General features: G+C 41.8%; 2 protein-coding genes across 5 annotated transcripts; both read right to left on the bottom strand.

The window, feature by feature from the left end:
- Positions 1–1,158: 1,158 nt before the first annotated feature.
- HDAC10 (histone deacetylase 10) lies at positions 1,159–52,991 on the bottom strand. 3 transcript variants are annotated; one of them, XM_039512034.1, is made up of 24 exons: positions 52,979–52,991; positions 38,648–38,817; positions 37,614–37,706; positions 36,272–36,358; positions 29,792–29,858; positions 29,077–29,211; positions 27,738–27,834; positions 27,100–27,197; positions 26,729–26,833; positions 26,465–26,533; positions 25,497–25,623; positions 21,460–21,525; positions 21,042–21,101; positions 20,580–20,669; positions 17,194–17,300; positions 14,788–14,855; positions 11,766–12,054; positions 10,971–11,061; positions 9,158–9,243; positions 8,505–8,558; positions 5,532–5,616; positions 4,747–4,932; positions 2,938–3,097; positions 1,159–1,536 (listed from the first exon to the last, which is right to left on the bottom strand). In XM_039512034.1, exons 2-24 carry the CDS (start codon positions 38,793–38,795, stop codon positions 1,511–1,513), a joined length of 2,394 nt encoding a protein of 797 aa, XP_039367968.1. In that variant the 5' UTR covers positions 38,796–38,817; positions 52,979–52,991; the 3' UTR covers positions 1,159–1,510. The 3 variants fall into 3 exon arrangements, with proteins under 3 accessions (XP_039367968.1, XP_039367969.1, XP_039367970.1); XM_039512035.1 differs by lacking the exons at positions 36,272–36,358; positions 37,614–37,706; positions 38,648–38,817; positions 52,979–52,991 and adding an exon at positions 30,846–31,026; XM_039512036.1 differs by lacking the exons at positions 36,272–36,358; positions 37,614–37,706; positions 38,648–38,817; positions 52,979–52,991 and adding an exon at positions 30,846–31,026 and having other exon boundaries at positions 27,738–27,829.
- Positions 52,992–63,290: 10,299 nt separating this feature from the next.
- MAPK12 (mitogen-activated protein kinase 12) lies at positions 63,291–142,794 on the bottom strand. Of its 2 annotated transcripts, none has more exons than XM_039512046.1 (12): positions 142,357–142,794; positions 140,050–140,179; positions 111,576–111,634; positions 99,316–99,427; positions 90,537–90,566; positions 87,018–87,065; positions 79,352–79,466; positions 76,785–76,856; positions 70,975–71,054; positions 69,589–69,667; positions 68,527–68,700; positions 63,291–65,762 (listed from the first exon to the last, which is right to left on the bottom strand). In XM_039512046.1, the coding sequence occupies exons 1-12, from the start codon at positions 142,470–142,472 to the stop codon at positions 65,692–65,694; spliced, it is 1,086 nt and encodes a 361-aa protein (XP_039367980.1). In that variant the 5' UTR covers positions 142,473–142,794; the 3' UTR covers positions 63,291–65,691. The 2 variants fall into 2 exon arrangements, with proteins under 2 accessions (XP_039367980.1, XP_039367981.1); XM_039512047.1 differs by lacking the exon at positions 142,357–142,794 and adding an exon at positions 133,891–134,058 and having other exon boundaries at positions 140,050–140,180.
- Positions 142,795–144,179: the final 1,385 nt, after the last annotated feature.

The raw sequence follows: 144,179 nt of genomic DNA, 5'->3' as shown, positions 1-144,179 counted from the left end.
TTAGGCTCCTTTCTCCTTAGCAGGGACCAAACTTGCTGGGGCTCCCATGGGTGGCTAGGCTTCAAAAAGGCTGGGGCTTTCAGAGCTTCTGTGGCTCATCTTAGGTGGTTTTGATAACTTTACCTTTGACTTGAGCAAGTTAAGCATGTAAGTATGAGTGTCTAAGGATGAAGATCATGTATAAAATATTTACCATTTATTTCAATCAAAGTGACAGGAATGGACTTGGTAGAGATAAGTAAAAAGGCACTGTTTTATATTAGAACCTGGAATTAATACTCTGATTTCACTGTGCTAGAAGCATTAGTTTTGAACAGGGGTCAGCAACCTCTGGCATGCGGCTCGTCAGGGTAAGCACCTTGGTGGGCCAGGCCGGTTTGTTTACCTGTCGCGTTGGCAGCTTCGGCCGCTCCCACTGGCCACGGTTCGCCGTCCCAGGCCAATGAGGGTGACGGGAAGCCGTGGCCAGCACATCCCTCAGCCTGCGCCACTTTCTGCCACCCCCATTGGCGAGCTGCGTGCCAGAGGTTGCCGACCCCTGGTTTTGAAGCTGAGAACTGAACTATGTCACCAGATAAACAAGTAGGCTATTCACATTAATTTTCAAATGTTTACCTTGTTCATGTTGCTTTATCATGATAAAATATTAATATTCCTATATACAGTCTCTCCATTGCTTGAAACTGCTGCCTAGCTATTTGGTCCCTAGTCTGTAGCAGTGCATGGGATTCTTCTGTCCTAAGTGCAGAACTCTGCACTTGTCCTTGTTGAACCTCATCAGGTTTCTTTTGGCCCAATCCTCCAATTTGTCTAGGTCCCTTTCTATCCTACCCCTACCCTCCAGCGTATCTTCCACTCCTCCCAGTTCAGTGTCATCTGCAAACTTGTTGAGGGTGCAGTCCACGCCATCCTCTAGATCTTCAATGAAGATAGTGAACAAAACTGGCCCCAGGATGACCCTTGGGGCACTCCGCTTGATACCGGCTGCCAACTAGACATGGAGCCATTGATCACTACACGTTGAGTCCGATAATCTAGCCAGCTTTCTAGCCACCTTATAGTCCATTCATCCAGCCCATACTTCTTTAACTTGCTGGCAAGAATAGTATGGGAGACTATATTAAAAGCTTTGCTAAAGTCAAGGAATAACACCTCCACTGCTTTCCCCTCATCCACAGAGCCAGTTATCTCGTCATAGAAGGCAATTAGGTTAGTCAGGCATGACTTGCCCATGGTGAATCCATGATGACTGTTCCTGATCACTTTCCTCTCATGCGCACTTTTGCAGACACACAGCAAGAGCTCTCAGCTTGAAAATGTGGCCTTTTTAAACAAAAATATTTAATAAAAAAGTCATAAAACAATTGTGAATGGCTCTTGCTGTGGCCATATCTTGATAATCTCTTTGTTCATTGATTTAAAAGAAAACAACCAAAAGTGACAACACACTTTTTCCTTCTGTCATGATGAAATGTGTTAAATGATAGAGCCCAAAGGTAGTCAAGTGACCTCAGCTTCCAGAAATCCAGTCCCTTACTACAAAGAGAAAAAACAAAAGCGCAATTATTAATGAACCTACACAGCAGAATCCCAAAAATCCAGATTACATTTTACTGTCTATAGGAGCTGGTCAGATGATCTCAACCACTTCCACAAAGAGCTGCAGGGTTGTTGGTTTTGTTTGGTTTGGGTTTTTGGGGGGGTGGGGGGGGAAGAGGGTGTTTGCATCCCCATTTTTAATTTTGTTTGTCTAAACTTGTTCCCTTTCCCCTCCCTTCCAAAACAAAAAGTTATTTAGTAGAGAGTGTTTAAAGTATATAGCCAACTGATTGACTACAGTTCTGGTTCCATATTAAAAGTATTCAAGAGACCAAATAACCAAGCTCAGCCAGTTTACTGCCTAAAGCAAGATTGTATAATATGCAAAAGAGACATTTCGGGAAGCAATTTTTATCTCATAGCATATTCACCTTGCTCAGTAAGTGCACTTCAAAAGATATTTCCCCAAAATACTTTTATGTCATGGCTTTTATAAGTTAAAGCACTTTATATGTTACCTAAGATCCAACCCACCAGTTCATACCAGTTTCGTAACTTCTTGTTCTGTACCTTTCCTCATCTCTGGTTTACCACATTCCAGGTACCAACAGGTGGGAAGGCTCTTCCTAAGCTTGTACCCAAGACAAATATTTATGTATCTTGCTTTTGGCAGGTTTTATATTCACTACTGCCAAAAGCTACATTTTGCTTTGCAGATGATTGTGGGATCTCTCTGTCTTGACATAAATAAGCAAAAGCGTTAACATAACCGCCCACTTGCTGGATAAAACACGGTATTATGGTGTGCCCTTTCCCTAACATACATGTATTGGCTAAGAGGAAGCTTTCTGGATCCAGAAATTTGAAAACATATTTCCCTGCTAAAAGTCAGAGTCCTGTACCAACCCGGACCCTGATTCTGCAAATACTTATATATGTGCTTAACTCTGAGTACATGAGTAGACTCTATGAAGTTTAATGGGACTACTCATGTGAGAATAGGTAAACAGGTGAATAAGTGATAGAAGACTCTGAGCCATATTCTGAAAAAGATTAACAGATTCAGAGCCTGTGTGTCTCTTAATTGTTCACTGAATATACTATATTTTATATGAAAACTACTTTTCAATGTGAGTGCTTAACATTAAGTACTTGAAGTGGCTGCATTCCATGTTCCATGCAGCCACTGTGGTACTGAATTTAGTGCTTTCTTACTTCAATGATGCAAACACCAGAAAGACAGATCTCATCAGGCATTTAAGGTCTTGATCCTGCTCCCATTCAAGTGAAAACTCCCATTGACTTTAATGGTACACAACCGAACCCTTAGTAAGTTTATAGCCTATTCGGAAACATGCTAACTGTACCAAGAAGCGGAACTACAAACAGATTACTTACCTGAACATCGAAGCATTTTCCATTCCTGTTGAAGTTGGTCTCTTAATCGTTTTATTTCAAGTACATTTTCTTGGGAAGCAGGTGCGTAGGCTCCAAAGTCAGGTGTAGAAACACCCGATAAGGCTTTGGCCACACTTTGCACTAGTTTTATTTCTGTGTCCTATTTTAAAAAAAATAATATTGTGGTGAAGCAAACTTCTATTTGTTTCCAACAACAAAATGCAATATTGTAATGAAGTTGACAGTATCAGTAGTAACAATGAGTAACTTTCAGTTTTCAGGTCTGAAAGTACTACCAATGGAGGAGCTGAAGCAGATAATGAAGGAATTCATACTGTGAACTCCTAAAAAACTAATTTATCTCAAATACAAATGACCTCTCAGTTACTCTTTTATGAGACAAAAGAAATAGCACAGAATTAAAGATGGAAAAAATGGAGAAAAATAGGTCTTATTTACTTCACAGATCTCTGTATTTTCCATCACTGATAAACAGTGATTTATTTTGCTTTGACCAGTCATGACATTATAAAAAATTTCTGGAATCTTTTAACAGTTTAAATCAATGTTTTAAAGTCACTGAAAACATTTTCTGTGCTCGTGATTAATGGTGAAGAGCATGCCATTATTTTCATTCTTCAATAATGTTATTGAATTTAATTGAAAAGGGATAACATGGATTTTAGTTCTTCTAAGTCAAGCACACTATATCAAATCTCCACATTTTTATTATAGGGACTACCTGCTAAGTGTTAATATAAATCTGTTTGTTTCAGTCATTCATTAGAGGCTCACATGTCCATCTAAATTCCTCTTTCATCTCTCAGCCTATCCTTCAGACTCTCAATAATTCTTCCCAGCTGCATGCTCCTAATCAGTGTGCACAAATATACTGTGTTTCAGTATACTGTATATCAATGTACAGATTATTTTAGTTCACAAAATTTAAATATCATAGCACAGTACATTCAAAGAAAATTCTAGAGAAATGTACAATAAAGTATGGTAAGATCACTTAATAGACATCTTGAGAAAAAACATGTCCCTAACTGGGGCTGTTTCCAAGAAAGAGATTCCATTTTATGTATTTCACTACATTAAAACAATAAATAAATGGTACATTTACCCCACGTAAGTACTTGTCAGTAAGTCTGTAAATGGATTCATGGTAACTTACATTTTCCACTTTTTCTTTTTGTTCACTTGGCTTCTTTCCTGCTATATAATTCTGCTACTATTTTGTACTTATAATAGCACCTACTATGCAATTATCTTAAAAAGAGTTAAAGTGCATAACACCTTTGTGGTAAGTAAAGCTGTATTATTCCAGTTTTACACATGTGGAACAGAAAGAGTAAGAGCCACCATTGTAAAGGTATTTGGATGCTTACAGACCAGGTGCCTAGCGAGATTTTCAAAAATATAACCCTCAATGATTTCAGTGCACAGAGGATTTTGAAAATTCCAGCAGGCACCTATCTGCATCTTTAGGCATCTAACTACCTTTGCAAATCTGATCTTTAGTGACTTGGACTAGGCCACACACACTCGCTCCTACCATTATATAGCCTTCTTTTATATAGGTTTTTTTTTTTAAAATATTGCTATGTTTTGTTTTTGTTATTTTAAAGAGAATTGGCTAAATAAAATTGAATATCTCCCAGCACAATGTATTCTGGTGAGGCTCTGATAATGAGGCTGCTGACAGCCTACTGTTACTTCTACTCAAGACAATGGTGCTTAATAGAATAGTTTCTTTTTGTCAGCTAAAAGGATTTTAGGATAATCAAGATTAGCACCACTTCTTACCTGTATTACCACAAGAATTCGAGACTCGGCTAATCCTTGCAGTAAACAAGTAAGCAGAGAAATCCCATTTACACCAAGGCTCCTGTTTGGTCCAATGACTATTATCATTAAGTCAGGTTGATAGCTATATGCTACAGGAAGAATGAATCCAAGTACAGCACAAAAGAAATTGTTTCTTTCAGCATCCTTTAACAAGAAACAGAAAACAGTTTAACATTTATGTGAGACTCCAAAAATCCCTGTATGTACCAAAATAACAGAGATTTTATAAAAAAAACAAAAACAAAAAAACACAGAAATAAAGGAGAAGAACTATAAAAAAAACTTCTAGAATAGACCACTGTTGGAAACAAGATACATGTCTGATCCCATGTAGTGTTCCTAGTTTCATATGAATCATACATTGTATTAATTATGCAGCATGTATTATTTATCTCCCCTTTCATTACAATTCCCCCCCTCCAGGCCTAGTGTCAGAGGCTATTTTAACCTTCTTCAAGCTGTCACAACTTTGGTGCCTAAGATGCACTGTTCACAAATGGAGAAAAAAAGATAAAAGGGGAGATTTTTAAAAGCCCAATGGCAGTTAGATGTCTAACTCCCATTTGTATCTTTGAAATTTCCCCCCCAATTTCATTAGTAAAAACTTGAATCAAACTGATAATCTTAGACACTACTGTCAGTTTTACGAACTAGTAAATATACTTGATTCTATCCTAACTTAGTTAAAAAAGAAAAAAAAAATGTCCTTTATCTTATTTGGTTTCCAGAATTTTTTAATGTACCTCTTTCCAGTTCAGAGAAATATAGTATTTGGAGTTAATCTTTTCAGTTTGTTGTTTCTGGCAAATGTTCATCAAAAGTATTCTTCTGTAGATAAAAAATACATTTTGCTATTTCATCAACATCATCTAATGAGATAATAAAGACTACTACCAAAATTAGTGAAAGTGGATATTAAAAATTATTCTTTGGATGATATTCGTGGCCCCTTATAGAAATTTATCTCAGCAGCAAACACTTCTGAATCATTGTAATCCCTTGTTTAAATTATGAAAAGTAAGATTAAAAAAGGTCAATACCAGTTAAAACTGAAATCTCAAAAGTAAATTTTTTGTATTAAAGTTTCTAAGAAAATAACGATCAAGCCACTTTTAGTGGAAAGAGGATCTGGAGAAGAAGGATATTGATATGTAAAGTTGGCCTTCAATAAAGAATTGTCCATTTGACTCTTCTTCCCCCCACCCCACATATGATTAGCAAGCACATTTTCATAGTATGCAATAAAGAAATAACTACTTTCACAGTAGTAAAACTGGGAGACTATGTCAGGTTGGGAAAGATGCTTAAGGAAATGAAGGCTCAGATGATCTTCAGTGGGATTCTGCCTATCACTAGAGGAGGAGAACGAAGGCAAGATAAGATTATGATGATCAACAGATGGCTCAGGCAGTGGTGCTATAAGTGGGACTTTGGGATGTTTGACCACTGGGAGGCATTCATGGACAGAGGACTGTTCTCATGGGATGGACTCCACCTGAGTAGGGAGGAAAATAGACTCATAGACTCATAGACTTTAAGGTCAGAAGGGACCATTATGATCATCTATCAAATTGTGGTTTGAAGATCTAGCTTCTAGGATGGAGGTTGGCACAACTCATTAAAAGAGCTTTAAACCAGGAACTTAGGGGAGATGCGCATGTAATTTCCACACTTGATTTTAACATTGAGAGGGAGGAAAATCAAATAAGAAAGGATACAGGAATGGAAAAAGGAACAGCGGTGGGTACGACAATGTACATTAACAGGAAGAACAATGCTGATACCAGTCAGATAGGTGATACTGGCAGTAGAATGACAATACCCAATCGGGCGAGGAATGTGGGGGAAGCCAAGCAGCAACAATTAAGATGTTTGTATACCAATGCAGGGAGCCCGGGTAACAAAATGGAGGAACTAGAACTATTGGTGCAGGAAGTGAAATCAGATATTATAGGGATAACAGAAACATGGTGGAATTGTAGACATGACTGGAGTACAGGTATTGAAGAGTATGTGCTGTTCAGGAAAGACAAATAAAGGCAAAGGTGGTGGAGTAGCATTGTATATTAAATGATAAGACAGACTGTAAAGACATTAGAAGTGATGGAATAGATAAGATAGAGTCTGTTTGTGCCAAAATCACTTTGGGGAAGAAAGCTTCTAGAAGTTCCCCTGGGTTAGTGCTTGGGGTGTACTACAGACCACCAGGATACAATTTGGATATGGCTAGAGACCTCTTTAATGAAATAAATAGTACTGGAAATTGTGTGATAAGATACTTTAACTTCCCACATATAGATTGGAGGACCAGTAGGGCCAGATTTTCCTGGATGTGATAGTTCACTGATTTCTTCACCAACTAGTTGCTGAAGCAACAAGAGGTGATGCCATTTTAGATTTGATATTAGTGAGTACCTCATAGAAGAGCTGGTTGTAGAGAACCTTGGTTTGAATGATCATGAGCTAATTCTGTTTAAATGCAAGGAGAAACAAACATAGATCTGCAACAAGGGCCCTTGATTTCAAGAACTAACTTTAAACAATTAAGGTGAGAGTGTGCTAAGGAAGTGGACTGAAGAACTCAAGGATTTGAAGGTGAAGGAGGCTTGGAATTACTTTAAGTCATAGTTGCAGAAACTATCTGAAGTCTGCATCCCTAGCAAGGGGAAAACATTTGTAGGGAAGAGTGGGAGACCAAAGGATGAGCAAGCATCTCAAACAGGTGATTAAGAGAAAGCGGAAAAGCCTACAAGGAATGGAAGAGGGAGGGATCAGCAAGGAAAGCTAGCCTCTTGGAGGTAAGAAAGTGTAGGGATAAAGTGAGAACTCCCAAAAGCCAAGCAGAGTTGGACCTTGCAAAGGGAATTAAAACCAACAGTAAAAGGTTCTATACCCATATAAATAAGAAGAAAAGAAGGAAAGTAGAAGTGGGACCGCTAAGCACTGAGGATGGGGTGGAGATTAAAGATTATCTAGCCCTAGCCCAACACCTAAACAAATACTTCCTCTCCCCATGCAGATCTAGAGAACAGCATAGAGACCCATTGAGTCTGGGGCTCTAGACGAGCATGGGCAAGACAACCCCTGCTACCTCTTTTACAGCATGCATCATATAGTTCCTAATCATGGTGCCAGTTCTATTGGCTGTTCAAGAGGGCATGACTATGGTCTGACCCTTTGTTGGTGCTAGTTTCACTGTTGTTCCAGCCTGGAGCTGGCATTACCTTAGACAAGGACTGGAAACGTATCTGGCCCCTGTGCAGGGGCACATGATTGGGAACACAGACGATATTTTGTGCCCTCTCCCCACCATCACATTCACCTGTGCTGGACTCTTAGTGACTTAAATAAAACACCTGTGATTAACAGCTATACCTTTTATCACATATTGCTCTTTTTTAGACCCTTTTTTAAATAGCCTGTCATTTCAATCTCAATTTTCAATAATATCAAAAAGGATTATACTTTAAACCTACAGCAAAACCTACGTGAGACAAGCCTTATAAGGCAACCTTCTGTCTTTAGAGACCATCCCAAAATATCCCTAAACATACTGAGTACAATTCTGCCCCAACTTTATTAGGTGATCAACTCCATTAAACAACTAATGTTTGTTGGGGGCTTGGGAAGTCATTTAATGCAAGTTTCCTCAGACATATGTGCAGCTAGAATCATTTATAAATGATCACCTGGGATTTAATAATGGAAAACCTTACCCATCATCTAAGTCGAGTTCAAGATCCATGTCTCCAACAACTATGCAGAGCACTCTACAGAGCACAAAGAATAATCATGCATGTGTGTGTGCACGCATGCGCGCACACACATATATGTACACACACACATATATATACATAAAACTTACATTTATAAGTGTCTAACTTTTAAAAACATGCAGTGCAATTAAGTAATCAGTACAAGAGAAAATGTAGCCATTTGGCTAAGGGGTTTACATGTGTGGAAGAGAATTCAATCCAGAAAAAATAATAAACGACTGTGAGTCTGCTCTGAATTTGACCTATTAGCAATATAAAAACAGTGGGATATGGTGGTTCAGGACAAAAAACAAAGAAAACAACAGGCTGATAAAAATAATGGGGACTTAGGCAGTCAAAAAACAGAGTTAGAAAAGCTTATTTAACATTCACCCTTAAAATTTTGAGTTTTGCCTTTGATAATTAGATAGCTTTATGGTCACATTTACAGGGTTGCCTATATTTAGTATAGGCAATGCTACACATATCGAGGTGATATTGTTTCATTACAGAGGCAAATGAAACGTTTTTAAGGCAGCCCATTCTAGTTTATGAACTTGAATCACATTTTCTAATTTTATGAGAGAGCACCATATGCAATGAGCATAGTTCACCTTTGTAATCCAAAATCAAAGCAGTGCTTTAGTGCAAAGGTAGTAGAAACAGAAGCCACAGATGATTCTGCAATTCCATTGCACACCTAAAAATAAAAATTTGTATTAATAAATCATAATAAATCCTGTACCATACCATTTTTTCCAATTTGTACCAATTGAACCTGTTTTTGTCTATATATTATATATAAATGGAAACAAAGCTACAGCTGTGTTAAAGGAACATTAATGATGTAGCCTAACAAGATTGGTAAAAGTCCTCGTGGCCCACTACCTGCAAAGAGGATGTGTTTGGTTGTTATGCTACATAGTTGCTCTGTTTGGCAACTTATTTAGAAGGGTTGTTCTATGCTGAAAAGTGACTCTGTAAAAACGGCACCATGGGGTTCCACGTTTATTGTCTCTCAATGACTTTCAGATCAAATTTGCTCAGTTTACAAGTAGGCATTGCTCAGGAGGAACAAACACTGGTCTGGGACTCAGGCTGTCCTGAGTTCTAACTGTCACTGTTATTGTGATTTTGGCCAAGTCACTTCACCTTCCTGTCCCCCTAGCTGTACAATACCTACCCCCTGCAAGGATTAATTCACTAACGTCTGTGTCATGTATTCAGCTGCTACATAAATACGGAGTAAAACAAGATTTTCCCAATTTCCAGCATGGGAAGCTCAGCCTAGAATCTGAAAGTCAAAATGGGAACTCTTTGGATTTTGAACAATAAAGGTTCTCCACCTGCAATTTAGTTATTCGTTCTCTTGACTGTTGTAGAACCCAGCTCCCTCTCCCAGAGCTGTGTGGGGTTTGTAATGTTAGCAGACATCAAAAAACTTGCTTTTGCCACCAACGTCTGCAAATATGACTAAATATTAACAGCAGGAAGCAGACCTGTTGAGTACGAAGGGGTCATTTTGACATAGTTGCTTTTCTGACCAGTACTGTACTTTAGAATGAGCCATTCATCCAAAGAGAAAGTTTGCAATTGTACAATGACAAAATACAAACTCAGTTATGTTTTGCTTGTTATTTGTAATTCTTCAGGTCACACTTGCTAATTGTTGATGATATTTGTCTTTAAATATAATCTTTCCTCAGTTCCTGATCCTGCAGTGAAATCATCACACTGAATTTGGGCTATCACATACACTTTTGTGGCAATATATTGCGATGTTTTAAACAAAACAAAGGAGGATTATTGCTTCACTGGAGAGTTAAACAGAGAAAATCTCAGTTCTGAGTAAACTGTTACTCAGACATCAACAAAAAAAATAATAATAAAAGGGCTAAACTGCGCATTTAACATGCAACCCATAATAAGGGATGATGTGTAACTGCACTGCCCTAATGGTAGGACCAAAAGGCAAAATTACTCCCAATGTGCACTGGGAAAGGAATAATTTGTGACGCTCCTTTATGGGGTGCAACATACTCTATTTGCATAGCCATGGCTCTACCTTCTCCCCTCCCAGTTTTGCATGAAGCATCCAGCGCACAGCCCTCTGCACTCCCTTAAGAGTCAGAGCAATGATCTGGGTAGGCCTAATGCACAAGGGGGATTTTTGCTCCCTCATATACCCCTGCTCACATAAAGGCAGGGCACAATCAAACACAATCAAAAAAATTACTGAAGTAAGCTGCTGTTCATATATATTTTCTCATCTTTCACATTTACTTTAGTAAGTAGACACAATTTTAACATAGCTACAATCTGGCGGAGACTAGCAGGATAGGAAAAGACATAACTAATATTGAGCTAACACTGAAGAACAATCAAAGAGCAGAAGAAACAGAAAACAATCAAGGTAGTTAATATTACCTTCTTCTTTAGTATTTTATCTAGGACAGCCAACACATTCTGAAGACAGACTAAAGCTTTCTCTTCCTTCACAAGTTCTGCATCAAATGCACTGTAAAATAAGTTTTTTAAAACTAATTAAAAATTGGGTTATGAATAATAATCTGTTATATTCTGAATAGTACAGTTATAGGTTGCTTTTCAGTAATAATGTTAATTACTAAATGTTTCTAAAGCATTATGTAGGTGCTACACATTCATCCTCAAAGAACTAGAGGTGGTCAGAGGATGATAATTTTGTTTCATGACAATTTTTGAGATCTTGAACTTTGTTTTCACTCCACAAAACCCTTTGGGACACTTTCCAAAACAGAATTGTGTCAAAACAGTTGTTTATGGATTGAAAAGCTCAGGTTTTCAATTCAGATCTCCTTCTATCAATCTCTGGTCAGAAGTGAACAGAGAGCCCTGGCCCTCAGAAAACTTCCTACTGCAAACTTCATTGAAATCGATCTGTTTCTGCAAAATGTTTCAGTTTTGAAAAAAAAAAACAACCCAGCACATTTGATTAAATTACTTTTAGTCACAAAATGGTCTGAGAAGTTCTACAAAGAGCTTTGCCGACATATCATTTACCCCATTTTGCAGATAGAGAAACTGAGGCTGAGGTTAAGGAAGGCCAATGCCAAAGAGAAAGTTAGTATCAGAGAACTAGGATTAGAAGACAAGAGTCACTGGTTTCCAGTCCTTTGGTCAAATCACTATACCATGCCCTCTCCTCAACATTAAGTTGACAGCCACATAAATAAGGCCAACCTGACAAAAGTTTTCAGTTCTTGTGCATTCATTTCCATCTCCACTTGAACAGATACTGGTAGCAAATGTGCATCAGCTTTAGAGACAATTGCTGCTGCTGTTTTAACAGGAGGCACTGGAAAGAGAATTTTTTTCATGTGTGATTCCAAAAACCTGTCTGTTTTGATGGCTTCATCACTCTTAGTTGTCCCAACCGCTTGCTCTGCTGTGGGATGTGTACTAGTTTGAATTAGCTCAGCCTCCATCATCTGTTGTGATTTGGTGCTGAGATCATGTAAAGGAGTTGCTTCTAGAAAAAAAAAATATGTATTTTTTGGTTTCACAAGTACCATAAAACACACATGTAATTCCTGGGCACTAAAAATGTTACTTATTAACATGTACAGTAATTGTATTTATTTACCATAGAGGGGTGCATTTTCCTGGCTGGTGCAAATATGTATTTTCAGGTGCTGATTTAAAATATATTTATGCTACAAAGAAATATGTAATTTTCAGAAGTGATATTCGGCATTACTGTGTTCATTTTCATAAAAATATGGCTTCAAGCTTCCTTTGGTTAATATGAAAGATGAGCAAATAAAGCTGTTTCTAAAAGTTTTTATTTACAGAGTAAAATAAATTGTTCCGTATTCTTTGAGGGCCCAATCCTACATGTGCTTAACTGAGTTAATTGCACTGAATTCATCCGAACAACTCATGTACATAAAGTTACGCATCTGTGTAAGTGTTTGCAGAATTGGGGCCTAAAGGTATACTCACCCTTCAGGTACCACTATTTGAATAAAAGCCATAAACATTACTGGGAATATCTCTGTAAATCTCAAGAGATTAGAATCCTAAATATGAAGCTTTTATCCACCAACCTCAACTAAAAAAAGCCTACAATGTATACCATTAGCTCGGATGGACCACAGTAGAAGGCACAAAATAAACAAGATGGAAGGAATATTTTTCAGAACACGTACAGCTTTTATATTCTCAATTGGTGGAATGATTCGGCAGAAAGAAAACCAGTTGTAGTTAGCATGGTTTTTGTATCAAGGAGTATCACTAGTAGTTGTAAGAAGAAAGCAAAACAACAACAAACAGAAAAAGAACACACAATACTCCTCAGCATGATATTTATCCCAGACTTATGACACTAGTGCCAAACCCCCACAAAAGCATACAAAGGGAGGAGGAAGCTGAGCAAAGATTAAGCCTTTGCTCACTGGGACCAGATACTGATTGTGCATCCCGTCATATATATTAGCACTTCCAACCAAGACGAAATTCACTGTTGATAAATGTATCACTTGTATTAGTGATAAATGCAAAGGAATGCACATTGGAAAATATAATCCCAACTATACATACAACATAATGGAGTCTAAATTAGCTGTTACCACTCAAGAAAGAGCTCTTGGAGTCATTATGGATAGTTCTCTGAAAACATCCACTCAATGTGCATCAGCAGTCAAAAAGGCTAACAGAATGTTAGGAACCAATAGGAAAGGGATAGCTAATAAGTAAGGCTATGTTTTAGTCATGGGTATTTTTAGTAAAAGTCATGGACAGGTCACTGGCAGTAAACAAAAATTCACGGTCCATGACCTGTGCATGACTTTTACTATATACCCCTAACTAAAATTTGGGCAGGGGGCCACAGGTGCTAAGGGGTGGGAGGGCGGTCTAGGGGCACCACGGGTGCTGAGCGAGGTGGCCCAGGACACCGCTGGTGCTGGGGGAGGGTTGGCAGGGCTGGCAGGGGCTCACTATCCGGCTCTGCGTGTCCCTGCAACTCCTAAGCGGGCGACGAGCCAGGGGGCTTCGCGTGCTGCTCCTGCCACACGCGCCAGCTGTGCAGCTCCCATTGGCCGGGAACTGCAGCCAATGGGAGCTGCGGGGGCAGGGCCTATGGACGCGGGAAGCACACGGAGCCCCCTGGTCCTTCTGCTGCCTAGGAGCATGTCAGTGGGAGCCAGGGAGTCTCCCACCCCGAGGTAAGCACCCCCCGTACCACCCAACCCCCTGCTCCTAGCCCTGAATCTCCTCTCACACACCCAAACTGCTGCTGCTGGCCAGAGGGCTGCAGCCCCTAAGCCAGCACCAGCCGCTGCAGAAGTCACGGAGATCACGGAAAGTCATGGAATCCGTGATTTCCATGACAGACTCGCAGCCTTACTAATAAGACAGTAAATATCATAATGCCACTATATAAATCCAAGGTACGGCCCCACCTTGAATACTGCATACAGTTCTGATCACCCCATCTCAAAAAAGATCTATTGGAATGAGAAAAGGTACAGAGAAGGGCAACAAAAATGATTAGGGGTATGGAACAGCATCCATATGAGGAGAGATTAATAAGACTGGGACTGTTCAGCTTGGAAAAAAGACGACTAAGTGGGGGATATGATAGAGGTCTATAAAATCATAACTGGTGTGGACAAAGTGAGCAAGGGAGTGTTATTTACCCCTTCACATAACACAAGAATAAGAGGTCACCCAATGAAATTAATAGGCATCAGGTTTAAAACAAACAAATGAAAGTACTTTTTCACACAACGTACAGTCAACCTGTGAAACAGGATGTTATGAAGGCCGAAACTATAACAAGGTTCAAAAAAGAATTAGATACGTTCATGAAGGATAGGTCCATCAATGGCTATTAGCCAAGATGGTCAAGCAACTCCATGCTTAGGGCGTCTCTAAGCTTCTGATTGCCAGATGCTGGGGCTGGATGACAAGGGATGGAACCCTGTTCTGTCCATTCCCACTGAAGCATCTCGCATTGGCCACTGTTGTAAGACAGGATATTGAACTAGATAGACCCCAAGTGGCCATTCCTATGTTCTTATTAGCTATGCCAAATTACACCAGCAAAGAATCTGGCCCTGAATAACGATCCCTCACAATGCTTCTGTGAAGTAGGTAGGTTATTTGATCCTATGAATATTAATTATAAATCTTTTCTAGAGTTCAAGTATGTATCACATTTATCAACCACATAAGCAAAAAGAAACAGAAGAGCAATTACCTTCATACATCAAACATTTCCAGTATGGTTTATGTGCACCTCTCACATTTTGTATAGACTCTATAGCACTACAAAAGAGAAGTGATTAGCATCAGTTCAGATGAAAATATAGGGAAAGTTACTTGCCAAGCTAAACATAAGACTCCGTTTCTGAAGTCTTGGCTAGAAAAAACTAAGAGAAGCGCATGTTACTTGGAAGGATTACTTGCAAGTGTCAGTCACAGAAAATGAAAGGGAATGTGTAGTGTTATGGTCCTGTACCAGCTATCCACTGAGTACAGAGCTTGCTTGTGAGCAAGAGACACACCAGATGTGTTCACTATACCATCCTTTAATGATCTGCCCGCAGGTACAGCTGAGGTTAGCTTGAATAAATATTTCTCAGACAGTGCCACCTAGTGGCTGAACGGTATAATACAGTTTAGTGTTCAATTATATGAACACATTGTCAAGTATCAGAGGGGTAGCCCTATTAATCTGGATCTGTAAAAAGCAACAAAGAGTTCTGTGACACCTTATAGACTAACAGATGTATTGGAGCCTAAGCTTTCATGGGTGAATACCCACTTCATCAGATGCAAATTTGACACCATCAGCTCAGGATTAAACAAAGACTATGAATGGCTAGCCAACTACGAAAGCAGTTTCTCCTCCCTTGGTGTTCACACTTCAACTGCTAGAAGAGGGCCTCATTCTCCCTGACAGAACTAACCTTGTATCTCCAGACTGATTCTTTCCTGCATATTTATACCTGCCTCTGGAAATTTCCATTACATGCTTCTGGTGAAGTGGGTATTCACCCATGAAAGCTTATGCTCCAATACATCTGTTAGTCTATAAGGCACCACAGGACTCTTGTTGCTATAAACACATTGCTTTCCATCTCTTTCAGTACCTTGGAAGTGCATACACTTATACACTGTTGAGTGAAATCCTGGCCCTCAAGATGTAAGTAGCAAAACTGCCACTGCCTTCAATGAGGCCAGGATTTCACCTGTTGTCTTGCATCTTTCCATTGCTTCAGCAGATTAAGACATCGATCCTGCAATCACATCTATCCATGCACACACTTGTACAGCCCTCTTGAAGTCAGTGGGGCTCTGTGTAGGCACAAGGAGCAGATGCAACACAGGTTTGGGACCTAAGAAAATAGCGATATACCCTTTGCTATTTCATTGTGTTGGAAGCAGTAGGTCATTTTTCATATTATTATTGCTAAATATTACAGTAGCATTTACGAGCCTCGTCCAGAGCCCTGGTCCTCACAGTGCCGGGTGAAGGGGCGATGGAAGGTCCCTAAAAGTGTGTGTGTGGGGGGGCCCACCAGCACCTGAACCATGGCCCCGCCCCTTCACATCACCCCTTCCCCCGAAGCCTCTGCCCTTGCTCCGCCCCTTCCCCCCGACCCCCTGCCCTCTCACTGTCTCTTCCCCAATATCGCTTCTTCCCCCGAGGTCCCACCTCCCGCTCGCTTCTCTCTGCCCCCTTCCCCCCACCCCCGTCACTTGCCCTGACAGCCAGTAAAAAGTGGGAGGGCACAGCCCTCCCACCTTTAAGTGATGGGGCCATCAGCCTCTGGCCCCCCTGTTCCAGCACCCTTAGCTAGGTGTCGTACAAACAGTAAGTAAAGAGAAAGTTGATGCCCCAAAGATATTACAATCTAGATTCATGACAAGATATTGTGTGCATTCATAGCTCACCCCACTGGCTGCTGTTATCTGATATTGCCACTCATGGCATTATGAGTTCAGCTTTGACTGAGGTGGATGTCTATAGAGAAATGAGGTTTAAGGATAGAGCTAGTAAAAAAAATTCCCCTCCTGATTTCACTCAGATTTTAATCTTAATTGGAAATAATCCCAGAAAAGGAAAACAAAACCAGAAATAAATTGATCAATTTGAAGAGGGAGTGATCAGAGTCAGAAAAATTATGCATTCTAGCAGCATATTAAAGCCCTGATTCAGCAAGGTATTATAGGTATTATAAGCACATGCTTAACTGTCTCATTGATGGAACTATTCACGTGCTTAAGGCCAGGCATGTGCTTAACTACCTTTCTGAACTGGGGCCTAACTTCTTAATTTGCATTTATCAATATTATCATCATATTGTTTAATATTTTTGAGCATCAGGATTAAGAATGTAAGGAATGAGAATTTTTATTATTTTCTGGAAATTGTAGCATTTTTAATGAAATGTTCTGTTTCCCACATTTAGGGTTTAAGGTAGTTTTCTTCACACTTTTAGGCTGGATGATAAAAGTAGAAAAAATATTATGGAATGCCCATATGACTTGATTTCTAGCTCACACTCAAATAGCTCCAATTCAGTGTACAATCAGTGTCTTCCACAAACAATAAGAACAGACACATATGGCATGAAACAAAATATCTCTTGATCCATACCTTAAGCATGGTGCCATTTCTCCAGAGATTGGGGGGAGAGGGTCTCTAAGCAAAGTTTTCACAGTCATGCAGACTGATTCAGACAATGATTTCAAATGGTATCCACCCTAGGAAAATTAAAGTATGTTTTGTGTAATGCAATGAACAAATGCATAGTAAATAAACTACCTGTAAAGCATGCTTGTACAAAGTATATTTTTTCATTTAAAAATATTCTACATCCACCTTTTGAAATATGCCTGCATGTTAGCTAAATGGAAAGTAGGATCTAAGGGCTACTGCCATGGAAATAGTCAGCTACAGTTTCTGTTTCAGTCTGAAAACACTTAGTCAGATGTCATGGAGCAGGTCCTCAAGGAATCAATTCTGAAGCACTTAGAGGAGAGGAAAATGATCAGGAACAGTCAACATGGATTCACCAAGGGTAAGTCATGCCTGACTAACCTAATTGCCTTCTATGATGAAATAACTGGCTCTGTGGATGAGGGGAAACCAGTGGATATGTTATTCCTTGACTTTAGCAAAGCTTTTGATATGGTCTCCCACAGTATTCTCGACAGCAAGTTAAAGAAGTATGGGTTGGATGAATGGACTATAAGGTGGATAGAAAGCTGGCTAGATCATTGGGCTCAACAGGTAGTGATCAATGGCTCCATGTCTAGTTGGCAGCCGGTATCAAGTGGAGAGCCCCAAGGATCAGTCCTGGGGCCAGTTTTGTTCAATATCTTCATTAATGGTCTAGAGGATGGTGTGGACTGCACCCTCAGCAAGTTTGCAGATGACACTAACCTGGGAGGAGTGGTAGATACACTGGAGGGTAGGGATAGCATACAGAGGGACCTAGACAAATTAGAGGATTGGGCCAAAAGAAATCTGATGAGGTTCAACAAGGACAAGTGCAGAGTCCTGCACTTAGGATGGAAGAATCCCATGCACTACTACAGACTAGGGACCGAATGGCTAGGCAGAAGTTCTGCAGAAAAGGACCTAGGAGTTACAATGGATGAGAAGCTGGATATGTGTTGACAGTGTGCCCTTGTTGCCAAGAAGGCTAATGGCATTTTGGGCTGTATAAGTAGGGGCATTGCTAACAGATCGAGGGACGTGTTCAGTCCCCACTATTCAGCACTGGTGAGGCCTCATTTGGAGTACTGTGTCCAGTTTTGGGCCCCACACTACAAGAAGGATGTGGAAAAATTGGAGAGTCCAGCGGAGGGCAACAAAAATGATTGGGGGCTGGAGCACAAGACTTATGAGGAGAGGCTGAGGGAATTGGGATTGTTTCGTCTGCAGAAGAGAAGAATGAGGGGGGATTTGATAGCTGCTTTCAACTACCTGAAAGGGGGTTCCAAAGAGGATGGATCTAGACTGTTCTCAGTGGTACCACATGACAGAACAAGGAGCAACGGTCTCAAGTTGCAGTGGGGGAGGTTTAGGTTGGATATTAGGAAAAACATTTTCACTAGGAAGGTGGTGAAGCACTGGAATGGGTTACCTAGGGAGGTGGTGGAATCTCCTTCCTTAGAGATTTTTAAGGTCAGGCTTGACAAAGCTCTGACTGGGATGATTTAGTTGGGGATTGGTCCTGCTTTGAGCAGAGGGTTGGACTAGATGACCTCCTGAGGTCCCTTCCAGCCCTGATAGACTATGATTCTGTGAACTTGTTAAAATACATCATTGTGAAATGACACCAATGAGCAGAACCTGGTTTGAATGCATTACTGGAAATCAGTTATGAGCTTACAAAAAGAAAAAAAAAATTGGGATATTTGGGGTGAAATTCTGTACTGAGCCACTAAGGGTATGTCTACACTGCAATTAAAAACCCACAGCTGGCCCCTGCCTCGGGCTCACAGGGCTCAGGCTCAGGGGCTGTTTATCTGCAGTTTAGATGTTTGGGCTCGGGCTACAGCCTGAGCTCTGGGACCCTCCCACCTCACAGGATCCTAGAGTGCTTTCACAAGGGGACTCCTCACCCAGCTGAAACAAGGAATTTTAGGACCCCTTTATATTGCCCTCTTACCCAATATAGAATGGTCAGAGTGGGGGGTGAGGATCTTACCCTTGATGTTTTATCTCTATTAAACTCATTTTCATCTGCGAGTATCTATTCTGATATATACCTTAGTGCTCAAAAGTTGCAGCACTGACACCCCTGGAGACTGAAATCCACTATTCATCCATTGACAGGTATAGAACGGTAAAAGACCAATATACAATATGCTATTGTGTGTCCAGGGAGGTTGAAGTGTTCTCCTACAGGTTACCAGATTTAAAGGTAGCCCTCCTGCGGCAAAAAACTTCAGGACCAGACTCCAAAGAGAAACTGCTGACCTTCAGTTCATTTGCAAATTTGACACCATCAGCTCAGGATTAAAGAAAGACTGTGAATGGCTAGCCAACTACCGAAAGCAGTTTCTCCTCCCTTGGTGTTCACACTTCAACTGCTAGAAGAGGGCCTCATCCTCCCTGACTGAACTAACCTCATTATCTCTAGACTGATTCTTGCCTGCATATTTATACCTGCCTCTGGAAATTTCCATTACATGCGTCTGACAAAGTGGGTATTCAGCCACGAAAGCTCATGCTCCAATACATCTGTTAGTCTATAAGGTGCCACAGGACCCTTTTTCGCTATTTAAAAGGAGAATGAGGGTGAGAAATGGGTTCGCCTTAGGAAAGAAACCAGGCTTGGATGCCTTGAGTGAGTAGTAATATCTCTACAAACTCAGCATGCCCACAAGTGCCATTAGTTCTTTGAGGATGCTGTCGAGAGGGTGAGTTTGAAGGATGCACCATGAAATGTTCAGAAAGATAAAATATTTTCTTAGTTAAAAAGAAAGCTTTCAATAGCAGTAGGTCGTGTAGAGGGTTTTTAATAAATACAATGAGAAATCAAGGACGCCATTACTGGGTAAATATGTACTTAGGCAGATGTCTTTAAAAGCTCTAGTGGGACAAGGTTTACTTGCAAAAGTGTCCCTAATGCAGCCTTGTTCTTAATGGATCTGATATGGTTCGGAGTAGCACTCCAGTTGCTGCGCACAAGCACTATGAACCCACATGGAAAGCTTTATGTTTTTAAATCAGAATATAAAATCATCATATAAATTCTTTCTCCCTCAAAAGTGTAGACTACAAAATGTCAGTTTAAAAAGAGATGCAGTTTTCCTACACACTCACAAAAGAGCACTGTAAAGTCTTAACCATTCTTGCATTCCTGGTTCTCAAAAAAGACATTCTAGTAAAGCTTCACATGCATAGGGAAAGAATTTATTTCGCTGAGCTTTTTTATGTCTAGTTCCAGGCTAGGGATGTGAGGCTCTTATACAAAGACCCTCCCCTCCAAAATGTACAAAAAAAAAATGACACGTTTAAAGCTTTACCTCTAGAACTGCACACAGCCTTCCATTAGCTAACTGCATCAGGAAATGTGTAAGGTGAGCAAAGCACTCTGGAGTAGCATTCATCTGACCCTAAAAACCAGGAAAATGTTAGAAAGAAACAGAAGCCTTAGTCAACAAAGCTGGTAACATAAGAACTGCTATAGTAGATCACCCACGGTCCATGTAGCCCAGTATCCTGGTTCCAGCACCATGTAGTTCAGACAAATGTGCAACACGTGGAAAAATCTGTACCTCCCCCCCCAACAACCCATAAATGTCTCAGCCTAATCCCTAGAAGTTCAAGATTAGTTTAAGGCCTGAAACATGAGGTTTTATGCTTGGTCAAAGTGAAATCTACTTATCAATAGCTGGACAATTTCGACATTTAAAATATAAATAAATTTTATTTTTAAAGTAAAGTAATGGATGAGAGAAGGTGCAAAATCCTGTATAATTGCTTACCTCGGGGTCACCAATTCCTGAATCATATCCAGAAGAGACCAGAATAAGTTCTGGAACAAACTATAATAAAACAAAGATATATTATATAGCATTTTTGCAATCCCTGGGCCCAGTCCTGTCAACTGGACTACACACATGAATAAAGAATTTTCCTGAGTAAAAACTGCATGACTTAGCCTTTGTATTGTTTTCATTAGAGCCTTTTATATTGAATATGTAAAAATAAAACTCTTATTCATGTCAATATTTCACTATTCAGGCATCAGTCATTCAGACACTCCTTTCAGTAGAAACAATGGACTCACTGCATTTCAAATGCACACAGCATTTCTATACCTACAGATATTTATAAAACCACCACTTTAAAAGGTTTTTTATTATTATTTTTATTTAAAAAAAATCAGAACAAAACCATTACCTCAAAAGCCACTGGAAGCAACACATGGAAAAATGCAGCTAGATAATCAGAATTCCCCATTCCAACCTGCAAAACCAATACATGAGATATGAAGCAGCTCTTTTTTCTGAGAAAGTAATGTGTTTATTTTCTAGGGGCCAGATCCACAAAAGGGTTTAGGTGCTGTGATCCTAAGTATGCCTGTATTCACACCCTGCACACTACTGTAATAATCTTTGTACAAAATATGCCTTGTGAGGTATCATTTGAAAATTAATAACTCACTGACCATTTATATTCTTGTGTGATATATGTATGTGGTGTATATTAAGAGTTATGGATATATGGTGGAATGAGGACTAAGGTATGTCGGTGGAGCTGGTAAACAGGAATGACTTACACAAAGCGATGTGTATTTGATTCTCTGACCAGCCCAGTATTCAGTTAAAGACAATGACGGTCCACTTTTAAACATTAGGTAACAAAGCTATTAAACTAACAAGTGGAGGGAGGGGGGGACAGCATGGAGCTTCCTTCAATCGCCAGATTCCATGTGGCTTTCCTCACAGCTTGAATAAACTTTACTTTGAGGGGTACCCTCAGAAGAATCCATTTCAAAGGTTTACTGGTCTATAAGCACAGGGTGGCGAACCTCAAGTGATAAGCAACTGAATTAACTGATTTTTATAATACTGTAGTATTGTATACAGTGTACAGAGGTTTTTTCTGAAAGCTAATGACACACTGGTGATTAATATAATTGTGAAAGGTATTTACCAACACTATATGAGGAAATATGGGTACTTAAATGATAGCATGCTTTAAAGTCTGTGGCCAAACACAGTGAAACAGGTTCCCTTCCAGACATGATAAAATGCAACTATTTACCCATCTCCTGTAAATTAAGCGTGGTGGAATCAAAACAATGGAAGCTCATTTACAAGCAGGGGGGTGGGAAGCTCACAGGAAGGGAACAACAGCATGAGATCATCCCGCCTCTTGAAACAAAGTCATTGAACTTTGGAAGATAGAAGCCATCTTTGGCAACCATCACTAGATAGACACAAGGAAACAGAGTTCATGCAAGCTGAGAAAGATGGGTTCTTCAATAAAGGAGAGGTTTAAGTCTCTGCTAACTACGTGAGAAACCATCTTGAACAAAGCTTGTACAGTAACTCCTTGCTTAACATTGTAGTTATGTTCCTGAAAAATGCTACTTTAAGCAAAACGATGTTAAGAGAATCCTATTTCCCCGTAAGAATTAATCTAAATGGGGGGGAGGGGTGTTAGGTTCCAGGGAAATGTTTTTCGCCAGACAAAAGACATTTATTTATATTATATATATACACACACAATACATTTTAGACAATTTAATACTGTACACAGCAATGATGATTGTGAAGTTTGGTTGAGGTGGTGAAGTCAGAGGGTGGAAGAGGGTAGGATATTTCCCAGGAAATGCCTTAATGCTAAATGATGAACTAGCACTTGGCTGAGCCCTCAAGGGTTAACACATTGTTGTTAATGTAGCCTCACACTCTACAAGGCAGCACAAATGGAGGGAGGGGAGACAGCATGGCAGAGAAAGACAGAGATACACGCTGTGTGTGAGAGAGACATGTATAGTCTCTTTAAGTACAGTGACCCCACTCTAAGTACACCGCCTTTTTAAGTAAATCAGCAAGCTGAGACAACAGCTGCTGCCAGCAAGCTCCCTCCATCCTGAGCCCTGTCATGTCCCCCCCTGCTCTGTGGAGATGGCACGATGGGGTAAAGGAGTGGAGGGGCAGGAGTGGGGGGGGAAGGGAGGGTACCCTGACATTAGCCCCTCTCCTCCCCCCCACGCAGCAAGCAGGAGGCTCCCGGGAGAAGCTCCAAGGCAGAGGGCAGGAGCAGCACATGGCAGTGGGGGGAGGGACAGCTGAACTGCCCGGCAATTGCTAGCTTGCTGGGCAGCTGCCGCACAGGGAACTTAGGGGAGTGGGGAGCTGATAGGAGGGCTGCCGGTCCACCAGCTAGCTCCAGTGAGCTGCTCTTCCTGCAAGCAGTGGACAAAGCAGGCGGCTGCCAAACAACGTTATAAAGTTGCACAATGCTCCCTTAAATGAGCATGTTCTCCAATTGATCAGCAACATAACATCAAAACAACATTAACTGTGACGACTAAGTGAGGAGTTACTGTACCTTGCTAGATTGGGTTTTAGACTGTTAGATGTGTGTTTTTCACTTTTATTTGCTTGTAGCCCTTTCTAAGTGTATTCCTTTTACTTGGCATCACTTAACCGATGTCGTTAATTAATTTGTTTTATTTTTACTATAAACCAACTCAGTGCTGTGTTTAAAGGGAAAGCTGCATTTATTCAAGTTAAGTTAATAAGCTGTAATGTGCTTGTGTGTCTTTAGAGAAACAAATGAATCTTATGATTTCTCTGCATTGTCCAGGTGAGGACTGGACATTGCAGAGCACATGGCTTTCAGAAAATTTGGGATTGGGAGTGTGTTGGGGTCACCTTGCTGGTTGTAACCAAGGCTGGTGGAAGACAGAGTGGGGCTACAGACAGGCTGCTGGGGTCAGAGCTGCTGAACTAGGACTGTCTAACACACAGACACTTCAGGGTGTGACCTGCATGTTTGTAGGTTGTGAACATCCCAGGCTGGGAGCTGCAGCAGCAAAGCATTGTAAGGCATTCAGGGTAGCAGGGCAAATGGTGACAACCGCTCACTGGTCTGGATTGCATCCTGAACCCCATGACAGGTGCCTACGTCCCAGTTTTAGGCACCACTGCAATCTGCAAAACCCTCACCTGGCTGCCACCTAACCCCACAGCTACCTACATTCGCTCAGTACCTAAACTTTTGCTATAAAAGTCCCCTAGGCAGGTAAATTTCTGCCTCCGAGCATGCACATTGCTCCCTAAGACAGGCATCTGGATGCCTGTCTCATGGCTAAGCTCCAACCTGATCCTCAAACCAGGAGAAGATAGACGGAGGTTTGCCTATCTTACTTTAATCCAGCAGGCAAGCTCAGAGCACGCCTAACACTAACAAAATAGGCAGCGACGACAATAGCCTTTAGCCTAGTGGTTCGAGCACTCACCTGGGATGTGGAAAACCCTGGTTTAATTCCTCCTTCTACCTGATGAAGAAAAGGGATTTGAACAGGGATTCCCTCCACCTTTTGAGAGCCCTAATCACAGGGCTAAAGGTTATTAGGGAGCTCTCCTCCTCTTCCCTTCCCCTGCCATCTTGTGCGGAGTGAGACAGGCCATAAGAAATAGTTTAGGCACCTAAGTCACCTGACTCCAGACAAAGGGTTTCCACAAGCAGAGACAGGTGCCTCTCTGCAGGCTGGACTTAGGTGCCTAACTCTTTAAGAGCAGAGGGACTTAGGACATCCTGCTCTTGTCAGCATCTCTCATTGCCCTGCCTAAAGTGCTGGCTTTTATGGATCCCATTCTCAGGTGCCTGTCTCTCCCCAAGTACTGTACAGAGGGCCTAGCATCCTAACTCAGCCTTTGTGGTTTTCAAGGTGCCTAAAAGTTAGGCATTGCAATGTTGAGCACTGCAATGCCTACGTCCCTTTGTGGTTCCAGATCTCAGTTCCTTCAAAGCCAGGTGCAACAGTTAAACAGGAGGAACAGAATACAAAAGCTAAGGCTCCTGCTTTAAGGCCCCAGGTACAGCCATCCATCCCTATTCAGCAAAGTATGTACACATTCAACTTCAATGGGTCTTAAGTATGTGCTTAAGTTCTTTGCTGAAGAGGGATCTATTTCATCATGTGCTCAAATGCTTTGCTGTATCGGGGCCTAACTAAATAACATACAGGTAAAGGAAAGGGAATGTCTGAATTGGTGACAGATTGTTTAAATCATCACACTGAAAGTCATTTTCTCAGAAGAGATTCCATTCACTGGAATGTGTGACCTCTGCCAAGTAATCAAGTCAATGCATTTCTCATCAAAAGTATTACTTCTAAAATTGCTAACACATTGCTCTGAATGCATGACAGACAAAGCTATTGAATGTGCACTGTTATGCTGTCAAGCAACATTTACCTTATTCCAAGGTACATTTAAATTGAATCCTTTTCCTTTTCCCTGACCAACAGCATCATAATCAGATTCTCTGAGCAAAGGCCAGAACTGCTGATGTTCATAGCGATGCCAGGAGAAATAGAGAACACTGAAAGAAAGAACAAACAAACCCAAATGAAACAAAAGTTATGAAGGATCTTTTCACATCTGACTCTCTCTGGCTCATTTCACATACAGCATGAAAATAGGCCTTAAGTAGCAAACATTCCCCATCTTTCTCTCCACTAATATCGCTGAACAAACTGGCACCCACTTACTTGAAAAAGCTCTGTATAGTCTAGCACAACAGTCAAATTCAACTAGGGCACTTTTGCTGTAAGTTTCTGGCACAGACTGCTCTAGAGCCAGAGAAAGGGAATTTTTGAAAGAAGGGTCTTGCTGATGGGCTCAGAGTTTGTAGCTTTTAGAAAACAGCATAGAACACATTTGTTTAGACCAGCTGTTCACTGAATATTTGGATAGTGGTGCGGAGAGAGCTTTCTATCAGCAAACAAAGGTAGCCACAGGGCTCATGTTGTGTCAATTTTTCTAGAGTAGACTTACAAATTACTTTTAATTAGGTTTAAAGGTTTGTTTCGGTTTGTTTGACAAATGAGAATAAAGAAATACAGTTTCAGAGAGAATGAAGTACACTTCTACCCCAATATAACGCGACCCGATATAACACGAATTTGGATATAACACGGTAAAGCAGTGCTCCGGAGGGTGGGGGGTGGGAAATCAAAGCAAGTTTGATATAACGCGGTTTCATCTATAATGCAGTAAGATTTTTTTGGCTCCCGGGGACAGCGTTATATCGGGGTAGAGGTGTACCTAGAAGAATGAGAGGCATTTTGTAGGAATTTCTATTTTCAAAATAAGAAGGGTTTTATTCTACTGAGAGGCAACCAAAAATAAACCAACCTGACATGCAAAAGAAAATTACAAACCTGGGATCCTCTTCAAATACATATTGAATCCCTTGTCCATGGTGCACATCCCAGTCAACAATGAGAATTCTGCATGAATCAAAAGGAAATATTCACTAGAACCACCACAGCAACCCAAACCAAGAGGATAGTAAGTAACAGATAGAGGAGAAGATTGTTAAAGGCACTTTGGTGCCGAAAGCCTATGGACTTTCAGTGGAAGTTAGGCACCTAACTGCCGTTTGTGTCTTTGAAAACCTACCCCAGAGACAAATATATACTAACCTCTGAAGACCATATCTTCTTTTCGCATACTGAGCTGCAATAGCAACATTATTGAACACACAGAATCCATTGGCTGCATTTCGCTGGCTGTGATGACCTGGAGGCCTGAAACAAAGCTTGACATGGTTACTCACTAAGAATGAACTTTGGTTGAAAAGTAATGCAACCCCTGCTTGGTTGGAGTGGCACCCTGTCCCCCTCTAGTGGTGGCTAGGCCAGCAAGAGATTGATGAGCCTGCTACAGCCAGGGCTAAGAGACATATCTTTTAGCTCAGGCAGTAGAGGCTCATACATTTAGCTCAAGGGGTCCCATGGTTTATCCCTGCTGCCGGTACCTCTGTGAGGGTCAGAACTCTTAAGTGCTTCATTACCTTACTAATGCCATTCCATTGTGCACTTTTCCTGACATCACAGAGTCCACCAGTTGCAACGTTGCTCCTACTGCTAGTTTAGCACAGCGGTAAGTATTCTAAGAAAAGAAATCTAATTATTGTCATCAGCCACCCACCAGCTGGTTTAAACTAAACATAACTGACATGTTTTGCATCACTATAACAGATTATTTGAAGTGTTACATCCAACTTCACTGGGGAGGTAACTGAGAGCAGAATTTAACAATGGAAATTCAAGTATGACTTTTACTAGAAATATTTGTGTATATCATGCACTGTTCTGAAGCATGAGCAATACAGAGGCAAAAATGGGAAGAATTATGGGAGGAAAGTGTTGGCCTTAACTCTTAGTCTCCTTATTTTTATTAGTTTAAAATAAAATCCAGAGCTATACTTCAATCAGGTGGTGTGGTTAGAGAGCAGAAGCTGTGGAGCTGTTATGTTTGTCAGTTAAAATTACTACACTGATACTTGTAAGTACCTCGTGAAAAAAACTACTAGTATATTTAAACAAACAAAAACAAAAAAGTTGGCTATTTTAATTCTAGCTATAAAAAATGGGCTTCTAATGCAACAGTATATAAAATCACAACAGGGAAATGGCCATGCCCACATACCGGATGAAAGTAAACAGCATCATAATTTTCTGAGACTCTTTGGAGTTCTTCTTCATTCATTGTCTGGGTGCTCTTTACAACTTCCAAGTATTCTGAACTTTAATAATAATAATAATAATAATAAAAAAAAAGAGAAAGCAGGTTAACTGAGATATGCCTGAAAAATCTCTACTAAACATAGAATATCAGGGTCAGAAGGGACCTCAGGAGGTCATTTAGTCCAACCCCCTGCTCAAAGAAGGACTAATCCCCAGACAGATTTTCACACCAGTTCCCTAAATGGCTCCCTCAAGGACTGAACTCACAACCCTGGGTTTGGCAGGCCAATACTCAAACCACTGAGCTATCTCTCCCCCTTTACTAATGTGAAAAAAAAACAAGAGTATGTGATAATATGAGAGGTTGATGGTAGCATGTGAGACCTAGCTTCAGAATGTCAATCCCACAGCAGGATTCTACTTTGATCAAAGCAATAAAATCAAAATACTCTCTGGGTCCCAAGAAAATGCATTCAGATCACAAGTAAAATTGAGCTTGGTGGTTTCATCCTAATATACCATCAACATTTTCCCATACTGAAAAACCACTGCACAACATGGCACAATTAAGGCGGGGCCAGAGCTACAGCCAGGGCCTTCTGAGTTCAGGAATCCCATCTCTGGGGCACCATCTCTGAGTACGTATACCACAGTCCCTCTGGGCCTAGGGCCTTCTGCAGAATTAAATACAATGCCTTTCTATTTGATTCAATTTATCTTGGATAATTTCCCCTTCTTTTCCCCTCAACATCTCTTCCTATTTGATTTATATAAATTCCCATTTTTCCTGTGTTCATTTTTTCTGGCAAAGTTGGACTAGTTTTGTTTAAAGTTTACTTTTAAAGTTTTACATGTTCAGCGCCTCAGTTATATGCAGTTAGCACATGCATCCGACAAAGTGGGTATTCACCCACAAAAGCTCATGCTCCAATACGTCTGTTAGTCTATAAGGTGCCACAGGACTCTTTGCTGCTTTTGCAGTTTGCCAATTGTATACAGTGCTATCTCTGCTCAAAAGAAGCCCAGAATAGGAAAAACAAGAAAATTGTCGGACAGGATTTAGGTGCATTACAGACTTGTGCAGGGAAGTTTGTTCAGTACCTGCCCCCACCACACCTAGATCTGACTAGTCTTTCATTTTGGGCCTGATCCATTGCCCACTGATATCAGCAGGAATCCCTCAATTGACTTCAATGAGCTTTGGGTCAGGACCTTTCATAGCAGCAAAATATATGAACAGTTTTTTGTAAAGGTCAAATAAGATCCAGGTGATTAAATGAACATTATACTTGATATCACACCTGTGAACCAACATGATCTCTTCTTCGGTTCCTTCCCTGACAGGTACATGGATACATCTTTCCACAAGATGATAATGTTTAAGTTGCTCATAGGAGGATAACAATCTTTCCGGCACTTCAATATCACACTCAGGGCTACAAATAAACAATAATTATCTTGTTACAATACAATATCAACAAGGCTTATTATAAATCCTCTTCAGGGATGCTTAGACTTAAATATTTCATTGTGAGAAGATTCCTTTTTCTTGCAAGGGTGAAAGAAAAAAAGATATTTGAAAACTTTCCAGTTTGTGGACTGGGGAGGTGTGGGAACAACAAACATTTTTTGGTTATAAAAATGCATAAGTAAAAAGGAATTTTATGTGGCTCTTTAAAAACATCAGGAGTGCAACCGACAAAGAACGAAGCCCCCCCACAAAAAAAATCAATAAAAAATAGAGCTAGAGCTCCAAAATAAAGAAGGCAAGAGTACTCAAATGAAAAGAGCATCAGAGATAAATAATGCTCAAGGCCAGCAAAGAAAAAGGGGATTTACAGCAGGATTCTGCTTTGATCAAAAGCCATAAAATCAAAATACTCTCTGGGTCCCAAGAAAATGCAGCTCACGAAATGGAAATCAGGGCCACCCATCAGCTCTTGTATAGAGCATTTCTAAAAACGCTCTAATAACGGATTGTTGATAGAAAATTCAGCAAACCTGCAGCTGACTTACTCATCCCAAAGTAGTTTGTAACTTGTCATTTCATCATCGTAAATCAACGCTGTTCCGGAAGCCATTGCTAAAACAAAACAAAACAGACATCCCAAGATACATTTGTGCCCTGCAATTGTCTGAATAGGCAGCAAGCCAACATTGTTGCCATTAGCGCACTAGACTCTGTTATCCAAACTGTAACATTGCAATACATACCTATCTGTCAGGGCTGGTCTGAACGTACCGGTATGTTTGTAAAGTATTGGGTAATCCTCAGATTGGTGAAACCAAAAAGTGTTATTATTTATACCATAGCCATTACAGTTATAATAATTTATCACGTTAACCTTTATAGGGTTTACTTTTAGAAGGATGGGTTTTGTGGACATACAAAGAAATTAATTTAAAAAACGGATACAAAGTGACAAAAGGAAATTCAAATGCAAAACAATAAACTGGTGTAATCAAAGGCAAGGACCAGAGATCAGTCAGTGGGATGTTAATATGTAACCTAGAACTGCCCATACCAGCTCAGCTTTCCGGTTCAGTCTAGTATCAGTTTACTTTAGAGCGTCTAAATTACACGGGGGTTCCCTATTATTAAATAGAGCGCGTGTTTGCAGCAGGACCAACTGCAAGATCAAATCATCCAGTCACGCCCCCACCCTCCACCAGTAAAAATAAACCGACGAGCAAGTTGTCCAAACACTTGGGGTGCTAGTGAAGCTCCAGCGCTCTCACACCATACATACCCCGAGGTCAGTGGCACCCCCCAAAAGGCCGTGAGGCCCCCTGGCTCAGCAGTGCAAACACAGAAAAAGAAGTTGGGGGAGCGGGTCTGAGAATGCATCAGTCCTGCAGGCAGACAGGAAACCACCGCGTGGGGGCGGGCGCGCGGGCATAAAAGAACAGCGCAAGTGGCAGGAGGGGGAGGCCGCGCACTCCTCGTTCTCTTCCCGGGCTGTGCCTGGGGGTGGGGGTGGTAAAGGGCTTCAGGTTACCGCCCCGCGGAGGGAGGGAGGGAGGGGGGGGGCTGTATCTTTGCTCTGAGCTGGGGCCTTGCGTCCCCTACCTGGGCTGTCTTTGTACCGCTGCTGCGGCGCGGCCCCTTTGTCTTCTCTTCCTGTTTCCTTTGTCAGCCCATGAATCCGGAGTGAAACCCCCCAACAGCTCCACCTCCCTCATCCGTCCTTCCCATTTAAGTGGCTCACGTGAGCGATCTTTGAGGGAGGAGTTACATGGTAGGGCATTGTGTGTGTGTGTGTGTGAGAGAGAGAGAGAGGGGGCACTCTGTGTGTGTGTTGGGGCAGGGGTGGCAGTGCACTCTGTGTATGTATCAGAGGGGTAGCCGTGTTAGTCTGGATCTGTAAAAGCAGCAAAGAATCCTGTGGCACCTTATAGACTAACAGATGTTTTGGAGCATGAGCTTTCCTGGGTGAATACCCACTTCATCGGATGCATGGTGTATGTGTGTGAGGGGCAGGACACTGGGGGGGGGCAGAGGTGGCAGGGCACTGGAGAGGAGGAAGCATTGGCACAGCAGGGCACTCTGTGTATGTGTTGGGGCAGGAGTGACAGGACACTCTATGTCTGTGAGGGGCAGGGCACTGGCGGGGAGGTGGCACTGGCAGGGCACTGTATGTGTTGGGGCAGGGGTGGCCGTGCACTCTGTGTATGTGTGTGAGGGGCAGGACACTGTGTGTGTGTGTGTGTGAGGGGCAGGACACTGTGTGTGTGTGTGTGAGGGGCAGGGCTGGCAGGGCACTGGGGAGGAGGCAGGGCACTCTGTGTATATGTTGGGGCAGGAGTCACAGGACACTCTATGTCTGTGATGGGCAGGGTACTGTGTGTGTGAGAGAGAGAGGGGGTAGGGGTGGCAGGGCACAGGGGGGAGGCGGCACTGGCAGGGCACTCAGTGTATGTGTTGGGGTAGGGGAAGCAGGACACTCTGTGAGGGGCAGGGCGCTCTCATAGGCGGCAGGTTATATATTTGTGCGGTGCCCGGGCTCCAGGAATATTCAGGGCCGGGTGCCCTGCTCCAGCAATATTTGGAGCTGGGTCTCTCCCCCGGCCCTGCCTGGATCGGGCCCCGGCCCCCGCAGTCCTCCCCCCCCGCCCCGCCCCGCCCCGCCCCATCCCTGCCTGGAGCAGGTCCCAGCCTCCGCCTGCCACCCCCCCCACCCCCACCCCCCGCGTCGTGTCCCTGCCTGACAGAAATAAGCGCGCCCGTCTCCCCTGCCTGCTCTGTGCTGCGGGAGGGCTCCCAGCAGAACTGCTGTCTGCTGCCCCAGGGTCCTAGTGCCTGCCATTCACTAATGGCAAGGCAGGCTGCCCTTACCCTGAGCCTCTCCAACGCCCCAAACCCTCATCCCCAGCCAGAGCCCTCATCCCACCGCACCCTAATCCTCAGCCCCAGCCCTGAGTGCCCCCACATCATGAACCCCTCATCCCCCTGCACCCTAATCCTCAGCCCCAGCCCTGAGCCCCACCGCAGCATGAAACCCTCAATCTCAGCCCCAACCCTCATCCCCCCACACCCTAATCCTCTGCCCTAGCCCTGAGCCCCCCCGCATCATGAACCCCTCATCCACAGCCCTCACCCCACAGCCCAACCCTCTTCCCTAGCCCTGAGCCCCCTCCTGCATCATATACCCCTCATCCTCAGCCCCACAGCCCTCACCCTGCACTCCCTCCTATCCCCAAACTCCCTCCCCCTTCCCATACACCCCTTTCCAACCCCAAACTCCGTCCCAAAGCCTGCACCCTTCACCCCCTCCTGCACACCCACCCCCTGCCCCAGCCCAGAGCCTGCACCCAGCACCCAAACTCCATCCCAAAGCCTGCACCCTGCACCTCTCCTGCACCCTAATCCCCAGCCCAGGATCTGCACCCCAGACCTCCCCCGCCAAGCCCCCTCCCAGAGCCTTAGGCAGGTGGGGGCGGAGTTGGGGGGCGGGTTCTGGGCACCACCAAAATTTTTACAAACTTGCCACCCATGGGCGCTCTCTGTGTGTGTGTGTGTGTGCACCTCACTGAGGAAACTTGGAGGGCCTGGTTCTCCTTACACTAAGGCCGCTTTACACCTCTCTCATGTGTAAAGAGGTTTTCTGGTGGGTAAATATGTAAGTTATAGCCATTCTGAGGCCCCTCTACACTACCAGAGCTGTGTAAATAGACTTAGGCCTGGTCTACACCTGAAACCTAGCTACTTCGCTCAGGGGTGTGAAAAATTCACATCCTCAGAGACAGTCCGCTGACCTAAACCCCAGTATAGACACTGGTAAGTCAATAGAAGAATTCTTGCTTGGACCTAGCTACCGCCTCTCAAGGTAAAATCCCTTCCATCGCTGTAGCAAGTGTCTGCGCTACAGCACTACAGTGGTATAGTTGCCATGCTGCAGGTGTGCCGCTGTAGCGTAAACATATCATTAGTGCAAACTGGTATCAGCCCTTTTGTCAGGGATTGTTTTGAATGTGTTTGTTACACTCCCAGACGGACAGTTTAAAACAGGAGTATTTTATTAAACTTTTGGCATAATCCAACAAAACCCTTCAACCTAAATCCTGACTAAATCCCTCAATATAAAGGTAAATAAAACTAAACTAAGGAAATAACTCATTTTATTTTTTATAAAGAACCACGAATCTAATTCCCTGTGGATCATACTCAAAATGTACCTTTTAGTATGATCAAAACCAGGTTAGTGATGTTGTTGACCATTCTGAAAGCTATTGTGCTTCTAAAATGGGTCACCCACTGCTGGGTATGAATGTTACATTGAAGAGAGCCTTTTTATGCAACCTTTATGGGAGAGTTGGTACTTGTATAAGCACTGACAGAGTTCTTTAAATATTTACCATTGTATCACCAGAGATTGACACACAAGCCACAGGACAGAATGACCTGAGCTTTTGAACAACATGCTTTTTTAACCAGTTGCTTCATTATACAACAGAGCTTTAAAGTTTCAGCTTCTGGATATTTCTCAATCTGTATTAGTTTTCCAGTCCATAATAGCAAACTATGGGCTACCTCTGGTTCAGATGCATATATATATAAGAACATTAAAATGACCATACTGGGTCAGACCAAAGGTCCATATAGCCAAGTATCCTGTCTTCCGGCAAGTGGCCAATGCCAGATGTCCCAAAGGGAATGAACAGAACATGTAATCATCAAGAGATCCATTCCCTGTTGCCCATTCCCAGCTTCTGGCAAAAAGTGGCTAGGGATACCATCTCTGCCCATCCTGGCTAACAGCCACTGATGGACCTACCCTCCAAGAATTTATCTCGTTTTTTTAACCCTGTTATAGTCTTGGCCTTCACAACATCCTCTGGCAAATGATTTACATTTCATGAATGTCAATGGGAATTGTGGACACCTACCTAAGGACGGGATTTTTCCCAGTAACAACAGTACTCAATTCATAACAAGAGTTCCACAATATATACAGAAACCTCTATGCCATATGGATTTTAATTATTATGAAAGATTCATATTGGGGCCTATCTGCACTACTTGAATAAACATGCTTGTACACAACTCTGTTATGAATGGGGATACTGTTATAACAGTTTAAATACAACTTTTTATTGCCAGTATGGATAGGCAAACAGCTCTAAAAATATATTAAGATCTGATTCAGTCCTGTATTTTCTTGTCCTCACTGGTAAGAAGAAGCCATGTTGTTACTATGGCCTTAGGCAAAGAGTGGGACTCCATAGTGCTGGGAACTAAACAACATGGGACAGAAGACAGTCCCTGCCCCAGAGAACTTACAGTCCGCAATGAGCTCTGCCATGGTAGACTCAATCAAAGTGTTTATTAAAGGATTGGGGTCTAACTAAGGACAATATGTGACAAATGAGTATAGGACACAATGGTGGGAGGAGAGAAGCCAGGGGAACAATGATAGGAACACAAGGTTGTATATATTAGCTAAGTGTAAGCTAGATTTTTAAATTTTTGTATGTAAGTGAACAAGAGGGAGATTAATAAATCACTAAAAAACTATTTGCTTAGTTTTAATAAGGATGCCCTGGAGCATGGTAGAGAATCATGTGCTAGCAGGTGTAATTGGGATCTTAGACAGGACCTTGCTTTAAAATTCCAGATTTTTTTTTAAACTTTTTAAATATACAAACACAACAGGAAGCATATTACTGGTGTAGTTGATAATTTATGCAGTAGCTATTACATGTTTTTGTGCTGATTATACATCTTTATGAAATTAGTTCTTATGTGTTTGAAATTAAGCTGAGACCCATCCATCACCACTGTTTTTTAAGATCAGCACAGGCATACTACAACTGACGATGCTAATTACAATCATTTGGCCAGTATAATGTTTTACATTTCTTGAATATTATCAGTGCCTTTTGCAGTTGTCTTAGTCCCGTGTAATTCCCAAAGACAGCTGGTAAAGCACCTGTGTTGATTTTTTAAAGTAATGAATGCTTTATTTTAATTAATAAAATGAAAACAGACTAGATACATTCAGTAGAGTTCTGATTCAGGTTCCAGTAGGAGTGTACACTTTCAAAATGATCACACACGATAAATTACTTTTTCAAAAACTGCACTCGTCTTATGCTTTAAAATATTAATACTATGGTATTGTAAGTGCTACCCATTATTAAATAAAACTAGCCATCCAACCATATCCTTCTGAGGCTGAGGTCCTTTGGCCCTGAGGCACTCAAACTGATGTCTATTTGACAGAAAAGGAAACCATTTTATCCATATAGAAATGTCCAGTAGAGGGCCACCTTCTTTTAAAACACTCCATCAGTGTAAGAAATTAAGTAGATTATTAGTGTAGATCTAGGCCAAATTTTATCAAAGCAGGTTAGCCATGTAAAAGTCAATACTGAGATATTACAGTGATGAGCAATACAGAAGACTTAAGAAACTGTAGACAGACAGATTTTTCAGAGGTGCTGAGCACCTCAAACAGCATTAGAAGCATTCATTGTTATGATTTGCATAAGAAAGTGTTTTATGACAGTGTTATACATATTATGCAAGATTTTTCACAACAATCTGAGGATACACATTTATACATGCTGGGCCAAAGTGGCTGGAACACCATTTACCACACAGAACTTATGTCCACTTATACCCAGGTTGAATTCAACCTGTTATAACATATTTAAAAAAAATTACATTAAGACTTTACATTACATTTATAATACATTTCTATTTACAAAATTGCATTGGTATGAGGAGTTAATCACCTTTTACATGTATCAGGGATCACAAGATAAATATTTATAAACATTTATGGTGTTTCCACTTCCGTGTGGCCAAAGTCAGCTGGGAGTCCCTCCTCTGCCAGCGGTAAATTTGGTTTACTAAAACGGTACCCTCCTCAATATTCCCCACAATGAGATACACCATGGGGCGGTAGGTTTGGGTCATCCTCTGAGTACAATTTTCATTCATAAGCAACCACTGTTGTATCATGTTCCGAGTATCATAAGGCAAGAGCAAACCCTGGTTGATGAATTCCACCTGGCATTCAATATTATACGCCTGATCACCAGAAACTGTTCTCTTTTTGGACAGCTTTACCTTCACCGCTGGGGGAAAAAAACACGTAAGTTGCTTTAACTATTTAAATGGAGCAAGGAATCCTGCCTAATGAGCAGTGGAGGGATCCATAGTGTATTCTAAAGTATAAGTATTAGGCCATACCTTTGTTTTGGGTCATTGCCATAGATTATGGCAGTATTTTTTTAAAGAGGGACATAGATAAGAGAAGTTTTTCACAGAATCACACAACCAGGAAAATGTAACCTCACAAAGATCACTGTCATATATCTTTAGTGACACTGCATGTGTCCAACTACTAGGGTGACCAGATGTTCCAGCACACTGGTATTCCAGCTTTGTAGGGCAGCCCAGTATCCCATCTAATCTTATTGAAATTGTGACTTTGTCCATTTTTCAGCAGAATCAACCAGCAAAATATCTGGCTACTGCTGCCTGCTCTTTGCTCCCCCTTCTTTAGTTCTTCCCTTTCTCAATAAAGCTTCCCATCCAGCTCTTTCCCCACACATTTAACTGCATTATTGCATTTCCACACATGCTTCTCCTAAGGCCTGATCCAAAGTCAACTGAAGTCAATAAAAGTCTTAGCATTGACTTCTGTGGGTTCTGGAAAAGGCTTCTAGCTGTAATCTCAAAGTATTGTCAGTGGAACCCCAATGAGGCAGCAGCCAGAACTTTCAAACCCTCATCAGGTAAGACTTTTTTTAATGTTGCTGTTTACTGAATCTTGCTTTGTGTGGTTAACAGGAATAATGCACATGTACACAATCAGTAAGGAACTTTCCTCTTTTAATGTCAAACAGCCAAGTGCCTCCACTTTCTTTTGGTTTTAACTGCCAAAAAAGCCACTTCACTCCTTTGCCACAGATGTTATCCATAAAGTACACTGCAATAAAGTACAGCAAACTAGACTAGAATAAAAAAGCCACTTGGTTATAAAACAGACAATAAGGCAACCTCATCATTCAAAAGAAATCAGCATGGGACCTATTTGTATATTGTTTATAGGAGAAAAAGTTCCAGAAAATATTCATTTGGGGCTAAATCCTCTCTCTCTCTCTCTCTCTCTCTCTCGCTCTTTCTCACACACACACACACACACCTGAAATCGGTGACCAAACTCTCATTGACTTTAGTGGAATCAGCATTTAGCCCTTGATGTCCGTTTACAAACTACTAGTTATTAGAGATAGTTTTTGAATACATCTGAAGTGACAAAGTGTGTCCACTATTCAGGAATCAAAATAATAGTGTCTAATCATACATATACTAACAAGAACTTACCAAAGTTGTTGGCACAGAAAACATCTAGTACTCTTTTCTGTGTAAAGAATTCCTCCACTGCTGGGCAGGTCTGGCATATAGGCTTTGGCAATTCTGGTAAGAAATATTAAAGTCTCGTTATTGTTTTGTCCTTTGTCTGAATTTAGTGCCAATGAAAGGTGCCAGAGTGACAGGCCTGAAGAGTGATGTTCTCCATTTAACCACAGAACAGGTGTGACATAGGCAAGCTTCCAGACAGTGCTCTGAAAATGGGCCCCTTCTATGGGTGAAAAGGGGTTTCATTTTCCATGCCCTTTCAGTCCTTGCTAAGAGTGACAACGGTATCAATCTGTACCATTTATGGCATGTGTATTGGAGCAATTCTATTGGTGATGCTATGCTAAATTCATTAGAAGGAAGATCTTGTGGTTAAGGCATTGGACAAGGGCTCAGGAAATGGTATTGGTTCTGCCACAGGCTTCGTGTCTGAGCTTGGGCAAGTCACTTATGGCCAGATTTCCAAAGGTGACTAATAGGAGCTGCTGGGTGCTAAAATCTGGGTATTAATCTCTCCATGCCTCAGTTTCCCAGAACTAAAATGGGAATCCTTCCCTACATCACAGAGCTGTTGTGAGGACAAATTTATTGTGTATATGAAGTACTCAAATACATGGTGATGAGGGCCATAGACACGCCTATCAGTAAATAAATAAAATACATTGACCTCTATTGATACAGTGGTGATTATGCTGCATATATGCATGTTTGTATTAGCCTTCCTCCTGCCTTCTGACCAGCCTTCCTTGACTTCAGTGGCGTTATACTGACTATACCAATTAAAATCTGGCCCAGTTTACACTGGTGTTCAGCACTTCACAGGATCAGGTGCAAAATGGATCTGCATGCATGCACAAACTGAATAAATGTGCACCCATGGAAATGACTATTTATAAGAGACTGTTCTCAAAATTTGTCCCTCAAGTTGTATTTGATTGATTCTGTACACTTGATTTTAAAAGAGCTCACAGCCACTCCCACCCATCTACTCCATCTACCTTTATGAATATGTTTGTATTCTTTGCTAAGAGATGCTAGACACATGTCCTCATCAGCAGGGAAACGATCACAGTCCAAACTGTCAGGCCAAGACAGTCCATGGCAGAGGAGCAGAGGAGCACAGCTGTCACGAACAGCGACACACATACTCCTACAAGGATGGATGAAGCTGTGAAAAAATAAAAATCAGGTCCAATCAGCTAAATTTATTGGAAGTCAGTGACAATAGTGATTATTCCTACAGTAAATTCAGTAGAGTTGTGCACGTCTTTCTTATATGTCAGTGTTTAACATCCTCAGTCTTCATCAATGATGCAATTCTACCCAGACAGAGGGTGCTGCTGAAGGTTCTGTATCTGGGCCTTGGGCTGGCTTTTAGAATTCATGCATTGTTTAAAGAAAAATGCCTGTATGTCATTCAATAAGGGCCTACTTCTATGTCCAATAACTGATTTCAGCAGTAGTTGGATTGGACCCTACATTATTAAAATGAATAACACAACAATCGAACAAAATAAACCCCAACATTGTTTGATCACAGCTCTCTCTCTCTCTCTTTTTTTCTTTTACATCATGATCAACGTTTAAGTAGAACACTTGTGTGGAATTTTTTCCTAGAACAGGCAGGCAAAAGAAAAGTTAATAAATATGCTTCAGCAAAAGAAAAACAATTTGGCTGAGAATTATCTTCATTTTAAGATTAACCACATGCATTCAGATTGATATCTATTCAGGTACACAAGGCAGGATTTTAGAACATGACATGGTACTTACGTATCTAAGCAGACTGGTGCAAACAGAGAGCACAAGAATGTCCTTGCATGAGGGTGGCAGCCAGTTTCCACAAAGTGCTGCCATTCAGCAGATTTTGGAATAACCTCTGCCATGCTTGTATGTCCCATCAGGTTGGGAAGCCTCATTTCAGAATAACCAATGCTGTGGCACATGCCCATCTCCATAGGTATTGCTACACACTTAGTGGATAATCCGATGTCAAAACCCATTGTCAATCTTAGGAAGCTACTCAGAGCAAAGAGCATCTGTGCTGCAGGAAACATCTTTGTGTGACTCCTGAGTTGCTAAAAATGGAGTTGTAAAGTCCCTCGCCAGTGTTCAGACACACAAGCCTTGTGGTTTATATACACCACAAGCTCACTGCCCCATTCGTTTATCAACAGCTTATCAAAACACTCAAGACAAGACGAGGGCTTATTGCCCATTCAAGTGATTGTTGTGATAACCAGGGAGGTGGAGACAATGACTTTCCTTAAATACAAAAATTTACATATGGGATGTCATGAGTCTGAAAATGTCAGTGTTGCTGCTGCAGCATGCTATGTGGCATATTAAATTGTGACACATGGTAGTTTTGTTATGTGCATGCTAAATCAAATTAAGCGAGCCCCTAGAAAAGTACTTGACAGACAGGCTGTCTCCTGGGGTTGGTGTGTCTCTCTTGTTGTCAGACATTGCTGATTTGGCAGAAAAAAACAGCCCAGGTTGACTTATCAAGTGAAAATGTTTTGCTTTTGGTAATTGCCCCATGTCTCTTGCACTGTTTTACAACTTCAAGAGGCACTTTCGTTATGTGGCCAAGTACTACAAAGGAGACAGCTTTCTGTTAGTAAAAGAATATTCTGTCTGGAACCTTCTCTTAAATCCCAATCCCATGAAGTGTTAAATGCACCACAACTACTGTTGATTTCAATAGGAGTCAGAGAACTGAACACTTATGGAATTTACTGTATTGACTCATTGAGTAGGATATCCAGAGGCAGGGTTATATATTTAGCTATGGAATGTTCATCTTTCATTGACTAGATTAGCAGAAGGTATATTCGAGTTCAGAGATGGGGGACGTTTTTCCTAAATAGAATCATATAGACTTTAAGATCAGAAGGGACCATTATGATCATCTAGTGGATAGTATAGGACCATATTCTGGCTTCAGCTACAGTCATCTATGGCAACACACACTTACACAAAGCCAGAATATTACTTATAGTTTGTACAGGACTTTGGGAGTGTTTGAGATGAAAGATGATACACATTTAAGACATTCAGATGATTATGTATTTTAATTATTTTACTAATAAATGAATATCATTTCATTAACATTTTATAAATACATGAAAATATATAACTGCAAATACTACTCCCATCACCCTTTTGTTAGCACAAGTTCTATTGTCAGTTTTGTAAATTAAAAATAAATAGAATTGCTGACAGTGCAAGTTATTTTCTTATATAGTATTAAAACAAAGGGTGCCAGATATCCCAGAAAAGGGAGCAGATTAGTTGAAGCCGTATAGGATCTGAGTTACAACTAGCATACATATTGTTATTAGAAAAGTTATATCAAAAGAGGGTTGAAAATTTTCGAGTTTCAAACTTTAGATAAAAAAATTTCATGGAAATTTTAAATTTTGATGAAAACAGATTTTCCCATCAGCTCTATTTATATCCAGTTTTTTAAAATCCATTTCTTATCACTTGATCCATTTCTCCTCAAATAATTCATTTTTTACTCTGAAACACACAATAATTGGGCTGCTTTACAATATGTAAACTTATTTCAAGAACTTTTCAGATATCAATAAAATGCCAGGTCCTAATCAGACTAAATCTACTACAAAGTATTTTCGCTGATAAATAGATGAGTATATAATTAAAATAAATAGGCTCATAATAGCTTTTTGAAGGGTTCAGACATGGCAGTTATAGTGCTTGATTTAAAATAGACTCTTCCAGAATGTTTTCAGACCTCTAGCAGCAACAGATTTTAGAAAGACAATACACTAGATATCAGGTATCTAGTTATGTGTAAATGTCTAGGGGTGAAATCCTAGACCCATTGAAATCAATGACAGAACTCCCGCTAACTTCCATGGGCGTCAGGATTTCACCACACATTTTTGTTTTATTGTTTGTAAGATAGCAGGAAAATTACATGATCTGTTTAAATACCCTGAAAAATGACAACATAAAAGTTCCTAGGGATTAATACTGTTTGGAAAAAACAAATATTCAATGGATTTTTTTTTATTGTTTCATTTCTTGCTCCTTGTTTCTGAGGACAAATATGGTTTATTTGTACCTGTCTCCATTTCCTCAAACTAGAGAAGAGCAATACAAAATAAGACTAATCAGGGCTATGAGGAAACACTTCAAGCCTTTATTCATGAATGTCAAGTTCATCAAGTGCTCCATCTTCAACTCAAATTTAGGAGTCACGTTTAAACTGAATAAAGACGTAGTTCCAAAGAAACTGGTTTAGTATCATTGACTTCAGTTGGGCCAGGCTTTTACCTGTTGGCTTTAGAGCTACTTTGCAATGACATTGTGGCACAAAGCAGCCTTAACACAGGAGAATCTGGGCCTGAGTTTCAAACCAATTCAAAGAAACTCTTAAAACTGTCCTCTGACATGGTTTGGCTGGCCAGTGTGCACAGAGCTAAGTCATAGACCTGATCCTGCAAAACCTCTATGTACATAACTTCCAGTTAAATCAATGGGGGAGGCCTTAATGGGGTCACCCAACATATATAACCCATGGGAAGATAACACCATGTAGGTAAAATCCTCCTCCAAAAAGGCCCTTAGGGCACCACTGCTCCTTCTGGTTGCCAAAGTAGGAGGGACAAATGAATAAGAAGCAGAGTTGTGATCAAGGCTTCTCGGTGTCCTGGCAATCCCTGGCAGCTGTAACAACTGCTTGGGGTTCTTGACAGGTGATGTAATATATGCTGATGGGCTGGCTCAGTGCCCAACTGAAGCAGGACTAGGAGAGCACAAAGGTGGTTTACAGCCCCTTTTGCATCCCCCAGCCTTAGTGGCACTGCGTATTTTGAATGGCACTCCAACGAACCCCAATGTGTCCAAAATACTCAAACAAACCCCAAGGCGTTCTGTATTCATCCATGCTGTGCACAACCCTTTGCTGAGTAACCTCATAATCCTATTGTTGTAATCCCTTTCCTTCAGCCCCATAGAATTATTTTGTTGTGTTTTTCATTGCTTTATGGCTGAAATTAGGTTGGAAGCTCTCCGGCATCAGGCCTTCTTATTTGTAATGTGAGCTTCCTAGCACACTTTTGAGTGCTGTAAAACATATATTATTAAAAGGCCTGGGGGCTATTAACTATTTTGAACATAATTCCCACACTCTTTATATAAAAATCCTATTTGATTTCTTCCAAACTATCATATAATGGCAAAACATAGACCTAAGACAAATTATCAGCTTGTTGCAGGCAACATTAATTCTTTCACTCAAATGGTGAGATTGTGCCCATGCATTTCTCAGCCAAGCAAGAGAATAATGGGGTTTAAACACTCAAATTCTTGATCAGCCTACATGGGTTCCAGTCTGTAGAATGGAGAACAACTGCTGGTCTCTGGGTTGTGAGCAAGTGGGTGGGGAGAGGGAGGAAGTAGGAGGGGCCCTGGCTCTGAGATGCTGGCCAGGTGTGAGTGGGGAAGCAAGTGGAACCCTTTCCAGGGCTGTATTATATAGCAACTATTCCCTTCTCTCCCCTTCAGAGTAAGGAATTGTGAATCTCTGAGTCACAATTTCTTCCTGGTGCTGTTCCTGGATTGGAGCAGTTATGAGCTGCCACTTACTCAGCATTAGGGTGACCAGACAGCAAATGTGAAAAATCAGGACAGGGGGTGGGGGGTAATAGGAGCCAATATAAGAAAAAGACCCAAAAATCAGGACTGTCCCTATACAATCGAGACAGCTGGTCACCCTACTCAGCATTGTATCTAAAGACTCACTCTAGTCCTAAATTAGCACTGCAGGAAGTTAAATCAATTTTCATGTTTGCTTACTGTGCTCTGTCTTTAAAAGGATCTTCACTTTCTAACTGTAAAGAAGACTATTGTTTGTGAGTGAATGTGGTGCTTATTGAGGCAGATAGACTGAGCATCCTGGAGACACAAGATCTCAATTTATAGAATAGGTATAGCACAATAGAATGAGCACATCAAGTGTCTCCATGCTGGCCTCTCAATATGCCTCCACCAGGAATTGGAGGGACAACTCCTCTTGTCTCAGAGAGATCAGTGCAGCCTGTCAGAAGAGACACATACTGTGTGAAAAGAACCTTTTTGCCGATACAGACTAACACGGCTGCTAATCTGAAACCTGACATACTGTGTGCTCTCTCATGGAGGCTTCACTTCTGCCCTTTCTTGTTTTGCTGTGTATTCTTATCATTCTGACTCAAAGTATCTGCTCCTTGAGTATGGAAATAAAATGTGATGGTTTCGAATACACTTTACTTTTAGCTTTTTAGTTCATGTGAATCAAAAGCCAGTGACCATACAGCCCTACTGTGATCACTAGCTTTCATAAACACATACTCCTTCTGCTTGATATTTGTCACTGCTTCTGGTTTGAGGCAGCAACTGAAACCATTACCTAGTAGGCCATAGTTCCAGTTATTTTTACTGGCTGCCTTTTGCCTGAAAACAAAGTCCTTAGGATTGGGCTCTTGATTCTGTTGCACCTTGGTAATCATCCAGTTCAAGGGTATATTAGCTGAGTCAAATTGCTCATCCTGTGCTATTCTCAGCAGCATCATTTCCCAGGTAAGCCTTCTCCATTCTGACACTTCAGTTCCACACATTCTCAGTTCAGTCTTAAGTACAAGGAAGTTCTTAAGCTATATTTAATTGTAGGCCTCAGTAGTTTGACATCCTCCATGGAGGGAACTCCAATTGACATGCAGTCTGCCAGCAGTTGGCTATACTTCATCATTTTTAACAATCTAGCAAGCCAGTCACTAAACAGAGACATGGCTTGCAGAGCACTTCACATCAGTTAGTATGTTGACTCCTCCACAGAAGTAGGAGTTACAGCCCTTGGTGTTGCCTTTTCTTTTTGTGGCTACTTAGCTGCTCATCAGTATGGTGTGGAAAAGTTGCCATGGTGGCTTCAGAAAGGAATCCTTTTACCATGTGTTTCACCACCCCCATCCCACTTTGACGCGTTGTTTTGTTTCATTCATCTGGTTGTGCTGCATCTCTTGCTGCTCTTCCAAATCCTTGTGGGACTTCAATGGAAGGGCTGCCTGAGTAAGGACTACATAAAAACAAAGAAAGTAAGAATTGCTGAGGAAACTGAGTGAGGAAATTGCAGGGCCTACATGCCTTTTTTGTCATTATTATTAAACTAAGTTTTGCTAGCTTTGAAATATGTGATGCTGTCCTGTCAAAAAATAACTGCCGTGTTCTACAGGTATGTTCCTGAACATGTGATTCAAGCTTGATTTGCTCCAAGACTTTTGAAATAAATTGTGAGGTCACTCCCTTAGCCACAGGTCATATTTACTGTTCTTGACTATGAGAGACAGTCACCTGTTGATGGACCCTGATAACTTGAATAGTCACTGGAGACTACCCTCCTCCTCTACTCCATTCCCTTCATTTCCTTTGACTGTTCCCAGGGAGACAGAGATTAATGAGGAGCCACTGATCAGACTCTATAAGAAATGGGACTGGAATTCTCTTCAAAGAAGGCAGGAGTTTGTTTGGGCAATCTGAACAGATTAGAAAACTAAGCATTAAAAAAAAAAAGATTTTGTGCACTATTTAGCCAGAATCATTTTAGATATCAAACAAATAAAATAATTGTAGAAATGCAAGATGGTTTGAAAAGGATCCAACCCTTAAAGCTTTGCGCCTTCACTCTCCACTCACAGTCCTAATGAAAGATTTCCAAGAAGCCCTGCTCTGTCAGAATAAATATTTTGTATTTTAACATCCCAGTTGCCATTATACTTTGCCACACAAACATGCTTTCTTCTATGACAGCAATTATTTCATAATCTCTTCTTTTGGTTTTGATTTTGGTGGATTACAAAAAATGATGGTAAATAGATACTGGCGCCAATATAACTGTGAGGCATAGTTGTGTTTGGTACGGAAAGGGTTTTCTTTAATTTGTTAATAAGAATGGTTTTAGATATGCTTTAATTTTTTTAAAACCAGAAATATTATTTTTACTTAAAAAGAGCTGTAGGTGCACATAGTACAATACAAGAGAACAGGGCTACTGCCCTGGGATGTTACAAATGAGGAGCTTTATCTTTATTACTATTAATTATTTATTGAAGAATAAGGATTGTCCAATGGTTAGGGTGCTTGGCTTGGACTTTAGAGACTCAGGTTCAATTCCCTGCTCTGTCACAAATTTCCTGTGTGACACTAGGCAATTCACTTAATCTCCCTGTACCTCAGTTCTCCATCTGGAAAATGGGGATAATAGCACTTCTCTACCTCACATGGGTGTGGTGAGGCTAAACACATTAATAACGGTGAACATGGGCGGCCGGTGAACTGGCCTTTGGGGAAGGCTAGCCCCTGGTCCCTCCCTTTCTGCTTGAGTCCCAGCCCCTCCTCCTCCCCTCTGTCCCTCCTATCCCGCAGGAGCCCAGAGCACCTCTACCATGGGCCCCAGCCCCAGAGCGCCTGGTGACGCAGTCCCAGCGCCAGGCAGGTGGCATGGCCCCAGCGCCAGCTGCCCCGCGTCCTGGGAGCAGGCCAGCCCGCCCCAGCCCCAGTGAGCCTGGGCCAGGGAAGAGTGGAACTGCAGGAGGGGACCTGGAGGCAGAGCATGGGCAGGGTTATGCCAGGCTGTTTGGCAAGGTACAGCTTCCCCTGGCCTATAATACCCTCTGCCCATGACTGTGAGACACTCAGATACAATAAGGGCCATAGAAATACTGGTAGGAGCTAGTATAGTAGTGCCAGGGGCCCAGGGCACTTAGCACCATACAAAGAGTGAGTAAGTAACAGCTTCTAAATAGACCTGCTAGACAAAGCCTGGGCTAGGAAACAGGGGCACAGTGAGGTGATTTGTTAGTGGCAAAGGCAGGACTAGAAGAACTCACATCTCCTTTTATCCCCAGCCAATGCACTACCCCTGGGGCCACTCTGCTTTCAGTCCAGCTTCACCTAAGTAATCATTTCTCATGGAAGTCAGTTGGACTACTTGCATGAGAAGCTTTTAGGCTCAGAACCTCAATTCAGTGCAGCCCTACAAAGAGGTAAAACATCCTTAGGAGTATATGTAGGCTGCATTCAGTGGATGGCAATCCAAAGCTGACAGTAAAGTTAGAGGCAGCTGTTGGGTAAATGCTGTGTGCAATGCTCGTTGTTTCTGAGAGGACAGTGGAAGGAGAAAAGGAGGACAAGAGTTGAAGATTATTATAATGCAAGTGAAATTCCTGCTCTTCAAACATACATAAGCTTTGTGTAGCAGGGACCATTGTTTCATTAGATGTCTGTGCAGTGCTTAGAACTTGGGGCTCCAGCTCCTGACTGCGACCTGTAGGTGCTAGAAATATAGTATCTACATTGGGATTCTGTACCGCGGCCCATCCCTGTACTATGTGAGCACCTTGCACATAAAATCAGTAGCAATAGCCACATCTCTGGTGGATTCATGGAGTCCCTTGTTAGGGATTAAAAACTAACCTATGCATGAGGGGACAGTGGTTGTTGTTGATGGTTTGATCTGCTTGTTTGTATTTATTGTTAGTTTTTAATTTTTACTTGAGTTTTTTTTAATTTACTTGGTTTTAATTTAATTTAATTTAATTTTTTTGCACAAAAGAGGGGGCCTATTTAGGTAGATGGAATGTCAATGTTGGGGGTGTCATTCTTGTTACAGAGGAAAGATTCTTACGAAGAGGCAGATTTTGCAGCAATTTGTAAAGATGATCAGACTCTGGGTTTGCCTAATCGCCTGCAGAAGTTCATTTTATAGTCGGATCCCCTCCACTGAGAATGCTTTGTTCCCGGGAAGTAAATAATAATAGGAATGAATATGCAGGTTTTAAGAATAATGAACAGGATGGTTTAAAGAAGACTACACTGTACAGAAGAGTGTATTGAATGATTTGCCAGCCCCTTTTGAAGCAAAAGTTAAGTACAAGTAGCTCCAAAGATGCTGTATATGTATGCTTTAACATAAGCCAAAGATAAATTCATTTGGATGAAAGTAAACAGCGAATATATACCAATTGTTTGTAGGCCATTGAGAAAGTAAACAGGGTCATCTTGTCTGTTCCCAGCACTTTCTTTGTCTGTGGCCTGTAGTCAGCTACTGATCAGCATGATAAGACAAAAACACATCAAGACCTGAAAATTATGTCTGGCCTCTGGCTGTTACTGGAGATAGCTCAAATCAGTTAAGAAAGTAAAACTTTCAGGTGAGTACTGACTTGACTCCATTAAGCCAGCAGCTGCCCCTTTCAACTGGACTTGCCAGCTTCCTGAATCCTACTTCATATTATGCTAGGTTCCTGGAGGAAAAAAACCCATGGCTTGGCATTTAAAATAATAAATATTGGCCAAATTCTCTGGTGATGTAACCCAACTGAAGTCAATGAAACTTAATCATGTGATTAAAAGTGAACCATATAGTTAAATGGTCTACAGAATAGGGATAGTCTTAAATGTGTGTTTAAGATTCTGCATAGGTTTAAGTACATAGGCTGAATTGGGCCTTATGGTCAAATCATGAGATCTTTTCATCAGTGAGAGCGTTGCGTGAATAATGATGGAAAGATTTGGCCCACTTATCTAGTTTGGAAAATATATTGTAACATAAATGAGTGAAATAAAAGTTCTATTTTCAAATGGCTTTGGTGAACAGGGATTTAGAAATAATAATTTGTCAGCAAATAATCAAAGCCACAGCCCGAAGATGCATTGTGTTGCTGTCTGATGGCTTCTTGGTAGGTTCTTTTTGATGGAGCCTGCTATAAATCTACCAAGATAATATTCTTTTTAAGTAAGTGGATTTACTTTTTAAAATTCTACAAAGAAAAAACTGTTACACAGATGAAATATTAGTCTTTACTTTTGAACTTTCTACTTGAACAGTATTCTTGGATTCAGATTTTTTTCTAGACTTTCCAAACTTTTGCATTCAGATGAACGCAAACAGGTAAATGTGCATGACCCTTTTGGCTAGCTCTCTTATAAGAAATGCCTGTGTCTTAAATCCATCAACTGCTACAACATTATAACCAAGCTTGTTTTTAGGAAACTTCATTCTGAGCGCATGAAAAAGAAAATATGTTTGCATTACGTGTAAAACTGGTAGGACAGGGACTGTCTTTTTTAGAGCATCATGTACATCCTAGTGATATATAAATGTGATAATTATTTGTTCCTGATCACTATAAAAACAATTCCCATTGGAATAGTTCTAGTCTATCCCCACTTCCCCCTCCCAGAGGGGCAATGGGACACTTCCAAATATCTGCAAAAGGCCTGACTATTCCCTACTTTTCATTTTCCTCCTCCCCATTTGAGACCCCCCTATTACTGATACTCCCTTTCTGGAAAAGGATGACTGCATGGGACTCCCAGTAGTACAGTATCTGTTACTCTGCCAAAAGCTACTACTACTTCCCTTTGATCACAAAGAGGTTCAGTAAGAGGCTACAAGTCACATCATTAAGTGGCAGGCTGGGAATAGAACCCAGGAGTCCTGGTACCAAGTCTGTTGCTTAATTGCTACATCACATCCCCCTATATACCTATTTATAGATATAGATCTATACCTTCAATCAGGGATTCTCAGTGTTTATAACATAACTTCACAATCAGACACCCTCATCTAATCCTCCAAAGCTGCACAATGTCCACAAATACATTGCTCTAGCATTCCTACTAATTTACAGCGATTATGTTAGATATATTACCTGCTCTTATGAACAGCAATACAGCTCCCAATTTAAATGTCAGGAGTGGCAATAGGGTTGCAGAACAAGATGCCATTTTTTAAAAGTATGAACAACTTTGATTTTTATCTCCGCAGTGTGTAGGAACTGGGCAATATCCCTTAAAAAAGTCGGAGAGTCCTCTAGTGGCACTCTCTGCGTTCTATGTTTAGTAACGTACCCCAGCAGCAGTGTGTACATGTAGGTAGGCCTCGTATGTTGTGTATACTTAGCCCTGGTCTACGCTACCAACTTATGTCAGTATAACTACTTTGCACCCTGAGTGACGTAGTTATATTGTAGTTATACCGACCTAACCCTTGGCATTGCTACCACCTCTCGGGAAGGTGGAGTAGCTGTGCTGATGGGAGACGGTCTCCTGTTGGTGTAGGTAGCATCTTCACTAAACACTGCACTGGTGCAGCTGCAGTGCTGTATGTGTAGAAAAGCTCTTAGTAAACATGGTCACTAGGACCCCAATGTGCTGCTGTGGTGCCTTCATATTACATTTGTTGTGTAAAGAACAAAAGATGCAACAATTGCTCCCTGACATTGTTAGTCGGTGTCGTGATTAATATAACAATTTCTGGGGCACATTCTAGGGTACAATCAGCCTCAGTTAACAGCGGTTGTTGTATTGTTTCACTTTGCATACCACCCGCAAACCACTCCCTTAATGCAGCATTTAAACGCTGGCCAAACCGACAACACTCTGTGAACTTCCTTAATTCAGCCCCACATTCAGAAATTGTTTCATTTGCTTTGTGTTGTGTAAAGAGCAAAAGACACAACAATCGCCAGAGAAAGATGTGCAGGGAAATAACATTTTTTTCTTCAGCCTCCATACCAGCGACACTATCTCAATTCAATAGGAGGTTTATACAACTGCAAAGGCAGGTTCCTTTTACATGGTGGGTTGTGAAACACACATTGCCTATATTGAGATCAAAGACGATTGCTTTCTATTATCATGTCTTGCTGAGAGGTGCACTGATAAAGATGTCTCCACCCTAATGCTTAAACCCTATTCAGACTAAAATAAAGGTATTTTAGTCCCAGCTCAGCCTCCAGGCTAGGATTAGAAGGCCATGACTCCAGCACCCATTTGCTAGTCTGGATACAGAACCTATTTTGCCTTTGTGTGAAATGTAACATAGCTTGGCTTGCACAGTCATTGCTGTCTCTGGGCCACTTTTCTTCCAACTGTGCTAGCAGGGAACTAACTTACGATGAATCCAGCCTAAATAGCTGAATGACAACAGGAGTTGAACAAATAAATGGGGAAAAAATTACTAGGCAATAATTTATAAACTGTTTAAACTTAAATGGTGCCTAAAATTATTTTTAAGAATGCGGTTTGCTTTGACTGGTCTTCTAAGGAGCAGGGAAGGAAAGCTGAGCATGGAATGCATGTAATTGACTGAATATTTATCTGGAGAGGGTGATTTTAGCGAACAGCAGGGGTTTCATTCTCTAAATAACATTACCGGTTTCACACTGGGTTTTGTGGCCTAAGATTGATTACTGTAATGTTTGAGTCACTTGATGCTCTCAAGAGGTAATTTTCATTATTAAAATAATAGAGGAGTAAATAGATTAGAGGTGGGATTGTTTTAGCTGACAACATTGGAAGGCTAGACTCAGGAACATTAGGGGACAAAAGTAAGGACACCATTTGAAACACTGAGGCACAGAAAGGAAAAGTGATACTTTACTAAAATAAAGAAAACTAAGGGAGTGTGCTTCCTAAATGGGGATGGTTGGCAGGTCTGGGTCATTGCACTGAAAGCGTTTCACTTCTGAACACAGGAGATAGTTACATTTTTATTGCCATTTGGGGCCAGACTCTACCACCTTTACTCATGTTAAGTAGTACTTGTCTCAGTAAGGCGTCCTACTGAAAGTGGAATGAAGCTACTCTCTGGCAGCCTGATCCTGCCCATTGAAGTTAATGGCAAAGCTTCCAGTGACTTAAATGGTGCAGAATCAAGCCCTGAAAGCCAGGTTCTGCCACCCTTATTCACGCTGACTATCATCATATACCATGAACAGTCCTACTGATTTCAGTAGACCACTCATGGCATACAGCACTATTCAACATAGGTACAGGTGACAGCAGCTGGCTGTATATAAATAGACCACCCATACTACTCCTGTTTTTCAACTGACTTTTAGGTAGTTATGTAAGAATGCATATTTACAAAACAGGACGTTTAAAAAGATTTAAGCTGGGCGGGATGCCTCAGTCCAGTACTCTGCACTGGCACATGGGAGAATGGCTAAAATAATCCCCTAAATCCTGGTCTCTCAGAATCCCTGTGCCAGCAAAGGCTAGGAATGCTGCAGATGCACATGCCTAGCTTGAAGGGGAGAAAATGCCTTCTGCCACTTAAAATCCATACACATATCCTTGGGCTGAGCAGATTATTTACACAAAGATTCTGCCCCACCCAGGGATAAAGATACCGGAAGTGAAGAATTGAACTTGGTCCTCCACCTGCGTTTGCATTATGCCACTAGCCTGACCATGATTTCTTCTGCTGACTGCATATGTAGTAATGTTGGTTTTTATTTGGTAAATGGATTTGGTAGATAACACTAAAGGATGAAGCATGGGAAGAGGGAGATACTTTCTCTGCCTTTTTGACTCTCTTCCACCCCCTAATTTTCCTACTGTTACTTTTTCTCACTTTAACAGTTTATTGATTCCTCACTTTCTCTCACTTCTTTTGTGACCTTGTCCCCAGCTTTCGCCAGTAAAATCAGATCGATGTAGGTGTGGAGTGGGCCCTTTGTTAGAAGCATCCTCTGTCTCTTTCACTCCATTTTTTGTCTGGAATGCATGCTTAGATTGTAACCTCCTCTTGGGAAGAGTGTGCATTTTTGTGCCTTATTTAGTACTGAGCATCCTATCCTGCTGGCACCTAAATTATAAATAGATATTATTTCATCTTAATCTTGTATGAGAAATTGTACTTGCTGGGAAAAAAGATACCTCCTCTGTTCACTTGTTAGGTCCCACAGGCAATTGCTTCTAAAAGCTTTTCAGATACGGTGTCTAAACTGTGGCTGGCAAGTGTAAATTCAATGTAATACTGCTGGCATCACCAATCTTTTCCTTTCTAATGTGAACGGTTGAAGCTCATAATACACGTACACAACCCCGCTGAAATATGTTTGCACCTTGAAATTTCTGTGAACTTTAAAGCAACAACTTTAAAGTAACAAAACAGAGGAGGGATAACATGATGTGAAACACTTAAGCATGTGTTTAACTGCCTTGCTGAACTGGGGCCTAAATGCCATATTATCAGTCTTATGTGGCAGAGAATATATTTCCAGGAAGGATGAAACTTCTAGGGTAAGAGTGTTTATAGCCAATCTTGTGAGTATCCCCAAACTTTTAAAGCCTAACTTTTTGGGCTAAATGAGCCATAGGAAATTTAACCTGTTTTAAAGTTAGGTAGCTGATCATAAGGGATACTCATCTGTGCCAAGTTCTGATCTGACACCAGTGTACCCCATTAGCCTCAATAGGGACGTATAGGCATATTCTCATATGAATTCAGCACGTTGGGTATAGCTGACCTTGGGTGATATATTCCTCTCCTTGTTCAGCTTTATCCTTTGGACTTCCATCAAAAAGTGCTGAGGAATGATCAGTCGTGCCATTTCTCAGAGCTGGTGATACAGTTTTGGGAAAATCTGACATTTTCATAAACAATATACATCTCAAAGCACTTCCAGTAATGAAGACACATACTGTTTATGGCCCGCCGTTCAAATGCAGTAAGACATGCAGCAAGCTCATTATATTGATCAAATCAGATCAGTGCCATCATAGCATTAATCCAATCAGAATCCACAGAAGGCTGTAGAAGCCACAGTAATTCCACATACCCTAATATTACAGCACAGGAAGGTAGAGTTAAAGTTCCATTTTTAAGACTTATGATGGTATTGCTAATCTATCCATTAATTATAATTTTAGAGAACTAATATTAACTGAGAAAGTCACACTGAGACGCTGAGAATTTCTAAACTCTTGCCTCTTTAAATTTCATTCTTTCACAGCTGTTCTGTAATTTAGCAACCTTAACTTAAAGTTTAACAGGGAGTTTTATTTTGGAATCCATAAGAGGAGTCATATTGAAAGCCTGTTGTGTGTAACCTGGGATTTGAAGTTTGTTTATATAGTTGGTGCCTCTGTCCTCTCACCCTGCTGCTTGAAGAACTCTGTCTCTGTTTGCAATTTTTTCACTTCAGTGGTTTGACTTATCTGATGAGTGTGAAGGTTTAATTTCAGATGTAGAGAACTTCTTCACTTGTTTGCATTAGGTTTCCTTTCTATCTAAACACTAATCTTTGTGGTGTGTGTGTGTGTGTGTGGGTGGGGCTGCACACATAAGCAAGCTAGTCACTACTAGGGCAAATTACATATTCTAGTCTTTTAAATTTTGTACTTACTATGGGTCTGATCTAAAGCCTGTTGAAATCAGTTGAAAGATTCACATTCACTTCAGTAGGGTTTGGATCATGCCCTATGACAGGAAAACTTCTAATAATGTTTCCTTCTATTTTTAAGAATTATGAATAAATGTTTTCAGCCATAATTTGATCATGGTGTTATACAGAATGCCTGGTCTAAGAACCAGCTTTGAAATTACTAGATGTTCTCAAACCAACAGGCTCAAATTTCAGCAGGGTTATCTCAACACTTCATCCTCCCAAGACAGATCACAAAGTACTGTTATGAAGTTTGTGGGTGTTTCCCTTAAAAACAGAGGTTCTCTGATTAAAGATCTGATGGCACTTTTCATAAAAAAATAAAGACAAGGGCTAGCGTCTTTGGCCAAGAGTTTCCTTTGACAACCTGGTACGTGCTGGATGGCTTTTACATTTTATCCCAGGTAGCAGCTTTTCAAGGATGCTGTATTTATGTAGTGTGTAAAGTTCTTTGAAATCCAATATGCAGGTTTAATATTAACTGACTATTGAACATAAGCAATAAGACATGGTAGTTATACACACACACACAGAATTACAGTCAAAGAATATTAGTAAGGTTGTATGAAGTGTTGTTGTAGCTGTGTCAATCTCAGGATAGCACAGCTGTGCCATTGTAAGGTGCGCTGTGTGGCTGCTCTTTATCACCTCTCCCAGCAACAAAATAAAACCACCTTCCAATGAGGGGTGGTAGCTTCATCACCAGGAGCGTGGCTCCCCTCCCCCCCCCCGACAAAGCGCTGTCCACACAGGCGCTTTTCGTCACAAAAAATTTGTCATTCAGGGAGGTGTTTTTTTCACACTCTGAGCGACAAAATTTTTGGTGATGAAAGTGCCAGTGTAGACATAGTCGAAGAGAGACAAGGTGGGTGAGGTAACATGTTTTATTGGACCAACTTCTGGGCATACACAGAGCTCTTCTTCAGGTCTGGGAAACTTACTAAGGCTATGGCTACACTACAGCTTAAGCTGACATAAGAGAAGGTTGCTCACCTTGCAGTAACTGAGGTTCTTTGAGATGTGTGTCCCTGTGGGTGCTCCACTCCAGGTGATGGTGTGTCCCGGCGCCGTTGATCGGAGATCTTCAGTAGCAGCACCTGGTCGGGATGCATGCGCTCAGCTGTTGTATCATGGCATCTTTAGGTTCTGCCTGAGCACCCCCCTCAGTTTCTTCTCTACCATAGAGATGTCAAAGTAGTATTCCAAAGTAGAGGGGAGAAGGGTGGGTAGTGGAGCACCCATAGGGACGCACATCTCGAAGAACCTCAGTTACTGCAAGGTGAGTAACCTTCTCGTCTTCAAGTGCTGTCCCTGTGGGTGCTCCACTCCAGGTGAATGTGAAGCAGTACCCACTATGGTCAGTGGGATTTTGGAGTTACGGCAGTGACAACTGTAGACAGTACTGTGTGGCCTACTATGGTGTCTGCTGTGGTACCCTGTGTGATAGCATAATGTTTGGCGAAAGTGTGGTCAGATATCCACGTGGCCGCTTTGCAGATGTCAGTAATAGGTACGTTATGGAAGAAGGCAACGGATGTTGACATTGCCCGAGTAGAATGAGTTCTGATGCCCTCTGGTGGTTGAGCATTCTGAGTCTGGTAACAGGATCTGATGCAGTCAGAGATCCACTTGGAGAGTCGTTGTTTAGAGATACACCTCTACCCCGATATAACACGACCCAATATAACACGAATTTGGATATAACGTGGTAAAGCAATGCTCCGGGGGGGCGGGGCTGCGCACTCCAGTGGATCAAAGCAAGTTTGATATAACACGGTTTCACCTAAAACGCGGTAAGATTTTTGGCTCCCGAGGACAGTGTTATAACGGGGTAGAGGTGTAGCTGCACCCTTCAATCTCTTGACAAATAGCCAAGGGGTAATAATCAGAGATATACCAATCTCCTAGAACTGAAAGGGACCTTGAAAGGTCATCAAGTCCAGCCCCCTGCCTTCACTAACAGGACCAATTTTTGCCCCAGATCCCTAAGTGGCCCCCTCAAGGATTGAACTCACAACCCTGGGTTTAGCAGGCCAATGCTCAAACCACTGAGCTATCCCTCCCTTCTCCCTAAACAAAATGGTTTAGACTTGTCTAGGTAAAATGTGATTGCCTGTCTAATGCTGAGGGTATGTAATGCTGCTTCTTGTGAAGTCTTACGAGATTTGGGATAGAATGCAGGTAAGTGTATTGGTTAAGGTGGAAGGTAAACACCACCTTGGGGAGAAATTTAGGGTGGGGTGACAGGTCGCAAGGTAACCTTGTCTTTAGAGAAGGTTGTGTAGGGAGGGTAGGCCATCAGGGCGCTTATTTCTCCTACTCTTCTTGCTGACGTTATGGCAACCAAGAAAGTTACTTTCATAGACATGTGGAGCAGGGATGAGGTAGCCAAGGGCTCAAAGGGAGGTTTCATAAGACCTTGAAGAACTAGGTTGAGATTCCAGGCAGCTGCTGGTGGATGAATCTCAGGGTAGAGATTTTGCAGGCCCATGAGGAAGCGTTTTATGGTGGGGTGGGCAAAAAGTGAATATCTGTCTAGCAAATCATGGAAGGTGATGAGGGCCGCGAGGTGTACTCTGATGGAGCTGAGTGAGAACCCATCCTGTTTTAGTTTCAAAAGATAGTCTAGGATGTCAGGGAGGGTCATGGCATGGGGTGTCAAGTGTCTATGGGAGCAGCATACAGAGAAGCGTTTCCACTTTTGCAGGTAAGTCTTATGAGTGGAGTCTATTCTATTGTGCAGGAGGACATATTGGACCTGCTCAGAACAGGTTAGTTCATGGGTTTGGAACCATGAAGGAACCACGCCGTCAGATGGAGTTTCTGGAGCTGCGGATGAAGAAGCTGGCCGTTGTTCTGAGAGAGCAGATCTGGTGTGTTGGGTAGAGTCCTTGGAGGACGGATGGACATGCGCAGCAGGTAAGGATACCATGTCTGGTTGGGCCAAGCCTGGGCAATAAGTATGACCCTGGCCTTGTCCTCTCTGATCTTGCATAGAACCCTGTGTATCAGTGGAATCGGTGGAAAAGCATACACGAGGGAGTTGTTCCATGGGATGAGGAACGCATCTCCTAGGGATGTGGTCCCGAGTCCTATTCTGGAGCAAAATAGATGGTATTTGCAGTTCTGGGTTGTGGCAAAGAGGTCTATCGACGGGGTGCCCCAGTGGGAGAAGAGCTGTCGTAGTATCATGGGATGCAATTCCCATTCATGTTCCTCAGAGAAGTGTCTGCTGAGTGTATCGGTGATAGTGTCGTGACAACTGGGCAGGTAGGAAGTGGTGATTTCTATGTGATATTGTATGCACCAGTTCCATAACCGGATGGCCTCCATGTATAGGGATTGCGATCGTGCTTCCCTCTGCCTGTTGATGTAGAACATACATGCTATATTGTCCGTCAGAACCCGAATGGATTTGTTCTTTATGATGGGGGAAAGTGAAGGCAGGCATATCTGACTGCTCTGAGCTCTAGGAGATTTATATGCAGATGTGTCTCTGACAGGGACCAGTGGCCCTGTGCTGTGTCCTCCCCACCCCATGCGCTCTCAAATTGATCAGGGAAGCGTCCGTGGTGAGCATGAGCACTGGGGAGCGTTGATGGAAGGGAACGCCCATGCATAGGTTCTCTGGGTTTGTCCACCATTGTACGGAGGCTAATATGTTCATTGGAGGAGTTAGTGTCATGCAGAAGCTGTGTCTGCTGGGTTTGTAGTTGGAGTTGAGCCAACCCTGAAGCATGTGCAGCCTGGCTTACTTGACCATGAAGGTGGTGGCTATCATGTGTAAGAATGATATCTATATCTAACCTATCAGTTCTCAGCCTGAAAGGAAACCTGCACAACACTTTCAAAACATGAGCCTGGGAGATTAAATTCATACCTTTGCTAGACACTAAAAATCATGACCTGAATAGAGACACTAGATTTATGCCTTATTACTATAATCCTTATGACTGGAGGGGTGTTAATGGGCCACTTCACCTTGAATGGTCCCTTAAAATATGTGTTAACTACTTATGCTGAACAATCTGTTCCACCTTGTATTTAGCTGTAACACTCTGAGTACTTTCCCAGACCTGAGCAACTCTGTGTGAGCTTGAAAGCTCTCACCAGCAGAAGTTGGTCCAATAAAAGATATTATCTCACCCACCTTTGCTCTCTATTAAGATTGCAAAGTCAAGCACTCGAAAAGTAGGAAATACCAGAATTAAGGTCACCTACGTAACCTTAACTTGGTCCCCTTGTGCGTATGCATTATGATACAGTCTTTAGCTATATGATTACATACTATTTTTTCCACAGGACCCCTGCCTCATTCAGTCCACAGGATAGATGAAGCTATTTAATATTTTGTTTTCTCATTGTTCAATATGTGGCCCCATACTATTCAAACTGTGCTCTGAATACAGAATTATCAATTTCCTCATTAGAGTGACCAGACAGCAAGTGTGAAAAATCGGGATGGGGGTGGGGGGTTATAGGAGTCTATATAAGAAAAAGACCCTATAAAATCAGGACATCTGGTCACCCTATTCCTCATGGACTTTTCTGTGCCATTTATCACAACAGTATTTGAGTGCTTCACAAACACCAATGAATTTATCTTCACAGTACTCCTGTGAAGTGAAGGGATGGTATTATCGCCATTTTATAGTTGGGGAACTGAGGCCTAGAGACTAAGGCTATGTCTACACTACAGAAGCTGCAGCTGCACCGCTATAAGGTCTCCTGTGTAGACATTCTATGCCAGTGGGAGAGAGCTCTCCCACCAGCATAATTAAACTACCTCTAATGTGCAGTGGTAGTTATGTCACGGGAGACATATAATGATGTCGGCCTTGCCCCCGTAGGCCTAGGGTAGAGGGAGAATGCGCAGTCTGGTCAGCATTAGGAGCTGTGAAAAGCTTGAGCATACTCAATGAGGATAAAATCTTTATAGAGATTTTAGCTACTAAAATCTGTTTCTACTAAGCATGTGCACACTCAGAGTTTTCAAAGGCTTATAACTTGGATAAATTTGAAGGGCTTTTCACAGGGATGGCAAAAGACACTTCCGTGATTTACGGGCCATCCTGCCCCCCACGCCCTTGTTAAATTTCCTATCCCTTCTCCAAAGTATGGGGTGCTAGATTTTTTGAAAGAAAAAGTTACCAGAATTCTTTAACATCAGCAAAACAATGTATTTTCTCCTAGCTTCATTATCAGAAACAGCGGAACTGTTTTGTCTCGGGGAGAGGGGAAGTGGTAGGAAGAATTTCAGTCTCAATTATTAAAGTTTGGCAAAGATATAAGCAACTGAAAAGAGGGTATTATAATAATGGGAAGAATCAGACTACCTTAATAATAGGCTGTCCTGCCAGCACCAACGCTAAAGGCTGAATGTCACTAGTATCCTAGAAACTATGCATAAAATAATCTAGAAAGATATAAAACAGATGAAAGGTGGGGGAAACTGGATGCAACATACAAAGTGGTCAGAGTGAAGAAGGCACCTTTCTTTAAAAGAAAATAAAAGAAAATGTATTACTCAGGGCAAATTCCCCTTTTAGTTATGGAACTCCATACCTAGCCATTGCTTTATATAACAGCATTGTATAAAGAATTTATTGTCCATAAGGAAGCCAAAATTAAATATAAAAACAAAAGCTGTGTTCCTCTGAACAAAATCCAACACCAAAAGGCCCAGATTTTTGTCTATAGCTGGGGAACATAGTGCAGTTGTGGGGAGAAGTATATACAAAGGCAGACCTTGCACTGCCCTGATCCTGGGCTGGTCTCCCGGCATGATTTGGAGGAACCTGAAGGCTGTCCTGAATTATTGTAGCTGCCTGTAGCCTTGAGGGCCATACAGCAGCCAGCAAGATATAATGAGGTGGGGGTATGGCACAGGAGTCATTACACCAGTTTGTGCCACAGGAGGAGGCTCCTCTATATTGGGGTTATCCTCCCATGGCAAGGTACAACAGCTTTAGGGCTGGAACCCACTAACAGTGCAGTGCAAAGCAGCCACATCACACCTTAGGATCGGATCAAAAGCTGTCAAATCCAGCAGTTACCTTATAAGAGAGCAAACAGAGACACAACATTCATTTGTATTAGCTACAGTAAGAGAGGTGCCCCAAACAATTTTTGTCTGAATTGATGAATAATTCTTGGCATCTGCCCATCCACTTGACAGACAGTCAAAACTCCAGTTGACTTCACTGGGGCCTTTTCACCCTTACTCTGCCTGCTTTAACTGGAGGTTTTGCAGTGGCATGTTAGTTGCTGCATTAGAAAGAATGCTCCCAGGATTCATTCACTTGGAGTTCAATGTTGTGTGGTTATTCTAGAGACAAGATAGCTGAGCTGAAATCTTTTATTGGACCAACTTCTGTAGTTTTCAAGCTACACAGAACTCTTCTTCAGGTTATAATCTAACTCAGGGTCCCCAACGCAGTGCCCGCAGGCACCATGGTGCCCGCGGGGGCATCTAAATGCACCCGTGTCCTGGCCAGAGGTCAAGCATCTGCCGAAATGCCGCCGAATTTTGGCGGCATTTCGGCGGCAATGCCTCTTGATGATGCCACTTGCCACTGACAAGCGACATCATTGAGAGGCGTCGCCGCTGAAATTCGGCAGCATTTCGGCGGATGCTCGACCGCTGCCACAGTCCTTCGTCTGGCACCTGCCAGACGAAAAGGTTGGGGACCACTGATATTCTAACTGAATATGCCTAAGTGATTCCACTGTTGTTCTGGAGTCTTTTTACTTGAATGGTAGTTTCAGTGCCTTTAACATTGTTTCATGTTGCAATATATTCCAGATCTTAAGAATGCTTTTCAGAAAGCAAACTGCTTGGTTTTGTTTCAAAGTTTTTCTGTGCATACTTCTCCAAATCTTCCCCCACCCGCCCCCCCAGTAATGACTCACTGCATTTAAAAATATCAGCTAAATAATTTAAATGAAAAACAAAAAAGTGGGGAGTTTCCTGAAAACTGTAAGTGGTTGGACACACACCAAATGACAGGGCACAAATACAACAAAACTAACTGCACTGTCTTGTGCACAGAAAGTGAGCCTTTGGGAAAGGGAGCAGAAACTTAGTTGCTGCAGCCCCCTGGTGGCCACAGTTGTGATCTCAAAAGTATTACAGTTTGTATTATATTTTCATTGTCCATTGAGATCAATGGGAGTTTTTCCATTGACTTCACTGGGCACTGCATTAGGCCCCAGTCACTGCCTTTGATTGTTATTTATATTACAGTAGTGCTCAGAGGTGCCAGTTAGGATCAGAGCCCTACCAAGCTAGGCATTGTCCAAACGCAGTAAGACATTCCCTACCCTGAAAAGGCACGCTATTGTTTACAGTACTTTCCACAGCAAAATTGAGAGGATTCTAAAACAGGATCTGAACAGTAATTTGTTTCATTTGATTTCATGCATAGCAGTCAATTTACATTTGCATTATTTCACTTACCTTTCACTTGTGATAAGAGCGTTTCAGATACATCAATACAAGCAATGTAGAGCTTATATTGCGAGGGGATTAGTGCACTAGTCAAATCCAATTGGGAGAGTCCCCACATCCTTAAGTAAAACACAAGTGCTTGATGTAGCAGTGCTGAAGGAAACTGTACTACAGAAAGAAGTTCAGCAGGACTAAAGCAGGTGTGTGTGTGTATCTTGTACTGCAGTATTATGTAACACTGCATTCTGAAACCAATTTCTTTGTCCTCAGTTGCCTTCTTCCTGAGGGAGGCTGCTACCAGCAGCATAACAAGCTACATACTTCCCATGTCTGAGAGATGCAAGCGGTTGCTAGGTGGCAATGTAAGTTTTTAAAAAGTGGCACAACAATCACACGGAGTGCAAATAGTCTTCTGAGAACTGAGAATCACCTAGCAACAGCATGGGGCAGTTGTAAATGTGTGTGTATGGGTGGGGGTGGGGGGACATAAAAGAGATCCTCCTTTCCTAAACTACCAGCAACCCAAGGCTTGGTTTTCAAACTGTTTAGAAAAGTCTGCCTGGGGCGCTGGTGGCCCATGCACCGAACTGGACAGAACCACTGGCCATAGTAAGTCAAGTGGTACTTCCTATGTAGGGACTGGATGGGGGAATCAGGAGATGGATGGTGGATTGGCAGGGAGAACATATTCAGGAAGGTTTCCAGACATGTCACTAACCCCTCTGTAGCTACAGATAAAAACACCCCCCAGTTCCCCACTGGACCTTCCCCTAAAAACAAGTCTAAAGTTACCATCTTCATTCTTGTCCTCTCTAAACCTATAGTATATCTATGTTCTAGACTTGCTGCTCAGTGTTCAAATGGTTAGCATGGAAACTTAATTTTTAATAGCCTGCTTTCAGGGCTGACCATAGTGCATGTGCCAAGTATGAGCCCTAAGGGAGTATTTTAGTCCAAGTTACAATAAAAAAATAATCTCTGATATAAGATCTGACACAACCTTACCTGGAGCAGGTGGAAAAGGCACTTGATACAGTATTTGAATTTTGCAGAAGGTAAGAGAGCAGGAAGCTCAAAAGAGCAGCTCATAAGTTTTTTTATTCTAAGCAATAGTTTTTTAGGGCAGTGGATAATGAACATTGATTGAACAATTCGTATTGTAAAATGGCCAGGATGCATTTAGGTTGTTAGATTTAGGGCCCATCTCCACTTCCAGAACGCTGCTAGCTCAAAGTTCTCTTCTATACTTACGAGGTGTTGACGTCATAACAGGTTTACCAATTTTCAGTGTGGACAAGACAGTGGTTCTTTAATCAGGTTAGGGAATGGTTTTATGTCTAGGCCTTGAAATCCTGCCCTCCAGAACAAAGTCATGATGTTTCTGTAAAAACTGAGAATGTCTATGAAATAACCAGGTAGCAACACTACACTCAGTCACGTTGTGTGGCTGATGTACAGTGCTGGACATTGGAGTAGGGGAGGCTAGAATCTGTGGGCTTATTTCATTCCAAAATAAACAAAGCCACCATCTCATATTAAAGTGGGATATATCGATAATATCGGGTTTCATACAATTTCTTGACAGCAAAAATATTTTACCCAGACATCTTTCATCAACAATATAGCTGGTTTGTGTGTGTGGGGGGGGGGGGGGGGGGGGGGGGTCGAGGAGTGGGAAAATGAGACCATTATTATTAAAAAAACAGTTTATTTTTCACAATACATGTTGAGTACATGCAGATCATATTTACATTTCTCCTTAAGGCAAACAGAAATTGGGTTCTTATTGACCTGAGTTACCTAGCACCAGTAGAAATAGCAAATAAAAACCTATGAAACTTAGCCTCCCCCTTTGAATCAGCAGTTGTATCACACAAAGTACACTTTCCTCCACATTCACATTTCTTTTATAAGCTATTCATACTAATGATCCCTATTGCTCTCCTCAGAAATTGTTCTTAGCTTAAGCTCTTTGAGGGTTCAGAATTCTGTATATTTCATTAAGGTCTTCTTTTCAACATTGTCTTATTTTTTTAACCCTTTCTTGGAAAAAAACAGTCTTATATTCACTGATGTTTTAGAAAAAATAAAATTATTTTGCTTATGTCTCATTGTGCCTGTCCACCTCTATGTTTAGAAATCATGGTAAGTTGAGAGGCAAAAGTCCATCTCCAAGCCAATGCAGGAGATGTCGCATGATCCTAATAAGTGCTGAGCAGTAGAACGGGTCAACATTTTCCAAATCTCAATGAAATTAAAAAACAGACAGGAAAAATAGAATTGCCATTTTTCACAAAACAGTCATCCTGAGATTTGACCAACTGTAGTGCAGGAAGGAATTTTTAAAATTTCCAAAAGTTTGGTGAAATTTAGAGTTTTGAAATGTATTTAAAAAATATACAGCAACACAAACTTTGAAAAAAATGCATTGAAGTGTTTGTCCCGTTTTTCCTGACTAGCTCTATCGAACACCATTAACTGCCATTACCTTCCATGAGAGTTGAAGGTAATTTGCTCTCAGCACCTTGCTGGATCAGACCCAGAGTTTCCATATACAGACGGTCTCAGATATTAAAGGACCTGATCCTGTGCCCACTGAAGTAAATGACAAAGCACTTATTTACTTTTAATAACATAAGACCAAGCTCAAGGTGAGAGCAAATGGTAGTGGCAAAATGGAACATGACTCCCAACATGTGCATTTCTTAGTGTCTTATGTGCTAAAAGGCTTTCCTTTGGGTTGCATTTATTGCCTCTTTTTATGCATGCTGTTTGTTTTTTTTAAAGGCTTATTTATGCATGCATAAAATTGCAGGGTTTTAGCTACCATTTCCTCTCTCCATGTATCTCTTCTGGCTGCTCAGTGTTCATCACAAATACCTCTCTGCTAGATACTGGTATTTATAGTGCTTTATATTAAACAATCATTAAAAAACGAGTTGATGAAGCCTTCCAGTTTAAAATGTTTGAGTAAAAAAATAAGTCAACTGAGCCATCTCTGGGTTTCTTTCCAGTTATTAGCTGCTAAGATCAAATGTCTCTTTCCACAGATGTTCCACTTGGCACTGACGCAAAGCAGCACATTGTAGTGGGAGTAACCCTTATGCAAGTATTCAATTTTTAAAGAGATGAGCTTTAATCATAAAAAACATGTACAAAGGTCTGTCAATTTCCATTTCCTGCTCCCCTGAGATTATTATGAACTAAGCAGCTAGGAAAGTGCAAGAGATGAACACAGCTGAAGAACCCATAGAAGCTTCTAACCAATATCCCAGAGTAACTCATCAGGTAGATGTCTCCTGTGAATATTGTACCTTCTGTCAAGGGATTATTTTTCACAAGAGAATGAGATAATGAGATTTTAAAATGATTAGTTCTGTACACCTAATACTGCCTATGTACAATAAGAACAAAACATCTAGCTGCAGGTCAGAAGAAGAATAAAAGTATTATCATCTCCATCCCTATTGTCATGAAGTGACACTTGGCATGTAGCTTTATTTCTAACTCATATCCACACACTGATCTCCCCCCTGCCCCCGATCACTATGTACATTTTCAATCACCACATCAAAACTATGAAGAAATTACAGAGCTTATATAGAATGTTATAAATCCTCACAATTTCCCCCTGGAAACCAGGACCCTCTACTCCACTATATAAAGTGAGAGCAAGTTATTCAGAAGAGGAAGAAAATACTGTATTATTTAAAATCAGGACCACTTGTGGCTCTGCTCAGTCCCCTGCTAAAACTCTTACAGCCATGGGTGTCCCTGACTGCCACTGCTGCCTCTTGTGCACAGCCCTCAGAGTAGGTTTGTTGAGCCTATCCAGCAACATTTTCATTCCCTCACAATCTGCAGATCATCCACAAACTGGCTTCTGCAGGAAGGAAAGAACCAAGAGGGAAGCTAGCACACTCCCTTTGATGCCTTCTGGGCTTGGCTCCAGGGGCTCATACTCCCCTCCATTCATGTAGGAGGAGGGAAACACTTGTCCATTTAGCCTCAGATTGCTTAAGGTGTTAACTATTACTCTATTACCCTCTATTAAAGCACATTTATGAAAACCCTGGTGTTTTGAGGAGTACTTTGATTAAATGAAACCACAAATTTGCACAAAAAGATGAGAAAATTTGGATAGAGGTAAGTTTCCAGACAGTCTTGAAATGCTACTTCCAAAGGCACTAGCTTCCTGGTTAGAGTAAAAACACCATTATTCCTTACAATACACATATAACAGATTACATCCAGTTTATTTATAAAAAGGTTTGTACAACTGAGTTATCACAAGCATTTACACCCTTCCTGCTGCTTTTGATTTTTGAAGAGATGGTTCATATGGTTACACTGCTGTTTCCTTTGACTCAGGCAGGGGAGATGGCTTGAAGTTTATTACCTCTTTATAGGTAATGCCTGAAAAACAACAGTAAGAGAAAGCATTGCTAGTATGTTCATAAAAGGAGCCTCACAGACAGTAGCCGGGAGCCAATCCCAAAATGGTGGGAACGTTGTCTATTTGGGGATGAGACACGGATGAGGGAAAGAAAACATACAAAGAGCTAGGGTTCAAGTTTTCAAAAGTGGATGCCTAAAATTAGGCACCTAAATAAGTGACCCGATTTTCAGTTTTGCACCTACAACTGGCATTATCTTCATTAGCTGCTGCCATGCACAGCAAATCTGAAAGTCAGGCCCTCTTGCTTAGGGGCTACCTTAAGACTACAGCTGGTTGTCAGTCACACACCAGGAGAACATGCTGTGAAAGGCTCCTAATAAAAGGGTAAACCAAAGAAGAATTCAGTCATGGACAGGCAGGCAGGAAGCTATTAGGGAAAAAGGAGCTGAATCCCCACTTTTCTGACTGCCAGCCATCTGGGTGAAGGCAGCCTTAGATTTCCAGAATTGAGCCTGGTATGTATAGGAGCCACTGATGTCTCTGTCTTGTTTTGTTATGAGACATTCACATACTAAATATCCAATTCCCCTGTGGAGGGACATCAGTGGCTTCCTTTGCTTGAAGTTTATTTTTAATTCATCATAGTCTGTAAATCAACTTCCTAGTTCTGGTGAGCACAGAAATGCTGCAAGATCATTTCCTCTGATGACACTGTAGTATTTCTCATACTGGCCAACGCTAGAAAGTAAGGATGTGAGGAAATGAAAGAAAGGCACGAATCTCAGAAACAGCCTGTTTGCATGATGGGATGAGGACTAGTAACTTCCTTTTTAGTTTGTTTTTTTAACGGAAAGTTAAATTAACTCATCATTTATTTACTCACTGCTGAGCTTCAGTTCATCTGCAAATTTGACACCATCAGCTCAGGATTAAACAAAGACTGTGAATGGCTTGCCAACTACAGAACCAGTTTCTCCTCCCTTGGTTTTCACACCTCAACTGCTAGAAGAGGGCCTCACCCTCCCTGATTGAACTAACCTCGTTATCTCTAGCCTGCTTCTTGCTTGCATATATATACCTGCCCCTGAAAATTTCCACTACTTGCATCCGACGAAGTGGGTATTCACCCACGAAAGCTCATGCTGCAAAACGTCTGTTAGTCTATAAGGTGCCACAGGATTCTTTGCTGCTTTTACAAATCCAGACTAGCATGGCTACCCCTCTGATACTTGTCACCATTTATATTTATTTAAAAGTCAGCAGTCTCAGGTTTTGTAAATTGTAAAGGGTAGCCCTGGTCATTTTAGGAAAGTTAAGGGAATTTGGTTTTAATTTGAGTGACACCAAACAAAGCAGTTAGAAATGGAAGATTAGAAAGAGGACAGTCAGCAGACCCAGCAGCAGAGGGGAAAGAGTAGGTGGAAAAATCGGCAACATTAAAAAAATTATTCACGTTAAAAAAATAAAAAAAAGTATATAAGTAACCAATAATCAGCACAATCTCTCCTGTGTATGGAGGCATATCACTCAAATGCATTAATTATGCAACCACATAACCTGCTTTATATGAAGATATATCCACTCATGGGACACCTAAGAACAATCAGTAGCTCACTAGGTTTAGGAGACGTATTCTCCTGCTCCATTGACAGTAAGCAATAATACACAGTGTAAGAATTCAGAAATGCCTCCTTTCTGTACAATTCAAGGTATCTTTCAGCAGAAAACCAGGAGCTCAAAGTACAAATTGCTACTTCCTCTTCCCCTCTATTTTCAACATTTGTTATGCTAAGGTAAAAACTATGACCTGCACTCAGTCACTGGAGCCAACAGCATGCTGAATACTAGTCTTCTGTTCCCTTGCACAGGCTAATAATTGTGGTTTGTTGCCAACCTTTGGGAGGCACATGCAGATGCGAGGGTGTTGATAGCTTTGCCGAAGTTTTAGGAAAGGCAGATTTGTAACAATCCATCATCACTGCTCCCATCCCTGTGATGTATGAATCAGGGAAATGAAAAAAAGTAAACCCAGAACAAAAAGTGAACCCAAATCCTCAATAACTGACTCCCACTCTTCTTTCTTTCCCTCAGAAAAGAGGAAATAATCATTTAAGTTTATTCTATACATAGCAATAAAACCTTGTAATAGTGTTCTACAAACAGTATAAATCTAATTATTTTCCACTTTCAAGACACCTCTGGACAGTGAGAATGTTTGATAAAAACCCAGAACAATCCATAAAGATCAGCGGCCATTCCACACCTACCAGCCAGCTTTGCTTAACCTCACTGCTAAGCAAGACTGTCCCAAAAAGTAATTTTTATTTCCATTCATAGTATAAATAGCTGCACTGTAAAGAAAATCTCTGGTCATCTAAAGGCATTTCCCATATGGGTCAGGGAAGGCTTGTTAGAACCTTAGCTAATCCTGGGGGGACCGAGAAGGGTGAATTGAAAGAGCTCAGGAAGAGGAGATTTGGTGGAGAATGGGGAAGGGGAGGGAGGAAGGAACACAGATAAAGCATGGGGTGTTTGGGAGGAGCGGAGGAGGTGGAGCCGAGGGGGTGCTCTGGAGAGAGATGGAACTAGCAGAGGGGCAACCTTAGGAGGAGGTACAAGGTGAGATGGGGGCACTGACTCATTTTATGTTTCTAGACCCCACTGGTGCCTATTTTCTGCCAAGACCAAAGCAAGTCATTTTTAAGGAGATAAGTGTTTTTACTTCTCAGTTAGCCCTTCTTAGTCCCTTTTAACACCCCCCCGCACCCATAATGGACTTACGCTTCCACTCATCCAGTGGCAAATCCATATTGTCAAATGTGTCATCATATTTCTCTGCCTCAGTTTCTTCTTCAGGATCGTGAATTGATTCAAAATAAGGATGTGCTAAAGCTTCTACTGCCGTTATTCTCTTCTCTGCATCTAACACCAGCATCTTCTCCAAAAGGTTTACAGCTGTTCAACACAAGCCAAACAGGACATTCAATATTGCCACTGAATCCAACTTGGATTTTAAAGATGTTGTACCATTGTTGTTTTTTAGAATTACAGATGATTACAAAGATGAGTTATTTCATTTAATAGACATCTGCTGTTTTAAGAAGAAAATAAAAATACAAAGTGTTTTGCTGCTGTCAAGTCATATTATTGTGATATTCAATACAAAAACCACTTCATTATGAGCCTATCCACATGTTCAGTACACTTTCAATCCACTAGTGCAGTCAGACAGCCACGTGTATATCTATAGCACCGATTTTCTCAGCTATGCAACCACAGTGAAATACATGGTAATCTTTACATGCATTTCAGTGGGATTTGGATCAGGCCCTGTGTGAGCATACTGAAAAATTCAAAATGTACTGTGCTTACGAAGTACGTTATCTTGAGAACTACCAAATCAAAACCAATTTTCTCTGGAACCTGAAATACTTCTCTCTGAGTACTATTTTCATGACAAATTTCAGTTTTCAACCCCTATCTGTTTGTCTTGTACAGTCATTCAGAATAGGGCTTTAAGAATCATTTTTTTAAAATAGGAAAATTATATTATCTATATTTGATTTCTTGCTACTCACGGACCCTGATCCAACAAAACATTTAAGCATTGGCTGGATCAGGGCCAACAGCATAAACTACTTTTGCTTAAGTTTTTAAGTCCTGCTTATCCAAGGACTAGTCTTGGAAAGTTTCAGTCCTTAAGATGAAAGTTATGAGCAATGGAAAACAAGGGGCTAGAATCCAACCTTAATTACCATAATGCAACCTTAATTATAGCAGCAGCTGCTGCACCTGCTGTAGCACACCACCACAAATGGTAGAAATCCAGACATATTTTCTTACCCAAAGGATTTGCATACTTCAAGATGGCTGCAAAGTCTTTTTTCTGCACTTTTGGGAGGCTTTTGATATAATTTTTTGCCTTAAAAGAAACATGAACATTGGTTAGAACAGTTCTTCCTCTTTAGGTGATAAGATTTAGCAATATGCTTGCTAGGTAAATTTTCATGATTTTTGTGAGAGCATGCTATGCATATGGACACCTTGTTTGCAAGTTTTAAGAAAAAGGAGAGAAACAATACCTAAGGTTGATCCTTAGTACTGTTTATTACAGCCTGTATATTACTGTCTTTAGTTTGGGAAATGTACATGCATCATTCAACAGAATTATAATTATTTTTCCCCACTGTGGGTTGATACAAGCAGGGGCGGCTCTAGCAATTCCGCCGCCCCAAGCACGGCGGCACGCCGCGGGGGGCGCGCTGGCGGTCGCTGGTCCCGCTGGCGGTCACCGGTCCCGTGGCGCTGGTGGACCTCCTGCAGATGTGCCTGCGGAGGGTCCGCTGGTCCTGCGGCTCTGGTGGAGCATCCGCAGGTGTGCCTGCGGGAGGTCCACTGGAGCCGCAGGACCAGCGGACCCTCTGCAGGTATGCCTGCGGGAGGTCCACCGGAGCCGCCTGCTGCCCTCCCGGCGACAGGCAGAGCACCCCCCACGGCATGCTGCCCCAAGCAAGCGCTTGGCGCGCTGGGGTCTGGAGCTGGCCCTGGATACAAGTTTCTAGAAAAGTAGGTCTTTCTCTTCAAGATATATTCAATGAGTATTTAAAATTTACAGGTATTTTAAGGAACATTAATGTGCATGTAACAGGGTTTAAACTCTCTAGAGAAGTGTGCACATGGGACCAGGGAAGGCAATGTTAAAAACACAAGAACAAATGTCAATCTTCTAAATACATTGTATGTGTCATCAGTGTGCTCTCAATAAAAGTAGTAGTCATTCAGCTACAGCTGTTGATGTGCCACATATGTAAGAAACTTTAAGCACGTAGGGGTACATATTTCCAAGTGACCACTTCAGTTTTGGGTGACCACCTTCAGATAGGACTCAATTTTCATACATGTTGAGCACCTGCAGCTCTCATTAACCTCAGTTGAAATTGTAGGTGCTCAAGACTTCTTAAAAAAAAATAAATCAGGCTCCGGAATCTCAGGTTGGGTATCCATAATTAATGAACACTTTTGAAATGTAGGCCATTACCGTATTGCAATGTACTTAATTTAAAACAATTTGATAATTGTGTTTAACTAAATAAACTGAACTAATAAGGTTTCCAAAAAATTCTTGAATATTTTTATGATGAGATTCAGAGAACAGCTTTCCATTAAGTTTTCTTGCATTTGAAACTAGAACAAGCAGAATATTAGCAGAATGCCAAACAGTATACTCACATCTTGACTCTGTAGTTTCTGAACAAAATCTTGAGTTGGTGTGCCTGTTATCTTCATTATTTCTGTGAGCTGGTCCAGATCTGAATACCAGATGTCAGGAATCAAGTCTTTGTACAGTGACAAAATTAAAAGCCCTACAAAAATTATGCAATTTCCTTGCCAATGGAGATCAAAGCGGAACACACAACATAAAGGTGAAATGAGAAACTTTACATTTGTGCAGCTCAAGGGTCTGTGTTTCTTTTGCAAAAGTTGAGGACACTGAAACACCTAAAGTCAAGTATATTCCAACTTTATGGGCCAGATAATGTCCTCTCCCTTGGGTAGTTGATACTTGTGAAGTTTTCAATGGATTGTGTGATTGGAGCTGAGGTTTAGCCCTGTTAGCCAGAGTAAAAAGTATGGGGGGGATAGCTCAGTGGTTTGAGCATTGGCCTGCTAAACCCAGGGTTGTGAGTTCAATCCTTGAGGGGGCCTCTTAGGGATCTGGGGCAAAAATCAGTACTTGGTCCTGCTAGTGAAGGCAGGGGGCTAGACTCAATGACCTTTCAAGGTCCCTTCCAGTTCTAGGAGATAGGTATATCTCCTATTATTATCCTTTAGGCCTTCATGGCTACAATAGCGGCCTGGAAAGCAAAGCTCACCACCATATTTTGTCCTACAGGGCAATCCCGTACTTTTCCTGTTTCTACCATCACACCATGCCATGGGGAGGAGAGGTTGGAGTTCCAGGAGACATATACTCCAAAAATAAACCTGCAGTCAGCAAGTCCTTCAGTTGTCTCGGTTTACCTTGCCACTGGAAATGATCTTGTTGGCTAAAAGTGTGTGCAAGTTGGTGCACAATTACTCGTTCACTTTAACCAAATGCTCATGCATCCTTCAACAGTCTAACAAGTCCTGTGGTTATGGGAGAATGGGGAAAGTGACAGGTGATGGACATTGCTGGGACTCAGTCATGAACCTGAATGCAGGCAGGTCAAGACTTTGGTCACTCTGCATTGACCTGAGGTGATACTGTAGTCCAGCAGCATCTTGATCGACTTGTCTGCTCTATTCAGGGACAGTACAGCCGACCTCAATACAAGGAGGGGGACTCAAAAAGGTGCCCTAATAATTGCTCATCTTGAACAGCCCTGACTAGTTTACCATGGCTGGAGGGTGGCCCATCATGTGGTCGAAATTCAAATACGCTTTGAAAAGTCCCTTTTTGTCTCAATGTTGTGACATGGAATGTCTGTACACTCCTTGACTGTCCAAACCAAACTGATCATCCTGTCAGGCAGACTGCTCAGGTTGCTCAACAGTCTAGAAGATACGTATTGACACTGCAGCACTGAGGAAGATGCAACTTGCTGATGAGGGTCAGTTGATTGAGGAGACTGCTGGGTATACTTTCTTCTGCAAGGGATGCCCACAAAACAAGCCATACAATGCAGGAATAAGCTTTGTAACCATAAAGGATCTTGTTTCTCGTTTGGAGAACATATCCACTGGTATAAATGATAGATTGATGAAGCTTCGACTGCCCAAAGAGGCAGATGTTATGCTTCACTGATTAATGCTTATGCACCAACAGTGACTAACTCTGAAGGAGGAATTTTATTTTGAACTAAATTACCTGATCCGATTGGCTCCCTGTGAAGAAAAGTTGATTGTTTTAGGCAACTTTAATGCTCGTGTTGGCCTTGATGACTCTATGTGGCATGGTGTACTTGGCAAACATGGCATCAACAAGATGAACAGCAATGACCTACTTCTGCTAAGGACAGATGCTGAGCACCATCGAAATATTGAAAACACTATCTTCTGACTCCCCCAACAAATATAAAACAATCTGGTTGCACCTTTGCTCAAGTCACTGGCATTTGATTGACTAGGTGTTGGTCAGACAATGGGACCTACAAGATGTGTGCATAACTTGGGTATTACATGGAGCTAATTGTTGTACTGACCACTGTCTTGTTCCATCAAAGCTTTCCCTCACTATTTGGCCAAAAATGTGTAAAAAACCATCAGTCAAGCTTATAAATATAGCTTGGCTGAATGATCTATCAATTGCCGAACAATTTTCAACACAGCTAACTACTCTTTTAGAAACTCTTCCAATGATCAGTGATGACATAACTGCTGAATGGGTATCCTTGCGTGACAATTGCTAACACTGTCGTGAATTGTGTTGGACATACGAAATGCCATCATGCAGACTGGTTTGATGAAAATGGTCATAAAATATTGAATCTCCTTGATGTCAGGTGACAAGTCCATGCTGTGTTCTATGGGTTGAAATAGGCCAGATATAGGGCAGCCTGCAGTACACTCCAGTCCAAACTCTGCCACATGCAGAATATGTGGTTTGACCATAAAGCAGAGGAATCACACACTCTTGCTGATAAACATGACTCCAAAGGTTTCTATGAGGCAGTCAAAGCTGTGTATGGCCTACCCTATCTGTCTTGACACCACTACCAAGTGCTGATGGTGAGTCTCCCACCACAGATCGCACTGCCATCCACCAATGGTGGCATGAAGATTTTAGTGAACTACTTACTTGTTCATCTACTGTTTCTGATGAGTCACTAAATAATGACTAGAAACACCCCACATCTAGTGCACTTGCCGATCCACCCACATGAGCCAAGGTGTTGAAGGCTGTTCAAGTAATGAAAAATAATAAATTCTCTGGCCCCAATGTCATTCCAGTTGAGCTTTTCAAACACAGAGGAAATCTTCTCTTTGACAAGCTCTTCGAATTTTTCTTACATGTCCGGCTTCAAGAAATTACACCATAACAACTGAAAGATGCCAACATTGTCACTATTTATAAGTGTAAAGACTCAAACAGCGACTGTGGTAACTACTGAGGTATCTCTTTGCTCTCTGTGGCCAGCAAGATTCTTGCATGGATCCTCTTGAACCACTCCTGACCCAAATCATCGACAACATCCTAGCTGAATCACAGTGCAGCTTTCGTGCTCAGTGGAGCACTGCTGACATGATCTTCATCATGTGACTATTACAGGAAAAATGTCACAAACAGCACCAATCTTTATACAGCTTACAAACTGCTTTGTTATGACAGCTTGTAACTTTGGCCTCACCATCAGCTGAATGAAAACCGAGATTATATACTAGCCAGCTCCTCAACAACTTTACCAAGATCCATCCATAAGGTTGGAAAGTTTTATGCTGCAAGCTGTCAAACAGTTTACATATCTTGGCAGTATATTGAACAACAAAGCTATAGTCAACCATGAAGTGGATGTGCAAATTAAGAAAGTCAGCACTACATATGATCGCCTCTATCACCAAATCTGAAAGCAACATGGAATCTGTCTACAGACAAAAATCAAAGTCTATAATGCTGTTGTCCTCATGACATTGCTCTATGGGTGCGAAACATGGACCTGTTATCAACGAAACATTAAAAAGCTTGACAATTTCCATTTGCAACAACTATGGTGATTGCTGCACAGGACATGGCAGGACTGAGTTTCCAACACGGAAGTCCTGGTGAAAGCTGGTTCAGTTGGCATCAAGGCTCATGTGATCCGCACCCAATTGAGATAGGCTGGCCATGTAATTCAAATGCCTGAGACCCATCTATCAAAACAAATCTTATATTCTGAATTAAGCTTCGGCAATTGTAAGCATGAAGGGCAGATGAAACTCTTCAAAGACACTGAAACAAAAACTGTGCAAAATGAACATTTTTTACTCGTCCTTTGAGCAACCGGCGATTGATCATATTGCATGGTGCCACATCATAAGGCTGGGTGGTCACGACTTTGAGAAGAATCATGGGAGCAGCTGGAAGCACGGTACCAGACACAGAAACAATGTGCTGCTCAATCAACACAATTAGGCAAATGGTTCTGTGGCCAGTGTGGTAAATGTTGTTCTTCCTGAATTGGTGTATGGAGTCACACGAAGACCCATTAGTACAAACTATGATCATTGACATCATCCTCGAAGCTGAGGTGACCAGCTGATTATCATCATAGGTAGCTTCCTGACTACAGCTGGTTGATCTATTTTGAAAATTTGAAATTTTGACAAATATTCCACGAAATGTTATTGTAGCTTTTTTAAAGTCATTCCCCCGCCTTGCTCCATTCCAAACCCTGAGATTTCCTGAGACAACCTGGGTGGGATAAGGCGAGTATTCCCTGACCTTATGTCTCCTATGGAAGTATAGCTTACTCAGCACAAGCATTATCTTTTCCAGGGATTCCAGCAGGTTCCCAGGGGCTGATGCCATAGAAAGCAGCTCTTGTCTGGTGTTGCACCTCTTTGCCTATTGATTTTGCAGAGCTCCAAATACATGATCACACATTCAAATGCCTGTAGAGTCAGAGGGAGATGATGGATGAAACTGAACAGCTTTTACAAATGACGTTAAAAAAATGATTTGATATCAAATTTGCAACAGAATTTATTTATGGAACTAAAACAAAAGAACTAAAAATTATATTTCTTGCTTTGCTTACCTGAAAAGGACTAGAATGAGATTGTGTTCTCCTGGCAACAGCTAACATAGGCTCACAGATTTTAAGGTCAGAAGGGACCATTATGACTAACTAGTCTGACTTCCTGCATAACATAAGCTGTAGAAGTTCACCCAATACCTTCTGCAATATTCTCCTCCTAAGATTATTAAAATACTCGTTTTCCCACTCCTGAATTTCTGGTGCAGCTTGAAATTGTGACTCACTTGTTTCCTTGTGTATGCATAAACGTTACATAAGTATCCTCAAGGCCAGCACAGTTCCAGTAATAATACTGGTTAAACTGCTGCCCTTAGGCCAGCAGGAAAAGATATTTTTGTATTTTGTTGTTAACAAGGGAAACATACTTGAACGTAATTAATTTAAAAAATTGTGTTAAAAATAGTTTCAGGTACTGCAGCTGCACTAGTCCCCTCGTCTCATTTTTGTGGTTTTGCAATCTCCATTCTTCTATTTTAAAGTGTTTTTCTCACATAATAAGGAGACAATAAGACATAAACAAGCAAACTAGAAACATATTAAAGCCCCAAAATCTTATGCTTAACTTTAAGCATGTATGGTAACTGCTGGCAGAACCCGGGGCCTTAATGAATACATATCCAAGGGAAAGAGTGAAACTGGTTATACACAAGCCCTCTCAAATAAACAAAACAGAAAAAAATTAGACAATTTTCCCCTCTAATTCCTGTTCAGCGATATTAATTTTAAGAGTTACTTGTAACAATAGTAGGTCAAAAATGTCTATACTGAAGTGGGATTTTTAATTTTTTTAAGTTGATTTAAGTTTTAAGTTCTCAGCAATGAATGATACGACTCTATTTTAAATATGGAGAACCTTCCTAACCAGATCCTAACAATTCTGGATAAAATCTTGAGAAATGTGCGCCCCAAACCCGAGGCCCATATGTAAACTGGGCTCTGTATGTACCCATAAGGTTGGGTGTTGACACAACACCAGGTCTGTGTGTGCACACTCCTGAACCGGGGTGCCTGTTATTGAAGATTTTGCATAGAACCTTCCACCTGAGAATCTGAGAGTGCTTTGTAACATTAATGATTCAATGATTATATCTCTCTAGTGAAGCAGCTCAGTAATATTAGTCTAATTTACAGATGGGTAAACTAAGGCACAAACATCCAGTAATTTGCCCAGGATTTAAAAGAAGGTGAAATTTGGCAGGGGAGAGAATTAATTGACCATTGTTTTAAATCTATATCCATTATGAAACCACCTTATTGTGACACACAAATACCGACACGCTTTTCATATCTTTCTGCCAGGAATTCATCATGAAAGGATACGATCATTTCCTTTGAACAGTGGCCTCCCTGTTATCATTTCTGCCATAATACAGCCCACTGACCAAATGTCAACTGAAATAAAAAAAATAAAAAAATAAAAATAAAAAAAAATCAGTAACATTAAATTGCTGAATTATATTTTTAAATCCCCTCACAAATGTATGGTTAAAATACAGTTTCAGTTATACTTTTTAAAAGAAGCATATTAATATAGTTGATCCTTTATACAGTAAATAAATGTCTACCAAAAGCAAGTTGCAATAATGTAACTGGTGTTCATGACCAGGACACCGGGAGAGGGTAGCTCCTCAATACCAAGCTGGTGCATACAGGAAGTAATTCTTCCAGTCATTTAGGAAGGGACTACAACTACCTTCATACTTCTTTAGTACCCCTTCTTTGCTGAATGGTTTGCCCTTCCAGTTGGAGTTAGGGTACAATCTGCAACATCCTGCAGAAGGATTACAGCATGTAGCAAGGGTAGAGCTCGCTACCACCTATGTCCAAACCCAGACTGCCTTTTTCTCTGTCTACACTGGAGTTTAATTTCTGAAAATTGACAACAACAAAGGATTACCCAAATTTTTTAACCGCAGGGAACTTGCTCTTAATTACATTACTGTTTTACATTTTCACTAGGGCTGTCAAGCGATTAAAAAAATTAATCGTGATTAATCGCACTATTAAACAATAATAGAATACAATTTGTTTAAATATTTTTTATGTCTTCGACATTTTCAAATATATTCATTTCAATTACAACACAAAGTACAAAGTGTACAGTGCTTACTTTATATTTATTTTTTATTACAAATATTTACACTGTAAAAAACAGAGTATTTTTCAATTCACCTAATACAATTACTGTAGTGCAATCTTTTTATCATGAAAGTTGAACTTACAAATGTAGAATTATGTACAAAACCCCCTGTATTCAAAAATAAAACAATGTAAAACTTTAGAGCCTACAAGTCCAATCAGTTCTACTTCTTGTGCAGCCAATCACTCAGACAAACAAATTTGTTTACATTTGCAGAAGATAATGCTGCCTGCTTCTTCTTTACCATGTCACCTGAAAGTGAGAACAGACATTTGCATAGTACTGTTGTAGTCGACCTCGCAAGATATTTACCTTGCAGATGCGCTAAAGATTCATAGACTCATAGACTTTAAGGTCAGAAGGAACCATTATGATCATCTGGTCTGACTTCCTGCACAATGCAGGCCACAGAATCTCACCCACCCACTCATGTAACAAACCTCTAACCTATGTCTGAGTTACTGAAGTCCTCAAATCATATGTCCCTTGATGCTTCAACCACCATTCTAGAGGACATGCATCCATGCTAATGACTGGTTCTGCTCAATAACGAGCCATAGCAGTGCGGGGTGACACATATTCATTTTCATCCTCTGAGTCAGATGCCACCAGCAGAAGGTTGATTTTCTTTTTTGGTGGTTTCGGTGCTGTAGTTTCCGCATCAGAATGTTGCTCTTTTAAGACTTCTGAAAGCATGCTCCACACCTAGCCTCTTGCAGATTTGGAAGGCACTTCAGATTCTTAAATCTTGGGTTGAGTGCTGTAGTTATCTTTAGAAATTTCACATTGGTATCTTGTTTACATTTTGACAAATTTGCAGTGAAAGTGTTCTTAAAACTAACAACATGTACTGGGTCATCACCCGAGACTGCTATAACATGAAATATATAGCAGAATGCAGAGCAGGAGACATACAATTCTCCCTCAAGGAATACAGTCACAGATTTAATTAATGCATTATTTTTTGAACAAGCATCATCAGCATGGAAGCATGTCCTCTGGAACGATGACCAAAGCATGAAGAGGCATATGAATCTTTAGCACATATGGCACATATATATCTTGTGATGCCTGCTACAACAGTGTTATGCGAATGCCTGTTCTCACTTTTAGGTGACATTGTAATTAAGAAGTGGGCAGCATTATCTCCCGTAAATGTAACAAACTTGTTTCTCTTCGCGATTGGCTGAACAGGAAGTAGGACTGAGTGTGGACTTCTAGGTTCTAAAGTTTTACATTGTTTTGTTTTTGAGTGCAGTTATGTAACAAAAAACCCTACATTTGTAAGTTGCACTTTCATGATAAAGAGATTGCACTACAGTACTTGTATGAGGTGAATTGAAAAATATTGTTTCTTTTATCATTTTTACAGTGCAAATATTTGTAATCAAAATAATATAAAGTTAGCACTATCCACTTTGTATTCTGTGTTGTAATTGAAATCGATATATTTGAAAACAGAAAAACATCCAAAAATATTTAATAAATTTCAATTGGTATTCTATTGTTTAACAGTGCGATTAATCACAATTAATTTTTTAAATCACGATTAATTTTTGAGTTAATCGTGTGAGTTAACTGCAATTAATCGAAACCCCTAATTTTCACATATTCTCACCACCATTTTTCATTTTTCTCTGAGGAACAAAGATATGGTCATATATTACCTAATTCAGTGCATATGTGGGAACTGCTAAGACTATTCAGAGCAAGGATGTTGATCTTAGCACCCATACATACACATTACCTGTTTGAGTATAATGCATCCAATTAAGTATAACCTCCGGGGCTCTGTACCATCGAGTAACCACGTAGCCTGTCATTTCACTGTCTGTATGCCTTGCCAGCCCAAAATCCAGAATCTAGATTGGAAGAACAAAATGAATGCAGAGACATTCCAACTGGAGACAATAGAAAAAGTGAACATTTCACATAGATGTTTTCTTGCTGCAATGTAAAATTTTGAAAGAAATAGCATACAAGTTACGTTTCAGAATGTTTCTCTCTCATTTATGATACTTTAACAAAAATGGAGCTGCTGAGCTTTGTAACTATACTGAAGAAAACAGTAAATTCTTTAATTAATTTTATTAAAATATTGGTCAAATATTTCATTCTACTAACAAAACTCCCTGTCCAAGGAATCACCATCAAACCTTTCCAGGGTTACCTAAGGTGGATTGCTTCCTTATACTTATATGGCCCCCATTCTTGTCGCAGCCGAGTGCCGCACAATCTTTAATGTATTCATTCTAATAGCACCCCTATGAGGTAGGAAGTACTATTATCTCCATTCTACAGATGGGGAACAGAGGCGGAGAGACACTTGTCCAAGGTCACAGATGAAGTCTGAGGCAAGCCAGGGCAGGGAATTGAACCTAAGTCTCCCGAGTCTCAGGCTACTGCTTTAACCAACCTTCCTCTCTCTTCCTCTTCTGAAGGGACTTTTAAGGAGTTCAAGGCCCACAGGTGATACATTCAGAATTATAAAGTTATATATGATTAAACTTACTTATTCATTAAACTATTATTGCAGTCTCTTGGATATTTATCTATATAGCTAGCCATTTCCGGTGGCAACCACTTGAAAATACAAGTACAAGCCTGGGTCAACTTCTACAAAATGGTCCAAATCAGAGGACTAGCAGCAGAGACCAGCTAAAGCAGGAGGCCAACAGTGAACAGGCTCATAGCCAGCAGTGAGAAATTACTAACCAGAAAAGTGAGCCTCTTGGATGAAGTGAATTAACAGATTTATGGCAAAAATGTACCCATCCACTGGCTTGTTGAAAAATAGAACTGAATGGACCGTCTATGGCAGGGAAGATTTAAAAACATAATACATGCTTGAATATGTAGATCTACTACTGAAATAACTGCTAAAATTTCCATGCTTACCAGACTGCATGGATGCCTTATGGACAGAGATTTATATTACAAACACTCATTGATGCTGCAAAAGGACACGGTATTTGTAACATGTGGACTATAATTCAACCATTTAAAATACTTCACTATTCAATAAAATAGTATCATCACTCTCCTGGCACTAATGAAAAAGGAAAGTTATATTAGGTTGTTATTCATAGATGCAGGATGTAAAATGTAAATATTATGGCTTTATTCTCACTGCATCACATTAACATAATTTCCATATTTCATATCAGCTGAGGTGTCAACTGCATTGCACATGAAAAAGTTCTGCTAACAATTACAAAAATAGTATGTATGTTATGCATAGGGTTGGGCAAAATGTTTCACACTTTATATTTTATTTTATTTGAGTGGTAGGCAAAAAATGCAGATACAGCAACCCAGAAATATTTCACAAATTTGTGTCAGTTTTGCCAAATTGTTCTGGTAAGAAAAAAAAGCTTCCCTCCCCCCACAAAAAACATTTTGTTGTGACATTTTTAAGTGGAATGTTTCAATTTTTCACTTTGAAATAACCTTTTGTTTCCGAATTTTTGTTAATTTTATTAAAACATTTTAAAAAGAATTAAAATGGTCAAAATATAAAAAAAACCCACCCCATTTTGCTTAACCTGAAATATCCCCCTCCTACTTTTCAATTCACTGAAAATGTTAAAAAAATTGGTTTTGGTTCAACCCAAAATGGAATTTAAAAAAAAGTTTTGGAATTGTCAGCAAACAAAAAAATCCATTATTTGCCCAGCTGTAGTCATGCAGCCTTTTTAGGATTTTTTAGGATTTTCATTTTGTTTTGTACAGAGTAAATGTTTATTCATTCTGAAGAACAGATTTCTAATGATAATGGTTAAGCTTATCACAATTAAGGTTGCACTACAATTTCCATATCAAGCCGCTATTGTCATACATTCTTGACCTAAACATTTAATCTTTTGGCCTGGAATTTACCATAGTAGAAAGTGATTTTTTGAACAACTTTGGGCAAAATTGCTTTAGCTACTTTAAAGTTAAGACTAGGATGGTGGAAAACCTATCTCCCCACTGCAAAAATAAATACATAAATAAATATATAAAACTCCAGTTCCCACCTTAACAACAAAACACAACTGAACTCTGACACTTCAAAGACAGTCTATAAACAGGCCTTAATGTCCAGTATGCATTTTGTTAAAAGCGTAGGGGGGAAAAAATTAGTTTGATGACTTTGAAAATGCATGACCGAGCATGTGCTTTAGAAAGTTATGCTAAGCTCTTAGCTGGGGATTTAAAGATGGATTTGGTGCTCAGTTAAGAGAACAGCTATACTCCATAGGCCCATTAGCGGTGGAGAAAGAGGGTTTCAAATTGTGCTCATAAAAACAGTGGAGTTTATTAGTTCTGTATGTTAGTGAACAGTGAACTTGTGCACCTTGCAAGCTCTGCAAAATGTTTCACTCCCAGGGAAGGTGGCAGAGGTTGTTAAGTTTTTAAAGCTGTAGGTATTGTAGTGATAAGATTACAGCCTGTTTGGAACCACATTTCCCCAATTCTGGACAGAGGCATTATAACTCCACTGAAGTCAATGGAGTTACACTGGTATAAATGAGACAAGAATCAGGCCCTTTGCCTGCATTTCTTACACAGACTAGTCTACCTTTTATAGATTGCTCCCTGCTGTTTACAGGTACGAGGTGTCTTTTCACAACTGATGCCTGTTAATTACCAGCCTTGCATATTTCTTTTCCCATTTTTATAAAATAAACTTTAGAAATTACTGCAACATTAGGGTTTGCAAAGTTAAGTACTTGAAAGTCAGGAAATGTCTTTATATGATCTTAATTTATCTCAGGGGTATGGCACGCGTGCTAAAGGTGGCACGCAAGCTGATTTTCAGTGGCACTCACACTGCCTGGGTCCTGGCCACCGGTCCGGGGGGCTCTGCATTTTAATTTAATTTTAAATGAAGCTTCTTAAACATTTTAAAAAACTTATTTACTTTACATACAACAATAGTTTAGTTATATATTATAGACTTATAGAAAGAGACCTTCTAAAAACATTAAAATGTATTACTGGCACCGAAACCTTAAATTAGAGTGAATAAATGAAGACTCGGCACGCCACTTCTGAAAGATTGCCGACCGCTGATTTATCTTAATACTCGTGTATCTAAGATTATAGTATCCCTTTAACAAGGTGAATCTGTAAGTGGCTGCATCCACCAGGTTAAATCTGCTTTATTAGAAGACTTAAGGCTCCAGAGAATTGGAGGGAATCTATATTATATTGAGAGCTGGGGGCAGGAAATGGTTTTCCCATCCAGCACACATTTTCAGTATTTCAAAATCTTCTCCATTTCACATTGGGAGAAAACTGAGACCTTTTGAAATTTTTGTTTTGTAACAAAATGACACCCACCCACAAATAGCCAGTATCCCTATGGTTAGGGCATTCACCTGGTATGTGGGAGACCTAAGTTCAAAAGCTCCTACTCTAAATCTCTCCTACAGTTTCTTTGCCCTAGCCACTGGGAATTTGCTACTTTAGGATGGGTCTCTCTGTCTCTGTCTCTCTCTCTCTCTCACTTTGAGCAGAAATTCTGTCCTGGACCTAAAAAGCCTGCTCAATACAAGTTTTGACCCTTTCACATGAAAAAGTTTTGATTTTGCTGAATCAGCATTTTCCAACAAAAATGTTTTTTCGACAGATCCCCAACCAACTCTAATTACAGTGCCTTGGTGCAGGTTTGGCATGTTAAAGTTGTGCACTAAAACTAAATTTTTCAGTGTGCCAACTCTTCCAATTTTATCATGAATCTTGTGCTGCTGAATGTTTTTCTTAAAGTCCCAGTCCTGGAGTCATGCAACCAGAGAGAATTTGAACTACTACTTTTTTTTTTTTTTTTTTATTTAAAGAACAGGGAGAAAAGATGGAACACATGTCCCATGTGTAAACAAAAGGCTCAAAAACTGAGAGAGAGAGAGAGAGAGAGAGAGAGAAACAACAACTCCCAAACCCCAAATTTATTATTGTTTAAAATTTTCATTATTTATAATCCAATCTCATAATTTGTTGAAGCCCGACTTATGATTTTTGAATTCTTGGTGTTGACAATACTGCTTTTGTACTTCCTGATTTTTGAATGATTGACTATGCACAGTTTTTGAGTTTAATTGTTGAATCATTTACTAGCCTTTCATGAGGGTGATGTTTATAACTTTGGCAATCCCTCCAATAAGATAGCTCACATAGAAACAAGTTCCACAAAATAAATAAGACTGGAAATCTTGGGGAGAGAATACCTTTTAATTCATTAGAAAGACAAGGTAGGTGAGGTAATATCTTTTATTTGACCAACTTCCACTGGTGAGAGAGACAAGCTTTTGAGCTATACAGCGCTCTTCTTCAGGTCTGGGAAAGGTACTAAGAGTGTCACAGCCAAATACTAAATAAAAACAGATAGTTTAGCATAAATAGTTAGCACATATTCTAAGGGACCATTCCAGGTGAAGTGGCAGCTGGGAGTAGTCTGAATCTACTGACCTCCTATAAAAGGGATATAACCAAAAGTCTTATTATAAGCTGACGGAGACATGTATAAATCACATTTAATAAAGATTTCTTATTTGCTTTTTCATAACAAACTCTCCACTACAATTAAACAAATACATATTGTGTATTTTGCATAATTATTTCTGGAGAATAAATATTATGCTCTAACACACTGATGGATTGGAAGATTCCCAAGACAGAGAAGAAGCAGAGTGATAAAATCAGATTCAGTATTTCAGCTTAATGATTTAAAGCGAAGCTTGCAGATGCCAACGCCTACTTGCACAACAGTTCAACAGGAATCTGCTTAGGGCAGACTCATATGCAGGGACAATTGAACAGAAGAAACAGCTCATATACCTCTTTCCATTTAAAAATGTCTTAGAAGCAGAAGTGCTGACTTCCTAATTTCCCTGGGGGTGCCTGACTCTGCTCTGCCCCAGCTCCTACCTCACTCCACTCCTTCCCACTGGCTCCATCCCTGCCCCTTCTTCTCCCTCTCTCCACCCCTGCTCTTCTCTTTCTGCCCCCTTCCGCTCCCACCCCCGGAGCATGCCCTGCCCTCACTCCTCCCCTCCCCCCCCAGCACCTCCTGCATGCCGCTGAACAGCTGATCCGTGGTGGGTAGGAGGCGCTGGGTGGGAGGGGGAGGAGCTGATTGGCAGGGCCTGCCAGTGGGCGGGAGGTGCTGGGGGGGAGGGGAAGGAGATGATCAGTGGGGCCACTGGTGGGTGCTGAGCACCCACTATTTTTTTCCCGTGGGAGCTCCAGCCCTGGAGCACCCACAGAGTCGATGCCTATGCTTAGACGATCTTAAATACCTGCCCCTAATTAACAAAAAAATTACCAGATGTCCAATTAAAGGACACAAGCTATTTTGGAAACCAACTAGAGCCAGTACTGCTGTTAGGAAACTTTACAGCATGCATTTAACATTGTCACTGGCTCTCCTAGTTTCAGTGTCTTTTTAAAAGAAACAAGAGCCTCATTTCTGATGTGTAAATTTAGGCCCAGATTCTGATATCCTCGCTCATGTTGAATAGCACTGTACTGCACAAATACTCCCACTGAAGTGGATGGGACTAGGTGTGGTGTAAAATGGTATTCGACACGAGAAAGGGTATCACTGCAATGCCCTTACACACTAGCTGCCTTTTGGCAACATGGACATTAACTCTTTTGGGAAAAGTCAGTTTTTTAGCTGAGTGACTACATGACAAAATAAGTAGATATTCATCACAGTCTATGTATTACACATAGCTCTACATCAGGTCTAGGTCTTTGTAAGCAGGGCCGCCCAGAGGATTCTGGGGGCCTGGGGTCTTCGGCAGCGGGGGGGCCCTTCCGTTCCGGGACCCGCCGCCGAATTACCGCCGAAGTGGGACTCGCCGCCGAAGTGCAGCCTGGTCTTCGGAGGTAATTCGGCGGCGGGGGGCCCCCACCGCGGGTCTTCGGGGCACTTCGGCGGCATGTCCCGGAACGGAAGGGCCCCCCGCTGCCGAATTACCGAAGACTGAGCTGAACTTCGGCGGCGGGTCCCGTTTCGGCAGTAATTCGCCAGTCGGGGGTCCTTCCGCCCCGGAGCGGAAGGACCCCCCACCGGCGAAGACCGGGAGCGGAAGAAGCTCCGGGGGTCCGGCCCCGCAAGAGTTTTCCGGGCCCCCCGGAGCAAGTGAAGGACCCCGCTCCAGGGGCCCCGAAAAACTCTCGTGGGGGCCCCTGTGGGGCCCGGGGCAAATTGCCCCTCTTGCCCCCCCCCCCCCGGCGGCCCTGTTTGTAAGCTCAAAATGCTTGTCTTTCTCACCAACAGAAGTTGGTCCAATAAAAGATATTACCACACTCACCTTGTCTAATATGGCTACAACAACACTGCATACATACCTACACTGATTATTATAGTTTATACAATTATGAGGGAACATACACCCTTACAGCAATCTACTCTGCAAACCACAGGCCTGTGTATAAAGAGCCTTCTTATACCCACTCTAAAGCAGCCAATTTCAATTTTTACAGTAGGCTTTGCCACCCCTCCTCCTACCCTGTAGGGAATTCCTGGCAGTGTTCATCTCAGCAATAACTTGTGGTTGTGCTGTCATTATTATAACCCATGCCATAGGCTTGCTCACCTAACAGTTATCCTCTGCACATCCAACTGTTATGTGAACTCATTACCAATACTGAGTATCATAGTTGAATTTCCTTATGCGCCGAAGCTTCTTGAAGGAAGATGTTAAATAAGACTGCAACTAATATTGATTTTGATACTTTGCTATTTTGTCATGATTTTAAAAAAAAACAACAATCCTTCGGCCAATTTCAAACCACCTGACATTGCTCATATTCAAGTGAATATGATGTAATTTAAAAAGCAGGATTTTATATGACACTACTGAATGATTAACAAAAATCCATATAGATAACATCCACTGAATTCTATTTTTTTTTTAAAGCAGCAATTGAGTGTATTTGGCAAAGTTTTTCCTCTAGAAATAGTGCTATTTGTTTGGTTCCATAATCTTCTCGGAGGTCAATCATCCAATCAGCTGCTTGCAATCACACAGAGTAGTGCAGATACACCCAATGAGATTATTAGGCTTTTGATGTTCAGGTCCCCCCCCCTCCCCCCGAAATAATATAAGTTCCATTATTTTAGTATGGATTGAAGTCAGACATATGGGACAACAGTATTCAGAACCACTCTTCTTTTGGAAGACTGGTACCACATTTGGGTTCTTCCTCCTGCTAATGTTCTGGGACCACATTTGGTCCTCCCTCACCTCATTTTCCTGGTAATTCCCATATCTCCATGGCTTTTCAAAAGCCACAGGGTAAAATCCTAGCCCAACTGAAGCCAAAGGAGTTCTGTCATTGACTTGGTTTCACCCATGTTCTCCTATGCAGTGTGTTTGTAACAAATTCAACTGCATACTTCAAGAACTGTTTCCTACCTTCAATTCACAGTCTTCATTTACTGCTAAATTTCCAGGCTTTAGATCCTGTAAATATATCAAGTTTGAGATGGACTTTTACAACAAACAGAAAAATACACTTTATAAATAAAAACACTTGCATTGTGTGAAGGGAATTGTGAAAGATAGGGCAATTTCTTGCAGTAGCCTTGAAAAACCTTATTGAATGTTATGAACTTCAAAAGTACGATTTTAAACAATGTGCCAGACAAGAAAGAACTTTTGGGACAAACAAAGGTAAGTGGGTTTCCTAGAAAATACCAGTGAGGAGATGAATGCAAATTCCCAACTCTGGCCCCAACCTTTTGAAGTTATATCCTGAGGAGAGAACCATTATCTGCTGATTACCTATTCCCAGAATCTGAAGATCAAAAGGCTCAAGCTATATAAAGGGGAAACAGACTTATTCCCAGAGTTGCTTGTTCTGAGTAAAAGCTGTTATGAACTTGTAACCATAAAAAAACCCTGGTGGGATTTGAAAGACCAAAGTCTTTGCTGCAGTTGGGGTGATCTCTGGTAAGCTTATTAATAGGGCCCTACCAAATTCCCAGCTGTGAAAAACGCCTCACGGACCGTGAAATCTGGTCTTTTGTGTACTTTTACCCTACTCTGCAGATTTCATGGGGAGACCAGCATTTCTCAAACCGGGGGTCCCGACTCAAAAGAGGGTCTCAGTGGGGGGTCACAAGGTTATTGTAGGGGGGGGGCTGCAGTATTGCCTTACTTCTGCACTGTGTTCAGAGCTGGGTGGCCAGATAGCAGTGGCTGCTGGCCAGGCGCCCAGCTCTGAAAGCAGCGCCCTGCCAGCAGCAGCACAGAAGTAAGGGTGGCAATACCAGACCAGGCCACCCGTACTTCTGCGCTGCTGCCTTCAGAGCCGGGCAGCCGGAGAGTGGCGGCTGCTGGCTGTGGTCCCAGCTCTGAAGGCAGTAGCACAGAAGTAAGGGTAGCCATACAATACCATGGCATCCTTACTTCTGTGCCACTGCTGGCGGCAGCACAGAAGTAAGGTTGGCAATACCACAATCCCCCTACAATAACCTTGAGACACCCCGCAAGTCCTCTTTTGGGCCAGGACCCCCTACAGTTACAACACCATGAAATTTCAGATTTAAAAATCATGACATTTAATATTTTTTAAATCCTATGACAGTGAAATTGACCAAAATGGACCGTGAATTTGGTAGGGCCCTACTTATTAGCATGCGTGTGGATTCTTTTGTTGTTTTTAATATGTTTTCTCTGTAATGCTTTCAGATAAGACTAAAAAAGCTTGCTAGGAAAAATTGTATGGTGACTTATAATGGTGGAAATTACAACTGTTCACAGCTTCTGAGGAGAAAGCAAAGTGCAGAGGCAGGCTTTTTTAGGCAGTCTGGCTTGCTGGGGAACTCACAGTAGACAGAGAACTGTGCAGCCTGAAAAATCCTGGTCAGGAGAGAGTGAGATGTGGTCTCTGCCCAAGAGCGGTGATGAATGGGGAGCTGGAAGCCTAAGAATATGTGCCCTTGGTGCACTATGGAGGGGGAATATAGGTGCAGTTGTCCTGAACTGTGACAGAAGAAGTCTTTTGGTATAATCACTTGAAACAGCAACAGATGTATTCTACATTATAATCAAGACCAGTGCACAAAATAGGGAGCACAATCATGACATTGTAAAAATCTGGAGATATGTGGGGTCTTTCTGCAATTTTTTCTTATGGAATGAACTTCTGTTCTATTAACACAGTCTTGATGAAAAGTTTATTGCTACTGTTTGGCTAGAAAAAAAGAGAACTACCCTACATGCCTCATTAAAGTAATTAGTTTGGACATCAAAGCCTAATTGGGACTATTTAAAAACCAACATCGTTAAGTAAAGGACTCACATAAACTCAACTGAAATTAAATAGCTTTCCTTCACTGCTGTTAAGCCACAAATGTGTTCTTGGAAGAAGTCTTCAATGAAATGGCCATTAACATTAATCGTGTTTATTTCGGCAGTGCCCAAGGGCCAACCTAGAACGGAGCCCCATTGTGCTAGGCACTGTACAACCAGAGAAGAGTGGATGGTCCCTGCTCTGAAGAAATTACAATCTAAATAGACAAGGTAGACCCAGGGAAGAGCTATAACATAAGCAAATTGTTAATATACATCAGTATGTACCTAAGCAGATTGCTTACCCACCTGGGATGCTCTTGAGTATTAAAGGAGATAAACAAGATTTTATGATCACACCCTTCTTTAGCCAGAACATGCTCTCCTGTCTTAGGCAAAGTTTGGATAAAAAGGGATTTCCTGCTAATCTGACTTGCTTGAATGGAGGCTGTTACTTGTTACATTAAAAAAATGCCAATAATAAAGGGGCAGGTCTTGATCTCCCCACTGCCTCATAGCAACATCGATATCCCTCTCCATTTAACTGCTGCTAGACTTTGAGACTATAGATAGGGGAGGATATTCAAACAGTCTGAAAAACTCAGACCCTTAAATTTTATTATACAAGATTAATGATCTGTAGAGATTCCAGATTTAGGGAGAAAATCTGAGCAGAATATCCCCACAACTCTTTCAGATTTATGTCAACTACACCATAAAACAGATGCTTGTAGAAAATTTCCAATAGTCCATCCCAAGAATGGATGAAGAAAAAAAAAAGAGCAAGGGATGTGGACTGTTTACATCATAGGTGCCTTGGAGAGAGAAGGGAGACTTCGAGTTGCAGAGGCTCTACAATGGAATTGAAAGATGATCAGTCAGCAGAGGAAACTTAGAAAAAGCTGAGGGTCTGTCAAGTTTAGACTATGACTACAACAGCTTTGGGAGCTAACATTCACACTTACTGAAGTGTTACATCATGTTGGGTTTGTGATGACTGATATAATTTCCAGCAGTCAAATTGAAGCCACATGGGTGAAGTAAATTTTTTATGATGCTCCTGGTATTGTACTACGAAGGACTGTTTTCTTCTCTTGGTTAAGGTAGGACAGCCAAGTCTTTGTGGAGGAATGGTGAAGTTTGCAAGTAAAGGACAGGCAACCCAAAATGTTTTCATTTCAAAATTCTCACACTGATTTTGTGAGTGCTTTGGTGGGATTTTCAAAAGGAATCAGAAAGGCCAGTTTTATTTCAGTCCACAAAATTTTGATGACAAATATTCTTGTCAAAATACTCAGTGGAAATTTCTGACTTTTTGCATTGTGGCTGAAAATTTTTCAGTTTTTATGTGCTGTTTTCCAATTAATTTTTTGAGAAAAACACCCTTTTCATGCACATTTTTATTTAGTCTAAAACCCAATTTTTTTGAGGGAAAATTTTCAACCAGTTCCAGTTTAGTCACTGGCTGTCATGAAATCCCCTCTGTGGGGGCCATATCAATTAAAAAACATCCAGCCAAAATTAATCAAGTCAAGAATGGTGTGATAACTATATCTATGGACATACATGCACACAAACATCATCTACAGAATACGAATAAAAAAAAACACAAGTATTTTTAATACTGTTTTCACTTACCCTGTGAATTATGCCTGCTGAATGGATATACTGTGAAAACAAAAAGATCTGTTAATTGACACTTGCTGAACTCTCAGTAAATTATTATTTCAGTTCTGCTGAAAAAGTGGCCTTATGTGGTGCTAAAGTGATCTGAAATTAATAATACACTTTTTAGAAAACAATGAGTCAATCAAATGTGTTGTCATATAAAAAAATTTAAATATCATTAGATGCCAAGTAGAAAAGTAAAGAGAGATCACAATGTTAGAGGCAGGTGATAATCAGGTTTACACACCTTTATATCAAATATTCAAAGAAAAAAATACAAGTGTATTCATTTTATGACACAATTGCAATTCATTCACCCTATGGATTTCCTGCCAGAGAGATTAGAGAATGATTTCAGAGAAGGTCACACTGGACTCCTAAAACTAAATTTAAGGTATAAGATTATTTTTACTTTCTAAAGAAAGTCTCAAGTATAAAGCTGCTGCCTTTTTCAACCTATAATCATTTCTGTAGCTCTATTTGAATATTGATATTGAATCAGGTCACCATGTTTCCTCACTTTTAATTTCCTCATAATTCATTTTTGTGTCCAGAAACTCTCTGGTATTGTTAGAAAAATAAAATCATCCTGAAATTGGGTTGTGAAATATATAGATTAAAATAAATCCTATTCTTTACTTAAATTCCTGAGCTAGCTACAATAGAAATCTAACCTGCACAATCACAGATTAGGTTCAGATGCCTCTGGTAAACCTCAGATTGAGGAAAGCATGTGCTGTACGACTGCAGTCATCGGATTTAAGCACAGGTTTAACTTTAGGAAAACAGATGCTCAGCTTTAAGCCTGTGCTTAAGCACCCTTCCTGAATAGGTATCCTTTCCAGAATAAAGGCCTGAATGCAAACAAACCTGAAAGTAATCTTAAAAAAACATTTTACCTTGTTGGAATATTTTCATCCTCTTTCCAGGGCTCTGTGTGAGGATGCTCAAGTTTTCAAAACACACATAACTCAACATAATGGATGTCCAAGGACTAAGTTTTAGAAAAACTGATGTTTATACCATACTGAGCAGCACTGGCTATGTTCTGATAGGGACATGCCAATGTGTACATTCCAGTTACTAGGACCTTCTGAAGTTCCGTAGACAGTTTGGTAAATAAGGGAGATAATATTGTTGTTATATCTAATAACTTTGGTTCCTCAAAGGGGCAACCAAAAAGATGCAAAAGCCAGACTGAGATGTGTGTAATGTTTGCTTTTTTGTTATTAGTAGCAATTTGAATTAGACTAGTTTTGACAGTCCACTTGGAATAGTGTGCTATCTGCTACTGTGTCGCATCTTTGAAATATGTCATAGCATGATGATAGACTCTCTAAGATCACTATATAACCATTTGGGAGTTAAATGAAAATCTGTGTTGTTTGGATTTGTAGTCTTAGTTTAAATGCTCAGGAGCATAGCGGTTTTATTCAGATAAGGGACTTTTCTTGATTTGTAAACCACTTCAACTTCTAAACAAAACAACCAGAAGGCAAATACCCGCCTTCATCTTAACACTTTAGAAGAAGAACGGTTCTGCCTGGCTCCACCTCTGACTCTCCCAGCTGGGTTAATGGTTGCAACAGTCCACAAAATCTTCATAGAGAGCAGAGCAGTTACTGATGAATATTCTGCTGGTATAAATTCCATTTTGTGCAGAGATTCTGTAACAGACTGATAATGGGTGCATTAGTAGCAGGTATGTCCATATGCAGTGCTTTGCGAACACTAAACAACCAATCAGGGATGGATCATAATTGGAACCTAAGTGGCAGAAAGGGACAGTAAGGCCCACCTATCAGCTTGGTGTACTAGGAATGCAGAGGAGCTCCGAACTTGGTACAGAGCTCAGGCAAATGAGCTCCTTCTTGCCTTCTGGGCAGCCCTCCACAAATCCTGCCTCTATCCACCCCAAAAAGAACCATGAAGTTAAGCCATAAGCCCTACAGTTGCAAAAAGAAAGGAGAGTCACATGTGTGTTAGGGGTGCCAACCCTCCAGGGTTGTCCAGGAGTCTCCAGGAATTAAATATTAATCTTTGATTAATGATTATATCATGTGATGAAACCTCCAGGAATAGGTCCAATCAAAATTGGCAACCCTAATTGGTGTCCTAGCCATCTGCCTCAGCAGACATATTGTGTATTTTAGTTTTAGATCTCTTTTTTACAGGAAACAAACCAGCACAGGAACTAGTATTTCAAGGTGTACACTGCTTAAAAACTGGAATAATATGACAAGGATGAAATGCCTCCCATGCATGTATTGGTTTTGTGATCTTCTTTCCCTTTGTTGTATTTCAATGGATACATCAGATCATTTAAGGATCTAGAAATTAAGATCATATAGTTAGCTACTATTATTGCATTTAGTGCAAAGGGAAACAAACCTTCATAGACAAAATTTTATTTATTTTTTCTTTTCCATGTATGGAATCTAAGCGTCAGTACTGGAATCCAGTGACCTGTACCCCTACTTTAAGATCAGGCCCAGTGTAGTAAAGCAAGAACACAAGCTTCCCATGCAGCTAGACATACAATTTTAGAGCAATGCTGTTCAGAGTCCATTTTATCTCTGCCCATTGCAAAGACTAAATAACTCCTTATCCTTCCACATTACACAGAGGTTCCCTCTCTCACACCTGACATAACTTGTTTTGAAAGCCAACCTGCTCTTGAACTGCTTACAGTAGTGAGTTTACAAGCCCCATTTTTGCATTCCTAGTGCTGCTTTCATGTTGGGACATATCTGTCTGCCCTTAGCTTTATGTTCTCCTAGACCATCCTTAGCTGATGCGATTATAAAATAGTTTCTTGTTTTGACATAATATGAGCAGAGGGTGCAAGACGAGTCATAACAAGAAGTGTCACAATAAGTGAGTAGGCCTGGGAGAGGGACCCATATACTGGACATTTTCAGCTGGAGGATCAGTTCCATTTGTGAATTGCCTGCAGACCAGACAGTTCCAGCATCATCACTAGGGAGTGAAAAACAACCTCCCATACTCTCTTCCAAAGAACTGACTACTGTACTGTTGGTGCCATGGAACATAGCCTGTAGCACTACTTCTACCACTGACTGGAGGAGACTGGAAACTATGACGTGCTATTTATTTCGTGGATGGAAGGGTGAAGTATATCAGGATGAGAGAAGACTGCTTAAACAAGAGGAAGTCCTGTCACTTGGATACAGAGTCCTGAGAGAATTCCTATGGAAAGTATTTGTTAGAAGTCAGACTCCCAGCGAAGACCGGTAACAAGGAAAGGGTAGACATTTTCCGCCAATGGCCAGTTTTATTTTTGAGCAACAAGTATGTCACAATGACCATATACATTCCAAATTGTTTCTTAATGTCTTCTCACTGAATCCCCTAATACTTCAGATGCTAAGACAGAGTGCAAAACTGTACATAGTTGGGAAGTAAACAGTAGGTCTAGGGACTTTTGCACAAGAATGCAGGATCTAGAAACAGGAATTGTAAAAGAATTTCAGCCTCGGGAGCTTTAGTAAAAATGGGCCTCAGCCACCTTCAGGGAAGAGAACAGTTTTCCTTAAACATCCGACTTTTGCTAATGGTCTCTCCCCCACCATACCTAGGAATGAGTGTTAGAAATGCAAAGGAGGAAAAAACAACTCATTTAAACACGTTGGATATAATTTACATGTTTACTGAACACTCTTCTTAATAGAGAGATGGTGAGACCAAATTATTTAGCACTTCATTTCTGATGCCAGGTTTCTTTCATAAATGTTTGGTTTTTTGTAAATCAAGATATTTGAATCTACATTGCAGTGTACTCCAATACTGAGGACACTACTCCAGCTTAGTTCAGAATATTTTCATTTTGACGGAGTCTCTCTCTAAAATGGGATTTTGCACTCTCCTATTACGGATTTTTACCCATTCTCTCATAAAAGTATCTATTAGCAGAAAGATTTAGACCATATCAGTCATTTCCCTCACAACATTGTCACCATTTCATCTTAACAACTGGTCTTATTTCTCTGATTAGGATGAACAAATTGATTTGTAGTACAGGAAACTTGGGAATAGCTAAAAGGCAAATTTTGGTACCCTATGCAAATTCAGGTCAGTAAATTACTGCACCCTGTTGGTAAACTCTTCATCATCAGTCACCTGATAATAAGTGTTCTTGGCTGCACATAAAATATGAATCTTCCCACTGACTTCAACGTTTTTTGGACCAACTGCTTTGAGCATTTTAGAGTATAACCAATACAGGAAGATATGGCAAGGGAGTCTGAAAAGTGAAGTCTAGTGAATATTTTTTAAGGGAAAAAAAGGGAATGACTGAATTTAGTACTCATGAAAACAAGAGTCTAATAGCATTAAGTTGAGTCTAACGTAACAAGGGCTGGCGTTGTGGGAACGTCACTCAGACAAACAGCACTGCAATGTTCCTGCTTTTAGATCAGTTCTTTGGAGACTTTTCCAGCTAGACACAGTGCTTGCTCATAGTGAATTATCGTAGGGAGAAAGATCCAAAGTATAGTGCCATGGATGACAGGTGAAGTAGTAAAGATTATTGTTGAATGTCTGATTCACAATATGAAGGACTAAAACATCAAAAATTAATGGATGAATAAAGCCGTACATTTTTGCTGATAATGCTGAGGTTATCAGAGATGCACTCCTCCATATGACCAGATGGAAAGCAGTTTTGCAAATAGTCAAGGGAATCATTTCTATTGAAAGATACAGTAAGATTAGGGTATTGAGCTATACTGGTTTACTAGGATTATCTCAGCATCTCTGCAAGATTTGCTGGAACTGGAATGCCCCAGTTTCTCCAAACCCTGGGATGTCGGGTCACCTATGGAGCTTCCTCCCATTTCCTCTTTACCCAGTGTACTTCATACATCAGCTTTTCACACCTGCTTTTCCAGCTTCCTATGAATGCAGTGCATCTGATTAGCAGAGACAGAGACATCCTTTGGGGCTCACAAAGCCTACTCCTGTGGGTGGCTCTATGACTGTAGGGGCCTAAATATGTCAGGGCTAATCTATGTATTTTTTTTCACAGTAGGTTTCTAGCCCTTTTCCTTACGAAGATATCCTAAAAAGGTAAATCAAGCCCTACAGTTGGAAATTCAGAATTGATTTTTTTTCCCCCTGAAGATCCCATCTACCCCACTACTGTCAACTCAGGCTGGTCTTTAACATTCATGAAACCCTTGAGCACAAATCTTTTTACTTGGAGCCAGGGGCAAATGAATAAATGAGGGACAAGATAAAAATATACACACTAAATCTGGAAACAAGAGAAAACAATACAGACACAAAGGGGTAAATGTACGAAGTAGTGGAGTGAGGTCAGAGGGGAGGTGACAGCACTCCTAGGCACCCATCACCAGAGTATCCAGGCACAATGTGTCCTGTTCTTTTGGCTTCAAATGTTTGAAAGGTGCAATGTAAATTAGAAAGAAAAACTGGTTAGAATCTGATCAGGCATGATACGCCTGTCTCATTTAGGGCTTGATTCTGCAGTTTACAAAGCACAGGGGGATCCACTCCACCCATATTAACTTCAGTGAAACTCTGCATGAGTGCAAGGCTCTTCTTGTGTTGTAAATTGCAGGATCCAGACTTTGAAGACCAAACATTCACAGAGAAAGGAATCGCCAAAAATATACATCTAATTCAAAATTCTGCTATTCCATGGCAAACTGCATAGAGTTTGTCTCCCAGGGTGAAGGGAATTCAATTCTACAGAAATGGCTGTCACTGTGGGAAAGACAGGTTTCAGCCTGCCAAAGTAGGTCAAGGCACTTTCAGCAATCAAATCTCAACTGTATGCTAAAATTGTTGTTGAAGCACAGCGTGTTAATAAGGACAGAATACAGCATCTTTTATAAGGAAGCTCTCTCCTTTTGGATGCACAGCTTTCACTAGAAGGAAACAACAAAAAATAAACAACATACTTAAAAACCAGAACAACACACACCGTAATTTAAAAGTTAGAGTCAACGTTTTCATTTGCATTCCTAATCTAGAATGAGACAGATTCTAATCTTCCATTTATAGGAATCATTCAGAAACATGGGGTTTCAAAAATATTTTTCTGTTTTTTTTAATATCATTCATGGTTCAAAAATAGAATGTTAATGATCATTGTCTATTTTGTGATAATAAGACAGAAAATATCATATTGCCTCTATATAAATCCATCGTATGCCCACATCTTGAATACTGCATGCAGATGTGGTCGCCACATCTCAAAAAAAGATATATTGGAACTGGAACAGGTTCAGAAAAGGGCAACAAAAATGATTAGGGGTATGGAACTGCTGCCATATGAGGAGAGATTAATAAGACTGAGACCTCTGGAAAAGAGACAACTAAGGGGGGATATGATAGAGGTCTATAAAATCATGACTAGTGTGGAGAAAGTAAATATGGAAGTGTTATTTACTCCTTCTCATAACACAAGAACTAGGGGCCACTCAATGAAATTAATTGGTAGTAGGTTTAAAACAAACAAAAGGAAGTATTTTTTCACACAACGCCCAGTCAACTGTGGAACTCTTTGCCAGAGGATGTTGTGAAGGCCAAGACTATAACAGGGTTCAAAAAGGAACTAGATATCTTCATGGAGGATAGGTCCATCACTGGCTACTAGCCAGGATGGGCGAGGATGGTGTCCCTAGCCTCTTTTTGCCAGAAGCTGGGAATGGGTGACAGGGGATGGATCACTTGTTCATTCCCTCTGGGGCACCTGGCATTGGTCACTGTTGGAAAACAGGATACTGGTCTAGATGGACCTTTGGTCTGACCCAGTTTGGCCGTTCTTATGAAAGCCAGGTGAAACAAAACAGAGGACAATGAAGATGGAAATCTGTTTATTTAGCTGAAATGAGGGAAAGACAAACATACACACTGTACAGCAGTTTAGTATATGAGACTGGATACTTCAGAGGTGATCCACAATCATTTATAAACAGTATCAGTATTAAAAGACAGTACATATGAGAAGAATATTTCTGATAGCGGAAGGCTCTATAATCTATCAAACAAGGGTATAATAAGATACGACTGGAAGCTGAAGTTAGATAAATTTAGGCTAGAAACAAGATGGAATTTTTTAAACAGTGAGAGTAACTAACCATTGGAACAACTTACCTAGGGATGTGGAGATTTCTTCAACACTTGAGGTCTTTAAATCAAAATTAGATGTCTCTTTTAAAAAAAATGCTTTAGCTCAATGTTAAGATATGGGCTTAATATACGAAACAGTGAAATTCTGTATCCTGTATTATGCAGGAGGTCAGACTAGATGATCACAATGGTCCTTTCTAGCCTTAAAATTTATGAATATGTCCATTAGCAAATAAAAATATCAAACTCTGAGATAGTATCAAACTATGCTCCCAAAAATCATTGAAAAGTGATGCTGTTTCAATGGATACTTTTCCAGCATCTTTCATCCCCCATCATTTACAATTTTTTCTGTACAGATGGCTGACTTCTTTTGTGGGGTGGAGGGATGAGAGAGGTTTTGAAGACGTTCTAGCTTCTCTCAGCCACATTACACACTAATTTGTCACTAAAAATCCATAGTGTGTGTTAGCATGTTTTTTCTCTACACCAAGCCACCCCACCATCTCATGCTAGTAGACTTCAGAGATCCTTCAGATCTATTGGGAAAGACTACATAAAACGTTACGAGATGGAAGTATATTTTAGAATTTCACAGGTAATGTCAGAACCCTGATTAGTCAAGGTAATTAAGCCTGTGAGCAATCCCATTGATATCAGTAGGATGAGTCATGTGCTTAAAGCAAGGCATGTGCTTTAGTGCCTTGCTGAATTGGGGCCCAATTCTGTAAGAGGCTGAGGATTCTCAACTCTCATTAACTCTAGCGGGAGTCAAGGAAGTTTAGCACCTCACAAGGGCAGATCTTTACTCTGGGATGCCCATGCCTAAAGGTCTCTGTTCATCTTATCAAAAAGGGGTTAAAACAAATTTACAATAAGCACAGGTAATATGAGCATGAAAGGAGATCCCCAGAGATAGTTAATTAAAATAAACAGAACTAACATGAAAGCAAAAACTGGAAAGGCATCACATCTGATGTCACATCTCCAGTAGATACAGCAGAGGGAAAGCACTGTTCCCTTAACCACAGCACTTTAAACTGACTTTGAAAAATCTGCAGATTAGCAAATAGGAGACTTGTAAAACTGACCGTGTAACCTGGTGCTCTGCACTGTCGTATTCAAAATCCAAGTTTGATTCTTGGCTTGGGATCAAATCTTGGCCCCACTGAAATCAGTGCCATTGTCTTCCGCAGGGCTAGGATTTCACCCCTGATTTCTAATTACCTCAGCTAGAGGAGGCTAGGTGTGCCAAAGAAGCAGCACAATCAACTGCTGGAGGAGGATGGACTAAAATCACAGTAGTGACTTTTCCGGCTTGTTAAAATAAAAGTGTTGATGGCCTACAAGAGAGTCTTCGTGGATCAAATATATTTGCAACTACAAAATCAGACCATCAGGACAAGGGACTCACACTCCAACCCCCACACGTGATTTTTGAAAAAATATAAGCAAATATTCACCATCAAGAAACACATCCATTGTGGGGAATTCCAGAGCTCACAATGTCTATAGGGAGATTAAATTTTGCTCAGCTTTCAAATATTGCAAAATGTATGCAGCTTTCTAAACCAATTTTCTGAGAAAAAAATTAACTTGTGAAAGTAAGAAAGTAATAAAAATGGCAAACCTTTAGGCCCTTTAACATTTGATAGACCAGGAACTGGATTCGATCTTCAGTTAGTTTCTCATGCTTCATTATCTTACTCAAGTCTGTTCCCATAAATGGCATGACTAGGTAGCTAAAGAAAATGGAGTACAAAATAACTCCATCAAGTTTGTCAAAGTGAAACATACCTGTACATTACATCTCAATGACAATTAGAAATTACAGTTCTTACCATTTAGTTAAGCTACTGGTTAATTTGATCTCCCATTTAATTAAATACCTCTAGAACCAAATAATTTCTACTAAAAATAATATTACTTCCATGCTTTATTTTTATCAATTATGATTGTTTGAAGCAGGTACTGAGTAACTCAATCACTGGTTATAGGGAGTTGTCAATTAATAGGAAATGACAAATTCTGAACAAGATAAAAGAGCCCAAGGAAGATCTTTCTGTGCTTAAAAGATAACTAGATAAAAAGCTCTATAATTTACACATTGTTTACCTTAGAAGAACTATCATGAGTTATGCAAACCAGTGGGTACTATCCATAACAAGGTCAACTACATACCTCAGTCAAAGTGACAGGAACAAGATCTGATCAAAGTCAGAAGAGGGTATTACTGTAAGGCATGATTTCTCAACCTGGAGGTCATGAAAAAGTATCAGGGGGTCATGACCACCCTGCACTTCCCATATTTCTAAATGGGAAGGGAGTCCAGCTATGGAAAAGGCTGAGAACTATTGCTGTATGTCAAGTAGATATTTCAGGCCTAACCTTAAGAATGGGACAGTTTGGGACCTCATGTTTCTGAGGGCCTTCAGTAAGCTCACAATTCAGAATCTAGCCCTAATGTCCAACTCTGACAGGAGGACCAGCCTATGGCAACTAATATAGCCAAATACATTTCCAGCAGTTTAAGGATCAAACCTTAAGGCTGCACCTGCATATAATGAAAACTAGACTCAGTTATGATGTGTAGAAATACATTTGGTCATTGTCTGAGCTATAAATATTTCACCAATTTGTCTTAAAGGGTTTTTCTTTGTTTAAAATCTATGGAGTTTCAATATTTTATGTTCAGTCTTACAATAACTGAGGTTTGCCACACAGCATCAATGTCATTAAGAGAAAAATAGAAAAAATTATTCTCAAATTAAAGAAAGAGCAACAGACATTGAATGGTAAATCACAGAGAAAGGGGACAATAAGGTAGTTCCAAAGAACTTTGGCTGGAATTATCGAAAGAGCCTAAGGGAATGAGGCTCCCAAATCCCTTTCAATGGGATTAAGCACCTAACTCCCTCAGACTTCCTTTGGGGCAAAGTTTAAGTAATTTAATTCAAGTACAATGTGGAGAAACAGAAGATAAGTGGAGGAGCAGAGAATGAAACCTTTCTGCTCTCTATCAGTATATTTATGGCACATGAAAAAACATGGCTCACTGATAAAGTGGATGACCTGGACAATAGATTTTAACCTCAAATATATTGGTGTTCCAGAACAATGAAAGCATAGATTGACAAATTATTTTTTCCACGATCTTATCAAAGTCAATTATCGAGAGGCCATGAATATTTGAAGTGAGCTAGAAAGAACTTAGTGAATATTCTAGCAAAAATATAGGGTTTAAGGAAAAAATCTAGAGGATTTACTAATGACATTTTTGTTATTAATTACTAATTATTATTAGAGATATTCAAAACATGCTGAAGGGATTCAGAAGCACTGATCCAGAGGTTCTCAAACTGGGGGTCATGACCCCTCAGGGGTTCGCAAGCTCTATTTCACCTCCAGCATTTATAAATAGTATTAAATATATATAAAAAAGTTTTTAATTTATAAGGGTGGTTGCTATGTGAAAGGGGTAGGGTTGCCAACTTTCTAATAGCACAAAACTGAACTCCCTGGCCCCGCCCCATGTCCCGCCCCTTCCAGAGGCCACACCTATGCCCCATCCCTTCTCTAGGCCCCACCCCCTGCTCGCTCCATCCCCCCTCCCTCCGTCGCTCGCTCTCCCCCCCCCTCACTCACTTTCACTGGGCTGGAGCAGGGGGTTGGGTGCGGGGGAGGTGTGAGGGCTCCAGCTGGGGGTGCGGACTCTGGGGTAGGGCCGGGGATGAAGGGTTTGGGGTGCAGGAAGGGGCTTATGACTAGGGTGGGGGGTGCAGGCTCCGAGAGGGAGTTTGGGTGTGGGAGGGGACTCTGGGCTGGGGCAGGGGGTTGGGAGTCCCTGGGACCCCTAGAGTCTAGACACATGGGCGACCAGGGAGGCTCCTCAGCACCGAGAGCTGCCCTCGCGCCCAGAGGCACTGCCCCCGCAGCTCCCATTGGTCACGGTTCCCAGCCAATGGGAGTTGCGGACCTGGCACTCGGGTGGGGGCAGGGCATGGAGCCTCCCTGAGCCTAGGGACTGAAAGGATCTAGCTGCTGCTTCTTGGAGACACACAGAGCCAAGGCAGGTAGGAAGCCTGCATTAGCCCCAGGCCCCTGCTGTGCCACCAACTGGACTTTGAACAGCCTGGTTGGTGGTGCCGACCGGACCTGCAGGGTCCACTTTCAATCAGGCGTTCCGATCAAAAACTGGACACCAGGCAACCCTAGAAAGTGGTCACCAATACAAAAGTTTGAGAACTACTGCACTAATCCAACATTCAATGGAACTTGTGCTCCTAAATCCTTTAGGTGCTTTTGCAAATTCATTATTATATTTTGGTGACACAAAAACACTGGTTGAGACAGGGACCCATTGTGCTGGGTATTGGACAAACGTATGTGAAGATACAGTCCCTGCCCCACACCTCTTACAATCTAAGGGCCTGGGCCTGTAATCTGATACATTTGGGTGGCCACCTCCACCCATGCAGACCACCACCAATTCCTTTAATGTAGGACAAAATGCAACCAGTGATAAACAACAGTATGGGAAGGAGGTCATTTGATTACACTAACTAGCTATATGTACGTATAACTCCCAAGGAGATTACTTAGATTCCTCGTACTCTGTGTGCTGGTAGCTCAGAGAGAGGCACACAGTCCCTGGTAGGGAGGGGGAGCCAAAGGCAGACTCAGAGTCTGCTTGGCAACCAAGAGGAAGACAGATGCCCTTCCCAGGGAGCTCAGGAGAGTGGAGAAGTCATTTTGGAGCAATCTAGACTCTGGAATCAGCCAGAGAAGGGGAAGGACTGGCCTCTGGGGACCTGAAAGCAAGGTCCCTCCGCTTGGGCCTTGCCGTCTCCAAAGGCGACTTCCAGTTTGTAGAGTTTTGATCTCTATGTGAGATCAGTCACCATGTGGCCAGCTCTGCTCTGTCTGCTAGCCGGGGTTGCTGCCTACTGTGAGTGTGTCTGAGCACTGGGGTGGGAGACTAAAATCCAGATTTTACTATAGTTTTGTAATCTCCACCGTGCTCCTTACACCCCTTTGTGGTAAGGGGAAATCCTGGCACCAGTAGCACCCTGACTCCTGCATGAAGAGGACACCTGCCAGCAGTGGTTGTCAGCCCTCTGCAGTGACTGAGGAGTCCAGAGCCATCTCTGAACCTTAGGATCTGTGGTGGAGTTGTGAGTCACCAGCTTTTAGTTAGCTAGTCAGGGAAATTGTTTGGGAAACCACTTACCAGGAGCGCCATTTCAGGGTGTTGGGGGGGCTCAAGCCCCTCCTCCCCCCCAGTTTCATATTTGAGGTTTGCTAACAGCACATGCCCTACCCCCAGACAGAGCTCTTAACTGCAACACAACTTGAGTGTGACTCGTGATGAGTTCTGTGCTGCTCCAAGCTTCAGCCTTTGGGGCAGGGAGTTTGTTTATAAAGAGAGGCAGGGTGATTAAGATAACAAAAGGCTTGTCATTAAATTAAATTAAGGATCATTAGATGATCCTGAAAGCATTGCCAGGCACTCCAGTTAAAAAATAGAAAACAAAGGGTAGGAATAAATGGTGAGACTAGAGAGAGATAAACAGTGATGTCTCCCAGGAGTCTGTACAGGGACCTGTGCAGTTCAACATATTCTTAAATGATCTGGAAAAAGGGGTAAACAGTGAGGTGGCAAAATTTGCAGATGATACAAAATTACTGAAGATAGTTAAGTCCAAAGCTGACTGCAAAGAGTTACAAAGGGATCTCACAAAACTAGGTGACTTGGCAACACAATGGCAGATGAAATTCAGTGTTGATAAATGCAAAGTAATGCACATGGCAAAATATAGTCCCAACTATACATACAAAATGATGGGATCTAAATTAGCCGTTACCTGTCAAGAAAGAGATCTTGTGGATAGTTCTCTGAAAACATCTGCTCAATGTGCAGTAGCAATCAAAAAACTAACAGAATACTGGAAATCAGTAGGAAAGGGATAGATAATAAGACAGAAAATATCATATTGCCTCTATACAAATCCATGGTACACTCACATATTGCATACTGCATGCAGATTTGGTCACCCCATCTCAAACAAGATATACTGGATTTAGAAAAGATACAGAGAAGGGCAACAGAAATGCTTTAGGGGTATGGAACACCTTCCATATGAGGAGAGATTAAAAAGACTGGGACCTTTCAGCTTGGAAAAGAGATGACTAAGGGGGGATATGATAGAGGTCTATAAAATCATGGCTGTTGTGGAGAAAGTGAATAAGGAACTGTTATTTACTCCTCATAACACAAGAGCTAGGGGTCACCCAATGAAATTAATAGGCAGCAGGTTTAAAATAAACAAAAAGAAGTATTTCTTCACACAATGCATAGTCAACCTTTGGAACTCCTCACCAGAGGATGTTGTGAAGGCCAAGACTATAACAGGGTTCAAAAATGAACTAGATAAGTTAATGGAAGATAGGTTCATCAATGGCTATAGCCCGGGGAGGTGGGAGGGTGGCACAGTGATCAAACACAATATTCTGCGTGTCCCTAACCTCTGTTTGCCAGAAGCTGGGAATGGGAGACGGGATGAATCATTTTGATGATTGCCATGTTCTGTTCATTCCCTCTAAAGCATCTGATATCGGTCACTGTTGGAAGACAGGATATTGGGCTAGATGGACCACTGGTCTTCCCCTGAAGGCCATTCTGATGTTCTTATATAGATCTCAGATGGATGTGCCTCCTGCTGTAACCCACTAGACCCCACTCCCCTCCCAGAGCTAAGACAGAACCCAGGAATCCGGATGGGAGCTCTCTCTCCACAGAGTTAGTAACAAAGTAAGAATATACATTCAAATTTTAAACCTAACCAATCCCTTAAGTGACTTGCCACAAGATGTCAGAACACGTTAGTATTATCACTGAGTGGGTCCAATATTTATTTAATTTTGTTTCTTTTATTTAGGAATTAAATACAATGCTTCTGCCAGCTAACTGTTATGTTATCTGCCAAAAAACTAGAGTTTTCAAGTGTCTAAGTAAGCCCCTAGAATCACAGTTAAAAGTTGTGCCACCCTACCAAAATCTGAAATGGTGCCACTGCCACTTCCTGAAATGTGTCTTCAAGCTAGGGGGTAAGGGATTGGGAATTTTGTTACCTGCTGCCTATTAGATCTGCAGAGGGACTTACCACATGATCCCACTTGTGAGTCTCTTGGGCTGTACTGAACCCAGTCAGCCACATTGCTAACTGCTGCACAGACGATATTGTGGTCACAGATCATCAAGAGCCCCTACAAAGTACGCGCACCAACAGGACATTAATTTTACGTTTGCTATATCAGGTCACATGACTGGGGAAATTCACGGTTATTGCAGGGGCCCTCGTGACCCTGAGAATAGTATTTTACCCTAATATATTTATCTTCTGTTTAATATAATTACTATCTTAAATATATTGAATATGTTTGTGTTATTTCATGGAAGTCTCCAACTATCTGTCAACTAAGTGGTGGTTACCCAGTGATTAGAATTTTCCTCCCAAGCTGCCCTGGTGACCCTGCCAGGAAGAAGCAAGGGAGTGGAGGCACCACCAAATAAATTCATATGGGAAGAAAAACAAGTTACGCCCTACTGAATGTATGGCAGGATCCAGAAGAACCTGTCCATCAAAACCCATAAGGAGATTGGCGCTAAAGGAGGTAACCAGGTGGATAGGGGACACTACATACAATTTGATGTTTCTGAACTTTTAAGAATCAGGATAAAGAACAATCTTTTGGGAGAAACACACAGGTGTGGTACAATAAAACAGAAAGTTTGAATATCCAGTATTTCTGGATATTATTGGAGCAGGAAACAAATTACAATGGAGTCTCAGGTTATAGCCAGTAAGGAATTAGCTGCAATGTAGGATTCCAGAACAAAACCTCAGTTTAACATTGTTTTAAACATGCCTCTAGGGTATGAAGAACACTAAAATCTACATAAATAAATAGGCTTCATTCTTCCAAGGCCCTGCGCCAGCAGCATGTTTCAGGATTGGGTCAGTCAAGAGAAGACAAGACTGACTCAGGGTTATCTGGACACAGCTAAACTGAGACACTCGGTCCAGCCTATCTTTGGCAGAATTCCAGCCCAACTAAGGCTGTGTGGTCTATCTCTATGTTATCCTAGAGATTCCTGTATGTTCTCAAAATTCACCACCTGGTTATAAATCCAAGGTCCCTGGAGCTTGTTGGAATAACAACATTCATCAAGGAAGAAAGGGAAATTAATCAAGGAAAGTATTTTACTTCAGTTGCATAGTTATCTGCTAAATGTTTTTACTTACAAAAGTGTAGTTGAATATTAGGAGGTAAGTCCTGATCTAGACATACCAGTTCAAATCCACTGAGCAGAGATCTTTATTTTATTGACAGTAATTTATAAACACAGCTATTATTTGAGTACTAATATGCACAAAGGTTGATTTTAATATTAATTCACCATTGATAAAATGAAAACTCAGTCTGAATTGTATTTTCTATTTCTTTAAAAGCATGCTGGGCTTATTTGGATTAGATACAAAGCTCATAGTTAATTCCAAAACTGGAGTTCTTAAAGGAGTCTGATGGCATTAGGTGCAAAACCCTCAATTAATTTCAAGGGGGAGTTGGGCACCTAACTTCCTTAAGTTCCTTTAAGAATTCCAGCCTAATCTCTACAAATAGATGGCTATAAAGAAGCACTTGACAGCACCAAAAATAGTGACCCCACGGACTACATTATAGTTCCCACTGTGCAGATAAAAGAGCTATTCCTAGGGGAATGCCACACCAGTGCACGTGTGCAGAATTCATATCCGTCACACGTTTCTTTGCTTCCCCACAGAAAAATGACTTTCTGACAGGGAAGCAGCAAGGGTAGTTATGTGCCCCTTCCCAGCAGCGCAGGCGTGTCGTTTCAGGTGCCAAGAGCAGTCACTGGAGAGAGAAATCACTGGGGGGATGGGGTGTCTGGGGACACCCCAGCTATCAGACCCACCAGGAGCCAGGGCCAGGTCAGACCCATCCCCCACACCCCCAACCCCTGTGTATCTGGACCCCCTATACTTAGACCCCCCCATTGATGAGCCTCACTTTCTGCACCCAGAACCCTATCACCAAGCCCCCTGGAGCCCTGCTGAACCCCACCCCCTGCATCCAGACCCCCACCCCTGCACCCAGACCACCCTCTACCAAGCCTCACCCCCCAGTACCCAAAACCCCCCACACCCCTACGGAGCCCCTGTGCATCCAGATTTCCCCCCACACACCCAGACCCTCACTGAGCCACCCACTCGCAGACTGCCCGATAGAGAACCCTCTCATCCCGTACCTGGATTCCCCCACACTAAGCCCCTCCGCACTTAGATCCTGACAGGCTGAGCCTGCATGCCCACACCTGGTGTGCCTGGTTTGGAGAGGCAGGGGCCCAGGGCGTTTCTGGGGCAGGCCTGGCCCTTTCACTGTGTGAGGGTCAGGTGCAGTCTCATCGCTGAGTCTATGTCCCGGGGAGAAGGGGGGAAAGCAGGGTAATCTCCCACCTCTGTGCAGTCAGCGGCCTGTGCTCCCCACTGCCATGCTGGAGCCTCCACATTTATTTATTGACAAATAAAATGAGCAGAATTTTAAAATATTGTGCACAGAACTTATTTTTTTTTTGGTGCAGAATTCCCTCAGGGGTAAAGAGCAGGCAAGAGACAGTGCAAAGTCCCTCATTCTCGCCCTCCCCTCCACCCTTCCATACTTGTTCAGGAAGCAACTACAGACCTAGGCTCTGATCCTGCAAAGACTTATGGAAGAAGAGGTGGATGAGGCTTTTTTTTAAGCAACTAACAAAATCATCCAAAGCACAGGACTTGGTAGTGATGGGGTACTTCAACTATGCAGACATCTGTTCAGAAAATAATACAGTGGGTCACAGATTATCCAACAAGTTCTTGGAATGTATTGGAGACAATATTTTAGTTCAGAAGGTGGAGAAAGCTACTAGGAGAGAGGCTGTTCTAGATTTGATTTTGACAAATAGGGAGGAACTAGTTGAAAATTTTAAAGTGGAAGACAGCTTAGGTAAAAGTGGCCATGAAATGGTAGAGTTCATGATTATAAGGAATGGTAGGAGGGAAAACAGCACAATAAAGATAAAGGATTTCAAGAAGGCAGACTTTAGCAAACTCAGGGAGTTGGTAGGTAAGATCCCATGGGAAGTAAGTCTAAGGGGAAGAACAGTTCAAAAGAGTTGGCAGTTTTTCAGGGACATTATTAAGGGCAGAAGAGCAAACTATCCCACTGTATAGGAAAGACAGGAAGTATGGCAATAGGTCAGGGATCGGCAACCTTTGGCAAGCGGCTCGCTAGGGACAGGGTAAGCACCCTCACAGGCCGGGCTGGTTTGTTTACTTGCCGTGTCCACAGGTTGGGCCAATCGCGGCTCCCACTGGCCGTTCCAGGCCAATGGGGGCGAGGGGAAGCGGTGGCCAGCACATCCCTCGGCCTGCACCGCTTCCCACAGCCCCCGTTGGCCTGGGACGGCCAGTGGGAGCCACGATCAGCCGAACCTGAGGACACAGCAGGTAAACAACCAGCGCAGGCCCGCCAGGGTGCTTACCCTGGCGAGCCGCGTGCCAAAGGTTGCTGATCCCTGCAATAGACCACCCTGGCTTAATCAAGAGATCTTCAATGATCTGAAACTCAAAAAAGTCCTACAAAAAGTGAAACCGAGATCAAATTACAAAGGATGAATATAAACAAATAACACAGATATGTAGGGACAAAATTAGAAAGGCCAAGGCATGAAATGAGATTAAACTAGCTAAAGACATAGAGGGTAACAAGAAAACATTCTATAAATACCTTTGAAGCAAGAGGAAGGCCAAGGACAGGGTAGGCCCATGACTCAAGGGGGGGGGGGGAATAATAACAACAGTAAATGTGGAAATGGCAGAAGTATGAAATTACTTTTTTGTTTCAGTTTTCACCAAAAAAATTAGTAACAATTGAATGTCTAATGTAGTGAATGCCAGTGAAAATGAGGTAGGATCAGAGGCTAAAATAGGGAAAGAACAAGTTAAAAGTTACTTAGACAAGTTAGATGTCTTCAAGTCACTGGGGCCTGATGAAATACATCCTAGAATACTGAAGGAGCTGACTGTGGAGATATCTGAGCCATTAAGCGATTATCTTCAAAAAGTCATGGAAGACGGGAGAGATTCCAGAGAAATGGAAAAGGGCAATATAGTGCCCATCTATAAAAAGGGAAATAAGGGGAATTACGGACCAGTCAACTTAACTTCAGTACCTGGAAAGATAATGGAGCAAATAATTAAGCAATCAATTTGCAGACACCTAGAAGATAATGAGGCGATAAGTTACAATCAGCATGGATTTGTCAAGAACAAATCATGTCAAACCACCCTAACAGCTTTCTCTGACAGGGTAACAAGCCTTGTGGATGGGGGGGAAGCGGTAGATGTGGTATATCTTGACTTTAGTAAGGCTTTTGATACTCTCTCAAATGACCTTCTCATAAAAAAACTAGGGAAATACAATAGAGATGGAGCTACTGTAAGGTGGGTGCATAACTGGTTGGAAAACCATTCCCAGAGAAAGCAGCAAAGAGTGCTGTGGCACCTTACAGACTAACAGACATATTGGAGCATGAGCTTTCGTGGGTGAATACCCACTTTGTCGGATGCATGTCATTCCCAGAGAGTAGTTATCAGTGGTTCACAGTCAAGCTGGAAGAGCATAATGAGTGGGGTCCAGTTCTGTTCAATATTTTCATCAATGATTTAGATAATGGCAGAGAGTGTACATTTATAAAGTTTGCAGTGATACCAAGTTGGGAGGGGTTGAAAGTGCTTTGGAGGACAGAATTAAAATTCCAAATGATCGGGACAAACTGAAGAAATGGTCTGAAGAAAATAGGATGAATTTCAATAATGACAAATGCAAAGTACTCCACTGAGGAAGGAACAATCAGTTGCACACATACTAGATGGGAGATGACTGCCTGAGAAGGAGTACTGCAGAGAGGGATCTGGGAGTCATGGTGAATCACAAACTAAATGTGAGTGAACAGTGCAACACTGTTGCAAAAAAAGCAATCATCATTCTGGGATGTATTAGCAGGAGTGTTGAAAGCGACACAAGAAGCAATTCTTCCGCTCTTCTCCACCCCGATTAGGCCTCAACTGGATTACTGTGTCCAATTCTGGGCACCACATTTCAGGAAAGATGTGGACAAATTGGAGAAAGTCCAGAGAAGAGCAACAAAAATTATTAAAGGTTTAGAAAATATGACCTCTGAGGGAAGATTGAAAAAATTGGGTTTGTTTAGTTTGGAGAAGAGAAGATTGAGAGGGGGCATGATAACAGTTTTCAAGTACATCAAAGGTTGTTACAAGGAGCAGGGGGGGAATTATTCTCCTTAACCTCTGAGGATAAGACAAGAAACAGTGGACTTAAACTGCAGCAAGAGCAGTTTAGGTTGGATATTAGGAAAAACGTCCTAACTGTCAGGGTGGTTAAACACTGGAATAAATTGCCCAGGGAGGTTGTGGAATCTCCATCATTGGAGATTTTTTAAGAGCAGGTTAGACAAACACCTGTCAGGGATGGTCTAGAGATAATACTTAGTGCTGCCATGTGTGCAGGGGACTGGACTAGATGACCTCTCAAGGTCCTTTCCAGTCCTACGATTCTATGATAAAGTTAACTGTATGTTCCATGGGTAGCCCTAATAAAGCAACACAACTACTCACAGTGCAGAAAGTTCAACGTAAGCTTGAATCTTTGTAGGATCAGGGTCCTATATTTGCACGTCTTGAGGTAAAGGGCTGGGAGGTGTGGGTATGTGGGGGAAATGGTCAGGTGCCACCTGGGAGAGCACATGGGATCTCAGAAGGGGTGGGCTTTAGCTCCAATACCTTTTCCACATTGTCTGGCAGATTGATGCTGATGGTAGACCTAAGTGTATGCTTCCCTCTAAAAAAAAAAAAAAGGGTAGGAGCCACATCAGCATATGCTCCTTCCAATTCCTAAAGGATTCACACAGAAATAACGCCCCAGGGGACTGGCAGTGGTGGAACTGCCTGACCCAGCACTGCTGTTTCTAGCCACGAGGAAGCTGCATTATAGTAAGATCAAATTCATATCACAGACCAAACAAGCTCCCACATGACTAGTTAGCAAAATGTAAACAATCAAATCTCCCCTTGAATGACTCATCTGACCTTTAATGCACAAAAGCTTCCCCTCATTTCTGTTTTAACTGTAAACACATTTGTACTTGCTTGCAACACATTTGCAGCAGACTGCTGCACTTCTAGTCATGAAAAGAAGCCTTTATCTGCCTCTTGCACCCCCAAAACTCCTGGGTGATGTTTTACCCAGCCTGCTAGGCACATTAGATTGTAAGGTCTCTGCCTCAAAGAAACCCTTGGGTAGTCCACATGTTTGGGCTTAACCCAATTTTTGTGTTTCGTTTTCTACTTTATTTTTAACTTTGTATTTTTAAACAACATGGGATAGTTTGTATTACCAGAGGAGTGATTTCAAGACATTTTGGATCCGATTCTGATCCCAGGTTTAACAGAAGAAACATACTACAATCTACTGAAGGTAATGGGTTTACTCTAGATGTACAACAATTTAAATGAGATCAGAATTTGGCCCTTTGTTTCTCGGATATGAAATCAATACATTAAGCCTAGGATTTTCAAAGGTGCCTAAGGGAGGGATGTACCAATTCCCACGGAGTTTCAATGGCAGGTAGGCACCTAACTCTCCTACAAGCCTTTGAAGGAGAGTTAGCACATAATACTTACATTAAAGTGAAATTCAGAAATAACCATAATCTAATGCCTACAATTTCCCATAGAATCAAAAACTTACAAATCATTAAATTTCTCCAGTGTTACATCTGGTGTGAACACATCCAATATTCCAATCACCTAAAACAGGAGAGAGAAAAAACAGAAATATATGGATTAAGATTTCATCAACACAAAATCACCAAGCCACATAATAAATGAAGAAATATAGTGGAGAACATTACCAAAATGAGACATTAGTTACAAACATAAAGATGAGAAGTAGCTTGCCTATAGCAAAACACACAATTGCTAGTGTAAGAAAGTCTGTCACCCGTTATCCATCAGTTTTCACCTCCATCACTAGGTCTGCTTGACCTAAGGATAAACAAGCTTTAAACGTACAGTTTTTTTATAAATAAGCAAGGTCGAGTGATAATTATATAAAACAGCCGATAAAACCTCTCATCCTGAAGGATTCCAAAGTGTTTTACAAACAAACAAAAACTTTACCACACTGTACACACAGGAATAGTCCATCATTGTTATTCAGCCACCTCTGGGGAAAAGTGAGCCCACTGTGGGTCAATGCATAGTAACACTAAACAATTTAGGATAGCAAATAAAATGAATTTTCCAAATTCATCTGCAGTAGAATTTTGGTAGGCAGAATATAATTCCCAGAATGGAATTTGGTCAGGACCCTGGGACTAAACTTGTTTATTCCTATGAAAAGGGCTAATTGGCCTTAAGTGACCATAAGTCATCAAGAATGCAACCGTGAATTTAACAGCTCTAGATCTTGGATTCTCCTTAACAATATTCTGTGTGTCTCAACAAAACTGTAATAAAATGTATAAAATAAACATGTCTTTCCCTGATTTTCCACTAGTAAATCCATCAATGGAATGAGACCAGTTGGCTGGATATACTTACAGTCACTGCCAATACTCCACTCAAGTAAATTAACCATCAGTAAATTAAATATTGGAAAAATACAATAATCAGGACTAACAGCTTATCATGCTTTGTAGCATTACCATGAAATTAACGATCAACATTAGAAACTATTTTAAAACCTGCTTTGAGAAATGCCAAATTGCCTCTTTCCTTCCAGTACTTAAGAGTTATTATCAAAGATCTTTAAAAAACAAAACAAAACAGGAAGTGAAGCAAAAAAGGGGTGAAATAAATAAAGATAAAGAATAGGATTTGTTTCATTTAAATCTTTAAAGATAAAAAGTCTTCTCACCCCTTCAAAAATCCCTTACACACAAACTTTCGCCTTTTTCCATTATTTCAAAAGTTTACAGGAGTTCTTAAAGTTAGCCTGGACGCAATCAAAATACTGTGGTGATGAGTGCGGTATAAACACCTACATAAACCTCTACCACAATATAACGCGACCCAATATAACATGAATTCGGATAACACACAGTAAAGCAGTGCTCCGGGGAGTGTGTGTGTGGGGGGGGACTGCACACTCCAGCGGATCAAAGTAAGTTCGATATAACATGGTTTCACCTATAACGCGGTATGATTTTTTGGCTCCCGAGGACAGCGTTATATCAGTGTAGAGGTGTATAAAATACCCAGATACAAAAGCTTTATCTCTGCATCCATGCTGAATCTTTGGAAGCTCTACTAAGCAAATCATTTTCCTGGAGTTTGTAATATAGTCTTTTTGAAGCCATTCAAAGAACAATACAAAAATGAAAGAATCACCCCACTAAACATTAATAAAACCCATTACTAGACCATCAAAAATAAAGTAAAAGAGGATGTATGTATTCAAAACCATGCTTTAAAGTGCTGAGGTTATAGCAGGTATTTTATTTTTCAGATTTCTACAGCAGAGTTTTATAACTATCCACCACAGAAACTTTTCACTCATGACACAGAAAGTGACACCAAAGCTGAATCATGGAATTCTAATGGCCAGTTAAAACTGTGCATGTACACTTTTCTAAAGCTGCACCTTGCTGAATCTACATTTCAAAAACTCTTAAAATATATATAGATAGCATCTGAAGAGTGTGTCATTAGAAATGGAAAGTTAGTATTTGAACTTCAACCTGGTCCATCAAGTGCTTTCTCTTCCCATTAAAACCCACTACTTCCTGTGAAGAAGAGTTCCTTGTCCTCTAACCAATAAGCTTTCTGTGTCCTCATTTACCCAAATTGTTGCTCTATGTCTTGTCTATCTTAGATTGTATGCTACATGATGGTGACAGCAGGCTTCAGCAGGGAAAGTAATTGATACCACAGAAGATGAGGCAATGTATGGATGCTGCACCACATGGATTTGCAACCAGTATCGTTAAGGCAAACAAAGCATGGGAACCTGTATTATGCTCCTGTTCTTGTGAAACACGGGAAGCTGGAAAAGGTGTTTCAACAGAAAATACCAGCCAAAAATCAAAGAGATTAGTAAAGCTCATTAAAATTCCCCTTCATCTCCCATTAAAGTCAGTGGGAGTATATTAGTTACTTGGACTATCCTGTTAGTTAACAGCAGGATTTGTCCTGAGAGGCAAAGAACTGAGCTCATACTTTTCAGGTAAACTGGCAAACTAATTGAGACAAGCTTGTCATCTGTCTTTGTTGTTGCAAATCCTCTGAATTGAAAAGACCAGGGAAAGAGCAGCAACTTCATTCTAAACATCTTGAAGGAAATTTCAAAAGACCAACGGAGAGAGCAAAATAGGAACTGAACACAGAATATTTGTTTATAAACATGCAAGGGATGGTAGTCCCTCTTAGTCATACCCATTTGATTTGATAAACTAGTTTCTTCTTTTTCATAATGGATTTTCTAAAGCAACATCATTGAAACTGACACGGACAAGTCAGACGAAAAATAATTAATCATTTATAAATATCAAAGAGAGAACTCTGTTTCCTTCTCATCAGTGACCTTTATTTAATAGCTATGTTTCAGAGTGTTTTTCCCAAACTAGAATATAGTTATTAATATTTCCATTTATGTCACAGCTTACTACAGATACATTACAAACAAGAGGATACAAAATAAAATAAATACTCTAAGGAAGACGTAAATTTCAGTGACTAATGCAAATATAAGAAAAATGACTGGATAGTATGTTGGAAATATTCTTCTCCATGATACCCTGCAAAAACATTTGCTACCATGGAATGCCATTCCTCTATTAAATATAAGGTACTTAAACATAACAGCTGACGTAAAGACCAGTTTGGACAGTAAAGCACAAATGACAAGTGGGCTTATTTCTTTTATAACTTGGTATGTATAAAATAAAACAAAAAATACCTTGAAGTTATCAACAATGATATAAAGGCTAGGTCACTGATACAGAGTGATCTGGAAGACTCAATAAGCTGGGCACAAGCAAATAACATGTGTTTTAATACAGCTACATGTAATGTATACATCTAGGAGAAAAGAATGTAGGCCACACTTAGAAGATGGAGGACTCTATTCTGGAAAGCAATGGCGCTGGAACTGGGAAAGGAAGCAGTGGGCAATGCGCCCCCACACTTTTAAAAGTGGAAGGGCCACACACCCCACTTTTTAACAAACAAAAAACAAAAAACCCACATGAGTTTGGTCTCCCAGAGGCGACCCATGCCTGCCCAGTGAGGGCAGTGGCTTCAGCAGATATTACTGAGCATGCTCAGTCCATCTGAGCCTGCTTAGTACAAGCCGAGCACCAAATCTTTGCGGGTATGTGACCCTGCATCCCGCCCCGCACTTCTACAAAGGTTCCAGTGCCCTTACTGGGAAGTGGTGACTGAAAAAGATTTGGGGTCATGGTGGATAATCAGCTGAACATGAGCTTCCAGTGCAAAGCTGTGGCCAAAAGGGCTAATGCTATCTTTGGATGCATAAACAGGAGAATCTCAAGTAGGAGCACAGAGGTTATTTTACCTCTTTCTTTGGCACTGGTGCAACCCTGCTGAAATACTGTGTCCAGTTCTGGTATTCTCAATTCAAGAAGGATGTTAATAAATTGAAGAGGGCTCAGAGAAGAGCCAAAAGAATGATTACAGGATTAGAACATATGCCTTATAACGATAGATTGAGCTCCCTGAGTCTATTTAACTTAAGAAAGAGACGGTTAAAGGGTGACTTGATCACAGTCTTTAAGTACCTACACATGGGGAACAAATATTTCATAATGGGCTCTTCAATCTAGCAGACAAGGTATAACAAAATCCAATGGCTGGAAGTTGAAGCTAGACAAATTTAGACTGGAAATCAGGAGTAACTGTTTTACAATGAGGATAATTAACCACTGGAACAATTTACCAAGGGTTATGGTGGAGTCTCCATCACTGACAATTTTTAAAATCGAGATTGTTTTTAAATAGATGCTTTAGTTCAAAAGGAATTATTTTGAGAAGTTCTATAGCATGTGTTAAACAGGTCAGACTAGATGCTCACAATGGTCTCTTTGAATCTATGAAAAAACATTCTTCAATTATATTTTGATTGCTTCCAATGAAGTGGGTTCTAGCCCACAAAAGCTTATGACCAAATAAATTTGTTAGTCTCTAAGGTGCCACAAGGACTCCTCGTTGTCTTCACCAGTGTGTTACCTGAAATTGGGCCAGAGAGTAAGCTTAGGGAGGACTAATGACCCACCAGAGTTTGGCAGAAAGCAACATGTTTATTATACTGATAGCTAAGCTCAAAAGAAAGGAGGTGGGGCTACACTCACACTCGCATACTCACGCTCCCAGGACAGGCATGGCACTGGAGATGTCAGGATCCTTCAATGTAACTGTCCCACAGCGCAACGATGGATGGTGCGATGAAGGTAAGTGTTGATGAAATGCAACATGGCAATCCACTGGTCAGGTGGTCTGGGTGAAGGGCCTTCACAGGAGGTACAATCTTGTGAGTGCACTCCCGAGCACATGGCCCCTTCCCCTTTTATGGACCTGCTCCTCATGGCCTGCAACTAGAGATGACTCGGCCGCAATCCAGGCAGGGCCGGGGGAGAGACCCAGCTCCAAATATTGCTGGAGCAGGGCACCCAGCCCTGAATATTCCTGGAGCCCGGGCACCGCAGATGTATATAACCTGCCGCCTATGGCTAGCAGTGATGCTCTCCTCCAGTGTCTCACTTTTACCAATCAGTTTTTAAGATGAGATTTCTGGCATGGAATAGCACAATGAGGTGTGTACGCCATCAACCCATGGTCATCTCAGTGATTATTTTATCCTGTGTTCATTGGTTCCTTGTAAACTCAGTGAAAGTCCCTCCACCATCCCTTTAAAGACAAATCCAAAGTAGAGTGAATGGTATGGGGAAAAAAAAAATCAAACTCAGATTTTCTTGTTCAATATTAGTGTCTTGTGTAGCCTCCCCCCATCTTTCTCCTTCTCCGATAGAGTGGGAGGAGCTACTTTGAGGATAAAGTAGTAGTATAACTGCTCTTGAAAATCTGGAGTGCAAGGTAACAAAGATAATAGCAATAAAATTCAATTGCTGTCAGGAATTGTTAGTAGCAGCTTGCAACACCATGTTTAAGAATATTTCCAGAAGAACAGATTCTGAAAGAAGGTCTAGGGATAGAGAAGACAAAACAGTCAACACTAAGTTGTTAAAAGAATTGATTCCTGGCAAACAAAAAGATGGATTTCTTTACATACCAATGTGACACAGAGACCCCTTGGCAAAGGGTTCCCTGTTCTTTGCAAACAACTCTCACCCCAGACCTGACAAACTCACCACACCAAACATCATACATGATGTATATCCTTGAAGAGTAACATGTAAGGTATCTACAGAAAGCTCATAACTGGTCAAGATTCATAATCTTTGTATGTATGGGTAATATTTAAGGACTAATGTATTTATATTGAAAGTATGCTCTATGAACTTGGAGTAAAAGTTAGGGCTTGTTTACACTGCAGCTTTGGCAACGAAACAGTGGAGGTGAACACACTGCAAGGCCACTTTCGGCAACAAAACTCCTCAGTTTCAGCGACAAAATAAAACCACCTCAATGAGTCATAGAGCTTTTTATGCAAAAGTTTTGTTGCCAAAGTGCCAGTGTAGACACTGCACTTGATTTTATTGCTTTAATTGAGGGTGTCCCACAATGCCCAACCTGACTGCTCGGGTCAGCAGTTCCAACTCCGCTGCCCTGCAGCCAGGTAAGCAACCCTCCGCCCCTCCTCCTTTAAAGCCCTGGGAATTTTTGAAATTCCACTTCCTGTTTGCACAACATGGAGAGCTCACATGCTGACCATGATGGCTCCACGCAGCAAAGGCTCTCCTGCTTGAACCAATGCAGAGCTGCTGGATCTGCTCAGTATTTGGAGACAGGAAAGTGTGCAGTCCCAGCTGCACTCCAGCTGTAGGAATTTCTATACCTACGGGCAGGTTTCTTGAGGCTTGTGCGAAAAGGGCTATGATCAGGACATGAGGTATGCATACTAGAAGGCAAGGGAGGAAAACCATTGCTCTGGTGCTGAGCCTCAGACCTGCCATTTTTTACAAGGAGTTGGATGCTATCCTTGGCGGTGACCCCACCTCCACTGCCAAGAGCCATTTGGATACTTCATCGGGGATGGAACCGGCAGAAAGGCGACCTAATCCAGAGGACAAAATCATTGACAAAGAGGTGGAGGCAGATAACGATGTGGTGCCAAGGCCGGATTAACCCGTAGGCTAAAAAGGCTATAACCATAGGCCTTCTATTTTTAGGGCCTCCTATTTTTAGGCCCTCCATTCCATACTGAAGTAATAGCTGAGCGATGGTAGTGGGGCCATCAGAATTTTTTTGTCTCATTAGATATTGCTTTGTACAAATTAATCCATCAAGATTGTGAATTCAATTTATGGTGGTTGTGATTTTGTCTTTATGGGCTAAGGAAGTGATTGTGGGCCCAAGCAATATTGAACTTTGTACACAGCAGGCCTACACTAGACAATAGAAACCATGTCGAAGAAAGGAGGATGGCAGAAATTGAAGGAGGCCAAAGAAAGATGGCAAAGACAAGATGTAGTGCTGAAAGGTACTCCTTCTCTAACTATTTTTCCTCCTATTAAGTTTGGTGGTGAAGAAGTCCACGTGAATACCACCCTAAGTGAACCTGCTGCACCTGTGCCTGATGAAAAGGAGCAACCTCCTATGACTTCTCTAGCTGCAGTCTCACCCCACTCCTATGAAGACTTTCCCAGTGATAGTAATATAAAAATATTCTTCTCCAATGATCCAGGCGAGTAGGACATGACTTCTCAAGATCTCATTGCACATTGGACTCAGAAGGGCCAACAGAAATGCCAGAATCCAGATGTTGACTTTTCATTGACAAAGAGAGAGTACACCAGAACAGTTATCTGACCAAATCAGTGTTTGAATATGAAGCCTAGTAAACAGACTGGCAAGCGAGAATGGCTCATCTATTCGCCTTCTATGAAAAAAGTGTACTGTTTTTATTGCCGCCTGTTTTGTGATACCAAAAAGTGGGGAATGGTCTATGAAGGCTTCAGTGGTTGGAAGAATACTGCATACATTACCAAACATGCAATGAGTGAGCAGCATACATTGTTAGTTAACAGCTACCAAGCCCGAAAGAAAGTTAGTGGCAGAATTGATACCCAAATGGAAAACCAGGTTTTGGAAGCTCGTGCTTATTGGAAGAACATTCTCAGATTCGTAGTTGAAACCATAGTTTTTCTTCCTGACCGTGGTCTGCCATTGTGTGGCTCAGATGAGACTGTTGGATCAAAACACAATGGCAATTACCTTGGCGTTCTAGGGCTAATTGCTAAGTTTGACCCTTTCTTAGCTCAGCACATCAATCAAACACGCAAATCGTGGAAAAGGCCATACATTTATCAAAGACTATTTGTGATTAAATTTAAATTTATGAATTCATTACACCAGTGGCAAAGAATACGCTATCAGCCATTGTAGATGAGATTGAAGATGTGGGATATTTTTGTGTGATATTTTTCAGTGTCCATCAACTCAACACCGGATGTGTCACACGTAGATCAGCTGACTGTCATCTTGCGTTATGTGCTACCCAGTAGACCAGTTGAGTGTTTCATGACCTTCATAAACATCACTAGCCACATAGGGGAGAAACTTGCCCTGTACCTACTCAATTTCCTCACCAAAAATGGGATTGACATCAGCCTTTGTTTTGGCCAAAGCGATGACAATGCAAGTAATATGAGTGGCAAATATTCAGGGATGCAGGCAAGGATAAAAGAGCGCAATGCTCTGGTTGATTACATACCATGTGCTGCACACTCACTCAGCCTTGTTGGCCAGTCTGCCATGGATGGTTGTGTTGAAGCAGTTTCTTTTTTTGGATTTGTCCAAGAATTGTACAATTTTTTCTCTGCATCAGCCAGTCCTTGGATGATTCTTAGAGATTCACTACCAAAGGGATGCCCAGTGCCCAAATCACTCTCAGGGACGTGGTGGAGTGCCAACGCTGAAGCTGTGAATGCAGTTTTTCTGGGATACCCCAACATCCTTGAAGTACTAGAGAGCAAAAATCAGCAACAAGAAAAGATGCGAAGATCCTGAGTGATGCAATGGACACTTTGGAAACTGATATTTTGTGTGAGGCCTGGAATGATATATTTCAGCCATTCAGCGGGTGCAGTCTAAGCTTGCAAAGTGTTGAAATTAACCTTTCCACTTCTGTAAACCTAATGTGGAGTCTTGGAACTGTTCTTCAACAAATGCAGGATAGTTCTGCTGAGTATGAAATTCAGGGGCTGCAAGGACTGCTAACCATGAGTATAAGTCAGCCAAACGCCACAAAAGACAGAAGATATGCAATGATGCAACTGCCCACTCATTCAGTGACAAGGAGGCCTTGAGTTAATACCTTCATCACAATCATTGACAAACTGAAGAGTTTATTAGAACGTCGGATCGAGGCTTATAAAAATATTGACAAAACCTTTATTGTACTGACAAATTTTTCACCTAACATTTCAAGCTCTGAAGTCAGTGAAGATGTCAGAAGTACCCAGACTATCTCCCAGTAGATTTTACTAAAGAATTTCTTCAATTTGTTGAATTCACATCACTCTCAGATATAGAGAGAAAAGATGATGAAAGCAAATCTATTTGGATGTAGCAAGTTATCACTGAATCCAATGTGATAGACTGTTTCCCAATTGTTGAAACTACATTACAGCTGTATTTGTCACTAATGATCACTAACTGTAGTGGAGAATGTTCTCTCTTCTAACAAGGATAAAAAATGTCCTCCGATCCACCATGACTCAAGAGCATCTCAGTGCTTTGTCCCTCTTGAGAATGAAATTGTCAGGTCTTTGAATTAGGATGACATCATTCATGTCTTTGCCACAGCTAAAGCTAGGGAAAAATATTATTTGAAGAATTGAGTGTAGTGAGAATAAATGTATTAACTTTACATAAATAAATAATATGTAAATATTGTGACAAAGTTCCTCCTCTACCTTGGTGGATCCTGCACTTATTGGCGGATTTGCCCCCACTCACAGATTCACCCTGTGGGTCAGGAAACAGCCCAGAGACTTTCCCCTCTGGTAGAAGCCACAGTCCAGGTCAATTCCTCCTGTGTTTGATCAGAAGTTGGGAGGTTTGGGGGGAACCCGGGCCTGCCCTCTACTCCGGGTTCCAGCCCAGGGCGCTGTGGACTGCAGCTGTCTAGAGTGCCTCCTGGTAAAGTTGCACAACAGCTACAATTCCCTGGGCTACTTCCCCATGGCCTCCTCCCAACATCTTCTTTGTCCTCACCACCAGACCTTCCTCCTGATGTCTGATAACGCTTGTACTTCTCAGTCCTCCAGCAGTACACCTACTCATTCTCAGCTTCTTGCACGCCTCTTGCTCCCAGTTCCTCGCACACACTTCTTCTCCTCTGGCTCCCTTTGGCCTTACTAGAGTGAGCCCTTTTATAGCATCAGAGGGGCCTTAATTAGAGTCAGGTGCTTAACAGCCTCACCTGACTCTTAGCAGGTTAATTGGAGTCAGGTGTTCTCATTAGCCTGAAGTAGCCCCTGCTCTGGTCACTCAGGGAACAGAAAACTGCTTATCCAGTGGCCAGTATATCTCCCTTCTACTACTCTGCTGTTCCCAAATGGCCTGGGTCTATCACAATATGTATATAGATAAATGTTTGATGACTTCATAATTTTTTTGCAATATGTAATTCACACTTAGGCCCTTCCCTCCCATTAGCCGTAGGCCCCTCATAACCTTAATCCAGCCCTTTGTGGAGCCCACAGCAGGGTCACCCAGTGGTGTGCCCAGCCAGGAGCTGTTCTCTGCTCCAGAGGTGTCTAGCCAGTCTCAGCAGTTGCACTCTGGCAAGCCAGAGACAGGAGGAAACCCCTGGTAAGTGTTTTTGCTTTGTGAAGTGTGGAGGTGTATTGAGGGCATAGAAATGTACAAGGCTGGCCATGTTACTATGTGTTCAACATTTCCCCATGCAGCTAAGCAGTATGGAGAAACAGGGTATTGATGCACATGGAGATTTCATGGGAATCCTCCTGAAAAATCTCTAGGAAACTTTCCTGGAGGTACTTGGCAATCCTCTGCTGAAGGTTCCTTGGCAGAGCTGCTTTGTCCCTTTCCTGCGCCATTCTGCAATTACTTGCACCGGGACCAAAGAAGCACACAGATGAGCAACACAGGGACCAGGGCGTGTAGTAGATGCACCCTTGCTTCCCTATTTACCCTCAGGAGTGAGATATCTGGTACAATAACCCCCACCTGTGGAAAAGGATGGAAAAATTTAAAAATATTATCCCTGGTTGACTGCACTGCATCCCTGTCATATTGCTTTTCTCCCCATGTAAAATGCACCTCGCCCCTGGGTAAACTCACCATGCATGGGCTTGTCAAGGGTGAGTGAGAAAGTAATTGGTATGTTATTAGAGGTGTATTTTACTATTCTTGAACCACTCTTTACTGCTATTTAAGTTTCCGTGTAAGGCTTCATGAGCCATGGCATTAAGGGGTACACTGGGTCTCCAGGATCACTATGGGCATTTCAACATCCCCTACTGTAATCTTCTGGTCTGGAAAGAAAGCCCCCACTTGCAGCTTTCAGTACAGGTTGGTGTTCCTGAAGATACATGTGTCATGCACCTTTCTGGACCACCCTGCATCGATGTCAGTAAAACGCCTGCAGTGATCCACAAGCACCTGCAACACCATGGAGAAGTACCCCTTCCTATTGATGTACTCTGTCGCAAGGTGGTCCAGTGCCAAAATCGTAATATGTGTGCCATCTATTGCCCCTCAACAGTTAGGGAAACCCATTTCTGCAAAGCCATCCACTATTTCATGCACATTGCCAAGAGTCTTGGTCCTTCACGACAGGGTGTGATTAATGGCCCTGCACACTTGCATTAACACAGCCCCAACAGTCGACTTCCCAACTCCAAACTGATTTGCAACCAACTGGTAGCAGTCTGGTGTTATCCAACTTCCACACTGCGAGTGCCATGCATTTCTTCACCGAGAGGACAGCTCTCATTTGGGGGTCCCTGCACCGCAGGACTGGGGTGAGCTCAGCACACAGTTCCAGGAAGGTGGCTTTCCTCATCCGAAAGTTATGCTCGTCATCCCAGACCTGCACAATGATGCGATTCCACCACTCAGTGCTAGCTTTCCAAGTCCAAAAATGATGTTCCACCACATTCAGCTTTTCTGTGAATGCCAAAAGTAATCGAATGTTGCTCCTATCGATGTCAGACAGCACTTCATGCAACTATGAATCCCACTGAGTTCAGAACTTCACGATTAACTGTACTGCTATTCACAATGTACTACTGCCTGCTAGCAGAGCATCAGAGAGCAGTGTGGGATACATTCTTCCAAGGTGTCGCGGTGCACGACTCACCGCTGCGGCGCCTCCTGCTGCTCTCTCAGGGAATTAGCTCGTCCAGCTTCCGGAGCGCCCTCTGCAGGCCGGTGTCCTGCTGCTGCTGGCCCGTGTCCCTCCCAGGACCCGGTGCCCCTTGTCTTTGGGGTGCTTCCCCCTGGCAATACCCCCCAGTCTCAGCGTCTCCCCACCCAGGGGAACCCCCAACCCTCTATTCCCACCTTGCCTCAGTCATGGGCTACTGCCAGTCACCATCTAGCCCATACTCACTGGGGCAGACTGAAGTGTAAAAGCCACTCATCATAGGCAAGGGGGGTTTGGACCTGTTGCCTCTGCCTACCCGTGGGCTGTCCCCCTGCAACCTCAGTACCTAATTGGCCTTCTACTAGGCTGCAGCCTGGGGGGTTTCCAGGCCAGAGCTCCCCAGCTCCCTTGGCCTTCCCCCAGCCCTGCTCCACTCCAGGTACCTTCTCTCAGCTCCCTGCAGCCAGGTCCCTCCCTCTCAAAGCTAGAGAGAGTCTGTCTCTGGCTTCTGGCCCCAGCCCTCTTATAGGGCCAGCTGTGGCCTGACTGGGGCGTGGCCCAGCTGCGGCTGCTTCCCCAATCAGCTTAGTAGCTGCTTTCTGCCAGCCACAGCTCTCCCGAGGGCTGCTTTAACCCTTCAGGGCAGGAGCGGGGTAACCACCCTGCTACACAAGGGATGTTGAAAAGTTCCACAAACCAAAGACAGAAGCACATGGAATGCTGGGATGGAAAGCAATGCATCATGGAACACTGAACCCAGATCCATGACGCGCTGCGATCCATCCTGCCTTCCCACAAGACCTCACACCAGGTGGAGAGCTGAACCGTGGGATAACTACCCACAGTAGATTGCTCTCACTGTCGATGCTATTGCCCCGAGAGTGGACGCACTATGCCGACCGAGGAAGACAGTGTGCACATGCAACAACAATTTTCTGTTAGCGCTTTTTGATCGTCGACAAAACTTGCGGCAAAAAAAGCTGTGCCAGCGTAGACATGACCTTAGTCACTAGGGGATAATGTGTCTCAGTGATGGCCCACTTGGATGGAGGGAGTTGTCACCCCATCCTGTTTAGCTGGTGATGCAATGCAAAGCTCAATTATTTAGCTTTGCGCAATACTAGGATTTTCAATGGGAAACCATCAGAAGCAAATGCAAACAATCAAAACCACTTAGAAGTAAGAAACAAACAAGACAGTGGTTCGCCCTGTCTGTGAGTAGAAGGTTGTTTTCAGTATGACACAGAGAAGGGAGAAGCACTATGGATCCATTCACTGAGGGAACCCCTTTATGGAGAGGGGATGTTTCCATGAACATTTAGATCCAGGTTCTTGGGAAACTGGTCAGCTTTGCAACATTTTGAACTTTGTGGGGGAAACCTACTTAATTAGAGAGACAAGGTAACTCTTAATAAGAATAGATCTAAGTTTGCATTTTGGATTGAAACCATTTGTTTCCATCACTTTCTCTCATTTCTAGCAAAAACAACTAGGAGTCCTTGTGGCACCTTAGAGACTAACAAATTTATGCCCAAATAAATTTGTTAGTCTCTAAGGTGCCACAAGACTCCTTGTTGTTTTTGCTGATGTAGACAAACATGGCTACCACTCTGTAACCTCTCATTTCTAGTTAAATCTTTACCCTTTCTTAAATAAACTTATTTTTGTTTTATTGTAAGTGCTCACAAGTGCTGTGTGGCTTACAGGAGCGATGGTTTAAGGTACATTGCTCCTTTGGGGGCAGTGGATCTGGGATTTCTTCGAGTAGCCAGTCTCAAGGGCTGGATATCACAGAGGAATGATTCAATGGGATTCAGGGACTGGGGTACATCTGTAGTTAACTTGGAAAGCGAAGACAGGGCTGGCATAGCATAGAGGAGAGTGCCTAAGTTGCTGACAGGCTGGTGGTATTATAGTTGCTGACACCCAACCAGGCACAGGCAAGACTCCCTCACACTGGAGGCAGGGGATAACAAGGTGACTCACAATTTTGGGTGCCCCAAGAACCATCACAGCCACTCTCTTCAATATACAATGTTTGCTAGTTTGGGAATCCAGAGGCATCAGAGTCCATTTGACAGACCTAACTGGGCAGCACTTCCATTAGCACGAGCCAACAGAGAGTTTAATTTACATTTTTGTATTTATTTTTATGTTGTACCATCAAGCTGCCTGCAATTATTTATTTAATTATTTTAAAAGCTAAAATTAACGTAAATTACATCAAGATTAAAAAATGGAGTCGATTCTCTCTCCTGAATTTTACCATTTGTGGCTACATAGTTTCAACATGTTCCTTAGCTTAAGTAACTCTTACAAAAATCGTTGGAACCTACCTTTAATTATTATTGTTAATCTATCAGTATCCATCAGCATTTATGTACTGAACATTTGTATACAGCATTATAGATGTACATGGTACTTTATGTAGTAAAAATATGGGGGTAAAATTCTGGCTCCACTGAAGTCAATGGAAAAACTCCCACTGACTTCAATGATCCCAGGCTTCCACCCATGGACCCTGCCCTAGCTTACAATTTAGGGGGCTGATTCTGCAAATGCTTACTACTGAGCAGCATAGTACCATGAACAGTCTCACTGGATGCTCTAGTCAAGAGAGTGTTTTCAAGTTCAGATCATAGATTAGAGAAAACATTATATGACACAGGAAGATTCCAGGAGAGTGAGAAGGGAGAAACATGCAGAATAAAGGTTACTTATTTTCACGAGACACATTCTGTTAATTCTTTTTAAAATGGTTATAGTTTTCATTTAGAAGACATGAGAGAGAAAAATCACAGCCTATTTAAAGGATGTAGAAAGTTGAAATGTTGGGGGATTGGGTGGTTAACATGCAGTAAACACCTGACCAGAGAACAACCACAGAAATCAAGGACCAGGGAAAAAATCAAAGGGGAAGGGAGTCTGTTTTCTCTGTGTCTGTCTTCTTTTCTTCTAAGAGGTCAGTCATGTCTCCAAGTTCTCCAAGAGTAGAGTTCTTAGTTTCTAGTTTGAGTTAGAATTATTTAATTAATTAGTTTATTTTTCTTTTTTTTTTATTATTTATTTTTGTGTGTGTTGTTTTTGTTTTTTTTTTTTATATTTTTTGCTATGTTTTTTTTTACTTAGAAAGAAGGGAGGGAGGGGGAGAGGAGATTGAGATAAGTTTAGACCCTGTATGTTGTTTCAATTTGGTTACAGAGAACAGATCTTTTTTTTTCTTCTTTAAATTCTTTTTTTATTAAATTAACTTTTTCTTTTCTCTTCTTTGATCTGGATCTGGGGGGGGAGGGGAGGGATGTAGTGTAAGTTAATCTGTGTCTCTCCTCTAAGAAGGGGGAGGAGGAGGGGGGGGGTTTTTTTTATCCCTGGGTGTAAGAACTCCATGGATGGGGGCTCTTGAATCCCCTAGGATTTTGGGGAGGGACTGTGTCTCAATCCACATACCTGATTGAGTGGTGGCAGCTTTTACTATCTCTAACTAGGATTTTTTTTTTTGGGAAACCAGTGCAGGTCCCCACATTGGAACCCAACAGCTCTAAGTGGGGGTGAGACCTATGACAGGTGGGTTTCAGAATCTGAGTCACAACTTCAAGATGTTGTCTATACCGAGCCCCACTTGCCCAGGTCTGTCAGCCCTGGCTGGGAGGCTTGCTCCAAAATACTGTTGTAGACATACCTGGTGAGGTCCCTGTTCAGGAAAACATCCCTAATTGAGGAAAGCACTTAGCATATGTTTAACTATAAGTATGTGCTTAGGTCCCATTGTTAACATGCTTAAGTGCCTACCTGTATCAGGGCACATAAGGAAGCAAGGGATACCTGCGTCCAAAGACAGACTAACATATAAATGTGGCACAACTGATGGAAAAATAGCCTCAAATCTGCAGATATGTTTCCATGGCAATTGTGGGACAGATCAGTTGAATTCTTCAATGCTCTCATAATCCACTACTGCCTGTGGTGAAGGAGGGTGAGGGAACCAGGACTGCTCTCTGAAACTGCAAATTCATTTTTCCTGAAGAGATTTGTGCTTCAGCATGCCTCTCTTGTTTTATAGGTAGGAATCCTTCTGAGCATACCTAGGCTGTGATATTATTACAATATGAGTGTATATTCCATTTATCAGAAATATTTGAAAACTTCACTGAGGATGCAGACATCTTTGGGCCCAATTCCTTATAATCCCTAAAAATGACCACACAGTAGGGAAAACTTTAAAAGTTTGTGCAGTTTCTAGCAGTATTCTCTATTACATCTCTCACAAATGGCTACTATCTGTCTGAGAACATTTCTAAAATATCTGTAGCCATATACGCATATTTCTGATCAAATACAATTTTCAAACAGTTGATGAAATATAGTGTACCACAAAAACTCTCATGCTTTTTTTTTTTGGCATGCAAAAGTGGCAATATGAATAGCACAAGATTGGAGGGATTGGGAACTTGTCAGCTGAATTCTGCTTTCCCTGCAGTCTATATCTACAAAGAGGGCTGTTCATTAAGTTTAACTACCTCTTTGGGTACTTAATGAAACCCTGTTTTGAAACAGTTTTATTTCTACTACTATTCAAAGAAGAGTGAATTAAGCCCTATGGGCAGGTCTACACTTAAAACACTGCTGCTGCAGCACAGCTGCACCACTACAGTGCTTCAGTGAAGATGCTACTACACTGACAGGAGAGCTGCTCCAGCCGGTTTAGTTAATCCACCTCCTCGAGAGGCAGTAGCTATGTCAACAGGAGAAGCTCTCCCATCAACATAACACTGTCTAAACCAAGGATTAGTCGATATAACTGTATCGCTCAGGGATGTAGATTTTTCACACCCCTGAGTGATGTAGTTATACTGATGTAAATATATAGTATAGACTTGCCCTAAGTCTACTCTGGATAAAAGTATCTAATTGTATGTCAAGTGTTAGCTATTAACACTGACACCTTGGTTCCAATGTTCGACTTCACTGGCGTGTGTCATAGGTCTCACCCCCACTTAGAGCTGTTGGGTTCCAATATGGGGACCTGCATGAATTCTTCTTCTAAACTAAAATCCTAGTTTAGATCTAGTAAACTGCCACCACCCAATCCTTCCCAAAATCCAAATCCCCAGGAGTTCCTAGGAGAGACACGGATCTAACTACAGAGGCTCCTCCTCCTGAGAATCAGGAAAGACCAACCAAGTCCTTAATAGAAAAGAATTTATTAAAGAATAAAAAAAAGTCACTGTCTCTGTAACCAAGGTGAATATACAGGATCTAAACTTATCAATCTCTGGAGAGAATTCCCCCTCAGTAAAAGCAATAACAGTACAGACTTAAAGAAATTCTATAGCAAAACACAGAATTGCAAATACAGAAATAAAAGTATAAGAATACTAGTTCCTTGCTAATACTCACTAGCTTGAATAGAAGAATTTATTGCAGAAACCTGGGAGGACTTGATTAAGATGTCTGGACTCTCTTAATTCCCAAGAGAGACTCTCTAAAAAACAAAGAACAGGAAAAAAACTTCCCTCCACCGGGATTTGAAATTATCTTGTCCCTCATTGGTCCTCTGGTCAGGTACTGCTTGTTAACCCTTTACAGGTAGACAAAAACCTTAACCCTTAACTAACGGTTTATGACAGCGTGTCAGAACCAATCTAAGAGCTACAAACCCTTAGCTCTCTTGGAGTGCTGTTGCTCTATGACTTCACAAAGCAGGCTGGGGAGCAGCTCTATCTTGGCTGCCTCTCCAAACTCTCCTCCTCTTCCTTTCTTGCACTCTCCTACTGGGCAGCTAAAAAAATATTCAATATAAAGCTGGCAGTGTGTTACAATTGAAGACCATTCACAACTGCAGAGGGTGCAACTGACTGGGAGTGGCCACTGGGAATGGCTAGTAGCCTTCCTCAGGCCAGTGTGCGCTGGGGATGTTTTCCCAAGTGCTGGCTAGAATGAATGCTTTTTCGTCAGCTGTTAAGAAACAAAATACTGAATTTGTGGAAATAAAATTTAAAAGCAAACACAGATCATTGGAAATGAGTGTCAACTATTTAAAATGAGTGAATAGGACATAGACAGTATGGGAGCAGCATAATAAATTCCATGAGACATGGTTCCTCTACATGGAACACTTTCACTTCAAAGACTAGAATTGTATGACAATAGGAACAGAGATAAAGGAACAGATATTTTACAAAACAGCTGTTGCTCTATTGATCCTATCAACACTTTCTGAAGCATGTCTTTATTCGTAACTGGACACATCCTAGCTACTAGGAATGGTGGGTTATGAATGAAGCAGGACATCTGTCTCATAGCCAGGGATGTGTCCCAATACGGATACCACCCTTTATTGGTATAAAAGATTCCTGTTATTCAAAATGTTTGCGTGACTGATATACTGACTCTGCCTTGCATTATGGCTTGATGAACAATGAACACTGTTTGTTATATTTTATTTAATATGAACTAATAAAATTATAATCAAATGAAAAAAAGTTATACCACCATAATTTCAGCACTGTAGAATTACTATAGGATTTCTGATGTAGGTTTTGTCGTATCCTCTTTGTTATTTTTGTCTGATAGGGAGTTTTTATTTCCAAGATTGTCCATACTTCTGTTTCTAGTGAACTTTGTGTTTTACATATATATTTGAAGATGGTCTGAATAAATTTCAAGCCAGATTTGTTCATCAAATTTCATTGTTTGCCAACCATGTTATCAGTATGGCCCGATGTTGCAGTATGATCTGCTTGGGTGGACCCTTGCACCCCTGCAGAGCCCCAGTGACTCTAACAGGACTCCACACACACAAGAATCCACCCAGATCAGACTGCAGGACTCAAGGATGTAAATTAATTTTTTTAAAGTATCTGAATAGATATAACGACATAACTGGATAAAGACTTCAGTGGCTTCTTTGAGCAGATATATAATCCCTTTTTTGAATATCAAATTATGCTTTTCTGCAAAATGCTGATTGTCTTCTGTATACTAGATTTTAACTGTAAGAGCAACCCCGCTTTTCTTTATTCCCCACTATTTATTCTTTATTAAAGCGGCAGCGCTTTAACGTTGGCTGTATACAAATACCTCTAGACTAATAAATATGTTACTACAAGCACTGATTCTGTTTGAATTATACTGACGTATTTTAGAACTGAAATATATATGCTATGTTTCAATATGGTTTCATTTACTGAAGCGGTCTTATCTGAGGAATGATTCCACAAGGTGCATATCAGGGGATCTCAGACTGGTGGTCAGGACCCCTCACGGGGTCACAAGGTTATTACATGGGGGTTGTGAGCTGTCAGCCTCCACCCCAAACCCTGCTTTGCCTCCAGCATTTATAATGGTGTTAAATATATTAAAAAGTATTTTTAATTTATATGGGGGGGGGGTTGCACTCAGAGGCTTGCTATGTGAAAGAGGTTACCAGTACAAAAGTTTGAGAACCACTGGTGTATATAAAGAAAAGTTTTCTGAAGTTAGATGCAGCATGTCACCTGCAGTCTCTGATTTTGCATACGTTAATACATAATGTAGGGCACATTTCATGTTGTAAGTGCCTCATATTGTAGGTGTTATGCATGGGAAAAACAGTGAAGCTGAGTGACTTTGGCACTTATACTGCAAATGTAAGGACATCCTTATACTATAGGAGTTACCCCTGCTGTGGGTATCTCTTGCAGATCACACAGTTTATTTTCTGCAGGGTTAGCTTCATTTTGTGCATATTTATATCTCACATCACATCATTTATCCCTCACATCACAGGGTCTCTGCATTCATATAGCATTCTAAGGACACACACACCCTTTTTCCTCTTTAAACTACCTTGCCACCAGGCCTGTCCTGCAGCCATCTTTCTTCCTGAATGGGTCTCTCTTCAGTGGCTGTCCATTCCACTCCACCAAAGAAAAGGATCACTGCTGATGGATAGAGAACTCCCTTCTCTCTCCTCCACATAATCCTGACAGGCTGAGCATTCTGCCCTTCTAAGAGTCCCCATATAATTCTATCCCCCACATTTAATAAAAAAAATGAATAACTAACGCCCCTCCGGTTCAGTCCTTCTCCCCCTCTTCTCAGAGACTCAGGGACACTTCAGGCTGTTGCCCTTTATTTATGTACAAGTCCCCACCACCAGTTTCCAACTATATACAGGCTTTTTACAACAGCTTGGCCTACCACAGGCCTGGCTAACAACAGACTAGGCAACTCCCACCTCCCTCTAAGCCTGACCTTCCCCTCCTGCCCTCACTTCCTCCCAGCCTTATAGCTCCTTATAGCTTATAGCGGGCAGGTGTGGCCAGTTACCAGGCAAGCATCAGGCTATCTACCCAGCCCCAATCCAATCCCCCTTATTGGGGCTGGAGTAGCAGGAACTGATTAATGTCTCTCTAGCAGCACCCTGCCACAATAACCAAGAAGAAAAAGTAGCAGAACAATCAGGAGAAAATGTCCCTACCCAGTCATAGATTCACTACTGTCCTGAAACGGGAAGGAGATGATGCTCTTTGTAAAATAAAAGCACATCAGGACTCATGTGAATACTGGATGCTGACTTGTGTGGTGAGGAAGTAACACTCCAGCAACATGACCAAGGGGTGATGTCAACATGCCTACAGACTCTCAAGTCAGGCTGAGTAGCTCCAGTCTTTTCTCTGAGAGGTCTCATAGTAATATTTGCTTTCTCATCTGCCCTGAGGGCTCTTTTCTGTGATGTACTGCAGGGTTCTATTCTGTCACTCATCCTGTTCAGTGTGTACATAGGGCCAGTAGGGCAGATAGAAAGAAGGTGTGGGTTGCAGTGACATCAGTATGCTGATGACCCTCAACTCTTACATCTGTTTGATTGGTTCAAGTTTGTGCAATTGATTTGCTTTCCTAGTGTCTAGCCAAGCTTGGGGCTTGGATGACAGCTAGTTAGCTGAAGCTTGGTCCAGAAAGGAAAATTGGTAGGTTGTCAAAAACCAACAAAGGAAGTGACAGAAGTGATATGTCACTGCACTGAAGATTTTCCAGCCTTTTGTTACTGAAGTTCATGACTTGGGGATTCTGTTCGATCCTGGGCTATTCTGAATACACAGACAGCAGAGATGGCCAAGAATGCTTTTTTCCATCTGTTCTTGGCAAAAAAGTTATGAATGTGTCTTTTGAATGTGATCTCTCACACTCATATGTCTTTGTCACTTCCATCTTACATTACTGCATTGCACTCTACTGGAGTCTACACCTGACGTAGGTGAAATTTTAGCTGGTGCCAAAAGTGGCTGCCCAATTACATAGCAGTATTCCTTGCAGGGAGTCTATGCTCCAAAAACTGCAGACTTTCATTACACTTCCTGTTGCAATCCAAGATGCATGTTTGGATCTATAACTTCCTTCGTGCTTTGGGTTTTATGTATCTTAGAAACAGCCACTCTTCCCATGTTTTAACTGGTAGTTGAGATCAACCAAGATGTTTGAGCTGGCAGTCCCAAGATTTGTTCAGCTGGGGACAGGGAGTTTCTCAGCAAAGGGCACTTTACTCCCTTGATCTGACATAACCTGAAATTATTTGCATTCAGGACATGTTGGAAAGCCTAGCTGCTACTCAGGCATTTTGTAGATAGATGAATGGGTGGACAGGGGAACATCAGTTTAGGTGGGATGGGGGTTATTTTAGCTTTGACACTGCCTCAGGATGAATTATTTGGTAAAATGCATTTTAAATTGTTCATGAATTTAGAGTTTCCTGATAGGCACACTGTATAAGTCTAAACAAATAGCCCTACAATATGAGCATTTTGCAAAACACAGAGTTCAGTTTGTTTAATATTATCTATCTAAAAACTGGAGGGCTGTAGCTTACTCAGAAAAATATATTGCGATTGTGAGCTGATTTGGTATCTAATACACACCTGAATTCTCTCCAAAAGTCAGGAAAAAGTAACATATTTCTTATATTATAAAACATACATTGCTTTTTGGACATGGAAATACACTAGAGAATGATCAGTAAATCAAACAATGAATAGGAGAACAGTATAGAGTTTCTTCTAAATAAATAATATTGAATCTGAATCTCTAAATGCAGTGTTCCAAGGAAGAGAAAACATCTGTAGCACATGAACCAATTCAAAACTTTTAAATATTATAGGTCACTTATCAAGGGATTCAGACCAAAAATATGTTCTGAATTTATATTTGGAAGGGTTGGGTCAAGGATGTCCTCTAGGTTTTATCAATAGGATATTTTAAAACATTTCACTCCACTGCTGAGAAATTAAAATAAATTATTTTAACAACAGACACTGTTTTGGGCATCATAAAATCCCCCCTCAATATTCTTTACTCCCACTGGTGGCTTTGCAACAGCCATTAACTAACAAATATCCCCAGAAGGACACCAAGATGGATTTAATATTGGTTGCTATACAAATTGTTGTTGAATGAAAACAGGCATGTTAATGCCATCTCCATTCAGTGTGCAAAACAAAAACCAAAATCATTTGTCAAATGGAAGTAACAAAGAACCTGATGTTGCAAGTACCTGCACATATTTAACTTTATGCTCCATTGATCTCAGTGGGATGATTCATGGGTGGAGAGGTAAGCAAACACATGTGTTTGCAGGATCAGGTCCGAAGTTGGTACATTAAAATATTTGTATCTTTCTGGGTATCACAAACAACTTTTTCTTTTCCATTCAGATTTAAACCTATAATGTAGAGAGTTGTAAAGGTAACAATTATAGATTTAACGTCAAGTTCAAAAGAAAAAAAACCCACTAAAAAATCCTCCCATTGGTAAACAGCCTGTTTTTCTGTATGGATTGATGCCTTGACCTCCACGATATCCTCCATCAGCTTATACCCAGAACTTTTCAAATTAAAGGTAAACTCTAAAGACTAAAAAAAAGATGGACACTACTGCTACTAGCTTAAGTGGTTCATTTTGTAATTTGGATACAAATGGAACAGAATCTCCCAAGTTCTCACTTCTCTGCTCCACAAACACAACAACCCTCACACACAAAACCTCTGTGGTCTCACATCACTTCTCCACAAGGATTCAGCAGCAGGGGGCTGAAGTGAAGTCTCACATTACCAAGACTTTGTTGCCTTCATAAAATCTTCTATAGCAGTGGTTCTCAAACTTTTTTTTTCACGGACCACTTGAAAATTGCTGAGAGTCTCGGCGGACCACTTAATGATCTTTTCAAATGTTGTTTGTACCGTTAGCTAACTATTGTAAAGCACTTTGGATAAAAGCACTATATAAAAAAAACCTGAAAAATAATTAATGTTTTTTTGTTCTACAAATAAAAACACACAATTCATATTTTAATATTAGTAATCTTACCTTTCTAATGCAATGGATGTGCCCTCTCTCCCCTGTGGTAGCAGCCCCCAAGCTGGGGCTGGGAAGGAGGGCCGTCTCTCCCCGGCAACCGCATCCCTGAAACTGGGGAAAGTTGCCTCTTTCTCTGGCCACTGCAGCTCTGTACATCCCAAATTCCCCCCAACCCCTGCTTCTCACCCCACTGTCCCCTCCTACCAACCCCCACTTCCCTCCAAGGTTACCACCTCACCTTACATGTGTGTCTTCTCCACGGTCCAAGCACCTAATTTGTGGAGCCACGCCTATACGGCTCCACTAATTAGGAGGGTGGCCCTTAATTCTCTTGTGTGCGGCCGCCCAGGTTTGCACCCTAGAGGGAACTATCCGCTGACCGCCTGAATGGAGCTCGCAGACCACAGTTTGAGAACCTCTCTTCTATAGTACATTTAATAGTGTACTGTTGTTTCAAAGCCGCTAACATGCACAAAGATCTGGAGTACATAAAAGAAGACTGTATCCCGGCATCCAGAGATTTATGATCTGGGGCTGTGTCTTGAAAATGCTTAAACATCTACTGATATGAGTAGCTCCACCTGTGATGACATTCCAGTTAAATTCAGTAAGACAACCCACATATTTGCAGGACTGTTCCCTAGGTGACTGATCCTACAATCCTTACTCATGTGAGCAGTCCCACTGAAGTCAATAGGAATGCTCCAATAAGGATTACTCATGTGAGTAAGGCATTCTAGAATATTGATAGTAGTTACTTCCAAATGTGCTGATGCACTGTTGTGGCACAGTAGTGGACAGAGTAAGCATACCATGATGAAAGTTCAAAGAATTATTGCAAGGATTTTTGACATAATATGTCATACCAAGACATATTCTTCTATCATTCTGAATATGCCATCAAGTGAAATGATTACAGCTGAATACAGCCATATATATTCAACATAATGTATGATCTTTCATTTTACTAGCTTGACATATTCGATCACATGGCTTCACAAATGAAAAAAATCATTGCAATAGTTCTATTGTCAATAATAGACAAATACTTTTCATAAGAATTCCATATTAAATGCTTAACTACTGCAGAAGATACTTTCTAAGAAAAACATTATACATAATAGAAAATTGGATATAATTTTAACTCTGATGGCATTCCAGAATCTATAAATCATTTACATCTTGAGGGTGAAAAAAGCAAATTGAAGAAGACTGCGTACTAGCAGATTAATCCAATATTGCAGCAGTGTCCCGAGCATAAAATGCAGCAGCAGCACTGTTAATGTTGGCACGCAGTGCTGATAGATTACCTATTATATACTGCCTACTCTAGATGTCATTAGCTAGGTGCTATTAAAACCTAAGATAGATAAGACAAATATTAGTAATATTCACCTCTGTCCTGTTCCAACTTCATCTTATTTTGGAAACCAGCACTGCAATTCTATTCATGTTTTATAACAATTGTATTTATAGTAGAACCAGGAAAGGACTACCCACTATATCTTTCCCATTAATGTCTTTTGGAACTTGTTCTTAAATAACTGCAGCTATGGTACTCTGAGCCCCTTACTTTATACCTATTCCACTGACTAACTGCTGTTACCAGAAGTTCATTTAAATGCAGGAAGGACCCTCAAGATACTCATTGTCACTTCAGCTCTGTGGCAGGGGTGTCCAAAGAAGAGGGAGTTGTTGGGGCACAGTGGTGGTGGGTCCAGTGAATGTTTCTGCAGAGGAACTACTGGGGTGGCTTGGAGTAGGGGGCCTCTGGATCCATACATGTCTATATTCAGTGGCTGGGAAACCTCAGAGGGGCTGTGTTGCAGGTCCAGCTACCCCTGGCTGGGCAGAGTGGTTGATTTCTACCCCCCTCAATCCTCACTAATTCCCAGCACAGATACCACTTACTCAGGCTTTGTTCTAGGAGCCTTGTGATGAACTCTTCCTTAATATCTAGCCTAAACTTTTCCTCCAATAGCTCCAAGTTATCACTCCTTGATTTCCCTTCTGAGACCTTAAATTACTCATTTCCCTCATATATAGTGATTCTTAAGCCTTTTATGGATTGAGATCACATCCCCAGAGTCTGCTCTCTTCTAGAGTCTTTAATTATCAAGTGAGCACATGGATGAGTTCAAGATTACTATCCCAAAGGCCATATACAGCACAAAGACAGCAGCTGAAGAACACTAGCCAAGTGAAGGGCAGATTACTCTGAGAAATTGAGGGGAAAAAAATCACCCAGCTATGATGGACACTTGGTAAGTGGATGAGTCCATCCATCTCCTAAGTGTTCAGTCAGAATGCTTTGTGAATGTTCCAAATGTAGTGAAAAGGCCTACGTGATGCACAAACATTAACTGAACAGCACTTTGAACATATAAAATGCTAGCTGCTAATGGCAGAACACAATTACTTTAGGGGTGCAGTGAGTGAAATGAATTGACCATAAATTATAAAAGGAGGCTTAAGGCTAAAATGCCTGAGGGACAGACGCTAGTGGGTCTGTAAGTCTAAAGTACAGTCTGCTTCATCTAGACAGGGAACCCAGGTGTTTCACAGATTAGTTTTAAAGCTGAACTCAGACAGTGTTGGTGCTGTGTTCTAAGTGTCAATGCCATCATTTTCAATGACAAGGACTGGCTATTCCAAGCCATTAGCCTCCCTTGCCCCCACTCTCCCTCCTGCACAAGCTCTTGCTCTTTTCAAGCAACCTGCTCCTCTCAGATTAAAAGCATGGTCTGATCTCCCACATCCTCAAATGTTTTGCCAGTTGCCCCGCTCTCCCTCTCTTTCTAATATGTCTCCATCTCCTCCCTTCCTTCCCCTCTAAACCCATGGAACATGCCATTTGCAGCCATTACATTGATCCTCCATCCTGGGCCCCTTCCAGTCTGGCTTCAACCCCTTCACTCTATCAACCTTTCTCTCACCCAAGTCTTTACAACTTCTTCCTGGCTACATTTAAGGTCCTGGCCTCCACCTGTTCTCCTTGACCTTTCTGCCGCTTTAGGTACTGTTGATCATGCTGTCCTTGAACCTTTGCCATTGTCCTTTCCTGGTTCTCCTATTACCTCTCCAATCACTCTTTCAACATCTCTTTTGTGGTTCCTCTCCTCCCAGCAGGAGCCCCGCAGAGGTCTGTCCTTGACTGTATACACCCTCTCTTTAGGGGATATCTTCAATTAACATCTGTATCTCAGTGACTCACAAATTAACCTCTCCACTAATGACCTGTCTTCCCTTCCTACATCTAATCCCACAATTTAGCCTCTCTTTCTGTGAGATCTTTTCCTGGCAATCCAGCCATCAACTTTATTTAACATAGTTAAAACTGAATCTGAGATTTCATCTGAACTCCTTTCCACTGCTCACTATTCTCTCCCGCTGTTGACAATATTACTATCCTTCCTGTCCCTCTGGCATGTACTCTGGGAGTCATCTTTGACTCCTCCCTCACCTCCCGTCTTGATTACTGCAGCCTCATCCTCTTCTACTTCCCTGACACATCACCTTCCTCCAATCCACAGCAAACACAGCTGTTACAATCACTTTCCTCTTCCACTACATTGATGGTATCACCTCCTACCTTCTCATTTTCTCTGAATCACCCTCTGGTTTCCCTCTTCCACTGACTATATCCAATTCAAGCTTTTCCTTTTAGGCAAAATTTTCAAGAAGCACCTAAATGACATTTTCAAAAGTGACTTAGGGCTTGTTTACACTTGAAACACTACAGTGGTGCCAGTGCGCATGGCAGCTGCGCCACTGTAGTGCTTCAGTGTAGACACATACTATACAACGGGCAGGGTTCTCCCAGTAGCTAGGTTGACATAATGCTGTCTACACAGGCACCAACTTTCCTTGGCACCAGTGGGTGCTCGCGCCCCAGCCCCACCATGACTCCGCCTCCTCCCTGCCCCTATTGGATCTCTCCCCAAATCCCCGCCCCGGCACCACCTCTTCCCTGAGTGCGCCGTGTTCCGCCTCCTTCCCCTTCCCTCCCAGTGCTTGCCACGCAAAACAGGTGTGTTGAGGCGCAAGCACTGAAGGGGTGGGGGGGGAGAGACAGGACTCTGCGGCACACTCAGGGGAGGAGGCGGAGGTGAGCTGGGGCCTGGGGGGCAGGTCGGGGAGCTGCCGGTGGATGCTCCAGCCCCGGAGCACCCACGGAGTCGGTGCCTATGGCTGTCTATACCGGGCGTTAGGTCAGCTTAACTACATCAATCAGGTGTGTAGATTTTTCACACTCCTGAGCGACGTAGCTAGGTCAAATTAACTTTTGAGTGTAGACCTGACCTCAGGCATTTAGGAGCCTAAATCTCACTGAAAAATCAGTAGGACTAAGGCTCTTAAGTTTTTTTAGGCATTTTTGAAAATGTTACCCTAAAGGCTTGTCTACACTTACATTTTATACTGCTCTAACTTGCTGGCTCAGGGGTGTGAAAAATCACTCCCCTGAGCACAGCAAGTTTGAGCACTTTAAAGCGCTACTGTGGACAGGCTCCGAGAGCTGGGAGCTGTTCTCTTCATGGAGGTGAATTATCAGGAGCGCTAGGAGAGCTCGCGCGCGACTACACTCACACTTCAAAGCGCTCCCTCGGCAACACTTTGAAGTTTCTAGTGTAGACGTAACCTTAATCTTCATGGCTCTTCACAATTCTACTTCTCCCTATTCACTCATCTCTTATCGCTTTCCCCCATCCCGTATGTCCACCAATAATTCCAGCCTTGACTGCTGCTTCTCACAAAACCATTTTACTCTCTTCCAAATCACCCTGAGTTAATCCTCAAAGCTACTCACATATCCCTCCACTCCAATCTTCCATCGCTGGAGACAGGCATATTCACAGCATAGGTTACAATGTTTATATCTGTATATTTATTGATTTGTTTGTATTACAGTAGTGCCCCAAATGTGCGAGGCTTTGCATAGACACACAGAAAAATCCTATCCCTCATAGCTTACAATCTTCAGGATATCCACAAACAACGGAGTAGCCACAAAGGAGGCAAAGACAAGTGTTACAAATGTATGATCATGCAGACAGAAGAAGCTATAGTCACTTTTTGATGCCTCCTCCCTGATGGCACATACACACACTCCCATCATCAGATTTTGCATGCTGACCCACTGATGGCTTTGCTCTTTATCAGGACTTTTGGTAATACATGGCTAAAAATCTCTGTTACAGCTAAATTACTGACGATATGCAAGGGCATATCTACCTTGGCAGATTATGGGCATAGTGGAGGCAGGGGGGCAGTGGATCAGGCAGTGTACATGATGGTGTGTACGCATTTTGTTGTGCAAGCTACAGACTTGAGGGGATATGCTAATGACTAAACTCACATTTTCATGCTTCATGTGTTTCAGGAGGCGCAGTTCCCGGTAGGCTCGTTTGGCAAAGAGTTCGGACTGAAATGGGCGGTACAGTTTCTTGATAGCCACTTTGGTGCCATTTCTTCCATCAATAGCTGAGCTTTAACAGAACAAGAAAGTGATTATTGGAGTGATGCTGCAAGTCCTGCCACCCAAGATGCACTGAACAATAGGTTAGAGCAGGGGTCCCCAACCCCCGGGCCGCGGACCGATACCAGTCCACGGCCTGTTAGGAACCAGGCCACGAACCGACCCCTAGCACATCAAGCGGCGTGTCTCCGCCGGGCCCCTGAGCCCCGCCCCCTCAGAGCCGCATGGTGAGGGGGCGGGGCTGCGAGCTCTGGGCTGAGCTCAGCTGCCTCCGCTCAGCGTGGAGCTCCCAGCCCCGCCCCCTCACCACGCGGCTCTGAGCGGGACGGAGCTCAGGGGCCCCGCCGGAGACACGCTGCAGCTGTCGGGCGAGGCGCTGAGGCTCCGGGTGAGGAGGGAGCCGGGGGTAAGAGGCTGGGGCCAGGGGTGTTGGCTAAGGGGCAGGGAGTCCTGGGGACAGTCAGGGCACAGAGAGGGGGCGGAGGTTGGGGGGGGGGCGGTCAGGGGGCAGGGAATGGGAGATTGTGGGGGGGATGGTTGGATTGTGGATGTTCGGGGGGGGTCTGTCAGGACTCAGCAGGGGGGGATAGGGGTTGGGGCAGTCAGGGGACAGGGAGCAGGGGTGGGGTCCCAGGGTGGTGGGGGTCTCTGGGGGATAGTGAGGGGACAAGGGGCAGGATGGGTCAGGGATTCTGAGGGGGGCGGGCAGTCAGGGGAGCAGGAAGTGGGGGAGGTCAGATAGGGGGCAGGGCTCCCACTAATTCTGCATTATGGTCAGTTGTATAATTATTTCATTATATATTACAATAATAATAGAAATAAAAGTACAAAAATAAATGTAATGCGCTTGAATCGTTCCAAAACTATCCCACAGGTCCGCAGAAATTTTTTTTTCTACGAAACCGGTCCCTGGTGCCAAAAAGGTTGGGGACCACTGGGTTAGAGAACTCCTAGTGTGCGGCTGTGCTCTGCCATGTGACTGAGGCAAAGTCACATAACCTCTCTGTGCCTTTGTTTATCCTACTGTAAAGTGGGGATAATAACTCCCTAAGTATCTCACCAGGGTATTGAGAATTTAGCATGCTCCCAGACCCTTTGATGAAAAGAAGCTAGTATTAGAAAACTGTAAATGGGAATAGGAAGGAAAAAGAGAGATGTCTTAATTCCACTATATTTTATCGGACTAAGAAGGGATTTTTGGTAAAGGTAGAAAGAAGAGAAATTAAGAATTGGCTACGAAATAGACTATTGCCCTTAGCCAAGTCAGATGAGCCACAGCAGAGGTCTATAAAGTAATGGATGGCACAGAGGTCAATCAGCTCTCATACTGCAATAAACAGTGGAACATTTTTATGAAGTAGACATGCAAAAGGATAATAGGGAAATGCAGTTTTACAGGACCCTGTAACTGTGGAACTCACTGCCACAGGACACCACAGAGGACAAGACTTTAGGGTGGGTGGGAAAGTGCTTGGGCATTTCTATGTATGGGAACATGCAAAGTTACTGTAGACATAGGGTGACCAGATGTCCCGATTTTTGGGTCTTTTTCTTAGATAAGGTCCTATTACCCCCCATCCCCGTCCTGATTTTTCACATTTGCTGTCTGGTCACCCTACCTAGACAGGAGAAGAAAAACAGAAGGGACATAAACCCTCATGCTTCAGGGCATAAACTCGCTGCCCCTGGCACTTGAGGAAGAGATTCCCCCTAGGGGCAGATTACTGTAGAACTATCCGCTCTGGGCTTTTCTTGCAACTTCGTAGCAGCAAGCGCCCCGGCTAGCAGGGCAAATGGGCGGGGAGTCCCGGGCAGAGCAGGAAACGGGGCGGGCCGCACCTGGGCTGGGAAGAGCCAGCACCTTCCCCCCGCACAGGAGCGGAGCGGGCCGGTACGGGCCGGGGCAGCCAAAACAAAAAGTTGGAAGGAATTAAAGCGAAAGTGGCCGCGGAACCGGCGGGTGTCCCCGCGAGCCAGGGAGCCGAGCCGAGCCCAGCCGCCTCCCCCGGGACCCGCCTGCCTCGCCAGGGCGGGCAAAGTCCCTGGCTGTGACGGGGGCCGCCAGCCCGGCTCCCGCGGCCGGGGCGCGCAGGCAGTGGGCAGCCCGATTCCAGCCGGGGCGCCCCGCCCGGCCAGGGGGTGTCTTGGCGAGGGGAGACCCGCCCCCGGCCCCCCTGCCTCACTCACCAGACAGCGCCGTAGGCTCCGGAGCCCACCGGCTGCAGGTCCCGGTAGCGCTCCCGCACCTCCCATAAGGTTTTCGTGATTTCCTGCCGGTAAAAGCCTTTCTTGGCGGAGGACATGGTGACTCAGCCCCCTGTCGGCGCCTTCCAACAAAGAGCCCTGAGGAGCAGAGAGGGGAGCTGCGGCGGCTGGGCTGCTGCGAGGGGCTGGGCTTGGAAGCGCTCCCGGTGTGTGTGTGTGTGTGGGTCCCTCTCTTAGCGGAGATTGAATGTGGCTCCTGCTGTGTCTTTCTCCCCCCTCCCCCACGCAGCATGCCCTCTCAAAGGAGGAGGAGGTCCTGCTGGAGCCACTGTGAATGAACCCCCTTCCCTCCCCCCGGCATCTGGGGCTGCCTGCTTTGTGACAGATAAATAACTCTCCTATGTGTGGCTGGTGGCAAGGCTGGGCCCAGGGGCTAGGGAGGAGCTGCTCGGCGTTCTCAAACCAACTAGAAACTGGCCTTTTTGTTTGAGATCACGTGGTGAGATATCCCTACACACACACCCCTCCCCTGCCAAAAAGCCACTTCTAGCCTGTTTCTGAGAAATCTGCTGTATTTGAAGGCAACCTTCTAGCTAGGTGAGATTCCCTCCCTGAAAAGTTCTTATAAAAAAAAGTGTGTGTGGGGAGGAGATATCAGTATCGCACACTCTTGTTTAAATAAAGTGTGCTTGGACATGCAAGCAACAGGACAAGGAAGAAGGCAAGGTTTGCACTCTGCATTACAGACAAGGTCCCTACCAAGAGGGGTTTATAAGGCACCAGCCAATCCTGCAAACTGGTACCTACCTGCTAATCCATTTAGTTTCCTGTATGGAGCCCACAGGTTTGTCCCAGTGAGCAGTTTGATCCTAGATAAACATTGCACAGACATAGTAGAGGAGAGTAACCAAAAGCAAGGTGGGTTTGCAGTATAATTGGTATATATTTTAGTTCTATAACTTTTGTAAATTCCGTAACCTGGCTGATGACAATTGCTAACAAAAAGAGACTGGAAGCTGCCCACTACCATCTTCTGCCAGTTCTTCCTTGACTTTTCTCACTTTCTCTTTCTTCCTGCAGGTAACCAATTCAATGCTTTCTTAGCATGTCTCCCATCTTCCATACGGTGTTATGTCTCAACCACTAGTGTCTTCTTTCTTTGCTGATATTTTCTAGCATGCCCTGCTCTGTCAGCTCCCTTACTCTCTCTCATTTGTTATTTTGTCTTCCCATGAAATGTGTAGTGTCTTCCTCCTCCATCTATGGTGGGCAGCTTCCAGTCTCTTTGTTAGGCAATTGTCATTAGCCAAGTCTCTGCTCCATACAGTAGCATGCTTAGTATAATTGTATGGTATAATCTGACCCTTAGTTTGGTGTAGAGATCTGTCAGGCCAGATGTTGTTCATCTTTCCAAAAGTGGTGTTTGCTTTTCCTAATCTCATATGAATATCACAACCGCCTTCAAATGTCATGACACTCACCAGATAGCAGAACTCTTCTACCTGTTCAATTTCTTTTCGAGCAGTGTACATCTTTATATCTGTTGTACAGTTTCCTACCTTCATCATCTTGGTTTTGTATGCATTTACTTTCAATCCAATTTTTGCTGCTTCTTGTTCTATCTCTGCTGTAAGGGTAATCCTTCAGTTCCACATCATATTTAGTAAAGCAATGTCGTCGGCAAAGTCAAGGTCATGTAACGCCTTCCTGCTAGCCCATTTTACACTGTCCATGATGCCTTTTGTTGCTCACTTCATCACCCAGTTTATTGCTAGTGCAAAAAAGTTTGGTGATAACATGCACCC

This window comes from Mauremys reevesii, linkage group 1 (assembly GCF_016161935.1).
Source record: "Mauremys reevesii isolate NIE-2019 linkage group 1, ASM1616193v1, whole genome shotgun sequence".
Classification (NCBI taxonomy): domain Eukaryota; kingdom Metazoa; phylum Chordata; order Testudines; family Geoemydidae; genus Mauremys; species Mauremys reevesii.
Note: the sequence above shows the minus strand (reverse complement) of the source record. Positions and strands in the feature narration are given on the sequence as shown.

Bases quoted from the DNA above. Each gene is read 5' to 3' on its own strand.
- HDAC10 (XM_039512034.1), bottom strand. From the start codon at position 38,795: ATGTGTGTCGCTGTTCGTGACAGCTGTGCTCCTCTGCTCCTCTGCCAT. The intron at 21,102-21,459 runs GTAATGGTTTTG...GTTTTATTATAG, and splicing joins TGCTTCCAGTGGCTTTTGAG to TTTGTTCCAGAACTTATTCT. The intron at 4,933-5,531 runs GTACATTAAAAA...TTCTTGTTAAAG, and splicing joins TTTCTCTGAACTGGAAAGAG to GATGCTGAAAGAAACAATTT.
- MAPK12 (XM_039512046.1), bottom strand. From the start codon at position 142,472: ATGTCCTCCGCCAAGAAAGGCTTTTACCGGCAGGAAATCACGAAAACC. The intron at 87,066-90,536 runs GTAAGTGAAAAC...ATATATTTACAG, and splicing joins CAGCAGGCATAATTCACAGG to GATCTAAAGCCTGGAAATTT. The intron at 76,857-79,351 runs GTAATGTGTATG...TTTTTATTTCAG, and splicing joins GATGCATTATACTCAAACAG to TTGACATTTGGTCAGTGGGC.